Genomic DNA, 144,179 nt, shown 5'->3' on the forward strand with positions numbered 1-144,179 from the left:
CAAGTGTTCATTGCAAAGAGTCATCCATCTGGGTCAAGGACTTTGGTTTCTGCTGCACTATCAATACTAGCCCTCAATGGGACTCCTCTTGGATATCCTGCTGTTTCCCTATGTTGTGGAGATCCTGCAGCTTTGGATCTGCAGGACTGGCTCCTTCACATACTCCAGCAAATCATAGATGGGATGGATTTTGGGGTGAGCTAACTCATAGCCTTGGTTCTGGGCCAGCATGGTTGAAGAGTTGGTCAGCCCACCAGCTCTTGTCACCAGCAGTGTGAGCTTTCCAGCACCATCCTGGTAATCACTCTATGCAGTAAGCAGCAAGGGGCAGGGTGAGTTCTCCCAATTTCATGCCTTCAAGGCCATCTTACCTGTGCCACTCACCCCCCAACAGAGTCAGCTCCATTGTACTGCCCAGGTGAGGTACAGGGCCTGCTCTTTCAAGTGATGTGGCTGGTAGTGGGCCAGGACAGCTCTACTGCTCTTATGACCTAAGAGCCAGCTCTCTTACTCACAGGGGAGGGCATCTCTCCCCCACCCATGCCACAGTATGGTAGAAGAGGGGCAGGGCCAGATTTCCCATGCTTGTATTCTTGGGTTGTCTCATAGATGCCCCTGTTCTGGCTTCTTTTTATTAAATTTATTTTTAGGTATGTGCCTGTGTGTCTCTTTGAGTTTGTGCGTGTGAATGCAGTGCCTACAGAGACAACAGGAAGGCATCAGATTCCCCTGGAACTGGATGTTCAGGTTGTGAGCTGCCTGATGTGGATGCCAGGAACCAAACTCTAATCCACAGGAAGAGCAGCTTGCACTACTAACTCTGATCCAGCTCTTCAGCCTCTATTTCATGGGCTTAATGTTCCTCAAATTTATTTATGTTGTGACAAATGATAAAATCTCCCATGTTAAAGTCTGAGTAATATCTATAAGTCTATACATCACATAGACATACAGATGTTAGAATGGCTATGGCACAGAGATATAGGTGGTTATACAGGAACTGAAGTTGACACTGGTTAATTCCACATCTGTGAACATCACTGTAGTAGATGTGAAGTGTGCGTGTCTTCATAGGGCAGTAATCTCACTGTGCTTGTGGGTTTGGACCACCTACAAGCTCTTGACATTAGCACCCTTGCTCCCCATTGCCTGGAGGATCTTGACTTTGGCTGCTCACTAAACAACATGCAACCTGATTGGTGCATATGAGCCCAGAAGTAGATAGCTATCTGCTCAGTTGGGGATGGCTGCATCTAGAAAAGGGCAGCTTTTTAGAATCCTTGGAAATTCTCTCTAAATTTTTTTTGATATTTATACGTTGCTCTAAAAACCCACATTGACATTACTCTTTCCTCCATAGCATTTAAAGCCTTTAAAATGATAATCTGGAGGAGGGATGGGAGGATTCCCATCTGGTGTGCACATGACCATGGACGTCATCAAAGACTGTTGGTCCATTTAAACTTTTGATGAGCATATTGATCCTTATTCTTCAAAGGTGTCTGGTTAATGTCAATATCAGCCAGTGTCAGAAATTAACCAGAGGGCAAGTCTAGCTGGCTCATTTGCAGGCTGCAAGGCTGAGTTGAGCCATTATACGGTCTGAGGGTAAAGGCAGAGCATCTGTTCTCTATGTTGATTTGTTTTTGTTGAGGATATGAGACATCATGCTAAAGTAAGACTCTATAAGAAGAAAATGAGTATCTCTCAACCACAATAGCAAATAAGAGAGATCAGACATGATTAATAATAGCTTACCTCCACTGTGTACAGTGCTAGGTCCTGGAAGAAGGCCTCCCATCTGGCACAGGGCAGAAAGAAAGGAAGTTCTATTGGACATTGGCTTTGGAGATTCTAACAGCCCTGCTTAATAAAAGAACCAGAGTAGGGTATCTGGACCAAAGAGAAACAATTTCAGTGAGGCATAGCCCCAGACAGACCCTTGTTTAGGGGACAGACCTTAGCACCCAGACTGCTGGACACCTGATGTGAACTGGAAGCTGACGTTCGAATGCATAACTGCAGGCAGCTTCCAAAGTAGTAGCTACTAAGCAGTGGTCCTTTACAACCTAAGATGTCTCTAATCCAACCCTCACCAGCATGTATCTGTTCTGGATGGCTCAGAGATTTATGGACCCTCCAATAGAAATAAACAAATGATCCAAGGAAACCACATGGTGCTTTTGAAACTTTCAAATGCAGCAAACTCCTCCCCTAGTCACTTTATTGGCAAGATCCCCTAGTTGGAGCAGCTTTATTTGGGCTCAATATATCAACAATTCAGGAGAATTAATAATGTATTTATATCACATGCTAGTGGTAGCATAAAATTATCTATAAATGTTTAATAAATATTCTGTAACGCTTTTGGAACACATGTTGCAAGTGATAAATAAATAACAATGGATTTCTTATGAAATATTTATCTCTGGCATGGTTATTGTTATGTTATAACCATCAGGGAAACCATTACTAGCAAAGGGAATGGAGTTACTGAGGATATAGGTATGCTTAGCCAGCCATTCATAATGAAAAAATTCGATAGTTAAAATGACGTGAAGACACCAGAAAGAGGTGTTGACAAATCATAGCCATTGGGGTCATCAATCATGTTTAGTAGTTTGTGGATATAAAAGATTGACAAACATTTAATGAACTCTGCCTCATGAAATATCAAGATCATGTAAATGGGATACGTTTTCTATAAAGGAATATCTGGCTTGTAACACAGAAGTGTGGGGTCTTCCCCAAGTTTCTGTAAGTTCAGAAGGTGTTGAAGCAAAAAGGACATAGTCTAGACAGGAATATTGTTTGTAGGTTAGATATGGAAGAACATGTCAGGTGAGTTCCAGATTTTGATTGTTACCTTTTGAAATTCATCAAGATAATTGTCTCTGTGTAGCTGCATGTGGAGTTCAGGGAATGAACCTTGAGTGTTACTCCTTAGATGCTGTACACTTTTATTTTTTAAACACAGGATTTCTTATTGGCCTGGAACTCTACTGATTCAGACAGGTTGATGGGTCAGAAAGCCCTAGGGTTTCTTCAGTGCTGGGATCACAGATTAATGCCATTTTAGATAGATGGGGGCATCAGCTTAGGTCCTTGTGCTTTCAAGGTGAGCACCTTACCAACAGAGCTTCTTCCCAGCTCCCTCCCATTCTCATATACACAGTAAAATTCCTCTCTTGTGTATAGTTACATGAGTTCTGCAAATGCCTGCAGTGATGTAATCATTAGCAAATCATACCCCTTCATTTCCCCGCCCCCCCAAAAAATTCCATAGCCCACCTGCTCCCTCACTTCTTGCTCTAAGGACCAATGGCCTATTCTCTATTCCTATATTTGTCTTTTCCAGGATATCATTATGATAAAAATTATTTATTGGCACCCTAGATTCAATTCTATTGTGATAAAATACCTGACGAAACCCAACTTAATGGGGAAAGAGGTTTCTTTCAGCTCAGCTACAGGTTACAGCCCCTCACTTTGGAGAAGTCAGACAAGAAACCTCAAGAAGCTTGTCCCAGCACACCCACAGACAAGGTCAAAGAAAGACTGTGTTGTATGGCTATGTATGGCTACAGCTTCTGCTTCATCTGACTTTCTCCTATCCTGTAGAGAATGGCACTTAGTAGACTGAGACTATTTAGTTAATTTGTCCCCTCCAGACATGGAATGGGTCATTTAAATGTAAAGAATCCCTCACTGAGACTCACTTCTTCAGTGAGTCTAGGTTGTTTCTAGGTTGACCATTCCAACTGGCATCTTTTGGAGCACAAGAACTTTCTCCCAGTCTGCTGAATGTGAGTTTATTCACAGTGTAGTATGTGCCAGTCATCTACTATTTTGTATACCTTGTGGATTTAATATAGCTTGTTTTTTCGTTCGTGAGCTGAAGGACATTTACATTGTTTGCAGGATAGGGAAATTATAATAAACATTTGAATGTAGGAAGTTGTGTGAAGAGAAATTTTATTTCTCTAAGACAGAGACCTAACAATGAAGCTGCTGGGTCATGTGATAAATATGGTTCCAATTTTAGAAGAAAATTTCCAAAAGGGCTTCATCATTGTGGCTACCATTGACAGCATATGATTTACTATACATACACATCAAGACATCATATAGAGTATAGGAGGTTTTGGTCATATCAATCAAGGCAAAGATTTTTTTTTATTTATTATCAGAAGAGTGGGGCTGGGATTGTGCCTGATTTGCATTCATGAAGTGCTAGATTTTATCTCTAACTTATAATCCTGGTATGGTGGTCATGGATGTAGTCCTACCACTTTAGAGGTGGAGGCAGTGGATCAAAAGTTTAAGATCACCAGCCTCATAGCAAGATGATATATGCTACATGAAATACAGTGTCAAAAACAAAAACCCAACAAAACTAAACTAAAAATAATCAAGAAAAAGTAGAATGGAAAAAATACACATTTTAAAAAAGTCACTTTCTGGAATCTTTGTGAATTGATCACAGAAAGTGTCAATTTGGGCCAGATAATGCAGTATATCTCAGGGATGGGGTGAAATTGGGATTTTTCAGGATGGTATGAAAAATAATCTTATATTTCATATGGAAGCACAAAAGATCCAAGATAGCCAAATTAATCCTGAACAATATAAACACTGCTGGAGGTATCATCATCACAGATTTAAAATTACACTGTAGAGCTATTGCAATAAAAGCATCATGGCATTGACATAAAAAACAGACTCATTGACCAATGGAATAGAACTGAGGACACACATGTAAGTTACATTCCTATAGCCTCCTGAATTTTGACAAAGAAGCCAACCACATAGATAAGGAAAGGACAGTATCTTCAACAAATGCTGCTGGTCAAACTGGATAACTACATGTACAAGATTTTGTCTAACCCAAGCCAGAATGACTAAGATAGAAAAAAGATGACTACAAATGCTACTCTGAATATGGGGGAAAGGGAACACTTCCTTACTGTTGCTGGTAGTGTGAACTGGTGAAGCCACCGTGGAAATCAGTGTGGAGGCTCCTCAAAAGGGTAGAAATATGATCCAGCCACACTACTCTTTATCTTATACTCAAAGGACTCCATATCCTATTATAAAGATATGTGCTCATCGGTGTTCATTGCTGCTCTAGTCATGAGAGCCAGCAACTGGGAACAGTGTAGATATCTATGAGATGGCAAATCCACAATAAACACACAGTACTTTTTCACAGGAGAATACTATTTAGCTGTTAAGGGAAATGAAGAACTTCACAGGTAAATGGATAAAGATGAAAACGTTTGGATACAAAAAGACAACTTTACATGTTTTTTCTCTCCTATGTAGATGTGGCTTTGAAGTTTTGTATACCTGTGTTTCATTTACCCATAGAAAACAGGACACTAATAAGGGGCCATAGAAGGTGCATTCAAGGAGATACAACATAGTGGTATAAACAAAAGAGAATAATGGGATAGGAAGGGTTTAATGGACTAAGGGAAAGGCAGGGTGAGGATGGAACAGGAAAAGGATAACTAACAATAAAGATGCTTTGAAAAAGTCATTTGGGATTCTGGCCCCCACAGAGTGCAGAGAGTGCAGAGGTGAGCTGATTTGGCCCCTAACTTGGGCCTAACTTCCGCCTGCCCACCCAGGCAAATTCCCACCCTGGGATCTGCAGGCAGACTGAATCAGTCCCTGGGGACCCTGGGATCCTGACTCTGCTGAGATTGCTGGGCTATTCTGGCCCCCACAGAGTGCAGAGAGTGCAGAGGGGAGCTGCTTCAGCCCCTGCCTTGGGCCCACCTTCCATCTGCCCACCCTGGCAAACTCTGCCCAGGGATCTTTGACAGGACGACTCGACCCCTGAGGACCAAGCAACCCAGAGTCTGCTGACATCTCTGCGCCAGTGCTGCTCTCACCCACCTTGAGAGTGAGTGCTTCAGACCTGCCTGCACCCAACTTGAAACCCATCAGAGTATCAAAGCCAATTGCACACACCTGAAGAGAACACTGGTCCCATATGCACCAGGAAAGGAAATGACACCAACTGTACCCACTGGAACAAGAGATGGGAAGACGACAATATAAGAACACATCCAACAACAGGAAAACCAATATGACACCACCAGAGTCTAGGGACTCTACACCAGCAAGACATGAACATCCCAACACAGAAGAAGCAGAAGAGAGCAACCTTCAAAATAACTTCATGCAGATAATAGAGAACCTAAAAGAGGAAATCAGAAAATCCATCAGAGAAATAGAAGAAAAGACAAACCAAAAGATGCAAGAAATCGAGGAAAACCAAAAAAGCCAAGCAAATACAATTAAACAGCTGAAGGGAAACAGTTCAGGACCTGAAAACTGAATTAGAGACAATAAAGAAAACACAAACTGAGGGAATGCTGGAAGTGGAAAAGCTGAGTAAACAATCAGGAACCACAGATGCAAGCATAACCAATAGAATACAAGAGATGGAAAACAGAATCTCAGACGCTGAAGACAAAATATAGGAAATAAACTCATCAAGCAAAGAAAATCTGAAGTCTAACAAATCCATAACACAAAATATCCAGGAAATATGGGACAGCATGAAAAGATCAAACCTAAGGATAATAGGTATAGAAGAAGGTGAAGAAACCCAACTCAAAGGTGCAGAAAACATATTCAACAAAATGATAGAAGAAAACTTTCCCAACTTTAAGAAAGACATGCCAATGAAAGTACAAGAAGCCTACAGAACGCCAAATAGAGTGGACCACAAAAGAAAGTCCCCTCGTCACATAATAATTAAAACACCAAATGTACAGAATAAAGAAAAAATATTAAGAGCAGCAAGGGGAAAAGGCCAAGTAACATATAAAGGCAAACCTATCAGAATTACACCAGACTTCTTCATGGAAACTCCAAGAGCTAGAAGGTCCTGGATAGATATTCTACCAACTCTGAGAGAACACGGATACCAGCCCAGATTACTATACCCAGCAAAGCTTTCAATCACTATAAATGGAGAAAACAAGATATTCCACAACAAAACCAGATTTAAACAATATGTAACCACTAATCCAGCCCTACAGAAAGTACTGGAAGGAAAACTCCAACCTAAGGAAATTAACTACACTCGCATAAACATAGGCAATAGATAATCCCACTCTTTAAAAACACAAAATAAAAGGCAGGGTAAATCCACATATAATACCAGTTCCAACAACAAACCAAAAACAAACAAGAATAAACACTCAATGGACCTTAATTTCCCTCAGTATTAATGGTCTTAACTCGCCTATAAAAAGACACAAGCTAACAGATTGGATACAAAGACAGAATCCATCCTTCTGCTGCATACAAGAAACACACCTCAACTTCAAAGACAGACATTACCTCAGAGTAAAGGGTTGGGATAAGATACTCCAATCAAATGGACCCAAGAAACAAGCTGGGGTAACTATCCTAGTATCTAACAAGATAGACTTCATACTAAAATCAATCAAAAGAGATGAAGAAGGTCATTTCATATTCATCACAGGAAAAATACATCAGGAAGAAGTCTCAATTCTAAACATCTATGCCCCAAATACAAAGGCACCAACATTCGTAAAAGAAACATTATTAAAACTCAAATCACAAATAAGGCCTCACACAGCTATAGTGGGAGACTTCAACACCCCACTCTCACCACTGGACAGGACCACCAGACAGAAACTTAACAAAGAGACAAAGGAACTAACAGAAGTTATGACCCAATTGGGATTAAAAGACATTTATAGAACTTTCTATCCAAACACAAAAGAATATACCTTCTTTTCAGCATCACATGGAACCGTCTCAAAAATCGACCACATTCTCGGCAACATAGCAAAACTCAATAGGTACAAAAAAAAATTGGAATAATCCCCTGTGTCTTATCAGACCACCATGTTTTAAAGTTAGAAATCAAAAACAAATCAAAGTGCAAAAAACCTACCAACTCATGGAAATTGAGCAACACCCAATTGCAACATTCCTGGGTCAAGGAAGAAATAAAGAAGGAAATTAAAGACTTCCTAGAATTCAATGAAAATGTTGACACAACATACCCAAACTTATGGGACACTTTGAAAGCAGCACTAAAAGGAAAGTCCATAGCTCTAAGTGCTCACAAGAAGAATCTAGAGAATAGCCACACCAGAGATTTGACATCACAGCTGAAAGCTCTAGAAAAAATGGAAGCAAATTCACCCTGGAGGAGCAGATGCCAGGAAATAATCAAACTGAGGGCGGAAATCAAAGAAAACAATTCAAAGAATCAATATAACAAAGAGTTGGTTCTTCGAGAAAATCAACAAGATAGAAAAACTGCTATCCAAACTAACCAAAAAGCAGAGAGAGATCATGCAAATTAACAAAATTGGAAATGAAAAGGGGGACATAACAACGGACACTGAGGAAATCCAGAGAATCTTCAGGTCATACTTTGAAAACCTGTACTCGACAAAATTTGAAAATTTAAAGGAAATGGACAATTTTCTGGACAGTTATCACTAACCAAAATTGAATCAAGAACAGATAAGCAACTTAAACAGACCTATAACCTCTAAGGAAATAGAAGCAGTCATCAATAGTCTCCCAACCAAAAAAAGCCCGAGGCCAGATGGATTCACTGCAGAATTCTACCAGAAATTCAAAGAAGTGCTAATACCAATACTCCTCAAATTGTTCCACAAAATAGTAGTAGAAGGGACATTGCCAAATTCTTTTTATGAGGCTACAATAACCTTGATACCCAAGCCACACAAAAACACAACTAAGAAAGAGAACTACAGACCAATATCCCTCATGAGCATTGATGAAAAAATTCTCAATAAAATCCTGGCATATCGCATACAAGATCATATCAGAGAAATCATCCACCAGGATCAAGTAGGCTTCATCCCAGAAATGCAAGGATGGTTCAACATACGAAAATCCATCAATGTAATCCATCATATAAACAGACTGAGGAAAAAAAAAAACACATGATCATCTCACTAGATGCTGAAGAAGCCTTTGACAAAATCCAACAACCCTTATGATAAAGGTCTTGGAGAAATCAGGGATAACAGGAACATACCTCAACATAATGAAAGCAATATACAACAAGCCAACAGCCAACATCAAATTAAATGGAGAGAAACTCGATCCAATTCCTCTAAAATCAGGAACAAGACAAGGCTGTCTACTCTCTCCATACCTCTTCAATATTGTCCTCAAAGTCCTAGCTAGAGCAATAAGACAACAAAAGGAGATCAAGGAAATACAAATAGGAAAGGAAGAAGTCAAACTCTCACTATTTCAGATGATATGATAGTCTACACTAGTGACCCAAAAAACTCTACCAGGGAACTCCTACAGCTGATAAACACCTTCAGCAAAGTGGCAGGATACAAGATTAACTAAAAAAATAATCCGTAGCCCTACTATATACCGATGACACATTGGTGGAGAAAGAAATCAGAAAAACATCACCCTTTACAATTGCCACAAACAACATAAAATATCTTGGGGTAACACTAACCAAAAATTGTGAAAGACCTGTACCATAAGAATTTTGAGTCTCTAAAGAAAGGAATGAAAGAAGATACCAGAAAATGGAAAGATCTCCCAAGCTCTTGGATAGGTAAGATCAACATAGTAAAAATGGCAATCTTGCCAAAAGCAATCTACAGATTCAATGCAATCCCCATCAAAATCCCAACATAATTCTTCACAGACCTTGAAAGAACAATTCTCAACTTTATATGGAGAAACAAAAGACCCAGGATAGCCAAAACATCCCTATACAATAAAGGAACTTCTGGAGGCATCACCATCCCTGACTTCAAGCTCTATTACAGAGCTATAGTCCTGAAAATAGCTTGGTATTGGCACAAAAATAGACTGGTAGACCAATGGAATGGAATTGAAAACCCTGATATTAACCCACACACCTATAAACACCCGATTTTTGACAAACAATCCAAATTTATACGATGGAACAAAGAACATCTTCAACAAATGGTGCTGGCATAACTGGTTGCAGACATGTAGAAGACTGCAATTAGACCCAAGCCGATTGCCTTGCACAAAACTTAAGTCAAAATGGATCAAAGACCTCAACATATATACTGCCACACTGAACCTACTAGAAGACAAAGTGGGAAATACCCTTGAATTAATTGGTACAGGAGACTGCTTCCTGAACATTATACCAGTAGCACAGACACTGAGGTCAACAATTGATAAACAGGACCTCCTGAAACTGAGAAGCTTCTGTAAAGCAAATGAGACAGTCAGCAAAACAAAACGGCAGCTGACAGACTGGGAAAAGATATTCACCAGCCCCACATCTGACAGAGGGCTGATCTCCAAAATCAAGAAGCTAGTCCCCCAAACAGCAAACAATCCAATTAAAAAGTGGGGTACAGAACTAAATAGACAATTTTCAATAGAGTATCTAAAATGGCTGAAAGACACATAAGAAAGTGTTCAACATCCTTAGCCATCAGGGAAATGAAAATCAAAACAACTCTGAGATACCGTCTTACTCCTGTCAGAATGGCCAAAATCAAAAACACCAAAGAAAGTTCATGTTGGAGAGGATGTTGAGAAAGAGGAACACTTCTCCACTGCTGATGGGAGTGCCAACTTGTACAGCCACTTTGGAAATCAGAATGGCGATTCCTCAAAAAAAATGGGAATCAGTCTACCACAAGATGCAGCAATTCCACTCCTAGGCATATACCCAAAAGATGCACATTCATACAACAAGGACATCTGTTCAATGATGCTCATAGAAGCACTATTTGTAATAGCCAGAAACTGGAAGCAGCCTAGATGCCCCTCAACCGAAGAATGGATAGAGAAAATGTGGTACATTTACACAATGGAGTACTACTCAGCGGAAAAAAACAATGGAATCTTGAAATTTGTAGGAAAATGGACGGATCTAGAAGAAACCATTCTGAGTGAGGTAACCCAATCGCCAAAAGACAAACACAATATGTACTGACTCATATGTGGATTTTAGACATAGAGTAAGGATTACCAGCCTACCACACTGCTAAAGAAGCTAATAAACAAGGAGGTCCCTAAGAGAGACATACATGGTCCCCTGGAGAAGGGGAGAGGTTCAAGATCTGAGAAGCAAATTGGGAGCACAGAAAGAGGGGGGAGGGAGCTAGGAGAATGAGAAGGGGAGAAGAAGAGGGATGCCGAGGACATGAGGGAGCAGAAAGTATGAGCCAGGGGAAGAATACACGATAACAAGAATGGGATATCATAATAGATGGAGACATTTTTGGCTTACAGAGAAACCAAACACTAGGGAAATGTCTGGAGATCTACAAAGATGACACCAGCTAACTATCTCAGCAACAAAGGAGAGGCTACCTTAAATGCCCTCCCTTGATTATGAGATTGATGACTGACTTATATGCCTTCATACAGCAGCTGGTGGAAGTAGAAGCAGACACCCATAACTAATCACCGATCTGAGCTGAAACCCAGATGCAGAGAAGGACCAGTGAAGAGCACAGAGGTCCAGACCAGGCTGGTGAAACACACAGAAACAGCTGATCTGAACATCCGGGAACTCTTGCTCCCCAGTCTGATAGCTGGAATACCAGCATGGGACTGATCCAGACCCCAGGAACATGGGCCTCTCTGAGGAAACCTCAGAAATCTATGGGACTTCCTTTAGAAGCCCAGTATTTATCCCTAGCATAGGTGTGGTCTTTGGGGGCCCATTCCATATAGAGGAATACTCTCTGAGCCAAGACACATGGGGGTGGGCCTAGGCCCTATCCCAAAGGATATGAAAGACTCTGATGACACCCTTTGGAAGGCCTCACCATCCAGGGGGAGCAGAAAAGATATGTGACAGATAAGGTTTTAGTTGGGGGGGGTAGGGGAGGATGGGTTTGAGAAGGGAACTGGGATTGTCATGTAAAACAATCCTGTTTCTAATTCAAATAAAAAAAGTTGGGAAAAAAAGTCATTGGGAACCCCACCTGCTACTGTAGAAGTTTCCTAAAACATATGCAAATGTGTATATAAAATCAGTTAAAATGGAATTATCCTACAACAGGGCAACATTGCCCCTATTAGACAGGCTAACAAATGAATAACCAAGTTCTAGGGATGTCTTATTTCTTTTGAAGTTGTTACACAAAACTCCAGACATTATAAGCTATCATCATTGTTCTTGGTTACCTCCCAGAATCTGATGTTAGTAAGAACCAATTACAGGAGATCCCATATAGCTGAATCACAGAGCCTGGAGAAATCAGGCCATGACCAGGAAGCTTCTTCCTTCTTCACTAGTTTTCATAGTGTCAGAAGGTGTTCTTTGTACAACTGAAGAGAAACCTAATAATCACTCTTCCCCAACTGTGAACCCTGTTAGTTAAAATAACAACTGGAAAAAGCACACCTTCTGGCAAAATGGTTGCACAAATCTTATGGAGTAATCAACTACTTTCTGACTGCATCTAAGGCCTGCTGCATCAGATAAACCCATACCTGGTACCATGACTGAGGCCAAGAACCTATGACTAGATAGATCATAGGCCCAGGGAAGAGTCTATTATATTGCTAAATGAACATAATACTAAACATACTTTTTGGTATATCCATAAGTTAGCACATTTTTCAACCCTCATCAGAGAAGCTCCTTGCATTAGATGGTAACCAGCACAGAGACCCCAATTTGTCAAAGTGCCAAGAATAAGAGACTATGAGATTTTCATCCTTAAAGGGGACCTCTATATCATACTTCCTTCCCTCAATGGTCAGGCATCTTTGTAGAGGAGGGGACAGAAAGATTGCAAGGGCCAGAGATGGAGGACGAATACAAGGAAAGTTTTCCAGATACAACAGGATGGTAAATATATGGACTCACAGAGCTGTGACAGCATACACAAGACCCATGCAAGTCCAATCCAGACAAAAATCCCAGTATGAAGTGGCAAGGTAAACATCAAGTCTCATCTCTAACTGAGGAGCTACTATAAATTAATATCTGTTGGGAGACAAGAATCAGTTTTCTTTAGGGTTGTGACCCTGTAGTAGGTTGACCATGCATCAGTAGATAGCCAAGTATATATGGGCAACATAGATTGAATTTATACTTATTTTTGTTTGCTTTTTAGAGGATGTAGGGGCTCGTGTCTCCCATACAGCAGCTCACAATTGCCTGTAAATCAAGCACCAAGAGACCCAATAACTTCTTCTGGCCTCTGTGGGTATCGTGCATAAGTGCTCTATTTATATACATGCTGGCAAAATGGTCATACACATAAAATAAAAATAAGTAAATCTTTTTAAAACACAAAAAAGAAAGAATATACAATTGTGTAGGTAGAGAAGAGGGGAGTGGATCTGAGATGAGTCTGGGGAAGGGTGAATATGATCAAAATACACTGCATAAAATTTCCAAGGATTAATACAAATATTTTTGAAACATGCAGGGATGTGATAAAGTTGTGAGTGGTGTGTTACAAATAACAAAATAACTTAAAGGCTGTCTCCCAATATGTAAAAACAAATTTCTACTTCAATAATTCATACCAACAAAACAGATATTCTAAATGTTGGTGCTTTTCGAATTTCTCATCATTAGTAACAGTGAACTATTAGTAACTGTTAATTTCTCATTATGAAGCCAAGAAACTAAAATTTGAATTTTGAAGGAAGTAATCACTTAGTGAACACTTTACATATGTGCAAAGCATTTTAATGTATACAATTCTGACAGTAATCCTACATGGAAGTCTTTACCCATTTTATGAATGGTGAAACCAATCTCAGAATTAGAGTAACATATTCAAAGCACTACCACTTAATAGCCAGTGCAATAGGCAAACTCAGCCATCAGTTGCCAACAGCTCCTTACATAGGAGTGGAATTTCATGCTCATACCTCCCCTCCATGCTGGGATCTTGTATGGCATGAGCTTGAGCACATAATAAATGCTGTCACAATCTCTGTGCATTCTTGCCCTGTTACATACAGAGAAGGCTGTTCCCTCAAAGCCATCTACCACCTCTGACTTTTACAGTCTTCCTATTCCATCTCTTATGAATAGCTCCTGACCTTGCAATTAGAAGTGTGATAGCAATATCCAGTTTTAGGTTGAGCAATCTGAAGTCCTTTATTCTCTGCACATTGATGAATTGGGAGTCTGTATATTAACTTCATCTTCCCCAAGAAGCTTCTCTTGTGAGGACAGAGATGTGCTAATCATCAGGTATAGAAATAACTCATTAGGAGTCTATTTAGTATCATGCTTTTAAAATAAAATAGTAGTAGTAGGTTTCTCCTCTAGGGCCTATGCTCTATTTAGTCATAGGTTCTTGGTTCCAATAACGGTGCCGGGTATGGGCTTTATCTCATGGAGCAGGCAGGCCATAGATCAGGAAGTAGTTGGTTACTCCCATGAAATTTGTGCCAGTATTACACCAGTGGGAATGTCTTGCCAGGCCAATTGCTATTTTAGCCCATGAAGTTCAGAGCTGGGTATGACTGTCAGTTAATTTTCTCTTTCAGTAGCTTGCATAGTACCTTCCAGCATGATGAAAATTAGCCAATAAGGATCATACTTCCAGGTCAGTACCAACTTAATTTCTCCACGTTTTATGTCTAAAGTACATAGAATCTTCAGCAACAGGGTCTTATCACCAAGTTCTGCATGGCAAGCAGGATGGGGGCAACCAAGAGCACTGACAATAGCCTACAATATTTGGAAGTTTTGTTATACCCCACAGGTCAATTACCGAAAAAGAGGAAACCCATTTCTGGCACTGGGCATTTTATGTGTTAGCCTGTGGTATCTAGTAGAGGCATTATTCTCCTGTTATAGGATAATTCCATGCCAACTCTTTATACACACACACACACACACACACACACACACACACACACACACACACACACACACACACGTTTCTGTAGTGGTAGGAAGGTTTCCACAAGACTTTTCAAAATGTCTTTAGTGTTAGTTGTCCCTCCCCCTTCTCTACTTTGCCCTCCCATCCGTCACCCATTTTACCTTTTCTGTTGAATTATTCCCTTTTAATCAAGTGTATTCAGAACACTTCATTTTCTCAGCAAAGCATCTCTTACTAGCCTTGGCCTCTTCAAGTAGGCTAAGGTGCCTGGCCATTGAAATCCAGGGATGCTCCTTTCTCTGCCTTCCCAGTTCTGGGATTTTAAACATGTATGACCATTTCCTTAATTTTCTTTCTTTTTTTATATGGTTTCTGGAAATTGATCTTGATTTCTTGTACTTGATTGGCAAAGATTTATCAACTGAACATCTCCCTTGTTCTGGTCTAGTGAGTGCCAAGGCCATTCAAGAGAGATCAGTCTTCCTATAAGTAGCACTGAGGAAACTGGATTCCCACAAGCTAAACAGGGAATCTTGTTCTCATCTTACAACAATTCAAAAAAGAACCCAATGTATTTTTAAAGTATACATGTAAGAGTTGAATCCATCTTCAGAGAAAATATAGGGTAAAGGCTTAGTGATGTATTTGATAGTGATTTCTCAGTCATGGTGATAAAAGGCACAGAGAGCAGAAGAAAAAAAATAGATAAATTGCACCTAAAATTAAACTTTCATTTAAAAAATAATACTATCAAAGATGACAAAACAACTAGCAGAACATGGGAAAGTAAACAGATGCAAGACATCTACCTGGTAAGGGAACACAATCCAGAATATGCAAAGAACTAATACAACTCAACAACAACAAACTGAAAATAGACAAAGAAGGCATGCAATCAACCAAAAAGTACACAAGTAACTGATTAGTGCAATTAGTTATTAGGGAACTAGAAACCAAGCTATAGCTTATCATTCTTACTAATGTGGCTGTGAAAAATAAACAAGCAAGCAAACAAACAGAAACAAGGCAAGCTTTGGTGAAGACATGGAGAAATTAGAATCCCTGAGTACAGATGAGGTAAGTGAAAAATGATGCAAATCCTGTGCAAAACACTACAGAAGGTTTATGAAAAAAAAAACAACTAAATATGTAATAGCCAGGTAGCCAAAATACCACTTCTGAGCATAAACACGAAAGAATGGAAAACAAAGTTTAAGCAGCTATTGGCACATCAAACCCACAACATAATTATACACAATAATTAAAAGTATATATAACTAAGATTTCCAGAGTTCCATTGAGAGTTGAGTAGAAAAATTCACATGCGTGGGCATCAGGAAGAGTGAGAGAGAGAGAGAGAGAGAGAGAGAGAGAGAGAGAGAGAGAGAGAGAGAGAGAGACAGAGACAGAGACAGAGACAGAGACAGAGACAGAGAGAATTATTGAATTCTATATGCTACAACATCAATAGATTTTTCAGGCATTATAGTAAGAGTTGTAGACAGACACAAAATGATTCCATCCAGAACATGTCAAATCCACAGAAATAATAATGGTGGTTTCCAGGTCTTGGGGGTGAGAGGCAAAAGACTAGGGTTCAAGCTTCACTTTGAAATGAGGAGACAATTCTGGATAGAGGTACTAAGGGCTTCACAGTGTGAATACCCTTAACGCCACTGAGTTGCACCCTTGAAAATGGTGAGATGTCTATTTTATGTTATGTATATTATTTAAATAAAAATTCCCTAAAAAATGAGACAGCATATAATGTTCAGTAATATGGGTCCCCCAAGAAAGGAATCAAAATATGAATCTTAATTAGTTCAGTAAACATTTCTAAAGACAGAGATTAGCCTTCCAGTCCCATCCCAGGAGATTTATGATTAACTCCTGATATAGAGACATTGTCTGCAGTGGTGTAACCACTGGTTTATGCCTATGTTGCCATGAACAAACCCTCACCTGGCAAGCTAGCCTGATGAAACTCATCAGGTTGTTGTTTTAGTTTCTTTTTTGTAGCTGTGATAAAAATCCTCTACAAAAGCAACTTTAAGGGAGAGGGCTTTGTTTTGTGCTCACAACCTGTCATGGTGGGTAAGCCAAGGCAGCCTTGAGCTGGGGAATGGACAGGGGTGAATGTGAACTGCCACTCAGCTCCTTTTTATCTTTTTTTTTTTGTTGTTGTTTTTGAGACAGGGTTTCTCTGTGTAGCTTTGGAGCCTATCCTGGCACTTGCTCTGGAGACCAGGCTGGTCTCGAACTCGCAGAGATCCATATAGTCCAGGATCCAGCTAGGGAATGGTGTTTCCCACAGTGGCAATCAAGTTATCCCCCACCCCAAAGGAGGCCCAAGACCATCTCCTGGGTGACTCTGGAGTATATTAAATTGACAATTATCACCAACAATCAAAGCACTTAAAAAAAAAGACATGAAAGCAGAAGTAGGGCTGGTTGAGAATAGGAAGGGGTCAAGGGCAAGCAGATGAGTGGGGATAACTAAAAAACAGTAGGGGGAATAAACTTGATAGAAATGTATCACATACATGTGTGCAAATGTCACAATGAAACCCAAAATTTTGTATAATTAATATATGCTAATAAAACAGTTTTAAAAACAAGACAGTAATTAGAGTGCAGGGTACAGGTTCCAAGTATCCCATGGGACTCTGTCCTTCAAACAATTTCACATCCTCACAATGTTACAATGGAAAAATCATTCCCACTCTGAAAAATACCAGCAGTTAATTTCTGTCCTTGTATTATCCCAACCTCCAGCCACGCCTGGGCTTCAATCTTCAGCAGCTCTTTTGATTAAACAGGAACAGGTTGAAAAGATGGCCCATTAATTAATGATGAATTACCCTCGACCACTGCAGAGCTCCTGGTGTAAGAGTCGCATTAGCAGTAACCATCAGCTCTTCATTATCAAGGAGGAAAAGGAGGGCTAAATGCAAGACCCTCATTTTCTGCTAGATATTGTTGCTGAGCCAATTTAGCATCTGAGATCTCAAGCTCTCCTCAAATTCAGTGAAGCTTCACAGCTATTAAAACACTCAATATTCAACAGAAACACTGAAAATAAAATTGAACCTCATCCATGTAACAAAGGCAGACAGAAAGCAGGTGCTGCACCAGCCATTAGCAGAACTTAGTTTTGCAAGAAGCCTAGAGTCCCAGAGATACACATGGCAGAATAAGCTGCCTCTGTTAGAGGGTAAGCAGCAGCTGGGGGAAGCAGAATAAAGATAAAGATGTAAATACAGTTAGGGGATTTGGCTCAATTGAGTAATGTGTAGTATGCACTAAGTATTGGGTTCAAAACCTAGCACCTCAGAAACTGAGCATAGTGGTGTATGCCTGTGATAATCCTAGTACTCAGGAAGTGGTGGTGGTAGGGTCAGAAGTTCAAGGTCATCCTTGAGTTTGAGGCTAGCCCAGGCTACATGAAACACTGTCTCAGTGGAGTAAACATCTCAATAGTGATTCTAGCAATGAGTCCCCATGTGTGTAGAAGGCACAGAGACTGGAGGCCTTTGGTGGTCTTAGAGTCATCTCTGTCTATGTACGTTCTTTGTCCATCTCTGTCCATTTGAGTCTAAACAGATCTAGTCACCTACTCCTGGTTCATAATCCAACATTGAGACCAGCCCCTTTAACATGTTCAGGAGCCAGAGGGGTCAGGTGCTGCAGACAGGGAGGACATATCTGATAGGTTTTGAGCATTCTGCAAATTGTTGCTTTTTTACAGAAAGAATAATGATTTAAGCCCCACGATTTAGTACAAAGAAAACTCCATTTGGAATGTCTTGCTTTGTGTTTAATCTTTTCTTTTTTTGACAGGCTCTCACTTGTACCCCCATGCTGTTCTAGAACTCATTGTGTGGTCCAGGGTGGGTTTAAATTCATGACAATCTTCCTGTTTCTGTTTCCTGACTATTGGCCTATACCTGCTTAATGGTTAGTCTAAATCTAATTTTTTCTTCTGCTTTAAAAAGAGAAATGATCTGTCTGTGCAAGCACACTGGTATCAAGAATAAAGGAAACTAGTCAGAGAGAAGGAGAGATACAGACTATTAACAGGATTAGACAATGCACCTGGCTTCAAGCTTTGAGATAAACAGCAGAAAGTAGAGAGATGGTGCTCTGGGGACTTTTGTTCCCTTTCGAGTGCCTTTTACAAGGTCCTTAGAGGGCTGGATACAAGAAAGAACTAGGCATGTCCAGAAAAGTGCACTTGTAGGTAGAGTAGCATAACAGTGGTCCAGAGGAGGTGACAGTTTTGGTTGATAGTGATGAACTTGATAATGCACTCACATCCATTCACTTAGTACCTGCTGTGCACAAGAACCATTCTAGATATTTAGCACTGATAAATGACATTTAAAAAGCTGATTTCAGGGGGCTGGAGAGATACCTCAGTGGTTAAGAGTGCATATTGCCCTTGTAGAGGACTCAAGCCCAGTTCCCATCACTTATGTCTTAAGGCCTGTAACTCTCAACTCCAGGCGATCAGGATCCCTTTCTGGCTAGCCTCTGCAGATATGTCATCAGCACTAACCCACATTCAGACCCACACACCTACACATAATTAAAAGTAATAAAAGTAAGTATCATTTAAAGTACCTTGTTCCTACTTCCTTTTTAGCCGAAGAGAGAAATTTTGCAAGCCATCTGCTGAAGAAGCTCATGGTGTTAAAAGGGTGACAGTATGTGCCACAGAAGAACAAAAAACAAAGCCGAAGCAAGTGACTCAGGCATGATATAAACATGGCGACTGGTGCTCTACTGTTATCTTCAGACAGTTATGAGGAGCAAATAAAACCACACTGGTGAAAGTTGCACACTGTTATATAGAAGCAATTAAACCCAGTAACTGAGATGGTTGTTTGGAGAAGCCTCACCCCACAGATACACATGCCCATATTAATATTTAGCTTTGGGGATTTCCCAGAAGACTAATCTCTTCTGCTATTTTTCTGACTAAATACCAACTGCTATTAGGGGAATGCCCTTGGTTCTTAGCCAATAGCAATTAGGAGATGACATTTTGGAAACAGATATAGGACCCCCCTGTCTCTTGGCTGGTCTTCTCTCCTGTCCATGTTATTGATAACAGTGCTGGGACCACAGCAGCCAGAAAGCCAATTAGAGTCTCATTGTTGTCACTGATAGCTGACTTTCCCACCATCTTCACTTACTGATGGCTGAATAAGAAACAGGTGTACCACTCCTTTCCTCTTTCAAAACAGACACCCGGTAGTTGGACATCCAAACTGATAAATACAGGATGCATTGCAACTGAAACTGTTGAGCTTAAGATACACGATATGACTTCGAAGTCCTCATCAGAGTCCACCAAAGGTCTACTGAGGTTGCTTTTGAATTCATTGTATTCTTTAGAAAGCTGCTTGTTCCCAGTCTGACAAGTTCAGTGTTGACAGTGTGCAAGGTGGTGGTTCCTAGAGGGCTTTCTGGTAGACCTTGGGTGGAGTTCCTAAATAAAAATAGAATAAAGGATAGTCTTTCAGTTTTGTGTTGAGTACTAAAGGGAGGTGTGCTGTATACTTGTGTGTCACCTTGAGACAGGTTAAAGTCATATGAGAGGAGGGAACGCAAGTGAGAAAATGCCTTTATAAGATCAGGCTGCAGACAGCCTGTAGGGCATTTTCTTAATTAGTTATTGATGAGGGAGGGCCCAGCCCATTGTGGGTGGTTCTATCCTTGGGATGGTAATACTGTGTTCTATAAAAAACAAACAAAACAACAACAAACAAACAAACAAGCAGGCTGAGCAAGTCATGAGGAAAAAGTCAGTAAGCAACATGCCTCCATGGTCTCTGCATCAGCTCATGCCTACCAAGTTTCTGTCCTGACTTCTTTTATTGATGCAGAAGTGTAAGACAAATACACCCTCTCCCCACTAACTTTCTCTTTGGTCATAGTGTTTAATGGAAGCAATAGAAACCATGACTACATCAGGAGGGCACTGTGCCCAGTGCTCAGAAGCTGAAAGCATGTGCTTCTTGTGCAGAGGACTAAAGCTTGGTTCTGAGTACTCATGTCTTCAGCTTGTGGCTACCTGCAACTCTAGCTCCAGGGCATCTTACATTTTTTTTTCTGGCATATACATGCAAACACATAAATAAATATTAAAATAATTCATTAAAAATTAAAAAGGGGGAGCTAGAGAGATAGCTCAGCAGTTGAGGACATTTACTGCTCTTCCAGAGGACCAGGGTTCAATTCCCAGAACCCATATGACAGCTGTCTGTAACTCCAGTTCCAGGAGATCTGAAAACCCTCACATGGACATACATGCAGACAAAACACCGATCAATGCTCATAAAATAAAAATAAGGAAATTATTTAAAACTAAATAGTCAAGCAATGGTGGTGCTTGCCTTTAACCCCAGCACTTTGGAGGCAGAGGCAGGCAGATCTCTATGAGTTTGAGGTAAGCCTGGTCTACAGAGTGAGTTCTAGGACAGTCAAGGCTACACAAGAGAAACTCTGTCTTAAAAAATCAAAAACAAAGAAACAAAAACAAAAGCAAAAAAATGAAAAAGGGGGGTTGTTCTCAACAGGACTCAGGAGGACTTATAAGGACATTCTTTTGGGCATGCTACATTTTAGGTAGTAATTAGCTTCCCAAGAAGAGATGTTGAAAAAGAAGGTAGATATGAGTCTGGATTTTGGGAGAGAATTCTGGACTTCTGATCCAAATTTTAGTTTTAGCATGTATAATATATATGCTATGATATGCCATGCACATATGCACACATGTACGCACACACGTTATTGTCTGAGTCAAGGTGAGAACTTCAAGGTTGAGAAGTGGCAGGTGGGAGCTTCAGGCTTGAGTACTCTAACACCAAGAGGAGAAAGAGGGAACAACAGGAGGGGAGGGTGAGCAGGGAATGCTGACGCTATCATTCTAGTTGCCATGGTGAAATAAGAGGAAAGGGAAAAGGTCTAGTTTCCTAGAAGAACAATAGAATGCATGTCAGAGTGATGCAGTAGATACAGCTGGAGGGCCATGTAGGATAAGGAATCAGGATCGGCCCTTGTCTTCAACATCATTGTCTGCCCATTGTTGTCAGTCATGTGGTTACAGAACCAGTAGGAAGAGACTAGAGATGACATCTTCCATGAGCTGTGGTTGCAAAAGGTAGATAAGAACATAACAACACCTATGACAGTAAAATATGTCATCAAAGACAAGTTAGATAGCTCATAGGGTACAGGTGTATGCTCCTAAGCCTGATGGCCCAGTTCTATCCTTGAGGACCACCTGGTGGAAGAGAGAACAGACTCCTGAAAGCTATCTTCTGCCCTCCGCATATATGCCAAGTCATGCTCACCTCTTCAGATAATTAAATATAATGAAAACCATTAAAAATTCTGTAGTTCACTGTAGGATTATCCATTCTGATTCCTTTTAGAACCTTGTGAGAGGGAGCTATTGCCATGATCTCACTAGTGAGATAGAAAGTGCAGTGAGATGGGGGAGTTGCTCAGGGTCACACTGCTCAGCAGGGATTCAAACCAAGAATGCTTTGCCTCCTCTACCCACTTTTTTATACCATGGGTATTAATGTTTGCATTCTCATCACCGACATCCTGACAGAGCTCTTGGAAAAGGAAGGAGGTGACAGAAGATTTAGAAATTTTCTTATTTATTTTTGTGTTATCTTGCACAAAGTAATTCAATGGGGAAAGCGAAATGAGCTCAATACCATATTGTGCCTGAATTATTGACAACCATTCTTATTCTAACCAGGAGAAAACATGTTAGAAATCAAGCCCCCCTCCCTCTCTATCGTTTCCATTATTAAGTGAAAGCCTTGCAATTCTGGGCCTATTATTTTACACTGTAAAGTGATGAGGAATTAGAAAATTGTGAGAGAACAGGTGACAAATTGCAATCTGATGGGCCAACATGAACCTATAAAAATGTTATCAAGATGATATTAAACAGTCTATTCCTCACTTAGCATCCAGGCAGGAAATTGGACCTATTCTTGCCGGGATATCTCATACTTGGATATTTTTTCATTTAGATAATGCTATTTAAAATTTAACTGGATTACTGGTAATTTGTCTTTCAAAAAGATGTTACTGAGCACTCAGCTCAGAATATCCTTTGCTTAGTTTTCAGGGAAAGGCTTAAAACTTTCTGGAATTTCTGGGACTTTCTGCTTTGTTCTTTTGCCTGCTTTAAAGATGCTTTAAAAGGAGCTGAGAATAAATGATGGTTGAGGTTTTAGTTCTAAATAGGATTTCTATATTACACTGCATCCTTCTGCACTCCAAGGCTCATGAAATATTGCAGAAGAGGCGGGGAGAAAGTATGCAAGTATACCTAAATCAGAAGACTGGGAGAGGTGGCCTGCAATGCTGTCTTCTGGGCATGACATGGCAGCTGCACTCACGAACTCACAACAGCTCTGGGTAAGGGCACAAGACCAAGCCAGTCCACATTCTAGCATGGATGAGCCAAGAGGACCCACTCTTACTCCAGAAGTCATTGTCAGTTAATAGTTTCTTATGCAGAATGTAGTCATGTTTCTTTAGGGGTGCAGCCACTGGTAAGATGTGCATGATCCAGCAAGTAACCTACAGGTAGGCATGTGCAAAAACAAACAAACATGCAAACAAACAAAAAACCCCTGACTACACTTGATGAGTTATTTAGAAATTCAAAAGAAATTAAAAAAAAATCATGGTTGCACATTTTGTTCTGAGTCAGTTGGACGCGAGTACAGTCAGGTTGGTAAGTATCACCTAGGGCATGAAGTGTGGTTTTGGAATCATTGCCACATGTTTGCTACTCAGCCTAGTACTTGTCACACAGAAGGGGCTCAGCTCACATTTGCTGGCTGAGTGTTTTGTTTGTTTAATAAAACCTGCACTTGGCACTTATCCAGTTCAGAATAATTGCTGAATTGCTATCTGCCCCACTGAATATTCAGCATGAGGGGGAGTAGCAACTTCATGTTGCACAGAAGTAGTCCAGTACAATCTCACTCTGTACCTCTTCTCACAGGTACTGTGGAGGCAAATCTTGTCTTCAAATAGACACTTTTCTTCTGAAGTGAGGATCCCTATTTGTTGTGGAATATTATTTTAACTGGGCAAAGATGTGTTACATTTATTTCTTGCTTTTGTTAACAATGTGAAGATGCATTGCATTGGTTTCACCTTGTCTGTCTAAGGCACCTGATTGTTTTAATACAGTGCTGGACAGCAAGTAGCTAGGTAGAGAATAGACAGGTGGGGTTGGTGGGCAGCGAGAATAAGTAGGAGGAGAAATCTAGGCTCAGGAGAGAGAAGAGTGAAGAGTATGAGGAGAAAGAGAGGGAGACATATTTGGCCAGAAACCAGGCAGCTGCCAGCCAGCAAGACATAAAGGCAGCAGGAAAGTAAGATACACAGAAAGAAAGAAAGGTAAAAAGCCCTGTGACAAAATGTAGAGAAAGAGAAACAGATTAAAAGAAGAGCTAAGATAAGGCCAAGCATAGCTAATAAGAAGTCTCCATGTCATAATTTGGGAGCTGGTTAGTTGTGTAAAAAAATAAGGCCTGGTACACCTATTTCTGACTAAAAGTCAGGGTAGACATCATGATATTTAGGTTTATGAGAGACTAATAATTGTCAACATGTTCAAAAAGTGGGGCAGAAGTAGTTTTCAAGTGAAAAACTCTGTCTTGTGAAAAGAAAAACATGGATTCTGTCTGAATTTGAATCTTGGCCCATGCTTATAAAGCTCAAGGAGAAAAACATAAAGAATAAAGACAACTCTTTCAGCTGAGAGAACTGCCTTGTCAGTAAGATGCTTGACTTGAGAGCTTGAGTCCTTGAGTCCTTGAGTCCTTGAGTCCTTGAGTGTGAATCCTTAGAGTCATGTAAAATCTAGGTAGGTATGGTTGTGCAGCTTTAGGTGGTGTGAGAGACACATTCACCACTGGAACCCAATGGCCAGCCCAATCAATGAGCTCCAGCTTCAAGTGAGGGAACTTGCCTCAAAAAATAAGAGTAGTAGAGCAAAGGTACAGGTTAGCCTCTGGCTTCCTCATACATGTGCATACACATGCATGTGTACCTGCACTCACATTTACACACGAACATGCATATATTACACACACACTGAATTAAATTTTTATATCTAAATTTATTTGTTTATTTTTACATCCCTGGCACAGTTTACCCTCCATCTTTCCCTCCCACTTCCCCCTCCCTGCTGCTCTCACCCCCCAATCCAGTCTTCTTCTGTTTATGTTCAGGAAAGTGCAAGCCTCCAATGGATATAAACAAACATGGCATATCAAGTTGCAGTAATACTCAGCACCTCCCCTTGAGGCAGGGAAAGGCGACCCAGTATGAGGAATAGGGTCCCAAAAGCTAGCAACAGAGTTAGAAACAGTCCCTGCTCCCACTGTTAGGACTGCCACAAGAATACAAAGTTACACAGCTGGCACATATGCAGAGGGCCTAAGTCAGCCCCATGTATGGCTCCCTGGTTGTCAGTTCGGTCTCTGTGAACCCAGATTAATTGATTCTGTGGATTTTCTTGTGGTGTCCTTGACCCCTCTGGCTCCTACAATCCTTCCCCACTTCTTCTGCAGGATTCCCCAAGCTCCAGGACCATAAGCTAGATAATCCAGAGACCTAGGATAGAACCAATCACCACTGGAGGGGAAAAAAGTCAATGTAAGCCTAAGACATTCTGCTATACTCATAGGTTGGTGCCTAGCCCAGTTGTCATCAGAGAGATCTCATCCAGCAACTGATGGAAACAGATGCAGACCTACCACCAAACATAAGGTGAAATTAAATTTTTAAAGGGTGGTAAGGCCTCATGAGGCCATGCTTCTAGTTGAGAAGCTAGTGACAGTGGATGGCTGCTGGGGAAGAATCTGTTTTATTCAGGACTGTAGTCCCTGTATGTGGGAGATCTGATGGATCTGGGAGGGTTTAGGATGAGGACTTTGGTAAATACATGATAAAAACACACTGTATTCATGTACAAAATGCTCTCTGAATCAGCAAAAACATAATGTTAAAATTTGAAAAAAAAACCTTAATTATAGATAAATGCTGTTTTTGCTTTTTTTTTGAGAGTATAAATACATCATTTCTTCCTTCCCTTTCCTCCCTCCAAACCCTCCCATATACTTCTCCTTCTCCCTATCAAATTTATGGCTTGTGTTTAAAACTGATTGTTGTTACACGCACATATGCATGTTTGTACATGTATAATGCTGAGTATAAACTGTTCAGTCTGTATAATGTTAGTTGTATATATGTTTTCAGGGCTGACCACTTGGTATTGGATAACCAGTGGAGTGCTCTTCCTTGGGGAAGAGTATTTCTCCTGCTCTCAGCATTTCCTGGTTGTCAATAGTTCTTTGTGTATGGTTCAGGTCTGTGGGCTTTTCCCCATCAACTTCGGCATGTTTATTGTTGCGGTCCTTGTTCACCTTGTGTTTAGACTGTTGATGAGCTACTACAAGTGCAGCTTCTGACCCTCCTAGTGTTGTGCCCAGAATTCATAACCCCAAAGAACCCGCCAACAAGGAGAGGACTCACCGAATGCAAGGACAAAGGTTTCTTTATTGACTTGAGGATACGAGCTGCAGCAAGGACCCCATTCGTTCGGGAACAAATGGAGTCTTTTATTGCAGTTGTTTAATGAGCTAACCCCATGTTAGCTCGGGCCTTTCATCCACCCACCATGGCGGATGGCTGGGAAAGACCCCGAGAAACCACGGGCCAAGGATCTTATAGGGCAGCATACGGGGAGTGTCTAGGGGTACGCAGAGGCTCAGGATTGGTGTGCCTTCAGGCTTGGAGGGCTTGCCCTGTGTTGATTGGTCAACTGGTTGTTATGGCCCATAGGCCCTCCCAGGGTGGTTGCCATGCTCTGTGCGTCATTGCTGTGCACTTGTCCATAAAGCACACCCAGAGCCGTAAAGCATATCACCACCAGCTAACTTCTAATTGGTTCCTTGCCACGAGGCAGGCATCTGATCTCCTAGTGACCAAGGCAAGGTCAGGCAGGCATGTGCTAAGCTGTTATGGCTGCCGAAATGGGGAGCTGGTCCCTTCACTAGGAGTCACACTGTCTTACAGCAATCTCCCTCCTCTTAGGATCCTCCATCTCTTAGGATCTTTCCTCACCCTCTTCTACAGTGTCCCTGAGCCTTAGATGTGGGAGTGGTTTAATAGATGTATCCACTGGAAATGGGCTCCACAACTCTGCATACTGAATGGTTGCCATTTTCTATTATGGTCTCCATCCGTTGTAAAGAAAAGTTTCCTTGACGAGGGGTGAGAACTCTATTTATCTGTGTTTATAAGGACAAATATTTAGCATGTAGGTAGAGATTATGCTAGCAAACCCTCTCTCTTATCAAAATGTATTTACTATGTGCCATGTTCTTTACCTCCTTCTGGAGCTGCAGTGAGGACCAGAGAGAGTACCAGACCCCTTGAGACAAGAAGTGATCCTGCCATGCAAAGCAGACTGCAAAAGCCACAGGAACAAGGCAGGTTGCAAAGAACTTGAAGAGAATCAGGTTTAGCTATGAGTCATACATGAGAGTGCAGCCTAAAGGATACAGCTGAGAAAATTAGCATTTGCAAATAGCAGAGAAGAAACAAGCTACATACTTGATGAGTCATTGGCAAAGGTGCTACTAACCAAACATAAAACTATGGAAAAGTCAGGAGAGTCAGGGCAATTTCAAGGAACTCTAAAAACAAAGTGAGGACAGACAGGTAACATGACATAAAATGAGGGAATATCTAAAGTAAGGGAGCAGGCACTCAAGGGTTAAGAAAGAAGCCAAATGCTTAGGGTGTTTAAAGAGGAGATCAGTACAGAGCCCAACTCAAGGCAAAGGGAAGTGATATAAGAGATTAGATCAACTAGAGGGAGAAAGCTTCACCTGAAAAACAAAACAATCAGATTGGAAAGCAAGTATTAGGGTAAGCGACATCATAAAATACAAGGATCATTTAATACTGATAAACAATACAGTCTACAATAAAAAATAAGAGCCAAGATTAATTATGCGCCAAATAATACATCTTTGATACATAAACCACCCAACAGATAGTTTAAAGCACCAGGGCCTGTGAGATGCTTAATGGGTAAACACACTTGCCATCTGCCAGTGCATCCTGGTGATGAGCTTGAGCCCTAGAGTCCTTGTGAAGGTAGGACAGAATCAACCTGGAAGGTTGGTCTCAGACCTCCACATGTGTGCTGTGCTTTGCTCAACCATACATGTGCGCTGTGGTGTGTGCACCCATACACATAACGGGCCACCCATTTTTAAAAGGTCTAAGATTTGCTTAGTTCATGCTTTTATTTATTTTTATTTTTGTAACTGAAGTGATGTTATTAGCAACCTGAGATCCAGAGGGCTGTGAGTAGAGGGATTTTTTTGTTTGGGGATGAAGCTTTCAGTTTATAGTTGATATATCTTCAAATTCTAAAAAAAAATAAAATTGCTAATGAACTCATAGATCTTGAAAGGCAAAATTGATGTGGTACTACAATGAAAGTAAAAGGCTCTGGTGGAAAAAGAGGGAATGGCTAGTTAGTTTTCAACCCCTAGTATGCACCGAGGGTTCAGCTCTGCCTTTCACAAAATGACTTACTGCATGTAATACACACAGCAACAGTTAATATTTACCGTTGTTAATTGAACACCTAACAAGTTGAATCACAGTATTTATGAGATGAAGGAGACACAGTGAGTCCCTCGAAAGCCATTGGTGTAGGGACTATTAATGTCATTTATCAGAAAAGGTAGTAGAGACTAGGAGGGAGGAGTTTGTTTATTGTCTCACAACTGTAAATATTACTTCTGGATATCAACATCAGATACATGTGTATTCAAAACCACTAGCACCTTTTTCTTTCTTTCCCTCCTCCCTCCCTCCCTCCTCCCATCTGTGTGTGTGTGTGTGTGTGTGTGTGAGAGAGAGAGAGAGAGAGAGAGAGAGAGAGAGAGAGAGAGAGACAGTGTGTGTGTGTGTGTGTGTGTGTGTGTGTGTGTGTGTGTGTGTAGTGTTTGTGTACCAGAAGTTGACTCTAAGACCACCCATGTGCCAGGAAAATGCTCTGCCATTGAGTTACATCCCAAGTCCTTTAAATCCATTTTTATTTTGAGACAGGTATTCACTAAGTTACCCAGGCTGGCCCTGAACTTGTAGGCTGGCTTGGAATTTGCAGTCCTCAACCTCTTGAGTACCTGGAATAACAGACCTATGCCACAAAGCTTGACTTTCTTTGTGAATGTTTACATGAGTGTTTGGTTTCAGTGGGATGTGTGTATACATGCCTGTGAAGGCCAGAAGTTAATGTAGGATGATTTCCATACTCACCCTACACTTCATGTTTTTGAGATAGGGTCTCTCATTGAGCCTAAACATAGTTGGTTTCATTAGTGATGCCCAGGGATCCTCCTGTCTCTGCTACCTCAGTGCTGGAATTTCAGGAATGTACTACTCTGCTTGGCTTTTTTTGTTGTTTTTTTTTTAATGTCAAATTTTACCAACTGACTCATCTTCCAGCCCCAGGCTTAGTTTTCTTAATATTCCATCTTCCTCCTATCAACCCTGCCTTCTGAAAGTAGGCACTGAAAATGCTGCCCAAGGTACAGGAAAACACCAAAGGCAGCTGACCTGGATCTTTTTGAGCATGCCCACTTTTAGGTTTTGTTTTGACAGGATTTCTAGTTCAGGCTGGCTTTGAACTTTCTATGCAGTTGAGGATGACTTTGAACTATGAGTCTCATTCCTTTACTGAGATAACAGTGGTGTAAAATCCTATCTGCTTATTTGGTGTTTGAGCCTGAACCCAGGGCTTCCTGCATGCTAAGCATACACCTTACCAACTGAGCCACATCCTCAGGCCTGTGCTTGCATTTTAAAATGATTTTGCATAAACACCCATCATGTTATCAAAAATCAAGATGCCCTTCTAAAGAACACATACAGCTAGATATTGTATCTTGATAAATGTGTTTGCAACTGGAGCTGGAATTCTCAACCCTCTCTTTTTCAGCCTCCTTTGTCATGTGTGAATGGTGAGCTAATGAGAACAGAAAGGCTGGACCATATTGGCATCCTGGGGCCTGTTCAAGGACCCCACGTCCACAGGTAAGTGATGGACAGAAAGAAGTAGCATTTCTTTTTTTCTCCTTGTTCCCAGGAAGCTGAGGTCTATACAAAGCACATCTCTGCATTATTTCCTCCTGGAAAAGGAGGTAGGTAGTGTTTTTGGAGCATGAAGACCAGAGAAGTCAGGTCTTTAGGAAATGGGGCTTCTAGGTAACTTAATCTCTTCAAGCAAATGTTAATATTTACATTGTCATGTTGACACCATGCTTTTCTCTTTCTCTGAGACATGAGCCTGAAGGCACAAATATTTCAAACAGATGCTCCTTCAAGGAAAAAGAGGTCTGTACATTATTGTTTTTGAGACAGTGTCTCATGTAACCCAAGTTCAACTCACATTTACTATGTAGCCAAGAGTGATTTTGAATTTCTGATATTCCTACCTCCAGTTCCTGAGTGCTGGGATTGTAGTATGCAAGGCTATATCTAGTTTATGGGGTGCTATGGATGGAACCCAGAGTTTTATGCATGCAAGGCAAGCACTCTATCAGCTAGGCCAAACCCCTAGCTTTTAATTTTTATGGAGGAAAGTGTATCTACCCTCTGTTTTGATCTTCTGAGTCCAAGATGCATCACATTGCTTTATTGGGTAATTTGAGAATGTCAGTTATCCTGTCTAACACAGCTGTCCATTTAAAAGTGGGGAATGTCCTCTTACTTCCTGAGAGCATTATCTAGGAACCCCACCGAAGCCATCTTCTTCCTGACATATGTGGGAACTGTCTCAGTTGTTTCTGTCAAAGCATGTCTAAGATTTTTACAGACAGAAGCAGATCCACTCTTCAGAGAAGTCCCAGTGTTGCTGATATAACACACAATGTGTTTGCAAGCACTCTGCTTCCTACAGGGTCTTGTGTCCATTGTGACATGTATATCATGGTTGTGGTATATACCACAGACCAGATAGTGCTGGTATAAATCTTGACATTACTACAATCTAGTGTCAGGACCTTGAAAAAAAAATCTCTTTACCTTCTCAATAACACAATATCTTCTTTTTCTGAATACTCTGGTCTTGGTATCTACCCTACAGGAAGGCTTCTTGCATTCTTCTGTGAGTTGATTCACGAATAACACTTAGTGTCTGACAAGCCCAATATGCTTGCAGAATCTCAATGATTATTATTCATGGACTTTTGATTGCCCCTCCATAGGATGAACTGCAGAATGCATGTGGCATCATTCTCACTTTAAGGGAGAAGACACTAAGTCAGGGAACAATCAACAAGCATGGTCAAGAACACAGAGCTGGTTTGCAGCTAGGCCATGTCATCTCTGCAGCCTCCACAGTGCCAAAGCAATGATATGACCCAGGAAATGTCCCAGCTGCTCGAGCTGCAGTCAGGACTTATTTCAAAGGCAGCTTTTCCACATAGCGCCCCCCCCTCCAGGCCCCCACATACTGACTGCCGCGGCAGATCATGCTGTGGGCTCTGCATCTTCTTCGACACGCTCTGCTCCTGAAGAAACACTCCCAATTACCGAGCCTGTGTTCTCCGTGATTGCCATGTGTCATGACATTTCCAAGATGGAAGTTTCTTCGAAAAACGCATTAGCACCAGGCGAGTGAAGCGGCTCATTTTTCAAACTTGGAAACTGTCGTTGGCGCAGCTCAGTGCTGGTGAAGCCTGAACACACTGTTTAGTGAGCTCTGTCAGGCGACCAGAATTTGCCCCCACGGGCATGGTCAGCTGCTCTCACTTGGCTGAGGACATGTAAATGTGTCTGTACTCCAGCCCACCGGCTGGCTCTATCCTGCACACTGGATTTACACTCGGTACTTAGACACTGTCAGACTTCCCACATTTCCAGTTCTCACCAGCAGCTCTAATCTCCTCCTCTAGTCTAGAACCATGGCACAATCCACTTGCAGACTGTGCCTAACCCTGACCACCACCCTGAAAGTGTCAAAGCTCTTCACATTCACTACCTGTGGCAGACAGTCATCACTTATAAACAAAACAAAGAGCTGATTTCTTTCTATGACAGAGAACTACTGAAAGGTGTAAGGTCAGCATTGGGAAACAATGCAGCCAGACTGAGTGCAGCGATGACTTCATGCTTGATAAAAGTCTTAGAGAAGATTCTCCTCCTGTGTCCTTTTACTGGCTTAAGTCCTGGGCTGAGGGTCCCTGTTGGTTAACTCTTGATCACATGTCTCATTCAGCTGCAAGGGAGGCTGGGGGGCATCAGAACCTGTATATGTTTCCTACAGATGCTGTAGTGTCTCACGGGTTTGGAAGGTAAAAGATGGTGCTAGCGTGGCCACACTCCCTCTGAAGGTACCAGGGAAGGGGCTTCCCAGACATTTCTCTGAATGTGAAGGGCTTTGACACTTTCAGGGTGGTGGTCAGGGTTAGGCACAGTCTGCAAGTGAGTTGTGACATGGTTCGGGAAATCTCAGGCTTTCCTTGGTCATTGCATGGCTGGTCTTTCTCTGTGTTTCTTCATTTCACCTTCCCTCCATGAATGTTTCTCTTCCTAATTTTCTCCATTTTATAGAGGCACCACCATCATAGCCTGACTGTATCTGGGGATACCATTTTTAAGCAAGATCACATACAGAAGATATCTGGCAACTTTGACCCATCTTTTGGAGGTGACATAGTTTAAATCATGATCTTTCAGTTAATTTGGTAGGCAGTCTACAATGTCTACCAAAACCAACTTAGAAAGGAATCTTTCCTACATACAAAGGAGCATAGATACAGACAGCTAAAGCATTGTGGACCCACATTTGTGAACATAACCATGACATCCTCCCAAGCACCCAGCACTTCCTGACTAGCTGCTTTCTGACCTATTATCATGAACCAAACATATTTCTCAACTATTTTTGTAACAGTGAATCCATAATAGAAAATTTACAGCTTTAAACAAACACATGCTGTGCCAGAATCTGTGCACATTGACATTCTGGGTGTCACAACTCCTGATCCATTTCATCCTCACGTCTGAGGAAGCAGGCTCAGAGAGAATAATGCTTTGCTGATGGGAGTAGAGCTGAGTGAGAATTCACTGCTGGGGTCCTGTGGCTAAGATGTTGAGTCCCATGATTATTTACAGCATGTCATGTTTCATACCTTGTACATCATTAGACCATAAGAATTACATAGTCTAATTAGCTCATTCAACTATTCAAGTTGACTCTGGCTACTCTGCTGCCCTCTCTGATTCTGGCTTCAAGTCCTACCTCCTATGAACCCAGTGCTGAAAAGTAGCAGACAGAGGCAGCCACAACTTTCTGTATCCACCATGGGAAATCAACTTTTGTATTCATTCCTCACTAATATGTACATTTCCACGTGCTTTGCAGGCTCAGCCTTGGTCACTTAGGTTGGGCCAAAGATAACATTAAGCTTCTCTAAGATAAAATCTAGGATATCTATGTAGTTCTGCCAAAGAGACCTTCTTCATCAGCCATGCCACCATGGTCCAAGAACACAGAACCACATCCTTTTAGAAGCTTACAGAGTGGATGGGTCAAGGAAAAAGAACTGTATTCAGATGTGATGGAGGTGAAGGCTAAAAGCTAGGAGGCTATGTGCAAAGGGGCCAATTGTAAATGTAGATTAGTAAGAACCAGAGGAGGAAAAAAAAACAAAGAGGCCCTGAGTTCCTTGCCCAGCATTGCATAAACTAAACATAGTGGCACTTGCCTAGAATCCCAGTATTAGAAGTAGAGGCAGGAGGATCAGGAACCTGAGGTTATCCTTTGATACTAGTGAGTTTGGGGTCAACCTGGGCTAGAGACCCTGTGTCAAAATCTAGTCACTGACTGATGAATGAATGAATGAATAGGGATGTACCTGTCTGCCCATGTTTGAGGAAAGGGAAGAGACTTTTTTTAAAATCAAGAATCTAACAATATGCAAGTTCACACAGGTGCCTCTGTTTGAGGTATTCCTATAGATTTGATGTTTAACATTAGTAATTAGTAAATGATTTTAAATTGTATGTTCACCAAATTAATAAGGACTTCAGTATTTAGGGCATTTAGTTTGCTAAAATCACTGACATCTGTGTCTATTAAAAATGACAGGTGATTAGGATATCCAAAGTTTGTTGAAATCTGCTAGTTAACAAGGTAGAATTAAAATTTACATCTTGTTCCAACATGATGAAGATAATTAAAAAGTGATAAAACCTTTTGATTAACCCTCATCTTCTCTTGCATAGCATTTTATTATGCAAATGAAACCTTCAACACTGTAAACTTTACACCAGTTAAGAATGTGAATGCATTTTGTGAATGCCTTTTCATTTTCCAGGTACAAAGATATATGTGTATGCATAAAATATCCGATGGAAGTAGAACACAGGGGTGCATGTCACATGGAGCAAAGTTTTGGACCAGCTGCCAATGCTGGTCTTCCATGCCATCCATGATGTCGTCTTAGTAGTTTGTGCTTTGCTGTTTATGATCTGGCCTGCCATGTCATGCATTGGGAAGACGCAGAGTCAAGAATGTCTGCATTGTCCCACTGGACTCATTTTAGTCCTGACTTTGCTTTCCTGAACTGAAGAGCTCATCATGGGGACTTCAAGAGTCAGATCCTGGGGATGAGGATGCTGCTCAGCTGGTATGCTTGCCTAGCATGCATGAAGCCCTAAGTTGGATGCCCAGTCCTGCATAAACTGAACATAATGGCACATGCCTATACTTGTAATACTTGGTGGTAGAGACAGGGGACTCAGGAGTTTAAGGTTATCCTTGGATACATAGTAAGTCTGAGGCCATCCTGGGTTAGAGAACCTGTATCAAAAACTAAGTGAATGACTGGTGAGCTACTGACAGAATGGATGAGGACTTCCTTGTCTGTCATGTCTAAGATCTTAGGAAAAAGGAAAAGAGAGGAAAGAGACTTTTTTTTCACTAGGGACCTACTGTCCATATGCAATTTCTCTCCTCCCTGGGAAGGATTTCGTCCTCCCATCCCCATAGTCTAAAGGGAAAAGGAGACAATAGGATTCCCAGCAGTAGTGCTGAGCTCATTTCCAGATCCTCCCTTGGATGATGGGATTGATTAACAGGAAAACAACAAAAGCACCTTTAGAAGTAAGAGACAACCTTCTCTTCATCCATTGTCCTCCATCCTCACTTTGGCATACACAAGGAGTTGCAACCAAGGTTAGCAAGAGAAATCTGAATTTGCTCCCAGGACCTAGACTTTAGAGATAGCTCATATTCAGAGTCAACATGGGTTATAAGGATACCTGAAATGAACATTTAGGGACTCAGCCACTCAAGGGCAGAAGAAAGCACAGAGGCTACAAAGCAGTTCTGGAAGAGTCTTTTGAGGAGATGCCCTGTAAAGACATAGTGGAGAGGGTTAGGCAGTGTTTAGCAAAGGAATGCTGGCAGTTTCCGGCCCGCCCCCAAGGGAGAGTGAGCAAGTGAAGGCTCCTAGAGCCTCAGAGGGGAATATAGCCCTGCCACCACCTTAATTTTGGATGCTTCCTTGAGAGAGCTAAACATTGTTTAAGCCACCCAATTTGCAGTAACACCTTGTGCCAGATGCAGGGAATAAAAAGCTTTTGGTATTAAGAAATAGGAAGAATATTGTGAGGGAGAGGAGAAGACTTGCATCCTCTCCCAACCTCAGTTCCTGAGCAGCTGCAGGCAAACTCGGCTCTGATAATGGTCCTTGTTTCTACATTCTTATCTTAGAAATGGGAACTGTCCTGCTACTCACCCTGCAGAACAGTTGGGAGGATTAAATAGCCCCTATCTACAAAGAGCTAAGGATGGCATCTGGCATAGTAGGTACTGTACTAGTGCTAGCATTTATTTCTGTTGCTGATGTTGATATTTTTGTTATTATGATTTGCCAGAATGTGTGTGCCTTCCTGATTATTACAGGGCCTATTTGAATAATTTCATTTGCATAGTTTTTATAGGGAATAAAAGGACTAGAAGGCCATTCTCCAAAATATCATGAAGAGTAATTTCTGAGTGATGGGTTTACCACAGGGTTTTATTTGCTTCTGTTAGCTTCTAGTTTCTAAATTTTGGGCAATAAGTACATATTACAGTGGGAGTAAGAACATGAAAGTTTTGTTTTTCTCTTTGGTTCTTAAGTTGGTGTTGTTTTCACTCTTAATAAAAATCAAGAAGCCCAAAGCTACACATTTTAAATGCCAATGAGTTGATAGAGAACATTGTGTATAATATTTTTGATGAAGCTTTAAGATTTGTGAGAAGTTTTAATGTGTAGCTAAGGGGAGAGATGGGATTGGTAATGAGTATAGAAATAAATCTACCCATGTGTGTGCATTTCTGGGATGTGCAAGTGTGTGTGTGTGTGTGTGTGTGTGTGTGTGTGTGTGTGTGTGTGTGTGTATGCGTGCACGTGTGCACGCGTGCAAGCATAGGTGCTCTTGGTGTTTTTGTCATTATATGTTGCCAAAATGGACCTGCCTCCCTGGTTATTATAGGGTCTAATGGAATAGCTTTATGTGCATAAGTTCGATAGGCAACCAAAAGACTAGAAATCCCTTCTCCACGTATGGGATCCAGTGGCCAATGTCAGGTGTCCTCAATAGTTCCACGTTAGTTCTTGAGATAGGTTCTCTCACTGGACCTGGGATTCACAGATTTGGGCAGACTGACCGACAAATCAGCTGCAGAGATCCACCTGTCTCTGCCTCACCAGGTTGCACTTACAGATGTATGCTATTTTGTCTGAAGTTCTGTATGAATGTACAAACTCAGGTTGCCTTGTTTACATAACAAGTACTTTACCAATTAAGCCATCCCTCAGCTTTGTGTATGACAATCATGGGGTCTCATGTGGTGATATATTGTTTATGATCTAATAAAGCAACTAAAGATCAAAATGCAAATCTAGCCATGGCCATAGAGGCAGGCAGTGGTGATATACATCTTTAATCCCAGCAGCCACACTGGCTAACCATAGAAGTCAGGTGGTGATCATACACACTTTTAATCCCAGGACTTGGGAGACAGAGGCAGACAGATCTCTGTTAGTTCAAGGCCACACTGAGCTACATGAAATTGATCCAGTCTAAAAGAGAAACAGCTCACACAAAGGTAATCTCTGCACTTGGGATCACACACCTTTAATCCCAGAACTAGGGAGGTGGAGATAGGAGGATATGATTGGGAATAGAGAGGAATATAAGGTAGGAGAAGACAGGAACTGGGGAGTTTGCAGTCTGAGGCTTGGTGGAGAGCAGTGTAGTCTGCATTGCACTCTGAGGATTCGTGGAGCCAGGATCAACCATTTCTGTCTGAGGTAGAGGTAAGAGCTAGTGGTTGGCTGCTTTGCTTATCGGATCTTAAGCTTGAACCCCAATATCTGTCTCTGGGTTTTATTATTCATACCATAGTTTCAGTTAGCCAGAGTTAAATTTTGATATCCTCACATATTGCCTGGAAACCCACAATTGTAGACTGAGTCTTCTCCTCTCTAGGAAATTATTTCTGAGAAAAAAAGGTATGTTGTAGCTATAGAGCATTACACTTGACACGACTGGCATTGGGAGCAGCATCACTCTTTGTGGTCTTGGGGTGTCCTAAGTATTCTAGAATGTCTAGTAGCATGCTTATGTCTGCCCACTTGAGGTCAACGGCACCTCTCCTTCAATGATTACAATCAAACATCTCTACAGACATTGTCCAATGTCACTTGGGGTGAAGATGAACAAACTGATACATTTCCAGCTGAGGAGTGCTACATAGATCAAAACCCAATGTTGCTTGAAGAGTCTGTCATGAAAGTCCTGACTGAGACTCTCAACCATCTTCTTCAAAAGTGGCACTGTCTGAGTGGGCTCATGTGAGCTGTGGGTTCGGAATGCCTGGATGGCTCATTACACCAGGCCTTCTCTAGACACATGACATTGGGTTAACCAGGGGAAAGGCACTTAACTCCTCCAACTCAGTTACCTCACATAAAGCAGAATTAATAGAAGCAATTTTCCACTGAGTTTCATGTAAGTGAGAGACAGTATTTATGGCTGGGGATGAAGCTCAGTTAGAAGAGTGATTGCCTAGCATGCACTAGGCCTTGGGTTTGATCCTGGGACCACATAAACTAGGTGTAATGGTTCAGCACTGCAACCCCAACATGGGGGAGGGAGGTTGAAGACTGAAGAATCAGCAGTTCAAAGTAATTCTCAGCTGCATAGTAAGTTGGAGGCCAGGTTGGGATATGAAGGAAAGAAGGAGGGAGAAAGAAGGAATGAGAGAGGGAGGAAGGGAAGAGGGAGGCAGGAATAGAGGAAGGGAGGGTGGGATGGAGGGAGAGTGGAAAGGAGGAAGAGAGGAAGGGAGAGGGAGAGAAGGAAGGAAGGGAAATTGACTCCCTAAAGTGGGTTGGTATATGCCCTACAGTTAATGATGCTATCCATATAGCTGACCCCTCATCAAAGGCCTGTTCATCCAATTAGGTACCTGCTTCATTTTAATTAAGCCTACTTCATCCTCACTCCAAAATTCCAGTAAAAGATGAAACCAAACATAGAATGTTACTTGATGCAAATATGATAGTTTATTTATTCTTGTCACTTAGGAAAGTTTCAACAGACACCCTTATCACAGAGCCTCAGCTGTGCCACTGTCCTGCTGGAAAAGTCACACAGATTTGAATCAGAATTAAGCTACTGGGTGAGGAGGACTCACTTCCCTGAAGCTATGCAGCTTCCTCCTCCCAGCTGCAAATGCTTTTCGTGTGCTTCCATTGGTATTTTGAGATCTGGACACATTGGCGTACAGCCAAGTTAGGTAGACTGAGGCTGAGAGAGAGTATGTTTAAGTCTAACACATGTCATATAGGGAAATTTGTCAGTGATGATGGAAGGATTTTGGGATGTCTGAGGGAATTTCTCTGTTTGTCAAGTTTCTTTCAGGGTGGAGCAAATGGATAGCTTTTATGAAATACAAGAAAAAGTATGATGTTGGGTGGGATTGGATTTAAATTCTGGCTCAGTAGGCCATTGGTCAGGTTGGTAGGAAAATGACAACTTCTCTGTGTCCCCATTTTCTCAGCTGTACAATGGGGATACAGGCTGAGCATGCTGTACCCAAAATGATTTGGATCAAGCAATTTCAGATGTCAAAACCTTTCATTTTTTGAAAGCTTACTAGTTGAATGTCTTTATTCCAAAAATCTGATACACTTCCAAATTCACAACTTTTTTGAAGACCATGTTGGAGTTTTGGATTTTGAAGCATTTTGCATTCTCACATTGGAGACTGTGGACCTGACTACCAAAAACAATATTTGCTGTATTCTTGCTGTATGAAGAGTATGTTCCTAGGGTTAAAACCAACACAAAACAGCACAAAAATGTCTCTAATATCATGGAACTTATGTTTAGTGATTGGGCTCCATAAAAATGGGCCCTGTGTAGGATAGTTGCTGATTTCTGGGGTGTAGATTTTTCTATTGGGCTAATACTGCAACATACTGAAATTTAACATCAGAGAGGAAACATGCAGATGAACTGATGCTTATACATCACTGCTGATGTTTTTAGATATCTAAAAACTTCATGGGGCTCCAGCAGGGCTCAAGAAGATGGTATTAACTGTCTAGTGTTTCATATGCACCAAGGGCACTGCAAAGGGCATGAGTGTGACCGCAGCTGCTAGAACCTCTAATCATCTTTCCCATGGCAGGGACTTCAGGGTCTCCTGAACTCTGTGCCTCCTAGCAGCAACCTTTATTACGTCCTTTCTCTTGCTCCTCCATCACACCATTCTGGGATCTCCTTTTGCTGTGGTTATCGTCGGTTTTCTCCTTGTGTGTCACAGAATTGGTCAGTCTGACTACATAGACAATGACAGGGCCCATGTAGAGATTGCTGGCATCAGATTTGGAGTAGAGATCATGGTGTCCTTTGGTTTGTATAGATAGCACTGCCAGTTCTGCTCCAAGGGAAAAGAACACACCTACCCCAACCCTCCTTTCTGCTTTGAATCCCTGACTTCCTGGTTCATGTTCAAATTTTAACAGGCTTATTTAGATAGGTGAATTTAGATTTTTTTCTTGCTCTTTCCTTTATCTGCTGGTAAAAGAAGCCAAACCAGCTGTATTTCTTTATAAATAATAAACCCAAGGCAAGGAGTCGTGTTGTCAACTTGCAAGCAAATAGTCCCCACAGCACTTGAAACTTGATGTCTTCCCTGCTGTGGGTACCACCTCTCTCTCTCTCTGTCTCTCTCTGTCTCTCTCTCTGTCTCTGTCTCTCTGTCTCTGTCTCTGTCTCTGTCTCTGTCTCTCTCTCTCTCTCTCTCTCTCTCTCTCTCTCTCTCTCTCTCTCTCTTGTGTGTGTGTCTGTGTCTGTGTCTCACAGCTCATATTTGGGGAACAAAAGACATCTGTCAGGAGTTAGTTATTTTTTTTTTAGCTTGTCAAGGAAGGGCTTGGTCTTTCTTGTTATTTCAGCTCATCCTATTCCAGGGTAGCAGGCTTCTGAGCTCTCTGTCTCTACCTCCCACATTGCCTTAGGTGTTCTGGGATTACAGATGTGTACTGCCACATACAACTTTTTAGGTGAGTCCCAGGGATGGAACTCCAGCCATTAGATTTTCAATGTGACTGATTCTGATTTCTACCCACAGAGCCATCTCCCTGTCCCAAACATAGGTATTGTCTAGTAGTCTAGTTTTGTTTCCTATTCTTGTATGGTGGTTTCTATGTTTTAATTGAAACTTTGTATTTGTTGTGATTGTTTAAGGCAATATCTTGCTGTTTGCTTTTCTATCTATTGTAGCTGACATTTGCTTTGATGTTATCTTTCCATCTCATTTTACATTGTCAAGAATCATTCCACCTGCTTGTTCTTCTCTATTCAGCTCCAGGATGTTCCTGCAACTGCAACATGATTCATTAGCATGGCCTTCCACTGTAGAGCTAACCTGGTATTATGACAGAGTGAGATGTTCCAGTCTTACTATGCTGCTTGTCCCCTGCTGTCTGCTATTGTTTCCATAAAGATTATTTCTAACTGGATTGTTATCCACAATGAATTATATTGTGCTTCTTCAGTTGCCAGACATTTTAAAACAAAATAGTTTAAGTATAGTATTAAAAGTAGAAGTATAAACATGAAGATATATCTGCATATATATTTTTGCTAAATACATTTATTGTGGGCTCATAAATATATACAAATTAACATCCATCTGTTTTTGATTGCCCTTCGGTCTTTACCATACTTTCAGCACATATCTGCTACTGCCAAAATTTATTAGCTTTTATCATTTTAAAATATTCTTAATTTGCCTTCATTTTTTTCTAACATTTCACAGTGTGGAAAACTTGAGATTGGCACATGTGCTAATTAATTATTCAGATGTCACAATATCAAAGGTAGTGTCCCAGTGCCTTTTGTCTTTCTTGTTTCTGATTAGAGTCTGTCACTTCTGGTTACTGTTTGGTGAGTGTCATGAATATTGTTTTTCTGCATACTTTTAAGGCTTTTCACCAGGTAGGTTTTGTTTGCTCACTTGCGGGCTTTTGAAGCTAGTCCACTGTGTGTCTGCAGGTGATTTTCTTCCAAGTTGTCTCCCTATTTTGTTAAGTTTCCCAGTTCTGTGAATTCATGCCTGATTTTAAGGTACACAGCCCTCATTATCTCTTCAAGCATCCCTCCATGCTGTTTTTTCTTTCATTTCATACCGGGACTGCAACTGCATGCATATTCTACTGTTTGACTTCATACTAAGGTTTCCTGTGCTACTTTAAAAACACCCATGAATTCATAAGGATAATTTTATTTATTTAAAAAGAGTCAGTGACTTTAGAGATAAAGTCTCTATATGTTGCCCAGGTTGGCCTCGAATTTGAAATCATTCTGCCCCAGCCTCCTGGGTGCTGGGCTTATGAGTGTATCTGTGTTACACTGTTGATATTTTTTCATTGATGTCAACCGACAGTTAAGCTCATTTGGAGCATTCATCCTTCCTTAATGTATTACACACTCTATTCTAATATTTCTGTTTTTTTCTCTTCACTGTGTTGACAAATTCCTCTTCTCTTCATGTGTATCTGTCCATTTTCCTACTAGACACCTGAACATACTGATAAATGGTTGTTTTAAAGGTGTCTTCTACTACTTCTTATATTCTCATCTGTGGGTTCACTGATCAGTGTTTTTCTCTAACTTATGAGTCACATTGTCCTTTTTAAAAGAACACCTAATAAAATTGTGTATGAGAGACTAGAACACAAATTCTCATATCTGTGCAGAAAGGGGTTGTGTGTTTCATCCTTCCAATCACTGGAGTTTGAGAGTCCTGCCTCTAATCTCATCCTAATTTCCCTGGGGTTGGGTTGGCTGCAGCTGTTCTTTGCTGCAGTTCATCACTGGCTTTCAATGTTTTGAAGGTGAGATCAAGACAGTCCCTTCTGCAGGGCTGGGGATCTGAGTCCCAGCAAGACTTCTTGGATCTCTCTCTACTTCCCTATTGAATCCCCAGCTCTCTGACCCTTGGAGAGCTCAGATTGCTCTCTAACCACACACACGTTCTCAAGTGTTTGAAGATGTCTCTTAGTCCTTCTGCCCCCTAGCCATCCACCAGCTGCCCTCTATACCCATGGAAGCTCAGGTGAGAAAAATGGGCAGGTACATGTGCCTCTGGGGTCTCAGTCTGCCCTCCTATCCTACCCTAACCTCCCATGCTGCTCGGTGGCTCACAAATCAGTGGGAGAGATGGAGAGTAAAGTCTCCAAGTAAATCAGAGAGAATTTGCTCACATAGGGAGGAAAAGATGCTGAAAGGAACTCACTCTGTCTGCAGTCCATCCTTGCAATACTCCACATGTGTTAACACTCACTGTCTGCAGTCTATCCTTACAGTACTCCACATGTGTTAACAGTGACTCTGGAGTACTTTGTACATGTGAATGGGAGGCTTGTGCTCCTCTAGCCCAGTTATACTTTTTCTTCATCCTCTTTTGAATAGTTCCCAGTTTCCATACCACAGTCTAATTGCACTTCAGCACTTCTAATTCCCTCCAGCCTTTTCTTTCATGCTCTACAGAAAGTATCTTTATCACCTCTTTCTTACTATTCCATCCAAATCTCTATTTTTCAATATTCCATCTCAAATTCACCTCTTCAGGCAAACATTCCTTAGGTTTGACTTAAACACACACACACACACACACACACACACACACACACACACACACACACACACACACACACACACGGGAAAATCCCATGTTTACCTTTCTCTTATACCTTGTCACACTGTAATTTGGTTGTGTGTAAATTTATTTCACTAGATTTTTAGCTTCTTACAGGTGAAGCTGTATCCAACACATGTCTGTCTACTTCTCCCACTGGTAAGACCTTTCATTGAGTCCTTTCTGCTTTTAAGAGCTCCCCAGTCCTTATTGTTTGCAGTAACTCACAAAGCTATGATTTCAGTGCCATTATACAACTCTTCCTGTATGGGGAAGAGACTGAGGTAATACGATATGTTATAATTGAAGCGTGAACTGTCCCCAAAGGCTCATGTGTCGGGCCGCTTTATCTGTAGCTAATGGTGCTAATGTTTTAAAAAATTATTTTCATTATTTTTGATTATGGGTATGTGAAGGTAGGGTATATGCACATGTATTCAGGTGCCTATGGAGGCCATAGGCATAGGATCCCCTTGGAGCTAGAGTTACAGACAGTTGTGAGTTATCTGACATGGGTGCTGATAACGAAATGTGCGTCCTTTGCAAAAGTACAATGTACTCTTAACTGAGCCGTCTCTCCGGCCAGCCCTGATGGTGCTGTTTCGCGAGGTTGTGAAATCCCTAGGAGGTGGGGCCTAGTTAGAGGAAGTGAGTTTCTAGGGGGCGGATCTTGAGCTTTAAAGCAGGCCCCACTTCCTGTCTTCTCCCTGCTTCCTGGTGCAGTGGGATGTGGGCAGACAACTTCCTTTTCCTGTTGCTGTGCCGAAAGCGTCTCTGGCACCCTCTTCTTCCTTGCTGTGATAGACCACAGTCTCAATCATCCTCCCTGGCCATTTATGCATCACATTGCTTCCTGTTAGGTATTTAGATGCAACTAGAAAAACTAACAGGAGATCTTCCAATGACTTCAGGAGAATTGGAATTGCACCCTAACAGAGAGCCTGTGTTCCTGTGAATACATCGAAGCCCTTTTGTGTCGTCTCCCTCCTCCCGCTTTCATGTCTCTCTTTCCCCTTCCTGCGCCCGACACAAGATTCAATGATCGGTTGATCACAGAGCCCATCCATCTGGCAGTTGACACTTGAGCCCCAGAGCTCTGTTTTTTTCCCTATTCAGCGTTGGTATCATTCACCAACTTGTGTTTTCCTCTGAGGTCACCCTTAAAGGTTTGCGTGTCGTGTTTCTCGTTTTTGCCTTGTCTCGCAGATCCTGCTAGTACATCTATCAAAGTAATCATCGTGGGTCTGATGGAGGAGTATGGCTCCCCTCACATTTTTCATTACTAGATAATTTATTAATATCCTTCCCGGGCAGCACTAGATTTATCTTGATAAAACTTCTATCAGCGGCGACACCAGAGATGCCACTGGGACACCTGGGAAGGGCCGAATGCTCACCTCCTTCACCCCTTAATACCTCTGGAAGCCCAGCCTGCAGTCAGCCCAGGGGGCTGCTAAGACCCAAAACATTTTATCATTTTGATAAAGCTGACCTGGAGCAACCTCAGAGGGATTGCTACCTATCTTGCCTTTCTTCTCTGCTTGTGGCAAACACAGGCTCATCTGCAGACCCAGAAAGGCAGGTAGCAGGGGATGGACACATTACCTTCAAAGAGTTCACCATTTATCTCGGTCTCCTGTGAGTGTCTTCAGGGAATGGCTTCCCCTTTCAGCTCGAATAGGTTTTCTGTGAGGCCCTGTGTTGGTGATGGGTGACAGACCTTTGTGCCGTTTCCTCAGGGCACAGGCTCTTCAGTGTGTGAGCTGAAGGGGTCTCTGTGGTACCCACCTTCTGTCCCCTTCATGCCCTCCTTTCTCTAGGAGGAGATCAGAGAACAGAGGCACTCACTCCCTCCCTGTTCTGATTATTTGCAAAAATGAGCATCCTGAAGGTCCCCTGTGAGAGGCAGCTGCTACTCAAGCTGCCTGCAGACACTAAGGCAGGCACCCCGGGAAAGGAGCAGTTCCTGAAGCCCTCCATTAGCCACAGTTCAGAGCAGCTACTTCACAAATAGGTTTCTTTCCTTTGACATCAGCCTCCTGTACCCCTTCTCCCTGAAAAAAAATGAATAAAAACTAAAACATAAGTAAGATAGAAAGAATATGCATACATGTTGTGGGCTAAGGCTGTGAAAAGCAGAACAGACAGACAAGTGGACTGTGCACATCACTGTTTGAGAGGCTGATCCTTTAGCAAACTGAAAATGAATAGAGCCACCTCCTGACTTGCCATAGGAGTATAGTAATGATTAGGTGTGTGCCACCTGGAAAGTCAAAAGGTTGAACAAATCTGCAAGTGAAGTAAGGATGTTTAGGGGCCAACTCCTATATTAATACATTTCAAAGTGTCCTTTCAGGGTTAGGGACATGATTAAGTGGGCAAGAATTTTGCTCTGCAAGCATAAGTATATGCATTTGGATTCTAACACTCTCGTAGAAAGCTAGTCATGGCCACACATGCATCTGTCTCCCAGTGCTGTATAAGATTAACAAGGAAGATCACTGGGGCTTCCTAGATCTGGTTCAATGAGAGACGATGTCTTGAGGGAATAAGGGGGAGAGGATAGAGCATGTCTGTTTCTGGTCTCCAGGAGCATGAACACACACACACACACACACACACACACACACACACACACACACACACACACACGTGCAAAACAAAAAAATAAAACAAAAATGGTGTATTTTCCTTTCGTTTTGTTTTGTTTTGTTTTACTCTAAACTTAACTATGTAAGCTGCTCATGCCTGGAGTTGTTGGTTTGTATGGATTTTCTGATTCAGGCTGAGCATTGCCCAGAGCTGTTCCCATTGCCATCTTTATGACATTGACTGAGAGTATGCAGAGATGTTCCAACCCACCACTTCCATGCTACAAGCTAATAACAAAACAAGGAGCTCCTGTGACCTTTGATCTTTTGAACATGAACTCTGTGATTTCTAGCTAAGCACACCCCAGGTTTGTCTGCCAGTTTCCTTTCTTGAACCAGAAATTGAGCATGCTCATGAGTGTGCCTGTGCCCAAAGTGATTTGTCTGTGGCTGCATAGCATCCCTGAACAAAGTCCCCATGCTTTGTTTTAGGCGAGCATTGCTTTGGAAATTAGATCTGCTGTAGGTCATAAATCTTTCTCCACTCCTTTAGTTTTTGGCAGTGCTTGTTTTGGCTTTGTGTGAACCAATTCCATTTGGCTACAGTAAGATAAATGGTGCTGCATCCATACGGTGGAGGTCTGCCTAACTGGTCAGAGGCGGACACAGGTGCATGCATTAGGATGTGGAGCAAGAGTCAGAAAGTGACAACAAGAAAAACAGAAACTGCTTCAGGAGAGTACTCCTCTTGACCTTGCATGGATGGTGTCCTGATGGGCACACAGGGCCAGCCTCGGTGTTTTCCAGTGACAAGGATGTGCCAGGTAGAGGTGATGGTGGGTGGGTGTCATCCCATGTTCTTTATACTATTTAAGTTTTCCATGACTGAAGGCGACATTTTTGATGAAAGACTGAAATCTTTGATTCTTTCTCCCATTCTCCATCAACATCCCAAGGCTTGTCCTCCTCCATCCCTCCATCCTTTCTTCTTTCCTTCCTTCTCCTTGCCTTCTTACCCTCCCTCAATACCTCCCTTTCCTCCCTGCTCCTTCCCTTCACTGCTTCCATCCTTCACTTCTTATCTCCCTCCCTTCCTACCCTTTTCTCTCCCCAATGAGCTTAATCCACACCATCTGGTTCTGCCCTTTCAATCTCCTCCATAAATAATAAAAATCAATGTGGTGCACGTGAGCTGTAGCTGAACACACTAGAAGAAACATTCTTAAATGCAGTGTGTCGCTACGTGGTTTTTGAGGCAGTTAATGAGGAAAGAATAATCTATTGCTATTTTTCCAGTTGAAGAAAGAAATTCTTAGAGAAAAGTGACTGCCTGAAGGTCACTCATCATACAGGGAGGAAGCAAATAGTCCACCCCCAGTTTGACTGAATCCATAAAGCATTCCCTTTGCTTTTGTCCAGACTCACTTAAGCAAGTCAGTCCTTTCTCTCGGCCCCTTCTTAGGTGGTGGCTGCAAGCAACCATTTGTCTTGCACGCCCCCTCCTTCACCCACTACAGAACTGGGAGCCTTCCCTGCTTGTTGCACTGCAGCTGAGGCTGTGTCTGTGAGCTGTGGCTCCAGGTGTGCGCTTAGGAAGAACTGGGTTTCTGAATTTTATCTCAGTGCTGAGGTGGCTCCAGCCTCCTGGACAGATGGCCAATTGCACTCTAACTCTCAGAGTGCACATACGTCAATAGTGACAGAGAGGTTCAGCTGTGACCAGAGCTGGGACAGCCTTCCAAATGCAGGGTCATTCGTCACTGTGGTTGATTCCATAAAATCAGAGATGAGGGGTTTGACTGGGGATGCAATTTCAGCTCCCTGAAGTTTGGCAGTACTGGAGTTCTAGTATACACCTGGCTTAATGAGCATGGAAACCATTGCTCTTGCAGACACTCAGCATCTGAAGGGATTTAGGTTCCTTGACAGTCACACACATCCAATGATTACTTTAATAAATGCACTACAGTTCCTGAACACACACACACACACACACACACACACACACACACACACACACACACACACACACACACAGAGAGAGAGAGAGAGAGAGAGAGAGAGAGAGAGAGAGAGAGAGAATTCTTTTAACTTGCAGTCTTAACTCAGGAGATCTTGTGGAGAAGGAAGCTCTTCATGCTATTCTATCCAATTCTCTACTTCCACTGGTTTTCTGTTTTTAATGTCTTCTATTATGAGATATTAATTATATGTAGCAGCAGTTTTCACAGGTATATATAGTGTATTTTGATCATTCCCACATTACTCTTGCATATCCCTTCCACCCCACCAATCTTCTTCCTTATTCCAACTTGCATCCTTCTAGTTTCATCTGTGTGTGTGTGTGTGTGTGTGTGTGTGTGTGTGTGTGTGTGTACATGCGTGTATCAATGAGCTTCATGGGATTTCTTACAGGAGCATGAGTGAAGGTACCTTACCACTGCTAATGCCTGGAGAAACTCTTTCTTTGACTAGCAGTCTCCAGCATTCTCCCCAGGTAGTTGAATGCATCATTTTTTTTCTTACAGTTACTAATAGTATAACACAAATCCCAAAAAAGTCTTTAAATCTATACTTTATCAATTCATTTTGAAGGCATACTGCTCTTATACCATGGAGATTCAGAGAACAATTGAGAAAAGCTTAATAGATGATGTGAGATTTAGAAGGTAGGGCTTAGAACTACCAGCCTATTTCTAAAGATTTATTTTATTGAATTATGTGTATGTACATGTGGCAGGTACATCTGTGGGTGCAGGAGGCCAAGGAGGCTGGAAAAGGGCATCAGGTCCCTTAGAGCTGAAGTGGTTATGAACTGTCTGACATGCTGCAAACTGAACTTGAATCATCTGCCCTAGCAGTTACTGCTCTTGACTGCTGAGCCATCTCCAGCTTCCTATCTATCTGTTTCTAAACTTTGGAGAGGCTCAATGTGACTGTCATCTATCAGCTTGTTCATTTAAAACGGGAGAGAGACAAGCAACATCATAAGTAGGTTTATGGCAAATGCTTTGAACTTGGACATTCTTAAAGGACAATTAAGTAACACAGCAATTCAGAAACTGCAGATCAATTTACTCAGTCTTAAATGAACAATTTCCATCAGTGATGGAGTTAGATCCCAGGATATGGTGAATGCCACAAGAAATGCACTCCAACCCAGGGCTTGGCCAGCAGGCAGAGGGATGAGTCAGGAAGCTGGTGACTGAGCTTTGTTATCAACGTTATTTAGCAGATTGAAACGTTTCCATGAAACACCAATAGTCTCTTTGGACCCTGTTGACTGGGCTGCTTCTTGAAATAAATCTTAAGCTCTGTGTAGCTCATGAAGGACACCAATGATCATGATGGAAGACATTTCACACTGTTAGCCAAAGATTGCACCCCATAAATGAGTTGGTAGTGTCCTGGGACTTTACTTTCCATTGCAGGGGAGAAGTAAGTGGCAGAGAAGCAAAGGACTTATAGAACTGCCTGGATGGTAGGTTTCTAACATCTCAGATTCATCTTCTGTAATGAGGAAATCAATCTCACTGGGGGTTGGGGCTAGGCATTATACAACTTCATGGCTATGAGAGGTGAGATGGGCTATACTTGTTCTGGCTTTGTCTCAACGGTAGAGGCTGGCTCATTGTAGACATGTGCTCATGTGATCAAGTATAGCCAAATGACAGTTCTCAAGTTTTAGCTCCATGAGGTAAAATGACTTTACAAATATAATGGAGTGTCTTATACATCAAGCACATTCATATGGAACTCAAATTTTGATTCTTTAAGGGCAAGCATCCTTTCCTGAAAAAATTTGTTTAGTAATAAACTTTTTACAAGGTCATGTTGTGACTGAGAAACCAATGAGCTGGTCCTGGTGGTGCACAACTAAGCTGAGGCAAGTAGATCATAAATTCAAAGCCTGTATGGCCATAGAATGAGTTCAAAGCCAGCCAGGGTAAGTTGCTGAGGCTCTGTTTCAAAATGGCAAAGCAATAAAGAAGATTTAGGACGTATCTCAGTGTTTGCATGGTGAAGTCTTGGCTTCAGATCTTAGTATCACCACACACACACACACACACACACACACACACACACACACAGAGAGAGAGAGAGAGAGAGAGAGAGAGAGAGAGAGAGAGTCAAACAGCCAAAAGTTGTCCAGACACATGCTAAACATGCCATTTATGATCCATTACATTGTAGCTCCAGAAAACTATATTGCTGGGCAGATATCAACATGTTAATTTATCTTTTTTGAGGTAGGATCTCTCTGTGTCTTATGGGCAGGCACAGTACTCCCTGTGTAGGCAAGGCTACCCCAAAGTTCATGAAAATTCATCTTGCTTCTGCCTCCAAAGTGTTTGGTTAGCAGATATGCACCATCACTCTCACTCCAGGGTTCAGATTTAGGTTTTTCATTGTCATCTGGTAGCCTCCAGAGACAGTTCTAGGCTACTCACATCTCATATCTTCAACCAAGACTCCTTTCTCTCCTTCTGCTTTCCTGCCTCTTCTGTTACTAGTAAAAGTGTGTCTGTCTCCTGGCACAGCTTCTCGTCTCAATTGAGCTTTGCCCCACTGGAAACACACACTTCTGTGTTCCTGTGATTATGTTTTTCCAGATATGCACTTTTTAGCAGCTGTCTCTTTGGACATTTTTCCCCCCAAATGTCACTCTTCTCAAACAGGTTAGTGTTTTTGCTGTTGTCATTGTTTTGCTTTTGAGACAGGTTCTCACTCTGTAACTTAGACTGATTTTGAACTCAACAACCACCCCCCTGCCTAAGGTTCCCAAGGGATAGAATTACAGGTGGGTCCATCATGCCCAGCTTTCAGTAGCTCTTGTGGTCTGTTTTAAACTAGTGTGAAGCAAACACAATAGTTTAGGGCTAGAAAGAATATCTCTAATTTTGTTTTTCTAGTTCCATGGATTAATCTCAGGCCCTCATACATATGAGGTAAGTACTCTTTCACATCCCTTGCCCCCAAATAATCTAGGACAGTGTTTATTAAAGTATAGCAATAACATCTGTCTTCCTGTCATTCTGTCCCATCCAGAATTTTGAGTGGAAAGTCTCAATTACTGTCTCATGATGGAGAAGAATAAAAATTGTATCCCATTTATTGCATCTTTCTAGAGTGAAGAAACCAAAACAGAGAGTTCACATCTCTATAGATGATATCAAGACAGAACTATGAACTGAGTGGTCAGGCTTTGCTGTGAAGCAAGTTCCCTTCTGAATGCTGAGAGAAGAGTTTACCTGAACCAGAAGGAGAAAGAAGGACACAATATCCAGACATACAGAGGTAGGTTTGAAAAAGCTCTCTAATGGTGGACACACGAATATGAGACTAGAGATGAGGTGGGGAGTAGATACATGCTCATTGTGGAAGTGGAAGGAAGAAGATGAAGAAAAGAGGTCAGAAGACCAGTGGGGAAGTTGCTGTAATGGCTTACTGGATAAGCTATAGGAAATCAGGAGACATCAAGGAGATTTACCAAAGTATGTCCAGAGCAGAGACAGGGGCTTTCCCAAATGCAAACCTGTTACTGTTGGCCATGTTCTGCAGAGCAGGCCTCCCCCAGGTCACTTCAGATCTGGAGGGATGGCTGGCCATATTTCACAGAGCAGGGCTGCCCCAGGTCACTTGGGATCTGGGTTGAGGGGACTGCTGGCCATATTCTACAGAGCAGGGCTCCCCCAAGTCACTCGGGATCTGGGTTGGGGAAACTGCTGGTCATGTTCTACAGGTCAGGGTTCCCCAGGTCACTTGGGATCCATTGGGGGTGGGGAGGGCTGCTCAGAACAAGTGCTTTGCTGACGGTGAATACTCAAACCCTTTCAGTCCTATTTCAAAGGCCAAATCTCCCACTAGTTCAAAGCATGCTTGCATTTAGGATGACAGCTCAACACTGCGTTCAGAGAGACATTTACAGGAGGACTTACGAGGAACACAGTGAAGGAGTTAAAATTTGAAGGAAAAAAGGATTGGGGATTATACGGCCTTGAACTATGAAAAAGGTTGAAATGCTTTCAAGAAAGCAATAAAGACTAGTGAACCAGAAACTCCCTGCTCACTTATGATAAAATATCTAGTTAATACCAAATAAAAGATTTAAATAGACTTGTTATGGCTCCTTAGAAAGTCTCCCTAAAATAATGCCCATATCCCCCTTTTCTTGAAAGAGCATTTTCACAAATAAAGTGTTGCCTTTAGGAAGGAAGATTGGCTATGGGGAATGAGGAGCTTAGTTGGGCAGAAAGAGCAACATAAGGAATAGTAGTTCTGGGTTTGGAACTCTCCTCAAACACTGCACGGAGAATCAATCTTGCCTTGCAAACAAATTCGACTGTTTATTTTATATTAGTATAGACAGGCCACCTTGAATATAAAAAATACATATGCCAGCACTGCAGAGACTGAGACAGGAGGATTGCTGCAAGCTCATAGCCAGACTGGGCTACAGAGTGAGACTCTACCTTGGTGGACAGAAGCTGGTTTAATGGGAGATGTGGAAAAACCAAACTGACACTTACTCAGGGGTGAGTGGAAGTATAGCTATGACATAGCAGCTACTGGGGGCATGAAGAGGACGGAAAGTGTTGACAAAAACTGGAAGACACCAGAAAAGAGAAGACTAGGTCCCAAGGGATGACAGGAGTTCTCCAGATTCTCAGAGAACTGTCCTGTCACCTCAGAGCAGCAGTCAAGTGGGTCCTAAGTACAAAGGGACAGTCACATGGCTCTCAAATACCAGGGGGCTACAGAGTGGGGAGCAGAGAGCATGCTCCTTGCTTTGTCTATAAGGAAAATTGCTGACAGGAAAAGAAACATATCTCAGGGTGGGAATGCTTGCAACTGAGCCTAATGAGCTGAGTTTCCTCATGGTGCAGGGAGAGAACTGATTCCCACAATTTCCTCTTGGACTTCCACATACGTGCATGTGCATCACCCACCCTGCACAAAATAAAACAATTTCAATTGCTTGCCAGAAATGCGATAGGCACCCTCACCCAGCCTTTCCCTTTCTAGAGTTCCAGTTAGTTACACAGCATCAACTGTGCTCTGAAAACTTGCCTTGGAAAATTCCAGAAATAAACAACTCATACATTTTAAAATCCAACCTTGTTCTGAATCCTGTGATGAAACCTCAGGATCTTTTTTTTTTTTTCTCTGACACAAAGATATCTTCCTTCTTTTGGACAGCGGGTCACAAGGTCATGACAACTCAAAACTATGTCACATGCCTACACCAATCACCAATTTGTTTGGGCTCCTCACCCAGACATACTCTCAGCTCACACTGTAGAAAGAGGAGGGCAGTGCAATGAGATGCAAAAAGAGAGACAGACATTCAAAGGTCTTTGAATGACAGCTTATTTTTATTGTCCTAGTTACTTTTCCTGCTGCTGTGATAAATACCATGGTCAAAAGTGTGGAGAAGAACCAGTTTATTTGGCTTACATTTGATAATGGAGGAAAGTCAAGGCAGGAACCTGGAGACAGAAACTAAAGCAGACACTACAGAGGAGTGCTGCTTACAGGCTTGCTCTCCATAGTTTGCTCAGGCTACTTCCTTCCTTCCTTCCTTCCTTCCTTCCTTCCTTCCTTCCTTCCTTCCTTCCTTCCTTTCTTTGTAGCTAAGAATTCTAATTTATTTATTTTTATTAATTTATTTATTTTACAACCCAACCATAGCCTCCCCTCCTCCTCTCCTCCCACTCCCTTCTCCTCCCTCCACAATCCACCCCTCCTCAGGAATCATTCAGAAAGGAGCAGGCCTCCCATGGGCATCAGCAAAGCATCACATATCAAACTGTCAGAAGACCAAGCACCTCCCCTGTATTCAGACTGGGTAAAGCAATCCAACATGAGGAATAGGTTCCCAAGAACCAGCCAAAGCACCAAGGACTGCCACTGCTCCTTGATGGGGAATGTACTGTGTATGTTCATCTTATTGATTACTGAATAAAGTACTTGTTTGGCCAATGAGAAAGCAAGTTAGACAGGACTAGGAGTCAAAGAGGATTCTGGGAAATGTAGTAGAGAAGTGGTGATCCAGGCAGGAAGTGACATAGCAAGGGGACTCAGATTTAAGCAAGGAGAAACAGGAAGTGTCTCCCTTTCCCCTTCGCCTCCTCCAGAGGTGGGATGTGAGCCACCGGCAAGAGAGGGTGCCAGCAGAAGGCATCCTCTATAAGATAAGCCTTATAAAATATATAGATTTATGATAATTAAGACTGAGCTAACAGATGACGAATCCTAGTCATTGGCCAAGCAACATTGTACCTAATACAAGTCTCTCTGTGCATTAATTGGGGCCCTAACTCAGGAGGGCGGATGGCGTAGAGTGCACACATGGTGGTGGGGCTCAGCGGCTTTGGCAGAAAGATTTATCATAACAGCTCCTATTGCCAGGAGTCCCACAAATAGACAAAACTATACAACTGTCGCATATTTGCAGAGGGCCTAGGTGGGTCCCATGCAGACTCCCTGGTTGTTGGTTCAGATTCTGTGAGTTACCATGAACCTGGCCAGTGTTTTTTTTTTTTTTTTTTGAGTTTTTTTTGAGTTTTTTTTTTTAGTTTTTCTGTGATGTTCATGACTCCCTGTTTTCTACAATCCCTTCTCCCTCTCCTCAGCAGGACTCTCAGAGCACAGGCCAATGTTTGGCCCTGGGTCTCTGAATCTGCCTCCATCAGTCACTGGATGAAGGCTCTCTTATGACTACTGGGGTAGTCACAAATCTGATCACAGGGATGGTCTGTTGAAGCTTTGCATTCAATGCTGCCATCAACCTGCTTTCTTATATAAGATGGGGTCACATGGATTGGGCTGGTTACTGCCCACAGTGGGCTGGGACCTCCCACATTAATCAAGAAAATGCCCCCACAATCTTGCCTGTAGGCCAATGTGATGGAGTCCATTCCTCAAATCAGGTTTCCTCTTCCTGGGTAAATGTAGTTTGTGTCAAGTTGACAAAAACTATCCAGCACAGTGGTAACTATATTATGTTATTATTAGTCATGGTTGTTAATTTCTTACCATGCATAATTTATTATGCTAAACTTAAATCACAGATGTGTACCTCTGGTAAAAACTTGGTATGCTCATGGTTCAGCATCTTCTGATGTCTCAGACATCCCCTTGGAGTTCAGAATGGCTTCCTCAGCTCCCTTTGTAGGTTATTACTAATTTTAAACTTGGATGGGTCCGGAATCAACTAAGAGACATGCCTCTGTTCCAACATTTCCAGAAAGAGTTAAGTGACAGAAGAGAGAAGGCTATGCCCCAGAGTGGGGAGCACAGCCCTGTGGTTGCCCAGATAGAAAGAGGACTGAGGGAAAAGCTGTGTTGCCTGCCTACCTTCACTTCTGGTGGATTACAGAGTGGAGCTTGAGGTGAGGATCAAGTACTAGAGAGTGTGGAGTATGGAGAGCTTTCTTGAGAGTCCCACATCCAAAACAGCAAGGGTAAGAGGAAACGGCAGAGTGGCATGGAAGCAGGAGACAATGCCATGCATTGCTCTTAAGATCCAGCCACATTTCCTAACAGACTGCACAGAGTCTCTTATGATCCACTCTGCAAGCATGGTAGCTCTGCTGGAGGCATTTTCTCAGAAAGTGTTGGAAATAAAATAGCAGTGGAGCTACAGACACCAAGGAAGTGTCTACACAGGAGAAAGAAGAATGTACTTTCCCAGTCCCTTTTGAGATCTGCTTCCTTTGGTTCAGTCTCATGCCTTGTGGAGCTGATTCTCTGCATTTCAAGGTTACACCAAATGCCTTTGGTTGTCCCCCAAGAAGTTAGATGCTGCATCCCATGGTATAATGTTCTGTCTAAGTATGGATAGGGCTCAGCATATCATGAACAAGGCTCAGGCAGGTTCGGGGCTCAAACCCTCAACCCACAGGTGTTTCAAAGATACTAAGGAAGATGGCAGCCAAGTGGTATATTGCTGGTACTTTCCAAAATAAGGGGACTCTGAAGGGAAGTTCAAAGTTTATATTTTGTGCCTTACACTAACCTAAAGGTACAGAGTTGATGGAAACCGTGTGTGTGTGTGTGTGTGTGTGTGTGTGTGTGTGTGTGTGTGTGTGTGTGTGTGTGTACATATGCACATGCAGTGCAGTGCATGTATAAGTATGGATATGGGTGAATATGAAGGCTGGAGGTCAACTTTAGGTGTCATCCCTCAATAGCTGTCCACCTTGTTTTATGCAGATGTGTGTCTCTCACTAGCCTGGAATTTACAAGTCAGTTACTCTGTCAGACAGCAAGTACCAGAGACCTGTCTGTCTCTTCCAGCACTGCTGTTATGAGGATGTGCTTGGCACTTTTATGTTGATTGTTGGTATTGAACTCAGATCCTAAGGCTTGCAAGGTAAGTACCTTTGTAGCTGTACCTTCCTGCCTGTCTGATGCAGACACTAAATCAAACTTGCTGCAGTGAGAATTTTTACTTTCCAAAGTTGTGTGGGAAAAAAGGCGATTAGAGACTCCAGGAATTATCACTTCCACTGATGCTAATGTGAAAATACATGCATGTTCTTGATTATATGACTTAGGGGAGTTTGTAATAATTTATTGGTAAAACAAAGGGAAGCAATGAGATGATATGCATATCTTTCACCTGAATTATTTACTCATTTTACTTAACAAGCAGAAGGAAGAGGGAAATTGTATCTACCCATCCTGAGCTTTTTTTATTATTATTTTTTAATGTGGAATCTTGCTAGCCTCATAATGAAGCTCTGGAAGAAATAAAAACTTATGATCAGAACACGCATTATAGACATTTATGTAAAACTGGAAGTGAATAGTATTCTCCCATCTGTTACTAATTCATGATGGGATTCTCTTCGGTATTGTGACTGAAGTACGTTTGCATCATTTGTTTCTTGGCTTCAACTGTTGGGGAGTTCTCATCTTTGTTAATTTCACAACATCAGATGTTTGTGAGGAAGTAACCATTATGATTCAGAACCAACATTTTATCAATTCCAAGAGGAAAGTTGCAGCCAAATAAAGTGGCAAATCTGAGGTGTTAAAATAGAGCTATATTTCAAAACACTCTCTATTTGAGGAAACCATTGGAGGAGATAGGAAGTGGCTATGGGACTAGATTTGGGATCCCATGGGCATGATTGTAGTACACCCAGCCATGCTGTGGTCCAACAGTCTCCTCCATGCTTGTGCCTCTGATGATGCCAAAAGCCATTGACTACTCATTAGAAAAGGTAAAAAAAAATGACAGGAGTGAATGGCCCTGCTAAGAACCAGAGAGAGAGAGAGAGAGAGAGAGAGAGAGAGAGAGAGAGAGAGAGAGAGAGAGAGAGAGAGAGAGAGAGAGAATACTGTTAGTTATAAGCTGAGAGAACCCCACAGTTTGATATTTAGCTTAGAATAACTTCATGAATAGAGGAAAGGGAATTTACTGCTTCTGTCAACAAGCACAAACAAACGTTTTTCATGAGCTGAAAATCTGAAAGACAGAGTATCATTTTAAGCAATCAATTGCTTGGCTGACATTTATTTGTGAGACATATAAAAGAAGACAGAAATAAGGTTCAACCTGAGTGAGATTCAGTATATGTTAGCCCAGTCCTGGACTTTCTAGGAAAGTAAACACACACACACACACACACACACACACACACACACACACACACACACACACACACGTATATGTCAGGTGACTTGATCACTGTACTATTGTTGTGAAGAGACACCATGACCATGGTAACATTTATATAAGGAAATAGTTTCAGAGTCCGTTTCTGATAGGGAAAGAGAGGGCGGGGGCTGGCATGAATTTTTGAAACCTCAAAGCCCACCTCTAGTGGCACACTTCTCCAACACATGAGTCCTAATTTTTCTCAACTAGTGTTACTCCCTGATGACTAAGAATTTAAAATATGAGCCTGTGGGGGCCATTCTTATTCAAATCCCCATACCAAGGCTAATTACTAAATCTTTGGTTTATGTTGTTAGACACAAGCAGCAATGTTTTCACTTTGGAAATATTAATTATTTGGTTGTTTGGTATATGGGCATGATCTGAAAAGACAAACTATAAAAGGATATACAGGCATGTTTGCCAGAATAAGAATCTTGACTTATTGGAACAGTTGTATTTTCCTGATTAATCAATAAATTAATTCCTTAATTTTAATTTTCTATTGTACTTCCTGTACTATTGTATTATTGAGAAGGCTCAGTGCTCTACAGGATTGGTAATAATAACACACCAAGCCCAATTAGTGCTTTCCATATGTGCATGAATGTGGGGCCATTTACCAGAGCCTCTGAAACTTACCAGTGGCTACACCCCAAAACAAGAATTTCCCCTGCCACAGCAGTAGTCAGCTGCCAATAGCACCTCAGTTAGAGTAGGAGCCTGAGGGGTCCTTTTCCCTACCTTGCTAGAATTTTGGATGGTTTGATAAGAAAGAGGAGATAGGGGAAGTCATAAGCTCTGTGTCTGGAGAGAGTTGGGTATGGGTGGGAAATGGAGGTTAAAAATAATCCCATTTTATTGTATAATGCATGAAATTCCCCAAGAATACATTATGAAAATAAATTATTGGTAAATCATTTCAGTGAAAAACATAACTCAAAATAACTTTGAATATCGAGCTAAAACAAACTCAAATTTTCTGATGAAGTTATTCCAAATTTAGGCTTTTGTCTTAAGAAAAGCACCTTAGGTTGAAGAACACGCTTTCCAAGTCACTTACTTGGAGTAACTGGCCACAAAATTACTTATGATAGGGAAAACTTCAAAGCCATCCCAACAAATCCCAATGCTAATGAAAACTGGAATACCCATTCATTTACAAATTTAATGTAACAGCATGGAGAGGTGCCTGAGAAAGAATGCTATGGGTCATTAGGTGTGGACACCCTAAATGGTCTATGGCTAACATGTGCTCTCTGGTTGTTTCAAAGGGAAAATGAGAAGAAAACCAGAAGACACATGAAACCAAAACCAGTATTTTACAGACCTGTCTTGAAGCTTTAAGAGCCAAACATCTACAATCATTTGAACAAAATGAGATTAAAGTAGGAGAAGCAACAGGAAAAATCTCCTGAATGTTTTCTCTGTGATAAAACTATGGCACAGGTGTGCTTCCTATCTTGTACCTGTGTGAGAAGGATGACTGTCAATCTGAGTTTGCACAACTGTTAACTATTAGATGATTGGATGGAGTGTGGGAATTCTGATTGGTTTATATCAAGTCTGGTTATTGTATAAACAGTGCATATGTATAAGGACTGAAGTTAGAGAACAAAACATTGCAATATGGTCACAGACATGAACAATGGGCACAAAGCATAAAAATAAAATAAAAACAGAAATTAGAGAGTATGAATTTGAGATAATAGAGTAATCTTTGGAGAAAGAGAAAATGTATGAAAAATTTAATCAGACTTTCTATATTCAACATTTTTTATTATCCTTTCCAGCATTATCTTCAATACAACAAAACATAGAAATAATGAAAATTACCATCCATAGGGGAATGAGGAGCTAAATGATGCTACATGAAGGTGATAGGATATTATACAGATATTAAAGTTATAATCATAAAAATTCATGGAAATGGTTTTGAGCAACTATAAAATGAAAAGAAACCACACAGTGCATAAAGTGACCTGTGTGACATTAATGCCCATCTTTATAAGAATGGGTTTATACTCAGGGTCTGGGATAGGATATATGCAAGTGGAAATAACTGTATTGTGGCAATTTTTGTTTGAAATAAGTGGGCTATTACATCTTCTTTAGACATAAACACAAACATGTATTTTGGATATCATTAGTTTCTCATCATTACTTATTTTAAAATAGAAAGCTCAACCAGCTGAAAGAATAAATTCCATGTAGCCATGCACGTAGAATCAAATAATGAACCCACTGCATTCATTATACAGCTTCAAAAATTAACTTTTTCATAATGCATTTTATTATCACAAAATGAATGTGAGATTTAGGTAAATTAATCCCAGAGATAATCACTAAATGTGAGGAAAATCTTGTGTCAGAAGTTGAAGATCTATCCACTGATTTCACTCAGAAAATATCACTCACTCTGGGCTTACACGTGAGTCAAGAACTGCAACCATCCAAGATTAGGAAGCAAGAGTTAACAGCTGACTCCAAAGAAGATACAAGGATAAGAACAGAAAAATGGAAACCCATGCCTTGTAGTCATAGGGAGAGAATTAAGAATAAAATGAGTCAAGAATAGTGGTTTCTACCACCAGGACCTCAGTGATCTCCAAGAGGCTGAACCAAGATGGCAAGTCGGATCCATGAATAGAGTCATACTTCCCCAGATGACATAACCTAACCTTAGGGCCCAGTGAGTGACAATGACTGAGTAACACTGGCAGGTCAGAAATGGAGATGGGGATGGTTTAGAACAAAGGAGAATATTCTGGGAATAATAAATATTTCCAGGAAAGAGAACTCATTCATCAATTGATTTGTCTGTCCAACTACCTATTTGCCTATCCACCTACCCATCCATCCATCCATCCATCCATCCATCCACCTGTCCATCCACTTATCCACCAAGACAGACAGACAGACAGACAGACAGACACTAAGTCTGTCATGCAGGCATCAGAAAAATTCAGAAGATTTGGAACAAAGTTTAGCACTGATGTGTTCAGGAGAACATGTGTTAAGAGATTTTGCCTGAAACTTCAGACTATGCTGGGCATGATAGGAAGCCACAGACAAATTTTGAGCAGCTAAGTAACAAGAGAAGATTTGTATTTCAGAAGCAAATGGCTAATAGTTAGTGTACGGTCTTGGAAGCACTGCAGACTTTGATTTTCTGGAGAGGCAAATAGAAAGGGGAGTGTCTGAGTTGTCCAAAGAACTCTGGTAAGAGACATTCCAGTAGGTTTTCTGCCACCAGGGCTTCAGAGATTCCAATTATTCTAGGAAGCCATGCCTTTGTTCTCCAATCATAAATAATTACTGTCTATCAGTCGGGCATTTAATATAGCAGGCTTTGTTGCAACAAGACTCCATTTCCACAGTTAATCTTAGCTATCATTTTTAAATTCACATCAAACTTGCCAGCAAAGTCCAAATATGACAACAAAGGAAGACTGGGAAAGAGAGTACAAACTCGACTAGGCCCCAACTTTATTCACTCTGAGGACACCTTTGCTTTTCTCTGGTGTATATCTATTTATACTTATAACTAAAGGCTAATTGAGCATGTCCCAAGGGGAACCCAAACCCTCTAACCTCAACTGTGCACACTTCTGGATTTTAGAAAAAAAGCACAAAATATTTACCATAGGGTCTTTCTTCTCACTTTACCACACTCTCTAGAAGTAACCCAAAAGATATGGCAGCCAAATATCATCAATGTTAAATTACTTTTTCAATAGTAGATGATTTATAGTTGATTAGGTAATTAAATCAAATACAAGTGGCTGAAAGTAAGTCTATTTTTATCATCCCTGTAAATTAAAAGTTCCGCGTCATAAAAAATCATGACCATCTTGAAAATGACTCGTCAAGTGCCTTTTAGAGGCAAGTAAGATTTATTGTCAATTAACGTATTGAACTGAATAGTCAGCATAACCCTTTGCTCAAGACTTTTAAAATTATTGGCTTCCGTTTCAGAGATGCCCCCTACCATGGTAATGAAATGTATCTTGCTCTTCCCATATTGAACAATTCCATAGGTTGAGTTTATATCTCACTATAACAACACTTCATTTTATGATCAGCTTCAATCCTGTGTTATGAATACAAATACATTCCTTTTTATTTCCATCATGAGTTTATCAATTTTCATTGATTTGCCTATAATGAATACAGTCAGAAAAAGAAAGCCAGACAGATCATATCCATTAAGTGTCTTTAGCTTCAAAAGTTTGTCCATGGCATTGTTTAATTAAAAAAGAAAAAGAAAATCTCTGGGAAACTAATTAAAAAGAGACATTACTTTTCAGACTTGCATATAAACAACAAATCAATAATTATTACATGCAGCAACTCTGGGCTCTTGCTCTTGTAGTATTGCTGTGTTTGTATCCAGTTCACTTAAAAAATGATTAAGTCTTACCACACAGAGTGCATATGAATAAGCCTTTGTTATCTGGTTATGATGATCTACATTTTTCTAAGTTAATAATGGCTAACCTCAACAGTAAAGGATAACATTCATTCACAAGTTCAATTTTTACAGCTAACTGTGTTAGCTGGACCACATGCATAAAATCTGAGAGCCAAAGTGCCATTCATTCACAATATCCATCATGAGAACACTGATTTTTTTCCTAGCAGCATATACCAATTATCATTGTTCTTTGTGTTCTTCTTCAAAGAATGCTTTCTGTTCTAGATACCCTGGGCTGGGAACTGAGCAAAGCAATTGGATTTGTAAAGTTTCAAGGCTTATATGCGGTAGCCTGGATGCTGAACATAACTGTTGTTTCTCCATAAACAAGGAATGTGTCTTTCTAAAATAAAGTGTGTATTAGCATTTTCTGAGAATGAAAACTTAAAGCCTGTGCAATCTCCCCATCAATTTTCCTTCTTTAATTTCTTTTTTTACATTTGTTTTCAATTATCTGTACTTGTGTGTGTCTATATGTGGTTATGTGTACATAAATGCAGGTGCCTGTGGAGGCCAGAAGAAGGTGCTGAATCTCCTGGTTCTGGAGTTATGTGAGATTGGGAGCTGCCTGTTTTTTTTTTTTTTTGTTGTTGTTGTTGTTGTTGTTGTTGTTGTTTTGTTTTGTTTTGTTTTCTTCAAGACAGGGTTTCTCTGTAGCTTTGGAGACTGTTCTGACACTTACTCTGTAGACCAGGCTAGCCTTGAACTCTAGAGATCTACCTGCCTCTGCCTCCTGAGTGCTGGGATTAAAGGTATACCCCACCAGTGACCGGCTATGGGAGCTGTTATAGGCTCAAGTGCCTGACCTTGGACCACTGTGAGAGCAGCCAGTGCTCTTAACCACTGAGCCATTCTTCCTGTTCATTTTTTCTACTTTCTTTGCAGGTTAATAAAGCAGAACCCTTTTGAGTTATACATACAGTGTACTCAGAAAGATCCAATCAGGACCAAGTGCATTACAGATGTGCTTGCAGTCTTTTCAAAACTGGCTAACCTAAGTCATTATATTTCAAATCTAAATGGCAATGTTTTCAGTGGCATCTCATAGCTGTGCATATTGTATCTTTTGGGACTTAGCATTTGTGTCTCCATGTAGGTGTTATCATTTGGCATAATATTGTTCTAATACTGTCACATGAAGGAGACAAAGTCGAAAAATAACAAAGTATTCCACATTCTTCTCTGTTCTCTTACTCTTTAATATTTATGGGAGTATATGCTGATTGGTTTTAAGTGTCAACTTGACGGAACTTAGAATCATCTGGGAAGAGAATCTTAATGTGAATTATCGAGATCAGGATGGCTTGTGGGCATATCTGTGGAGGGATTGTCTTTATTTTTAATTGATGTGGATTAGGAAGACCTAGCCTATTGTGGGCAGCAACAGTCTCTAGGAGAGGACTCCTAGGAAGTATAAAAGAGGAGAAAGGTAGCTGAGAACAGGCAAGCAAGGGACCATGCTTTTGTTCTCACTCTGCTCTGCCTGGTATTTCCAGAAATAATGGGCTGTAACCTGGAATTATAAGTCAAATAAACCCTTTCTTTCCTAGTCTGGTTTAGTTAGGGAATTCTATGACAGTATTCTACCATCCCACCAAGGGGTGTGGGTAGGGAGATGACTCAGTGGTCAAGAGCACTTGATACTTTTCCAGAGAATCCCAGTTTGTTCCCAGCAGCCATGTTGGGCAGTTTTCAACCACCTGTAACTCCAGCTCCAATGTTCTTTTCTGGCTTCCATGGGCACTTGCACATGTGTGTCAGACATACAAGACAAAACACACATACATACATGCACGTACTTTAAAAAAAAATCCCTAAGAAGCAAACAGAAATGAAAATACAGTACCTTGATGAGGTTGTACCAGGTCTTTTAATTTTGCCTAGAAAAAGATGCTGAAGTGGAATCTCACTCTGATCTTCAAACTTCCTCCATAGGCTAGACCATTCGTCTGAGAAAAAGATGATGATATAGTAAGTGTTCTTGCATTGAGCATAAGATACAGAAACTGTGCCTTACCAAGGATAACTAAGGGGTCTATAATCCAAATAGGACCTTAAAGATGTCCATGTGTAAGCTGGGACCATCACAGAAGAGGGATGTATGTAAATTCAATCTATTCTTCCTTGTGTCTTCTGCTCTTGTCCCATTGCCAGCATCTAGTAGACTTGGTTGTAGGAATGAGGTTTTATTTTCATTCACCTGATAGCTAAAATATGGGGCACCGATACCAGCATCACTCAGAAGATTCTTGATGAGGTTCATTAATTTTTCAGCTTAACATGTATATATGGAATCAATTTACACACTGAAGTTTAAGAAGCAGTAAAACACAACATTGGAATCAGGAAAAATTCACTATTTCTTTCAATTGGCCATTCAATAGAATTACTTTACGGTTTTAATTCCTCTGTAGCTCAATTAGGCATCCCACAAAGGGTTATGTCCATTTGTGTTCACATAGAATTGTAAAGTAAAAACTCAGAAATATTGCATGTATCCATCAAGAAAACCTTCTGGACAAAATGTGACAAATTCAAACAATAGTTTACTGTATGGCACTAGAAATGAAGGAGCCAATCTGCTTTCACCACCGTGCTAGGCCTTCAGCATCCTAACATTGAAGATGAAGAGACAAGTGAAACAGAAATATTCTCTGCCATCACAGAAATCATGCTTAGGGTGGTGTGGCTGTCTGCAACCTTGGAAAGTTACACAGAGGCTTGTTGTGACTGGGTTACAATTACTTTTATTCAAATTGTGATAAAAAGTTACAGAAGCAAAGCAAAGCACTGGAAGCCCCAGGAAAGAGTATAAAATGATTGCTTGTCCAGTCCAGACAAGCCTTCTGTGGTCATGTAATTTCCATGCCTAACAGCCCCCACCCATGTCTGAATATTTGGCAGCTTTTGGCTGGTTTGGCCCCTTCTTTAGTAAGATAATCATGTGCCAGACTGCATGTGTGTATGGATCCCCTTGTCCTGCCACTGTTGGGATTGTTGATCCTGCCTCATACCCTGAAGAAGACCCAGGGAGGTGTCTGGACACTGCTCTTTGATCCCAACATCCTCATACCTGCCCTGCCTGGTGCTATGGATAGATAGCTTTACCCACATAAGATTTTTAGGGTACTCATAGGTAGTCACTGACCGATCTCATTTTTTTCTGCCATGCAACCACAATCTAGGGTGGTACAGTTCATCAGAAGGCTTCCCTGGCCCCACAACCTAGCCTTCAACTTCTCTTACACTTCAGATAGGGACAGCACTGTGGGGCCCTTCAACAGTGATTTGGTGCTTCATTGTTCATAAATAAGTGATCAGACCAGGCTCAGATAGGATGGCCTGCATTCCTGATCATCTGCACAGTGAACCCAAATACTTGTAGTAGCATTACAGAACTTTTGGTCAGGTACCATATCCATCCTTTACCCAATCACATCCCTTCTTAGTTTTCTCATCTTTACCACTGGCACTTACCAAGTTTACACTGTGAAAACACATATCATCTTACCCAGAAATCCTCCAAGGTTAGAGATGTTCTTGCCTTTTTTCTACAGGAAGAAAGAAACTGAGGAAGGGATGGAGGGAGAGAAGGAGGGATGGAAAGAGGGAGAAAAACAGCGAGTGAGGGAGGGAGGCCAGGAAGGAGGGATGCTAGGAAAGAGGAATGAAGAAAGAAGGGTGGAATCAAGACCAACTTTTCCAAGTCTTAGAGTTAATAAGGTGCAATCTCTGGATTTCAACCCAGGCTTTCCGACTGTGATTTTAATCACCTCACTATTTCGCATGAGCAAAACCAAATTACTTGCAATTCCCCCAATGTGCAATTTTCTCATGCCTTTGGGCAGGAATGGATCTGAGTTTTGTAGGGCTGAAAGTTTATACAGTTTTGGAAACCCTATTTAAGGAAAAAGGCAAACAAAAGCAAAATAATAATGACATTTTAGATATTATATAGATACTTATTAAAATATAAAATTGCATATTACAAACTTAAAAGCTAAATATCACAGACTCCAGAAAATAACAATACTTCTATAATAATTTTATATATTATGTAGCAAATAGGGTTTTTTCTTATTATTTTTGAGATTGCACTTACCAATTGCTTCCTTCATATGTCCAAAGTACTAGAACCTCTTTTTCTAAGGATAGAATGGAAGATAATTCAACTTTACCAGAAGTTGGCAAAACATAGCCTGAGGCTTGGTGGTGGTTTTATGAATAAAGTTTTATTAGAAAAGTCATGTTCACACAGGGATGAGTACTTGAAGCAGGTGTTGTATGAGCACAAATTTCAAACAGATACTTCGTGGACCTTTGGTATATGACTTATCCTGGGGAAACGCAGAGAAACATGTACTCAACCCAGACAAACCAAAGAAACAACTGCATTTGTAATGGTTTTCCAGGTAGTTATTTTGATCCTATCTAGAATCTCCAAGGGATTAACTGTGTGGCAGAAGACCCTTCTCTAAAGTGGGCAGACTCTTCAAATGGAGCCTGGAGGGAAAAATCCTGCTGGCATACCATCACTTCTTGTTGAGCATATCCATCCAGGTGTTACTACTGCTACTGCCATTCTTCACTGACGTCAGAACTGGGCATCTTCTTCCCTCCAATTCAGACTAAAAATCAGTGCATCTCCTATAATGCCCCAGACCTTCAACATTGCATTGAAACTGCTGAGGCATCCAGCCTCATGGACTGAGAAGCCACTGGAGTTCTCATCTTCTCTTGCATGCAGACAACCATTGCTAGAGTACTCAGTTCAATCCATTATGTCCTCTTTTATCAGTTCTGTTCCTCTCGAGAATTCTAATATTCCATACAAATGCAGCTTGTTGAGCCAATGAGGTCATTTCGTTGCTTACAAGAAAAGGAGTGACTCAAAGGCAGCTACATCAGTGAGAAGTCCTTCACACAGCATGAACCACAGTCAGCTTCCCACCTCTTCTATATTTTAGCACTTCCCCCAAATAATATGTAGCTTAGGTAGAATCCGGAGTAGAAACTACAATGTCATATAAGAGTCCCCCTCCTATCCCTCCTACCAGAAGCTATAATATCATCAGCTTCATTACCATAGATCTAGCTATAAGCTGTGTTGTTATTGACACTGCAGACTAAGGTCACATGGGGATAGTCTTATTATGCTCAGCTTAAATAGCTATGCTACAACCCTTCATGTAAAATAATTGTCTAGTGTAGTGTGAAGGTTTCCAGAGAATATTTAAATACATGGCTTTGAATCTTAGTTTTATTCACTTCCCTACATAGGTGGCTCTCTCTGGTCCAGGAGTGCCTGATAATGGTTTCGACCAGAGAGGACTTGTGAAAATGGACCACTGGTGGTCATGTTCCAGTCTGTATGGGCATGAGATACAATACTACATTTCACAACCCTTCAGAACTACAGAGAATACAAAGCCCAGTAAATAAAGATGTGTCACCCAAAAATGTGAGAGTGGACAAACCCACAGACTTCATTCTTAAAATTTTATATTTCTTTTTTTGTAACTTGAGTATGTTACCAATTCTAGTCAATATTTTCCTCTTTCCCATGGGACAGTTGACTGTTTGAGAATAGAATTCAGGTTTGGATGGGAAGTTTGTTGCTTCTGACCCATTGAAGATACTGTATGAATGAATACTATGTGGTATTCCAATCTTCACTAATGGAAACTTAGCTTTGCTATTTTATAACAATAGAGTCAATGGACATTTGTAGACTAGCTTGTTTCTCATTTTGTCCTTAATGCTCCATGCTGATGGATAAAATGAGGCATGGAGTCATCCAAAAACTTTTCTAAGGCTACACTAGTGAGTAGAGTCAAACCCCATCCCTTTCTGAATGAAAATTCTGTATTGTTTTCATCAATATAAAGCTTCCAATGGTAGTCAAAGTGGTAACTTTAATTTAGTGTGGGTGCCCACACCTATAATCTCAGCACTGAGAAAGTTGAATGTGGTGGTTTGAATAGAAATGACCCCCATACACTCATAGATTTGAATGCTTGGTCACTGGAGTGTGACATTATTAGGAGGTATAGCCTTGTTGGAATAGGTGTTGCCTTGTTGGAGGAAGTACATCACTAGGGGTGGGCTTTGTAGTTTCAAAGAATTGATCCAGGTCCAGCAACTCTCTTTCTCTTCCTGTTCCCTATAGATCCAGAACTCTAAGCTACTCTCCAGCACCATGTCTGCCTGCATGCTGCCAGACTTTCCACCATGATGACAGTGTTCTAAACCTCAGAACTATAAGCCAGTACTAGTTAAATATTTCCCTTCATAAGGTTTTCTGTGATCATGGTGTCTCTGTCTGTATCTGAAGTGTGAGAGAAGTTGAAGGCTCAGTTGTCAAAAATCCCTCCAGGGAAACCTTCTGATGAACTGTACCACCTTGGATGGAGGAGGCATGGCAGAAGAAAATGAGAGGGGTCAGTGAATACCTGTTAGTGCCCTAAAAAACTTCTGTGGTTAAAGCTACCTATCCATAGCACCAGTCAGGGAAGGTATGGGGAGGTTGGGATCAAAGAGCAGTGTCCAGGCACCTCCATGGGTCTTCTCCAGAGCCTGAGGCAGGGTCAACAATCCCAACAGTGGTAGGACAAGTGGATTCATACACACATACAGTCTAGCACATGATTATCTTATTGAAGACTCAGTTTGTGAAGGGGCCAGGCCAGCCAAGAGCTGACAAATGCTCAGACATGTGTGGGGACTGTTAGGCATGGAAATTACATGACCACAGAAACCTTGTCTAGACTCGACAAGCAATCATTTTATACTGTCTCCTGGGGCTTGCAGTGCTTTGCTTTGTTTCTGTAACTTTTTATCATAATTGGAATAAAAGTAATTGTAACCCAATCACAACAAGCCTCTGTGTAACTTTCCAAGGTTACAAGCAGCCACACCACCTTAAGCATGATTTCTGTGATGGCAGAGAATATTTCTTTTTCACTTGTCTCTTTGTCTCCAGTGCTCAGACACTGAGCCTCCAGAGGTGCTGAAGGTTCTTGTGTTCCAGAACAAATAACTGAGCAGAGAGCCACAGTTACAGCATGAGCAGAGTCAGATTATAAAGAAAAGACACACTTCCAAGAGAGGAAGCTGACTAGAACAGAGAGTTCAGCATCTCAGTGTGTGTGTGCAGGTGCACAGAGGATCAGGGCTTTCATGCCACTGAGTGTGGGGTTTTGGACTCATTTGTATAACAAGACCCTTCATGAGCGTGTTCTATTTCATATAGCTTGAAATACCACTTACATCTCATTAGCATCTTAAGTCTCTCCCTGACTGTGTGTGTTTTATACACTGTTTAATATAATGAGGCATAGCCATTGATTTTAGCTTTATAATGAGCCATAGATCACCTTGAACCTGCCATGTCTCTATGCTTGGGCCAGTGGCCTGGGGGGCTTGGGGGTTTCTAGTCTTCCTCCTTGCAAACTATTTTTTATTTATATTATTTTTCTTTTTGAGGTTTTGTGCAAGGCTTACCTGAGAACTCATATCTGACTCATTGTTGCTTGTTGACAAATAAGTCAATAATTTAGGAGTGATAGCCTAGGAAGGCACAAAGAGTTGAGGCAGATACTCATTCTTTAGAGTCTACAGACACCACAAATATTCATTCTTTTTACATTCAGTTTTTGAAACAGTTTTGTGGAAGTATACTCTATGTACCAAAATTTCACCCACCCACATGTGATCTGCAGTGGTGTTTATATGTGTCTATATTATATTTACAGAATTGTGGATCTATCACACCATTTCCACTTCATGAGAAGTCAACCAGCTCTTCATTACTATGGCATTCTTTATACTGTACCTTCCATAGGAAAAGATTTGTAAGAATGTGGTCCTTTATGATTGGCTGACTGTGTTTCTTCTGAGCATCATGGTTTTTAGGGTCTACCTGTGGCACCTTATTTTGTTGTTGTTGCTGAGTAATATTTTATTAACAAGATATATGAAACTCTACCTGTACAGTCATCATTTGGTATTATTCAAGCCATTTCAACAATTTCCATGTTTCACTTATTGTGAAACTGTTCTCAGGGCATGTTCTACGTTCCTTAAAATGCTAGCTCCTGCTTAGGTAAAGCACAGAAAATCTCGGGGGAGGAAGTAAGACAAAAGTGTGTCCTCTAGTAAACTTTTAGAGATAGTTCCTTATTTACTGTAGTCTTGTACCTATATATAGTTAAGCATTTGTATGACTAAAATCAGACAAACAGTCATCCCTGAAAACATATACACAAGTAACATTGTACAGTCTCAATAGGTCATATTTAGGAAGACACACTAATATACAAATACATATATGCATACAATAATAGTTAATTTAAAAAGAGGTCATGAATTTGAAGGGGAGAAGGGAGGGGCACATGGTAAGATTTAAAGAAAGAAAATAAAAGAAATGTTGTAACTAACTTACAGTAAGAAAGGGAACAGAATAAAAAATAAAATGTAATGACAATAAAAACTGGACTCATAGAAAAGGACAATGAGCAGTAAGGAAAATGAAAATATGACCTAATCTATCAATCAGAACAGAGAGTCATCTAAACTACTCACTTTAGTAACCAAGCTCCTTTCTTTAGAGTCCTCAAAAAGAGCCTAGTCTACAGCCAGGGGCCCTGCACTTTCAGTCAGTGGCCATGGGACTGTCTCCCTCTGGTACCTGCACCATCATGTTGCTCTTAATAAAGTTATTGGGTTTCTTTTGCACAACACTGTGAGCCCTTCTTTTCAGTTCTTTGGACAAGAAGTCAAGAGCCTGGAAATACCTGGCCCAGACTCCAACCACCAATAACTTCTATGTTGGGGGTGGGGTGGGATCTGTCCTTGAGTTTAAACCTATCGTGCTAATGTAAGCCCCTACACACTGAAGACAGACTTCAGAATTGCTAGTCAAACTCACCTTAAATGACTTTCACTGAAACTTGAAGAAACAAATAAAAAATTAAAAGAAAACCTTGCTTTACCAAATGGGAAATTGTGCTTGCTTTTGGAAGGAGGCCCTGGACAAGGCTTCCGTCTGGGGGAACATATGGAGCAAGCTGCTCTTTCTGAAGAAGAGTGTGGCGCAGAGCTGCCAGGGACCAGACAGCAGTTTTGTAAGTCACAGGCTTCCTCTGAATATCCATTAATGCAACCAAAAGGGAGCTAAGCCAAGAGGCCCCCAAATGGAGCCATAGACCTAAAAGGAGTTTCTGGGCTCAGCTTGAAAACTCAACAGCTGTGTCTGCACTAGAAATCCAAGAGTCTAACAATTTTTACAGCTCAAAATGTAAACCCAAACTTCCAGTTGCAACAGACATGTTTCTATTAGATCAAGACTTCCACCAATAGCACCCTCAAAATACCCTATTATTCTAAAATCCATTTGATATTCTCACAGGCAGCTAAAACTTGGCAGGCACTGAGGTCCCAGTGAGAAGGGAAATTATCTGAGCAGTGACATCAGTGATTGAGGTTCTGAGCAGGAGGCCTCTGTTAGGAGTCAAAGAAATCCCTGAAGCTTTCACCAGTCTCACAAGATTGTAAAGGCCACAGAGAAAAGCAAATGTGGAGTAAAGAAGTTCATAGTCAGAACCATGTGGCCAAGATCTCAGGAAAAGAAGTCTGAAAATGGAGTTTAGCAATCTAAGCTGTTTTCCCATTGAGTTGCTTATTGGTTGATTGATAGGGGAGGAGATGAGAGGCAAAAGCACAAGGCAGACAGGTGGTGCTTTGAGGGCAGGGCTGAGGATCCAGGCACAGATGAAGAGGTCTCAGTTCAGTGTTTGGCACAATTGGAGCCCTTGTGAGCAAGGCTGTCATATCTTAGGAAAGATGAAGGACCATGCCAGGAGGGGAGCCAGAGTGCAAAAGGAAGTATTCTCATAAGACCTAAGCATGCTGTGATTGTTGGTGTCAGTTGTCAACTTGACAGAATCTAGACTTGCCCAGTAGATGAGCCTTTGGCATGACTCTGTGTGGTTATGCTAGTTAGGTTAGTAGAGGTTGGAAAAGCCATCTTGACTCATCATGAACTGCATAAAATGGAGAAAATGAAATGAGTACTACTATGAATTCTTCTCTTTGTGATTCTTGACTGTAGATGGAATATGAACAACTGTTTTAAGTTCCTGCCATCTTGATTACACTCCCATAATTGACAATAACCTTGAGCCATGATCCAGAATAAATACTCTTCCTTCAGTGGCCTGTGTCCCGACATTTTATAACAGTAACATGAAAAGAAACTAAGACACATGCTTCAGATCAACTTGATTATTTTGTGTCTATATGACCTGTTCTTTCCTGGACTTCTTTTATTAGAAACTGAAGAAATATCACCAAGCAGAAGATAGCAGTATGCAAAGTCACTATAATTTATTTAAATCCATGTTGTATGATAATCATCCAGCAATGGCCAGACACACCAGGATGTGAGGCCAGCAGAGATCACAGTCTAAAAAGAGGGAATCAGAGTTAGCAGTTAGGTAATTCATGAAATACAGATGGAAGAATAATGCTGATTTGTTAAGATGCTTAAGAAAAGCTAAGACAAAACAGGAGATTTTACATGGCAACTATAATATAAAGAAAATAAGAGAAACTATAGATAAAATATGAAATTAACATAATACCAATTAAATGACACAATAGTTATCAATGGAGTCAAGAATTTTTTTTAGTAGTAAGTAAATATTTGACAGAAACTCAAAGAGAAGAAAGATGACTTCTAAAAATAAAAAAGGCAGAAAAGTGCACATGGGTTATATTGTTTTGATCTACAAACATGTATCTGGGGGTTCAGAATTGGATAAGAGACAGGATGGTATCATAGTTAGGATTTAAATTGTACAGAGACACCATGACTACAACAACTCTTACAAAGGAAAAACATTTAATTGGGGTGGTTTAGAGTTTCAGAGGTTTAGTCCATTATTATCATGGTGCAACATGGTGGTGTGTAGCCATACATGGTATTGGAGAAGGAGCTGAGTCCTACATCTTGACTTGTAGCCAACAGGAAGTGGTCTGTATCACTGGATGTGGTTTAAGAATGTCTGGAACCTCAAAGCTACCTCCAAAGTGATACATTTCATTCAAAAATGCCATACATACTCCAAAAAAGCCACACCTCCTAATAGTGTCACTCCCTATGAGCTTATGGGGTTCAACTCCATTCAAACTACCACAGAGGAACAAGAAGGAATATTTGAAGAAAATTTCTGAGAATTCCAATAAGGGATGAAAGACACATTAAAGCATCCTACAAACTCAAGAAACAGAAACATTCAGGAAACTGTATTGTCACATTCTGGTTGAAAACTAAAGACAAGGGACTGCCTGGGGAGGTGTCTCACCAGTTAAGAGAGCTTGTTGCTCTTACAGAGGACCCAAGTTCTGTCCTCAATACCTGCATTGGGGATCTCACAGTCACCTGTCACACCATCTTCTGGTATCCTTGGACATCCACAAATATGTGGAACACACACACACACACACACACACACACACACACACACACACACACACACACACACAAAAATAATCTCAGAAAAGAGAAATTAAAGACAATAATCAGAAAGGTGAACAAAGAACGATATAGCACATTATCTTCAGAGAAATACAATAATAAATAAATTCTATGGAAATGATGAAACCCAGAATCTGCATACTGAAAATAAACAAATAAACAAACAAACAAGCAAGCAAAAAACAGCCTCCACCTAGAAGTCTATATAGACCACAGACACAGCAATAATTTAATTCAAAAGTGAAAGCAAAATAAACACACTTCCAGAAAAAGTATGTTAAGACATCAGACTTAATACTAAATGAGATACTTTAAGCTTGTTATAATTATTCTAGCTGCAAGCATGAACATCCAAGCAGAAATGAAGAGAAATGGAGAAGTTTGAATATATTTGAATATATGTGTAAAACTGTGTGTATCTTTATATATGATTTAAAATAGAAACAAAGTTAAAACATAACAACACTGTGAAAGAAGACAAATTAGCATGTAGATGGGGTTAAATTACATGAGGGTTCTAACAACCAGAACACAGTAAAAGTTGCAACCTCTTTTAAGCGTTTTTTTTAAATGTATATCTCTTTTATGTTTGTGTGTAGGTATGTACACATGAGAGCAGATGATCACAGAGACAAGAAGAGGGCATGTCCCAGGAAGCTGCAGTTATTCGCTGTGGAATAGAATATTTATTTAGCTATGTGAAGATGTGAAGCTATGTGTGTTGCACTTGTTTGTGTTGCAATATAATTGTTTAGCTATGTATACAACGATGTGTTGCATTAGTTCAACTATGTAACTATGCTGCTTTACCTTGCCTGCCTAAGGCACCTGATTGGTTTGATAAAGAATTGAATGGCCAATAACTAGTTAGAGGAGAGATAGGCGGGGCTGGTGGGCAGAGAAAAAAGGAGAGCCAGACAGCCAGACAGCCAGTGATTAGCCAGCCAGACAAGGAGGAAGCAGGAAAGCAGAATGGACAAAGAGGTAAATGAGCCTCAGGGCAGCACATAGATTAATAGAAATCAGTTATGTAAGTCAAAAAACAGCTAGCTAGAAACAAGCCTAAGTTAAGGTCAAGAATTTATAATTAATAATTTCTTTATGTCATGATTTTGGGGCTGGCAGTTCAAGAAAGTCTGTTATATTTTTTGGTGTTTATGAGCCACCTGAAATGGGTGCTGGAAACTAGGAACTGTCCTCTGCAAGGACAGCAAGAGTTTCTAACCTTCTGGGCCAAGTGAGTGTTTTAAGCATAGTTGAAGATGAATTGTAACACAACAGCTGGTGAGAGCATAGAACAGGTTTGTACAACTGTGCAAAAAAAGAGTACATCATAAGAAAAATAACCCAATGGGAAAAAAAGAGAAAGAAGGGGGGGTCATTGAATGACTGGGTCGTATATACAAAAAAGACCAAAGAGATGGAGTTTAGACCTATAAATTATGTTAAATGGAAGTGGAAGTATTATTACAATTGAAAGACAAAGGTCATTAGAATTTAAAAGTTAGACAGGTAATAGGTAAGTAAGCAGATTTTCAGACAGTGAGAGAGATATTCTGTTTGAAAAATATTCCTAAGGTATGAGGATAAATTGGTATTTAAAATGAAAAAGCATGGAAAAGTGATAACAGGAAAACTCTGTGTGAAGAACAGGGATATAGTTATGCTAATCTGAATGTTGGCCCACGAGAGATTGTTGCTGGACACAATAGATGGCATAGGCCCAAGGAGGAGCTGGGATTTATTCATTTATTCACCACATAGTTGCTGTGTTTCCATTGTGGGCCAAGGAGGGACAGCTGTCAGGAACAAATATTCCAGTCATCGGGGAAATGGTCTGGGAGAGTCAGAGTGGGAAGAAGGGATCTGTGGATCCCTGGGCTAGCCAGGTGTTGGGCAGGCTCCACTTGGTTTTTTCAATGGGAACACTATTTATTAAAAAGTTAATTGATAAAAATCTCCTAATTTTAAAATTTATTTAAAAAGCATTTTACATGATATATATTTTGATCATATTCTTCCCCTCCCCAATTCCTCATAGATTACCTTCACCTCCCTACCTATCCAACCTTCAAGTTCTTTTGCTCTCAAAAAACATTTTAAACTAGTATTTACATCAGTGAAGTGAGAAAAAAAATGAGCTAAAGAAAGTTTTTCTATGTCTATGTTTGTACTTGTGTGTGTGTGTGTGTGTGTGTGTGTGTGTGTGAGAGAGAGAGAGAGAGAGTTCACAAGTGGACACAGGTGTGTATATGTTTTGTTTTATACGTATGTGTGTATATATGCTTGTGGGAGTGTGCCATTGAGCACATAGGGAGGTCAGAGGGTAAAGTTTATGTTGGTCCTCCACCTCCACTTTGAGACAAGGTATATTATGGTAGACTGTTGCATGTATCAGGCTCTCTGGCCCAAAAGCTTCTTGGAATTCTGTCTCTGCCTCCTGTGTCAATACAAGAGCACTGGGATTATAGACATAGACTGCTAGGTCTGTGGATTTTTCAGGCAGCTTCTGGGGATTCAAACTCAGGTCCTCAGGCTTGTGGCAAGTACTTTTCCCACTAGCCATCTCTCCAGCCTGCACTTATATCTGTAGTAAGATAATATTGAAAGGCATAAGGGATATTTGTGCTGTTTCAGTATGCCAGCTCTATGTTATGTGTCAAGCTTCTGTAGATGCTTGACTCTATACTACTGCCCCAAACTGCTGCTGTTTCTCTCTGCACACTGCTCTTTTCCACTTTGAGTGAGTTTACATGAGATAAGAGTGTGGGACTATTTGACAGACTTTGAAGATCTCCCGAGGAAAGCCTCACCTTCCCTGGGAAGCAGAAAGGGAATAGGATAGGGTGGGGATGGGGAGCAGGGGAGAAGGGGAGGGGAAGGGAACTGGGATTGACATGTAAAACAATCTTGTTTCTAATTTAAATAAAAATAGAAAAATAAGAGTGTGGGACTAGAAGTCCTCAGAGGTTATCAGACATCCGTTGTTCTAACATATCACAAGGACGAGCTACTGATGGAGAACTGACTGCTTGCAAAATTTCTCAGTAGGTTTCTAATTTAAAGAATAACAATTTAAAGCATATTTATGGTTACTGTGTGTAGAGGTAGGGCACATGTGCCATGGCATGCATCTAGCAGTCAGAAGCCTGAGGAATAGGTTCTCTCCTCCCATTTTAACATGGGTTCCTTGAGTTGAGCTCAGGGTTTCAGGCTTGCATGGCAAGCACTTTGCCCACTGAGTCATCCTGCCCATCCCAAGAATGACAATTTTTATAAGAATGAAAGTTTATGATTATTGTTACTGTTCATATCTGCAGATATGTAATGAGTCTGTGCAACACATCTTCTATACAACATACATCTGTACATACCCCATTATATCACTGAGGAAACAGATTCTTGCATGGGGGGGTTCTCACCATCTGACTGGGTATACAAATGTCAAATAGATAGGTATAACTCTCAGAGGAAGAAAATGCTTTATGTTTATTTCAGGTGGATATGTAAGTTCCCCTTGAACTTCATACACTGAAGCCTGTAATAGTGCTGTAAACTTGATAGCAGCAGGAATCACCTAGAAGGCAAAGGTCTGGGTATATCTGTGAAGAAGTTGCTATTCTATAGGCTAGGGTCCTAACTGAATAAAAGGGAGAAAGTGAATTGAGCAGCAAAATTTATTTCTCTCTTCTTCCTGACTGTGGATACAAGATAAATAGCTGCCTCCCACTCCTGTGACCTACCAACCCTGCCATGATAGACTGCATCCTCACACTGTGAACCAAAATTAACCCTTTTTCCCTTATGTTTCTTTTTCCAGTGTTTTGTCTTAGCAATGAGACAAATAGCTAATTTAAAGCCCTAAACAGGCCCCTTGTAGTGGATCATTACTTATCCCAAAGCCCATCCCACATGGAGGGATACTCCCTGAGCCTAGACACAAGGGAGTGGGCCTAGGCCCTATCCCAAAGGATATGACAGACTCTGAAGACCCCCCACAGAAGGCCTCACCCTTCCTGGGGAGCAGAAAGGGTATGGGATAGGTAGGGCGTTAGTTGGGGGTGGGCAGGAAGGAGGGAATGGAGAGGGACCTGGGATTGACATGTAAAATAGTCTTTCTAATTAAAATTTTTAAAAAGTAAAAAATAAAATAAAGTCCTAAATACCAAAATGGTATTTGCAGATGGCAACTTCTGGTTGGAAGGTAAGGTATAGGTGTAGATGTAAGATTGGGTGTAGTAGATAAAGCCATGAAAGTTGAATTCGCATGGTGGGGATGCTGTCCTTAGAAAGGGACAAAGAGACTTGGGTCATTGAGCATGGTTCAGGCTACTTGATAGTCTAAAGGAAGAAGAGCATGAATTCAAGGTCAGCAGTGAGTTCAAGGCTAGCCTGAGCAATATAATGAGACCTTGTGCCAAATAAATAAAAAAGTAAAAGAGGTGGGCATTGGTGGCTCATGCCTTTAATCCCAGTACTTGGGAGGCAGAGGCAGGCGGATCTCTGTGAGTTCGAGACCAGCCTGGTCTACTAAGCAAGTTCCAGGACAGCCTCCAAAGCCACAGAGAAACCCTGTCTCAAAAACCAAAAACCAAAAAAAAAAAAAAAGTAAGAGAGCTGAGGAGGTATCTCAGGGATACAGCATTTGCCTAGCACGTGGGAGGGTGGAGCTAGGGTTCACTATTAGTAATATACACATACACAGAATATATATATATATATATATATATATATATATATATAGAGAGAGAGAGAGAGAGAGAGAGAGAGACAGACAGACAGACAGACAGACAGACAGACAGACAGACAGAGACAGAGAGAGACAGAGACAGAGAGAGACAGAGAGAGACAGAGAGAGACAGAGAGAGACAGGGAGAGACAGGGAGAGACAGGGAGAGACAGAGAGACAGAGAACTTAGCTTTCCTTTCTACCACATAAGGACACAGGTACAAGGCAGCTGCTGGTTGGCCAGGATGAGAGCCTTCATTGGTAACTGGATTGGCTGACACCTTGATCTTGAACCACTCAGTCTCTAGAATAGAAATAAATTAATGTTTGCTGTTGAAGTCACGCTTAGATGTTTGGTTATAGAATTTTGAATTGATTAAGATCATGGTTTTCTGCTCCTATCATGAAAGTGCATTTCCATGTTATCACTAGTAATTTCACAATACTCCCACCTCCACACCGTGACCATAAAAGTAAGTCTGCATTTTGGGGGTTGAGCTTCTGCCTCCATGTGAGATTACAGTTTATTCTCCAATTAATTATGCACCAGAGTCTCTGGCTAATAAAATCTAAACAAAGAGCTTTTAATCCAATTCATAGTTTTTTTTTTTCCTTCCACTGTGAGCAGGCTGTCAAACACTATCAGATTCCGCATATAAAGCAGAGAGGAGGCAGGCATCATCTCCACCTGCTTAGCAGGATTGTAAGCAGAAAGCTTCAAGTCAGAGAACAGTTGGCTGTGCAGATGGCTGGGACAGAAGACTCTTGGAGAAGCTACTTGCTTACTGCAGCCTAGAGTGGGGAAGAGACCATTTGAGGGTTGCAGGCAGAGAGACACTTTTTTGGTTTTCTTGACTTGGTCCAATGAGTGGGTGAGAACTCAGGAGAAAGCTTAAATATTGGCAAAGAGGTGTCACAGTGCTAGATGCTTTACACACATCACTAATAAGTCTCACAGTAGAAACTGGCTCTCCTGTTTTCCATGTAAGAAAAATGATGAAAACCCAGCAGGTAAAGTGATTTACCTAAGAATGTACAGCACTTACTTGACAAGGTAATTAACGTTGGGAGGATTTGAACCCGGGCCTTCCAGATCCTCTGCCTTACACCAGACTTTTGGGAGAAGGCCCTAATATGACCACTGAGTGTTCACCCTATGTACACCTCTGAGATACTGCATAGAGATACCAGAATGTAGAATTGCTGTCTGTCATACTTTTATAAATGGAGAGAGCAAAGTGGATACATAAGGGCAAAATTAAAACTATTGTGCTGAACTTTGTGACCATGATACAAAGTCTGCCAGTCAGGACTCTGTATTGGAACAGAACTGATAAAATTAGTATTTATATTAAAAAGGTTTACCAGATTGCCTGATAGGATGTGGTCTGGGTAGTTCAATAATGGTTGTCTTGTACTATAGGGGCTAATAATCCAGTAGTGGTAGCTCAGTCCATGAAGCTATGTGTCTCAGCAGTCCTATGCTGGGGCAGAAGTCCTGGAGGATTTCTGGAGAGCTGCTGGTCTTCAGTCCACATTGGAAGTTTGAAGGGCTGCAATGCAAATGGTGAGGCTGAAGAAGCTGGTTCTAACATCAGGGATAGAATCAGTAGAGGCATCAACAGAGTGCATGAGAGTAGAGGCCTAGTGAACAAAAAGGCATAATACGTCTTCCATCCTTTTATCCAAGCTGCTACCAAAAGGGTGCACCCAAATTCAGAGTGAATCTTTGTAGGTGGGCTTTTCCTTCCCAGTTCCCAAATAACTGACACGCAGACTCCATATTAAATATATGCTCAGTTGATAGCTCAGGCTTGTTGCTAGCTAACTCTTACTTTTTAAATTAACCCATATATTTTATCTACCCTCTGTCACATGGCTCATGACTTATTAACTCATTTTCTGCACATCCCTCTGTGTCTGTTGGCATCTCTCTAACTCCACCTTTTTTCTTCCCAGCATTCTCAAAAATCCTGCCTAGCTATTGGCCAATCAGTTTTTTATTAAAAATGAAAGCAATACATTTTCAGAATGTACAAAAAGATTATTCCACAGCATTTTCCCCTTTTCATCTTAATAAAAAGGAAAGTTTTAACTTTAACATAGTAATATTATATACAACAAAACAGTTACCAAGTCAGAACTACAGTTTAAATATCCAGTCCATTTGTATTTGGCAAATTTAAAGAAAATACTATTCATCTTATCTTTGTGAGTCTAAAGTTTTATACCCAACTTACCTTTTTATCATAACTAAGGAAAACTTTAAGTCTAATTATTTAGTCTTTAACTCCACCAAAAACCCCAGAAGGGTGTAATGTTACCAATGCCAGAGACATCTGTTACCTGGACAGTCATCTAAAGTTCTTCTGTAATGTTGGGACATCAGTTTGTGGCCTACAGTCCTAGAGTATCTGACAGACATTTCTGAGAAGCAGAGAATCTTGAAGGGCTGCCCTACCTTGTCTTGGCAAAGTTTGGCAGTTGCTTTCTTTTGTATCCTGCTGGTCCAGTTTGGAAAATATACTGTCAGCAATTGAGGCAAAGGCAGTTTCTTTGCCCAAATGGCTAGCTTCTTCTTAGAGAAAGTAAGTGCTCATCATCTTCTTTGAAGTAAATTGGTGCTGCCAGGAGCAGACCTGTCTCACTGTCATGTAAAGCTTTAGGTTATTAAATATACTAAATGTCATATTCTGTAGGTCTTTGAAGTGTTTGAAGACCATGTATCTATCTAAATATATCTGTTTAACATTGAAAATATACCTAATATGATTGGTATAGATGATTAACTACTAACCTATATTTTAATTATAGATTACAGTTTAAAATGAATTGCATAAGCACAATACCCAAAACATGAGTTTAAACATACATATAGTATAGCAAAAATAACTTTAAATTTGTATCAATAAGACAAAATCTATACCAATGTAAAACTTTTTGAGATTAATAGTTCCTTTTGGGAATAAGGTGACTTAATATTCTACCCCCTTTCCTATCACTTCTATATCACTTCCCCCTTTAGAAAGAGACCTTTGCATTTAGCTTTCTTTTATGACTATGACCAATAACAACTTGTAACCAACTCCATTCAAATGATGAGAAACATTCATAACCAATCTTATTGGAATGCAGGAATTGTTTTCTTTAGACTGATTCCTGTTGTCTAGGGGCACTGACATCTATGAGGGACCCTGGGAAAATTTAGGATAATGGTTGTCTTGGCCAGAGTAGTTTGTGAGGCTGCATCCTCTCAGCCAGCAGCATTGAAGTTATTCTGGATGCAGAGTTGTGAGAAAACTGCAACAGAAGCATTTTGAGATGCTGGATCATCTGGGCCATTTGTTTTCATTAGTGTATGGTCGTCTTGCTCTGAAAATACATAAACCTTTGAAGGTAACATACATATTAGCATTAATACAACTATTGACTGTGCATTGTACATACATCAGCCAAAGATGTTTTTTGTTTGTTTTATGTTTGAGCAGTTAAAATATATGTTGCATGTTTTGTGGTTTTTCTAGTTTTATTTCTTTATGTTTGTAGCCAGGATTTTCAGGGGGTCTTCCTCAATCAATCCTGATTTTTTTTTAACCTGGAACGAATTCACAGCCTCTCCTCTCCTGTGGAAATAAAAGCATAACCTTTTCCCCAAAGTAACATATCTTTTAAAAAGCATATAGATTGGATTAATCCAGCAGTTCCCATTATCTGGCATGTCTTATTAGCTGCTGTTCTTTCATCAACAATCAGAAAATTCAAAGACAACCCCCAGATATTTTATGTTATTTGTGGCTATTGTAAAGGGTGATGTTTCTCTGATTTCCTTCTCCTACATATCTGTATATTGGAGGACTACTGATTTTTTTGAGTTAACCTTATATCCTGCTATATTACTGAAGGTGTTTATTAATTGTGGGAGTTCTCTGGTAGAATTTTTGGGGTCATTTACATAAACTATCATATCATCTGCAAATATTGAGAGTTTGACTTCTTCTTTTCCAATTTGTATCCCCTTGATCTCTTTTTGTTGCCTTATTGACATAGCTAGAATTCTGAGTACTATGTTGAATAGATATAGAGAGAGTAGACAGCCTTGTCTTGTTCCTGATTTCAGTGGGATTTCTTTGAGTTTCTCTCCATTTAGTTTGATGTTGGCTATTGGGTTAGTGAATGTTGCCTTTATTAGGTTTAGGTATGCTCCTTGTATCCCTATTCTCTCCAAGACCTCTATCATAAAGGGGTGTTGGATTTTGTTGAAGGCTTTTTTGAACATCTAGTGAGATGATCATGTGGTTTTTTTTTCTTTCAGTTTTTTATATGGTGGATTACCTTGATGTAATTTCATATTTGAACCATCCCTGCATCTCTGGAATGAATCCTACTTAATCATGCTGGATGATTTTTCTGATGTGTTTCTGAATTTGGTTTGTCAGTATTTTTTTTTTTTTGGCACAAATGCTGCTTGGCCAATGACTAGTATTTCTCATTTGTTAGCTCAGTCTCTTTTTTGCATATTTTTTAATTTGAATTAGAAACAAGATTGTTGTACATGACAATCCCAGTTCCCTTCTCCCTCCTGTCCTCCCCTGCAACCCCCCCCAACTAAAACCCTACCTATCACATATACTTTCTGCTCCCCCTGGATGGTGCGGCCTTCCATAGGGTATCATCAGAGTCTATCGTATCCTTTGGGATGGGGCCTAGGCCCACCCTCATGTGTCTTGGCTCAGGGAGTATTCCTCTATGTGGAAAGGGCTGCCAAAGTCCACACCTATGCTAGGGATAAGTACTGAACTACTACAGGAGGTTTCCTCACTGAAACCCATGTTCCTGGGGTCTGGATCAGTCCCATGCTGGTTTCCCAGCCATCAGTCAGGGGAGCAAGAGTTCCCCATTGTTCAGGTCAGCTGTTTCTGTGGGTTTCACCAGCCTGGTCTGGAACCCTTTGTTCTTCACTCATCCTTCTCTGCATCTGGATTCCAGTTCAGTTCAGTGTTTAGTTGTGGGTGTCTGCTTGTACTTCTACCAACTGCTGGATGAGGGCTATTGGGTGGCATATAAGTCAGTCATCAATTACATTATCAGGGTAGGGCATTTAAGGTAGCCTCTCCTCTGTTGCTTAGATTGTTACCTGGTGTCATCTTTGTAGCTCTCCAGACATTTCCCTAGTGCCTGATTTCTCTGTAAACCTAAAATGTCTCTTTCTATTATGGTATCTCCATTCTTGTTATCTTCTATTCTTCACCTGACTCAACCTTTCTGATCCCTCATGTCCTCTGCATCCCTCCTCTTCTCCCCTTCTCATTCTTCTAGCTCCCTCCCCCCTCTTGGTTTGTCAGTATTTTATTGAGTATTTTTGCATCTATGTTCATGAGGGAAATTGGTCTGCAATACTTTCTCTTAGTTATGTCCTTGTGTGGTTTGGGTATCCGGGTAACTGTAGCCTCATAAAAAGAGTTTGGCAATGTTCCTTCTATTTCTATGTGTGAAATAATTTGAGGATTATTGGTATTAGATCTCCTTTGAACATGTGGTAGAATTCTGCATTGAATCTATCTTGACATGGATTTTTTTTTTTGGTTGGGAGACTATTGATAACTGTTTCTATTTCCTTAGGGGTTATAAGTGTATTTCAGTTGTTTATCTGTTCTGATTTAATTTTGGTATGTGGTACTTATCTAGAAAATTGTTTATCTCCTTAAAGTTTTCCACTTTTGTGGAGTACAGGTTTTTGAAATATGACCTGATGATTCTCTGGGTTTTCTCAGTGTCTGTTGTTATTGTCCCCCTTTTCAGTTCTGATTTTGTTAACTTGGATATTCTTTCTCTGTCTTTTGGTTAGTTTAGACACAGGTTTGTCTATTTTGTTGAATTTCTCAAATAACCAACTCTTTGTGTCATTGGCTCTTTGCATTGTTTTCTTTGTTTCTATTTTATTGATTTCAGCCCTCAATCTTGCTGTCTACTCCTTCTGGGTGAGTTTGCATCTTTTGTTCTAGTGCTTTTGTTCTGTTAGTTCACTAGTGTGTGATTTTTCCAGCTTCTTTATTTAGGCTTTTAGTGCTATGAACTTTCCTCTCAGCACTGCTTTCATTGTGTCCCATTAATTTGGGTGTGTTGTATTGTCATTTTCATTAAATTTTAGGAAGTCTTTTATTTCTTTTTTTATTTTTTCCTTGACCCAGTGGTGGTTCAGTTAATCATTGTTCAATTTTCATGTGTTTATGGGCTTTCTGAAATTAATGTTGCTGTTGAATTCTAACTTTAAGCTGTGGTGGTCTGATAGGGTGCAGGGGTTTATTACATTTTTTTTGTATCTACTGTGGTTTGCTTTGTTACCGAGTATGTGGTCGATTTTTGAGAAGGTTCCACGAGTTGCTGAAAAGAAAGTATAGTCTTTTGTGTTTGGGGGAATGTTCTATAGATGTCTGTTGAGTCCATTTGAGTCATAACATCTGTGAGTTCCCTTATTTCTCTGTTAAGGTTCTGTCTGGCAGATCTGTCCAGTGGTGAGAGTGGGGTGTTGTAGTCTCCCACTATTAATGTGTGGGGCTTCATGTGCAATTTAAGCTTTAGTAATGCTTCATTTTACAAATGCAGGAGCCCTTGTGTTTGGGGCATAGATATTCAGAAATGAGATTTCCTCTTGATCAAATTTTCCTGTGATGAATATGAAATACCCTTCTTTATCTTTTTTGATTGATTTTAGTTTGAAGTCTACTTTGTTAGATATTAGGATAGCTATACCAGCTTGTTTGTTAGGTTCATTTGATTGGAAATTATTTTCCCAACCCTTTACTCTGAGGTAGTGTCTCTGTGAGGTTGAGATGTTTTTCTTGTATGCAGCAGAAGGTTGGATTCTGTTTTTGTATCCAATCTGTTAGCCTATGTCTTTTTATAGGTGGATTGAGACCATTTATATTAATGGATATTAATGACAAGTGATTGCTAGTTCCTGCTAGTTTTGTTTTTGTTGGTGGTGATGGCATTGTGTGTTCACTTCCCTTCTTTGTGGTTTGCTGCTGTAAGCTCATCTATTTCCTGTGTTCTTGTGGACATAGGTGATTTCTTTGGGTTGGTGTTTTCCTTCTAGTACTTTCTGTAGAGTGGGATTTGTGGATAGGTATTGTTTAAATTTTGTTTTCATCTATGGTTATTGAAAGCTTTGCTATAGAAAGTAGTCTGGGCTGGCATCTGTGGTCCCTTAGTGTCTGCATAAATCTGACCAGTTCCTTGTGGTTTTCATTGTTTCCATTGAGAAGTCAGGTATAATTCTGATAGGTCTACCTTTATATGTTACTTAGTCTTTCTCCTTTGCAACTCTTAATATTCTTTCTTTATTCTGTATTTTTATTGTTTTATTATTACGTGGAAAGGGGACTTTTTTTGGGTCCAGTCTATTTGGTGTTCTGTAAGTCTCATATTTTCATTGGCATGTCCTTCTTCGGGTTGGGAAAGTTTTCTTCTATGATTTTGTTAAATATAATTTCTGTGCCTTTGAGTTGGACTTCTGCTTCTTCTGTCCCTATTATTCATAGGTTCAGTCTTTTCATGGTATCCCATTTCCTACATGTTTTGTGTTAAGGATTTGTTGGATTTAAATTTTTCTTTGACCAATGACTCTATTTCTTCTTTCATATCTTTAATGCCTGAAATTCTCTCTTCCATCTCTTGTATTCTGTTGTTAATACTTGCATTTGTGGTTCCTGACCATTTATCCAGATTTTCCACTTCTGGAATTCCTTATGTTTGTGCTTTCTTTATTGCCTCTATTTCATATTTCATGTCTTGAATCATTACCCTCACTTGCTTGATTGCTTTTTCTTGGTTTTCTTTAAGGAATCTGTCAATATCTCCCAATTTTTTGTTTCTGTTTTCCTCTATTTATTTAAGGAAATTTTTCTTTTCCTCTTTAAGGGTCTCAGTCATCCTCATAAAGTTAATTTTTAGGTCATTTTCTTCTATTTCCTCTCTGTTGGGATGTTAAGGTTGTATCATCTCTACTCTCTGTTGGTGCTGTATTGTTCTTTACATTGCTGAGTGTGTTCTTACATTGTTGTCTATGCATCTCTTTCTCTGTAATCAGTATAGGTGGAGCTTGTGCTTCAAGAGTTCTCTGTTTCTCCAATAAGCATAGTTGGGTGCTGTGGCTCCATTAACTGGCCTTTCAGGCACAAGTAGAGTAGAGCTTCTGTTGAATGCTCCTCCTGGTGGAAGTGTGCTCAATGCTCAGTTGGTCACTCCTTGAGGTGCAGGTGGGGCTACAGCTCTGGTGGATGCTCCTCCCATTTGAAGTGTAGGTGGGGCTGAGGGTTCAGTGTTCCATGTAGCAGTGGTATATCTCCAACCCAGAAATGGCAGTGGATGCTAGATGGGACACAGGTGTTCTTTCCTAGAGGAACTTTTTGCTATTGGAAGCTACTGCTAGAAACTGCTACCATTGTTTCACCTGGAGATCACTCTTCACTCCTGGGCCTGAAGCTGTGACCTCCATTTGACACTGCTCCCAGGTCTAGGGCTCATGGCTTCCTTGATACTGCTATGGGCTTCGATATACAGAATTTTAAAATTTTTATCATAACATTAAGGAAAATATTGGCTTATAGCATTCAAGGAAACAAAAATTTTGCATGATATATGACTTAATTAGATACAAGATATGAATTGAGTTCTAGCAGAAAACAATTACCAAGACTGTGCCATCTCTTCCATGCTAGTCAGCTTGTTATTAGTATGGCCCTGAGTAAGCAACTGAGCTTCTTGGTGCTAATGGTTTCTGTTGTTTGTGTTTTCATTTTTTAAAGTTTTTCTTTTCTGCATAAGGTTATTGAGAAGACTGAATGAGAACATGTACCATAGATGTTTGACTGAGAAAGAGAAAAAAAAAACAACCTTAGTCTAGCATTTGGAAAAAAGGGCTAATAATATTAGTATTTACTATGCTGTATTGTTGTTCTTTAGTTACTCAGTAATTTGATCTCACAATTTCATGCTTCACAAACCTGTTGGTGCACACATACACATGAGCACCCATGCGTGCACACATTAGTAGTCTAAAAAGTTTACTTGGCATCAGGGGGCTAGGATTGTCTGTGAAAGGGCAATGGTGCCCAGGAAGCAGAGGCTTCAAATACTTTCTCAATGAAAGGTAATTATTTTGGAGTTTAGGAGATGGCTCAGTGGTTAAAGCAACTGTCATTGGAAAAAGAACACGAGTCAGATCTCTCTCCAGGACCCTGATAAATGTCAGGTGGCTATGTTGGCTCACTTTTAGTTCTAGCCTTGGAAACTAGAAACAGGGACTCTTCAGAATAAGTTGGCTAGCAAGACAGACTTATCAGTGAACTCTAGGTTTGATTGAGAGAGTCTGTTTCAGACAGTAGTAGGGTGGAGGAGTGAAGATTTCCAACATCAAATTTGGGCCTCCAAACACATAGGCATATCCATGCATTCACAGCTGAGCACACATGAATATCCACACACGCAAACATGTATAAACTCACATGTATGTGTGGATGGAGGTTTCTGTTCCACCTGGTCCCATAGCCCCTTAGTCCCAAATCAACACACAGAGGTTTATATTAATTATAAACTGTTTGGCTGATGGCTCAGGCTTCTTATTTAGAAGCTTAAGAAGCTTATAACTTTTTAATAAGCTATCTCTTAATTATTAACCCATTTCCATTAATCTATGTATCTTCACTTTGTCTTGGCTTACTAGTGATAACTAGCCCTCTTTCTCACTTGACAGTTACATGGCATCTCTGGCAGTTCCTCTCTGACTTCCTCTTTTCAGCATTCACCTATTCTGGTAGCCCTGCCTATACTTCTGCCTGGCTACTGGCCAGTCAGCATTTATTCATCAACCAATAAGAGAAACATATATTCACAGTATACACAAGGTCATCCCCCATCATGTATGCATACCACACACAAGTATACATATAAACCAAAGAAAATAAGCACTTGTGTTACTATGAATTACAATAAGAGTCTCACATTTTGCAGTTGTTGTAGTGTTGTTTATGTTGCTGTGGTAAAATAGTCTGATCAGACTATTTAGAGTTTAGACTTCTAAACTATAGGGAAGTCAAGACAGGAGCACAAGTATCTAGTAACATTGCATCTATAGTCAAGAAGACTGTAGGAGAGAGAGGGGTTAAGGAGAGCATGGCCCACTGAATCATCTAGGCAAGGCTTTCATGGGCTCTTAGAGACTGAAATGGAAAGAAGTAGGCTTGCAATGGTCTGCACCAGGTCTTCTGTGTATGTTATAGCTGTTAGTTTGGTGTTTCTATGGGACTCCTAACAGTGGGAGTGAGTGTATTTTTTGAGTCTTTTGCCTGCTCCTGGGACTCTTTTCCTGTTGGATTGCCTTGTCCAGCCTCTACATGAGGGCTTTCATCTTATCTTATTGTGTCTTGTTTTGTCATGTTTGGCTGTTGTCTCCTGGAGGCTACTCTTTTCTGAAGGGGAAAAGGAAGGCAGTGGATCTGGAGGAGAGAGTCAGTGGGGGAGAACTAGTAAGAGTCGAGGGAGAGGAAAATGTGGCTGGGGTGTATTGTGTGAGAGAAAAATCTATTTTCAATAAAAAGAAAAGAATTATAAGAGAATAAATGCATGGACGCTTGCTTGCTTGCTCTCAACTAGCTTTCTCCTTCCTTAAACTGTTCAGGATTTCTTGCCTAGGATTTGAATGGTGGTGCCCACAGTGGGCTGGGTCTCTCTACATCAATTAAAATTCAAGATGAATCCCCCCAGAAGTGTGCACAAGCCAACATGATCAATATAATCCTTCATTAAGACTCTCCTCTCTCCCTTGGCAGTCTTCCCCTCCCCACACCCTCCGTTTGAGTTGAGTGTGGGGCCTGCTCAGGCCCAACTCTCCCCATCCTCTTCTTGGAACTTCCTGGGTCAGCTCTGAGTGTAGTGGACCTGCCCTGGCATCCAAGACAATCTGGAGCCTGCCCTCATCACAGTCTTGGCCCCCTTACACCTTCAGCTTAAGAACTCCAAGAGAGCTCAGACCATCCAGAATTGCTGACATTGAAGTGTTAACCCACCTACACCCACTGGGAGATGAGAGGAGAGAGATACCCCACCTGCACCCACTCGAAGAAGGGATGGGGAGATGACAGTATAATAACACATTCAGCAATAGAAAGACCAATATGACACCACCAAAATCTAGGGACTCTACACCAGCAAGACCTGAACATGCCAACACAGATGAAGCAGAAGAGATGGGCCTTAAAAACAACTTTATGAAGATGACAGAGACCCTCAAGGAGGAAATGAGAAAATCCCTTAAATAAATGTAAGAAAAAAAACAAACAAAAATACAGGAAGTGGAGAAAAAGACAAACCCCAAAATTCAAGAAATAAACAAATCTCTTAAAGAAAGCAAGGAAAACCAAGAAAAAAAACAACCAAACAAGTGAAGGAAACAATTCAAACAGTAGAAGGCTTGAAAGCTGAAATAGAAACAATAAAGAAAACACAGAATGAGGGAATGCTGGAAATAGAAAAGCTGGGTAAATGATCAGGAACTACATATGTAAGCATTACCAATACAATACAAGTGATGGAAGAGAGAATATCAGGTGTTAAAGACTCACTAGCAGAAACAGATTCATCGACCAAAGAAAATCTTAAGTCCAACAAATCCCTAACACAAAATATCCAGGAAATATGGGACACTATGAAAAGGCAAAACCTAAGAATAATAGGTACAGAAGAAGGTGAAGAAATACAGCTCAAGGGTACAGAAAAACGTATTCAACAAAATCATAGAAGAAAACTCTCTGAACCTAAAGAAGGACATGCCTATGAAAGTACAAGAAGCTTACAGAACACCAAATAGACTGTACCAAAAAACAAAAAGTACCCATCACCACACAATAATCAAAACACCAAACTTACAAAACAAAGAAAAAATATTATGACCAGCAAAGGAAAAAGGCCAAGTAACATATAAATGCAAACCTGTCAGAATTTCACCCAACTTCTCAATGGAAACTCTGAAAGCCAGAAAGTCCTGGATAGATGTTCTACATGCACTAAGAGACTATGGATGCCATCAGACTACTATACCCAGCAAAGCTTTCAATCAAAATAGATGGAGAAAATAAGATATTCAATGACAAAAACAGATTTAAATAATATATATCCACAAATACAGCCCTACAGAAAGTCCTGGAAGGAAAACTCCAACCCAATGAGTCTAACCAAACTCCCCAAAACATAGGAAATAGATAATCCCAGTATTCCAAAAGCCAAAAGAAAAACGGTGGTGGGGAATCCACACACAATACCACCACCACCACCAACCCCCCCAAACAAACAAGAATTAACAACCAATGATTATTAATATCCCTCAACATCAATGGCCTTAACTTTTCTATAAAAAGACACAGGCTAACATAATGGATACAAAGATAGAATCCATCCTTGTGCTGCATACAAGAAACACACCTCAACTTCAAAGACAGACATTACCTCAGAGTAAAGGATTGGGAAAAGATTTTCCAATCAAATGGATCCAAGAAGCAAGCTGGTATAGCAATTCTAATATCTAACAAGTTAGACATTAAACTAAAATCTGTCAAAAGAGATGAAGTAGGTAATTTCATATTCATCACAGGAAAAGTCCATCAAGATGAAGTTTCAATTCTGAACACCTATGCCCCAAATACAAAGGCATCCACATTAGTAAAAGAAACATTACTAAAGCTCAAATCACACACAAAACCTTACACATGTATAGTGGGAGGCTTCAACACCCCTCTTTCACCACTAGACAGTACCACCAGACAGAAACTTAACAAAGAAACATAGGAACTAACAGAAATTTTGACCCAATTGTGCTTAACAGACATCTATAGAAATTCTATCCAAACACACACACACACACACACACACACACACACACACACACACCTTCTTATCAGCACCACATGGAACCTTGTCTAAAATCGACCACATACTCAGCAGCATAGCAAACCTCAACAGATACAAAATAATTGGAATAACCCCTTGTATCTTATCAGATCACCATGGCATAAAGTTAGAATTAAACAACAACACAAACTGCTGAAGCCCTACAAATTCATGGAAATTGAACAATGCACAATTGCACCATTCCTGGGTCTAGGAAGAAAAAAAATGAAATTAAAGACCTCCTAGAATTCATTGAGAATGAAGACACAACATACCCAAACTTATGGAACACTTTGAAAGCAGTGCTAAGAGGAAAGTTTATAGCACTAAGGTCACACGTGAAGAGCCTGGAGAAGAGTCACACTAGAGAATTAACAGCACAACTGACAGCACTAGAACAACAAAAAAAGCAAACTCACCCATCAAATTGAGGGCTGAAATCAATAAAGTAGAAACAAAGAAAAAATACTATGTATGAAATCAATGAAACAAAGAGTTGGTTCTTCCAGAAAATCATCAAGATAGACAAACCTTTATTCAAACTAACCAAAAAACAGAGAGAAAGCATGCAGATTAACAAAATCAGAAATGAAAATGGGGACATAACAATGGATATTGAAGAAATCCAGAGAATCACCAGGTCATACTTTGAAAACCTATATTCCACAAAATTAGAAAATTTAAAGGAAACAGACAATTTTATGGATAGATATCACTTACCAAAATTAAATCAAGAACAGATAAGCAATTTAAATAGACATATAACCCCTGAGGATATAGAAGCAGTCATCAAAAATCTCCCAACCAAAAAAAGTCCAGGGCCAGATGGTTTCAGTTCAGAATTCTATCAGAAATTCAAAGAAGAGCTAATGCCAATACTCCTCAAAGTGTTCCACAAAATAGAAGCACGAGGTTCATTGCCAAACTTTTTAAGATGCTACAATTAACTTGGTACCTAAGTCACACAACGATACAACTACGAAAGAGAAGTACAGACCAATCTCCCCATGAACATTGATGCAAAAATACTCAATAAAATACTGGCAAATTGAATCCAAGATAACATCAGAAAAATCATCCACCATGATCAAGTAGGCTTCACCCTAGGGATGCGGGATGGTTCAATATATGAAAATCCATCAATGCAATCCACCATATAAACAAACTGAAAAAGAAAAACTACATAATCATCTCACTAGATTCTGAAAAAGCCTTTGACAAAATCCAGCACCCCTTCATGATAAAGGTCTTAGAGAGATTAGAGATAACAGGAACATACCTAAACATAATAAAAGCAATGTACTGCAAACCAACAGCCAACATCAAACTAAATGGAAAGAAACTCAATGGGATTTCTCTAAAATCAGGAACAACACAAGGCTGTCCACTCTCTCCTATGTCCTCAATATTGTACTTGAAGTTTTAGCTAGAGCAATAAGACAACAAAAGGAGACCAAGTGGATACAACTTGGAAAGGAAGAAGTCAAACTTTCATTATTTGCAGATGATATAATAGTTTACATAAGTTACCCAGAAAATTCTACCAGGGAACTCCTACAGCTGATAAACACCTTCAACAAAGTGTCAGGATACAAGATTAAGTAAAAAAAAAATCAGTAGCCTTACTATATACAGAGGATAAATGGGCGGATAAAGAAATCAGGGAAACATCAACCTTTACAATAGCCACAAACAACATAAAATATCTTGGCATAACACTAACCAAACAAGTGAAAGACCTGTATAGCAAGACTTTGAGTATTTAAAGAAAGAAATTAAAGAAGATATCAGAAAATGGAAAGATCTCCCATGCTCTTGGATAGGTAGGATCAACAGAATAAAAATGGCAATCTTGCCAAAAGCAATCTACAGATTCAGTGTAATCCCCATAAAATACAGCACAATTCTTCACAGACCTAGAAAGAACAATACTCAACTTTATACGGAAAAACAAAAAAACTGAAGATAGTAAAAAAGAACAACAACAAAAAACCCACTGTACAGTAAAGGAAGTTCTTGTTTTTCCTTTATTTTATTAGAATGAAAATTATTTTACATGTCAATCCCAGGTCCCTCTCCCTCCCCTTCTCCCTGCCCCCCACCAACTAACGCCATACCTATCCCATGCCCTTTCTGCTCCCCAGGGAGGGTGAGGCCTTCAGTAGGGGGTTTTCAATGTCTGTCATAGTCTTTGGGATAGGGCCTAGGCCAATGTCCTTGTCTCTAGGTTCAGAGTATCCCTCCATGTGGGATGGGCTCCTAAAGTCCATTCCTATAGTAGTGATAAGTACTGATCCACTACAAGAGGCCCCATAGATTTCCAAGGTCTCCTCACTGACACCCACACTCAGGGGGTCTGGATCAGTCTCATGCTGTTTTCCCAGCTATCAATCTGGGGACCAAGAGTTTTCCATTGTTCAGGTCAACTGTTTCTGTGGGTTTCACCAGCCTGGTATGAACCCCTTTGCTCATCAGTCCTCCTTCTCTGAATCTGGATTTCAGTTCAGTTCAAGGTTTAGCTGTGGGTGTCTGCTTCTACTTCCACAAGCTGCTGGAAGAAGGTTATATGATGGCATATGAATTAGTCATTATTCTCATTATCAGGAGAGGGCATTTAAGGTAGCCTCTCCTCTGTTGCTTAGATTGATAGTTGGTGTCATCTTTGTAGCTCTCCAGACATTTCCCTAGTGCCTGATTTCTCTTTGAACTTATAATGTCTCCCTCTATTATATTATCTCTTATCTTGCTCTCTTCTGTTCTTCCCCCAACTCAACCTCCCTGTTCCATCATGTCTTTCTCACCCCTCCTCTTCTCCCTTTCTCATTCTCCTAGTTTCGTCTCCCCTCCCCCAATGCTCCCAATTTGCTCAGGAGATCTTGTCCCTTTCCCCTTCTCCTGGGCTGCAGGCTGCCAATCCTTTACTCTATGTCTAAAATCCATATATGAGTGAGTACATACAATGCCTGTCTTTTTGTGACTGGGTTACCTCACTCAGAATGGTTCCTTCTAGTCCCATCCATTTGCCTATGAAGGCTTCACTATCCTGACTTCAATCTCTATTACACATCTATAGTCCTGAGAACATCTTGGTATTAGAAAAAAATAGACAGGTAGACCAATTGAATCAAATTGAATATCCAAATATTAACCCACACACCTATGAACACCTGATTTTTGACAAAGAAGCTAAAATTATACAAAGGAAAAAGAAAATATATTCAACAAATGCTGCTGGCATAACTGGATACTAACATGTAAGAAGACTGCAGATAGATCCTTATCTATCACCATCCACAAAACTTAAGTCCAAATCGATCAAAGACATCAACATAAATCCAGCCACACTGAACCTCTTAGAAGAGATAGTGGGAGGTACCCTTGAACAAATTGGTACAGGAGATAACTTCATGAACATAATTCCAGTAGCACAGATACTGAGATTGACAATTAATAAATGGGATCTCCTGAAACTGAGAAGATTCTGTAAGGCAAAGGACACAGTGAACAAGACAAAATGGCAGCCTACAGAATGGGAAAAGCTATTCACCAACCCCACATCTGACAGAGGGCTGATTTCCAAAATATACAAAGAACTCAAGAAGCTAGCCACCAAAACACCAAACAGTCCAATTAAAATACAGGGTATAGAACTAAACAGAATTCTCAATAGAGGAATCTAAAATGGCTGAAATACACTTAAGAAAATGCTCATCATCCTTAGCCATCAGGGAAATGCAAATCAAAACCACTCTGAGATACTATCTTACTCCTGTCAGAATGGCTAAAATCAAAAACAACAATGACAGTCTACGCTGGAGAGGATGTGGAGAAAAGGGAACACTCCTCCATTGCTGCGGGAGTTCAAATTGTGCAGCCACTTTGGAAATCAGTATGGTAGTTTCTCAGGAAAATGGGAATCAGTTTACCTCAAGACCCAGCAATTCTACTCTTGGGCATACACCCAACGATGCACATTCATACAACAAAGATATATGTTCAACTATGTTCATAGCAGCATTGTTTGTGTTAACCAGAACCTGGAAGCAACCTAGATGCCCCTCAACCAAAGAATGGATGGAGAATATGTGGTACATTTACACAATGGAGTATTACTCAATGGGAATTTTGAAATTCTCAGGCAAATGGATAGAACTGGAGGAAAACATCATAAGTGAGGTAACCCAGTCACAGAAAGACAAGCATGATATGTTCTCACTCATATATAGATATTAAACATAGAGCAAAGGATTACCAGCATGTAAGTCACACCTCCAGAGAAACTAGGAAACTAAAGGATTCTAAAAGAGAAATACATGGTCCTCCTGAAGAAGGGGATAGGGACAAGAACTCCTAAACAAATTGGGAGCATGGGGGGAGAGGGTAGGGAGGTAGGAAAAAGACAAGTGGGAAAAAGGAGGAGGGAGGAGAACAAGAGGGATCAGGTTGACTGAGACAGGAGAGGAATAGAGGAGAGCAAGAAAAGAGATACCTCAATTGAGGAAGCCAGTATAGGTTTAAAGAGAAATCTGGCACTAGGGAAATGTTCAGAGATCCACAAAAATTACCCCACCTAAGAATCTAGTCAGTAGTGGAGAGGCTGCCTTTGATGTCTTTCCCCTATAATGAGATTGATGATTACCTTAATTGCCATCCTAGAGCCTTCATCCAGTAGCTGATGGAAGCAGAAGCAGGCACCCACAGCTAAGCACTGAGCCGTATCCTGGAATCCAATTGTTGATAGGGAGGGGGGATGAGCAAAGCAGTCAAGATCATGCTGGAGAAACCTACAGAAACAGACGACCTGACCTAGTAAGAGAACAGAGACTCTAGTCACAAAGCTGGGGAACCGGCATTGGACCCAACCAAGCCCTTTGAATGTGGGTGCCATTTAGGAGGCTTGGGCAATCTGTGAGACCTCTAACAGTTGAACCAGTATTTATCTCTAGTGCACAAATGGACTTTGGATGCCCATTCCCTGTGGAGGGATACTCTCTCAGCCTAGATACAAGGAGGAGGGTCTAGGCCCTCCCCCAAATGATGTGACAGACTTTGATGATCCCCCATGGGGGGATCATCCTCACTATTCTTGGGTAGTGGGTAGTGGGTGGGTTGGGGGGGTCAGTGGGGGGCATCGGAGGATAGGATGGTGGGGGAAGGGGGGAGGGGATTGATATGTAAAACAAGATTGTTTCTAAATAAGAAAAGAAAAAGAAAGTCTCTCCACTCAGGTGATTCTAAGCTTGTCAAGCTTGCAGTTGAAGGGAATCAACAGGGGAACATTAGTGTGACCATGAGATGTTCTTTACTCTGATCACTGTTCATAGGACAGAATATTAGTCTTTTCATAGAAAGTATCTGAACTGAATCCCACTGTTTATTACAAATTCTCCAAGCAGTGAGAAACACACAAAACCTCATTGAATATTGCAAGTGACTCATGAGAAGACAGCTGCCTGTAAGCCTGGTCCTCTCGAATGTTTTCATGTGTACCTTAGAGCAGCTGGTCCTTTTGGTTACCAGATACCACCATACATTCTACTTAAACAATAAGCATTGTATTTGCAATTCAAGGACTGGGCTGTGGCACTCAAAGAACTCTTTAGCTATCACTAACATGTCCATTTCTCTCCCATGGAGATTTGTCTGTGGGCAGTTAGCAAATCTTGGCAAGATGCCATTCAAAACAGAATGAGAAAAAAGCAGATATTTGAGGAACCAGGCAGAAATGGCATGGAGAAGTGCATGTTAGATGATTAAGTGGGGCAAATTTTAGAATGAAATCTGCCCCACAGAACTTCAGTGCACATGAAGTAAAATTAAATCAGAAAAGTGCAACTCTATGCTTCCTAATAAAGAAGAAATTCTGAAACCACTGGAAAAGAAAGGAAGATGAGGACATCTACAGCAGAAAGTATAGCCGCTGCTCCAACTGGAAGTGTGATGAGAAGTGGATGAGAGGCTGTAGCACTAACAAGGAAATTGTCCTCTGGACACAGTAGGGACACTGCATACATTAACTCTCAGCAATTATGAAAGTATTCATAAGCCTCATGCAAGTCCAAGCCAGATCAAACACAGCATAGAGAGGAGAGGTGGGCACAGCATTCTACCACAGTGCAAGAGCTATTAGCAATCTACAGTTGTTGAGAGAGGCTTTCTTTAATTAGAGTGTTGCCCTGGTAGGTCCATTGTCATGATTCTGTGGAAGCCCTCCTCCCCATCCATGAATGTGTGGGCAGCACAAATTGGACTTGAGAGGTGGAAAAAAAGGAGTGCATATAAAGTTGGGTAAGTAGGGAAGAGGGGTGGATCTGGGAGGAGTTGAGAGGAGGTAGTGAATATAATCAAAACACAATGTACAGGATTCTCAAAGAACTATTAAAAATAACGCCATAAATAACTCCCTGACTTTTTTTTACCTTTAAAAATCATTTTAAGTTATCACAAAAGTAATGGTTTCGCTGTGGCATTTTCTTATGTGGTACTTTTGTTTCTTCTTATACTCCTACCTCATTGCCCTCCCCCAAACTCCTACTCTAAGTTCCCTGTTTTCCAGCAGAGCATCCTCAGTGTGCTCGGTTAGAATAGGGAAAGGGTAGCAGTCTCCTTTCCCTTTAGCAATGCTAGGAAAGAACATATGTCTCATCATTTTTATTTGTTCCTAAATACTTTACTTATGACACAAATACTGATCATCATCTGTCTTCTGTCTCTGTTCAAGACATCATCTTTCTAGTCATGGACAAGGGAGGCAGAGTGTTATCTTATTTAAAAGCAGATATAGATCAAGAGAAAACACATTACTATCTAAGTAACCCAAATGGAGTTAGTACTGACAGAGTGCTGTGCAAGTCTCAGAGGCAGGATGAAGTAGAGACACCTAGACTGGTCAGAAGGGCTGGGTCATCAGAAGAAGGTACATGCCAGTGGAATGAGGAATGAGGAAACACCTGTGCAAGTATTTAAAGATCACCTTGCTAATAGGGACTACTTAAGTATTAGGGGCTAGAGGAAAGACTTAGGATGGCACAGGATGTGCAAAAAGGCCAGAGTAGCTGATATACTGCAAAGGAATAATAAATAATGGGCCTTGTACCCAACCATTCCTTCACTGGAGTATCTGTCAGGAATTTGACTTATTTTCCTCCAATTTTATCATTATCATTTTTTTCCTCAGGTTCAAAATTTGTGATCTCTCTATTTATAGGTAAATTGGCAGGAACATACTGAGGCATAATGTGTCCTTTACTGAAGTACAGATTGTAGTAATAAACTCATGGCTCTGGGAGTGAGGCTTAGCTTCCCTCCACAGAAGTTCACCATTGTCCACCAGCTGTCTTCGCTTTCCCAGGGCTCTTGGGAAGTAACCACATGTGTTAATTTGTGTCAGAAATAATCTACCCAGAGGCCCCTCACTCCCAGTGCCTAGAATGGATATGAGCAGATACAGCAGTGACTTAAAAAAGGATGATTCCTGGAGAGAAAAGAGCTTCATGTGGGCATTAAATTTTGTGCTTCAGATGCATCCTTTCTCTGCTGGAGTAATTTCCCTCCTTCTGCTATTCGTTATCGCATTCATGAGGAATGCTCACTGCTTCTCTGATGTTATTTGGGGGATTTGAGGATTTGTGAAGATCTAGATCTTGGTACCTCACACATAAAGGCAACACTGCTTGGGTCAGTGTGATGTTTTTTACATACATTGGATCTAGGTGATCAATTGTGTGATGATGAGTTCTGATCCTTACCTTTTACTATTGCCTTTGTACTGTGTGGACATGTGCAAGTCATTTCTCTGCTCTAATCATCATTTTGCACAGCTGTGAAGTGGGGATAAAATCATGTGTCTATACAGTTTTTTGAAGTAGACAAAATAAAACAAGATAGATAACACAAGATAGGTAGCAACAGTCAGGGCATCATCACTATCACCATCATCACCAGCAGCAGCAGCAGCATCCTTGGACTTCATCATTATCACCAATACCTCCATTATCTTCCTTAGTAACCACCACTATCAGCAGCTTAGCATCTTCTTCATCATTACCTTTTTGATTTCTGAATTTGCTACTTTACTTGTTGCTGTGACAACTTAATCAAAGAAGGGTTCAGTTCAAGGGCACAGTCCATCCTGGTAAGGACATCATGATGGTAAAGAGGTCCTGTTATGTCTACGGTCAGGAGGCAGAGAAAGGTGGACGACAGCGCTCAGCTCACTTTCTCCTTTGTATTCACTCTGGGACTCCAGTCCATGGGATTGTGTCAACCTCATTCAGGGTGTGTCTTCCTCAGTCTATTAACCCAATCTAGAAATGCTCTTGCATATATGCCTGGAGGTTGTCTGGGACATTATTTAAGCTCTCATTGACAATCAATACTCATCATCACACTCTTATTTTCCTTCATCACCAGCATCAGCAACCCATCTCCTTTCATCATGATAGTGATCACTAGCTCTTTTACCTTCACTATTACTCTCAGCACAAGGCTCTGGACCAGGATTACAGAATGCAGGCTGGGGAACCTGCTCACTTGGGTCTGATTCCTGCCTCCTCTACTATGCTCCATGTCTCAGTTTTCCTAACTCTATCTGAGGGTGAGAACAGCACCCACCTCATAGAATTGGACCAAGGATTAACTACCCAAATTCAGAGAAAGTGCACAGAGCCAAGGGTAGTCAGTGAGAGTACTTTCTTATGGACAGGAAGATTCATTTATGATATTTGAAAGTAGAACTCACGTTCAATTATCAAACCCTGGTTCTGAAACTGGAAGCCAGATGCAGATGGATACTAATCTGTCAATGTCTTGCTTCTTGATGTCAAAGACAAATGTGATGCCCTGAATTCTCAGCCTTCCCCTGCCTGATGCCATTCTGCCCTTCCTGTGTGTGCCCAGGAGATGGCTCCCAAAGGAGACATTGAGTCTGCAGCCCAGTTTGTATCTACAGGGGGAAAAGCAGTGGGATTCCAGACAAAGCCTCCAGCCTTACCCTCCCCACACACTCTTTTTGGTGAACCCTCTAAGGTCTCAATAATTCACCCCAGTCTCCAGGCTCAGACAGGTTGCTTGGAAAGCAAGTTCTGAGCCAAGGGTTTTGGCAGGTCTTAAAATATTTCCTTCTGTGTGACTGAGATCACATCTCCATTATGGGCACCTGGAGTGCAGCAAGGCATAAAAACACAAGGATGAGGAACAAATGCAGCCCTCAGATTATAATTCACCCTGTCACAGGGAGACCTAGGAACAACTGATATGACTTGCAATGTGAGATCTGGGAGAAACGAACAGATAACTTTTCTGTTGTATTTGTTTTAATTGTATAAAACACAATTAAGTATGTTAATGAAGTATTTGTCTATTCCCAGGGGTAGCTCTGATTTCTCTGCATTTCTAATGGCCAAAGCTTGAAAAGTGCATGTATCCATTTGCACCCTCCACCAGCTCCTACAGGGTTGCCTACTACTTCTGCTCCTGCTTCCCAGAAAATGCTGGAGTCAACAGTGGTGGGATATAGAGGTCACAGATAAACACAGAACAAGAATTAAGTATGAATTCTCTGTGACAAAGTGATGCATGTGGCAGTGCCACGGACAATCACTGTAGAAACCACATTAAATACTAATGTTCAGGAGACACAGATAAGGTTGTGGTGTTGCTGTTAAATACCTCATTCACAGCAAAGTACTCAATGCATTGCATATTTGTTTATTTGTTTACTTTATTTGTTAATGGTGTTAGAGATTAAACCCAGGGCTTAGTGCATTAGAGCACTGCACCACTGAGCTCCGTCTCAATGATAGATGTGTTTAAATTGTTGGAAATCTGGAGAAATAGAAGAGAAGAAAAGGAAGGTAAAGAATAGAAAGTGATTAGCTCAACCAAAACATCACTCAGCTATAGTGCCAGAGATAGGAATTGATCAGTGCATTCTGAATTTATTAGTCATGGCTTCTGAACACAGTCTCTCCCCCCAACACAGACACAAAGACACACACACACACACACACACACACACACACACACACACACACACACACAAACACACACACAGTTGGCTTTACACGTGTATTGTTTGCTAAGCCTCAATTATTTATTGATCCTCTAAGTCCCAGGAAAGTCATGATATTAGCTCTGTGTCTTCACACTCTCTGTGTACCAGGCACCACACTAAATATTTTACATGAGTTATTGCCCTCATTTCTAATTTATAGAGGAAGAATATGAAAGATGGAATATTTTTTCAGCCTAGAGGCATTCAAATCTTATCCTGGAGAGACAGATTTAAGGACATACTGCCTGACTTCTGTCTCCACTATGGCCATCCTTACTTCTTGGTGACGTGGCCATCTTACTAGTTAAGAAGTCACAGGGTCAGAGTAAAGGATTCCCAAATATACACAGGCATTGTATAGTCACGAGAATATGCTACAAGGCCCTGAATGCATACCTCAAATTGAGGATGATACTACCACACCCTACATACACTGTTTTTCTTATGTACATATATGATATGTTTCTCTCTAAATATCTACAATAAGGTTTAATTTATAAGTTAGAGTAATAATTGACATGAGAGTGGTTGATAAAATACAACAAGCATGGCAAAGAACTTTAATAGAAGTTTCAAGAATATTCTCCCCAATTTTTTCTTTCTTCCACCCTCTCATTACTTGAACATAAGCATTGTGATTCTGAGCCAGCTGACCTGACAGCCTAGATAGATATCTATGTAAATGAATGATGGTTGAGTAGCACATAGTGCTTGGACATCCTGAAGAATATGGCCATTCACATCTCTGGTTGATTAGAGTTGGGTGGTGTGAGGTTTCATTATAATATTTAGAACAGCAGAAAGCTTAAATTTCATTATTTAGTTATTTCTAGAACTTTTCATGTGGTATTTTCAGATTGTGGTTATCTGAGGATACCTGGAACTGTAGAACTTGAAAGTACAGACAATAGGAGGGATGTGTCTTTATTGGAGGACAAAGAAGCAACAAGGCAAGGCAGCATTACACAGGTCTACTGTTGACCCACACTCATGCCACTCTACATCCATACAACACTCTCTGTGATGGCTCAGTCCTGGCTATTCTGCTTCTGAAGACTGTGGGCCTGACTCACAGTGTGTGTCATGGAGGTCTGTGGAAGAAATTCTGTTCTGTCCATCAAATGTTTCTCCCAGAGTTTGTCATCAGAAGATGATGTTGTGTCTTTTGTGCTTTGAAACCCGTGTTTCCCTTCATCTGAACTAGAGGCGAACAAGGGTGGAAATGTGTTCTCAGCTTGACAAAGTGTGGGTGTGGTGGGGTACCACTAACAGCTAATCATAGCATCCTGAAACTTGGTTCTTACTGGTGTTTTCTTTAAGTAGTGTGGGTGTCCTCATAAGCCCACAAAGGAGAGAAAGTAGCAAACATGACAGAGAGAAGCCACAAAGAAGACATAGAAGCAGGTGGGAAACTGTCTTTTAATAATCAGGGATCCATGGAGAATATGGAGCCAGCTTTGATCACAGATGATCAGCTGCATGTGGAAGCTTCAGCAGGCTCAGGTGTGACCAGTGATCTACTTCCATTATTTCTTGTGCTCTGGAATTCTGTGGTGGATTATCTCTCTGTCACTACTTGAAAGAACCTGCACTTCCTGTTACTCTTGTGTCTCTTTCTCTGCACTTACTCCATATTTTTCATCAGAGCATGTGACAATAAAGGCCTTTAATGAACATCCATGTCATCCTAGAATCTGCTTGTGAGTGGCGTTTCTTTACATGTGTATGCATGCATGTGTGTGCATGTGCAATCTTGTATACTGTTCTTCAGGAGCCACCTTCCTCCTCCTCCTCCTCCTCCTCCTCTTCCCCTCCTTCTTCAGATTTATTTATGTGTGTATGTGCACATGCCTATGGGTGCCCATGGAGGTCAGAAGAGGGCTTCAGATCCCCTGAGCTGGTATTATAGGTGGTGGTAATCTGTGTGATATGGGTGATAGGAAGTGAACTGTGGTCATCTGGAAGGTCAAGATGTTCTCTTAACCTCCAAGCCATCTCTGCATCAAAAACTTCTCCTTGGTTTCTGAGACAAGGCCTCATATAAACCTGGGGTGAGCTGTTCATAGAATCTTGGGGATCTGCCTATTTCTGTCTCCCTAGCACTTGGATTACAAATGTGTGCCATCACGCTGGTATTGGACATTTTAGTTTTGGTCATGTCTGTCGATATCAGAGAAATGAATAAGACTGGAACATGATGAATCATCAGGAAAGTTGGGGGCTTTTGAAGAACTTAACCTGGGAAAGCATGATTTCTTGACTGTGAGTTTAATTGGATTCCCAACTGATTTCTTAGCTGAGCCAGGGTGCTATGTTCTTGTTTACTTAGTTACCGCTACCTTAAAAATGGTGATAAAAGAAGGCATTCATCCTCTGCCATTTGGAAACAGTGAATCTTTGGGATGAATGTGAGTTGGAGACATGGCCATGCCCACATGAACAAGCTACTTAGCTGAACTATTATGATATCATTGAAAAGAATACTAGGTTTACATGAGAACTGGTGAATCCAAATAACATAACAGCAGTGGTAATAGTAATACCACAGGCTCGGTTAAGGTACAGTACTAACAGTTCAGACTCATTGTCTCCTTTGATTCTTAGAACCCTTTGTGAGGCCAGCACACTGCCAAGCTCCCTTTAGAGCAGACAGAGTGAATGTGCACTCTCCAGCACTCCCTGATGCTCAGACTCTTGGCACTCACAGTGTCTGAGCCTGGACTTCCCCCTGCTACAAAGGTTTTGCTTACCAATGGTTTTCTGAACTAACCCAGCTTCTGACACTGTCTTTATTTTAATCTTGGGACGATCCCTCATCTGTCAAATGGAATGGATGTGAATTTATGGGAGTCAAAGAACTTTTAATGTAATCATCTGGTTATTATATTTTTAAAAAACAAAATATTTTATTAACTTTCAGTTCTTTGTTAAATTAAAGGTAGCCAGGAAATACAGTAGAACATTTATTTCAGAAATAATTTATTTAGTAATAAAAGGCAACATTTTTTGTGTGCCCATGTGTGTGGTGCATATAGAGGCCTGAGGATGATCTTCAGTGTGATTCCTCTTGATACAACCATTTTGTGTTCACCCTGGAGCCTGGGACTCCAAGGACTAAGCCAGGAAGCTCCAAGAATCCTCCTGTGTCCACCTCTGCAGTGATGGAATTACAAATGTGTGCCACTGGCTTGGCTCTTCACTCAGGTGCTGGGATACAAATCAGGTCTTCTTTGTGCTTCTGCATCAAGCACTTTACTGACTGAGCCATCTGTCTAATCTCAAGAGGCAACTTTTACAGTGGCTAAAAGCCTCCAAAATGGCAGCACTCATGCACAAATCTCCTGCCTCCCATTTGTGAAGTGTGTGATTTGAGGAGCCTGCATAACCTCCTTTTTACTCAGCTCTCTCTACTACAAACTCCTCCTCCTAAGGAGGTGGCAATGCAAAGAGGAGTTTCTATTTAGACAGTATTTAGATGCATCACTAGAGAGTAGCATGTGTTCTGTAAGGGGAAACTGTGATTATTAATACATTTGTTGGCACAGTGATGGTAGGTGTATCTTATGCTCCCACAGGTGCACTCATTCCTTAGATAACAGTAGATATATATTGAGAACCTCTGAGAAGCTCTCCCTAAAACAGGTGCCAAGTCCCCAAAATATTCTGACCTTTATTCCAAATTGAGCATTATTCAAAAAAAGGATGAAAACAAATCAAATCCCCAAACCCTCTGTCCCTACTCTACTATCATGCATTTACTTTCCAAGATTCCTGGACAGAAAATAACTCAATGCAGGGGGAAATTGTGTTTTGTTTTGTTTTGTTTTTAACTCTTTAAGACAGAAATTGGGATAATCCATGCCTGTCAATACTAAGCCAGTGCCTTGTTGCTGGCTGCAACACAACAAAGCATGCCCTCCTGTGAGTAGCAGATGCTCACCCTGTGTGTGCCAAAGGAAGGGAGGCAAGGAGGAGAAAGCAAGGAAGGAAGCTGACATGGGCTTGATGCCCACCTTAAAAGATGGGTGAGCAGATGGAAAGTGTCCAGTAAATGGTTGGATTGCAGACCAAGAAGTGGGAGCAATAAGCCAGGCTCAGCCACCTGTGGTAGAATGGGTGGGCCAGAGATTGTTAAAGAGAATCTCTGGAAATACTTTTTGACTACAAAGACTGATTGACTGAGTAGAATTTCAGTGACCTGGAAAGGTTGGGATGTTGCAAGTGCAAAGCCAAAATATCTTGGACTATCTTTATCATCCCGCAAAGCCTCTTACTTCCTTTCTCTATATGTGACCTAGCATCTCTGTGACCATCAGGAAATCCCTTTGGAATATAGAGACAGACTCTCAGCTTCTATCGGTTAAAAGGTTGAGAATGCTGTCAGCATCTTGGGCTTATAGTTAAGACTTTCACCTGTTAATCCTTCATTGTATTGGAAGTGTCTTTACTTACCTTTGCCTGTGTTACGTTTCTATAAAACTCTCTGGGACTGTTACCAGGAAGGAACCACAGTATTTGAGGAAATCTGAATCTGCATCCATGGTTGCGGTTGCTCATACTAGCTCCAGAATAAATCATCTCCTTTCTTCTTTTGAGGTGAGAGCTGTTGCTGTTTCTTTCCTTGACAAGCCTCATCTACAGCTCAGCCCAGACACACCTGCCCTGGCAGGGTGAGAGCCTTACCCAGCCACTTTCACCCTTCCTGTGGCTCTGAGGAGTGTGTGTGTCTGCTCTCACAGACAAGGGTGGCTTAGCAAAGCCTCTGAGATTCCACGTCAGGGTTGCATTCTTTGCTCAACTGCATTTCACATCTCTATGCTTTGTGCCGCTACTCCAGTGAGTGGGGGTGACAGCCATGGAAGGAAGGCCATAGATAAAAAGCCTAAAAGTGGCCCATGCCCTCATTAGGGTATTTTCATAAGTTTTGTCTGGCAATCTCAAACTACTAGTCTTTTGAAAGATTTATGTTGATTATTATTAATTTTAGTAATTCTTAGAGAATTTTGTGTGAGGTAGTTTGATCATAGTCTTCCCATTACCATTCCATTCTCTAACCATGCAACTTTGTGTCCTTTTAAACAATATTAACCCTGTGCTGGGGGTGGTGATTGGGGGTTCTGCACATGTGAAGGTAGGTACATCCTCATAGAGCCCACTATTTCTTGTGAGTTCTGGGAATTGAACTCAAGTACTCTGGAAGAGCTACCGGCACACTTAATCACTAAGCCATCTCTCCAGCCCTCTAAACAAAGTTTTGAAATGTTGCAAACTGACCCCTGCCAGAGCTGTAGCCTGTGACTTGGTCCTTTGAGCTGGACTGAACTTTGGTCAGCTGGGACTGCTGTGATTTACTTGAACCTGACTTGCATGGCTCTAATTTGTGTGATAGAGACAGAAGAACTGGAAATTATGTGCACAGCTGCTCCTTCTGACCTTCCAGAATATATACTACACAATATAAGCTATTCACCTATGGCATAATGAAATACAGTCAGGGAACTGCACACAGAAGGCTCAGTCTCTCCAGGGCTGGAGAGGTTGCTCAGTAGTTAAGAGCACTTTTTTTCTCTTGCCAAGGTCCATTCCCAGCACCCACAAACAGAGATTCAGAGGTTCACAGTCTGTAATTCCAGCTCCACAATATCCAACATCACCATCCGACCTCTGTGGTTACCTGTTTCTCTCTCTCTCTCTCTCTCTCTCTCTCTCTCTCTCTCTCTCTCTCTCTCTCAACTAAAAATGAAATAAAACTATGCAAAAATGAGTCTTAACATCCATACTCTCATCATCCAGCTCAGCCATCACCAGTTTCCAGTGAACACAGGGATGGGTACATCAGTAGACAATAATATCTGACTCTCAAATTATTGCAAAGTGTTTTGTTTGCCTTGCCACTGCACTGGGGACTAAATGCTTCTTTGAGGCAGGGTTTGATCTGAGCTTGGTGGCTCAGGCCTGTGTAGTACCAATTACTTGAAGGGTTAGGCAGAAGGATCTTAAGCTCAAGGTCAAGCTAAGCTACAAAGTGAGTTCAAGGCCAGCTTGAACAACTCACTGAGATCCTATCTCAAAATAAAAATGTTTAAAAATATGTGTGGGATGTGACTCAGTTACTTGCCTCACATATACAAAATTCTAAATAATATTTTATTCTAAAGTGACCCTGATGTCTTTCTTTGTAAAACATGGTTCAGTTTGTTTTAGTTGACAAGCACAGCTTCTAAATGAACACAAGTGTGGGTGCATACCCCGACTCTGCCACCCCAGTGGGAACTGTTGCACTGGCCTTGTGGCTCATCTGTTTCTCACTGTCTTCTTGGATCTTCCATCTGGGCTATTGCTCAATCTCAGTAGATCACTGAGGACATCCCTATTCTCCCACACCACCTCTTGTCTTCTTCTGTGACTCTTTCCTATATGCATGCACACTGAAAGAGTCAACCCTAACATGTAAACTCAATTGTTGCTTGCTTCTCCCTTTCTCCCATTAGACTGTAAACATATCACCATCCATCGTCCCTATGTCCACAGCTCCAGAATAACCTGAGACAACACTCCGAGGTGCTCAGGCCATCTGACTTACTGCTCTCCTTTCCTTGACGTTTATGTTCTCCATCTTTAGAAAAGAGCAATCCACAAGACACCAGGGGTTCCAATAAATACATGGTGGTACAGTCATGGAAGGTAAAATTGAAGAATCCATCTGTTTGTATTAATATGGATAGATCTGCAAAACAAGGAAACAAACAAAATGTGACAGTATTGTAGATGAACAAGGCCACTTTCAGAATGGTAACAGTGAAATATTCACCTAAATCACCATTCTAATCTATACACTTTCAAGATTAATGAAAGTGTACAAAAGATGGGCAGTACACACTGAAACTATATTTTGGAGGGTGGGATAGAAAATGACAATGAAGGAGACAGCATATGTAACTTGATTTTATTTAGAGGAAGTAGGGAGGAGGGGAAAGGAGGGAGATCTGAAATCTTGAGTTGATGCAAATCTGAATAAGTCAAACCCAGAACAGAGAGACATTTTATTGGATAGAAGAGACCCATGGCCACCTTTATCCACATCAGAGAAGAATCAGGGGAAGTGTTTTTAAGGAAGTCCTCACTTCCCACTCGTCTCCCTACCCTGCCCTCCCATTCACATCCTTCTGTCTCTATTATTGTCCTCCACCTCATTATACTACTTGCAGTCTGGTTCTCCCCCTTTAAAGACAACCCACTAGTTCCCTGCCTTTTATGGGTGTGACAAGTTCAACACACTTATATGAAGACTCTAAAGGCATATACATACACAAATGTCATATAGATATAGATATACATATAGATATACATATACATATACATATACAGGAAGTTTAAATGGAGCCATCCCTTAACAGGAAAGCACTGCTTCTGCCAGGCACCATACACTATCAAATAAATACCCAGTGCAGGGTATAGGACACCTCTCTTTGAATTATTGGCCATTAGAGTCACTTAAACTCCCTCAAACATTACAAGCTTTTGCCTTTACTGTTGTTGACTCTCCAGAATTCAATGGTAAGTCCCTATTGATATTACATACCTGAGTCATTGAACATGGAGAAATCAAGGTGCTACTGACATGGAAGCTTCATTTATACTGGCTGGGATTTATAGTTCTGGAATGGTCTATGCATGCTACCAGGGTATAAAAATGAATCAACAGCCTTACCCAGTGGCTACTCTGGAGGGCTATAACAATGGCTAGCCTAGTAAGATATCCCCACAGACATGATAGAGGTACAAATCTGATATGAATAACCAACCAGTTTCTGACCTGATTTAAAGCCTGCCTCACAAGATGGAACTCATGTTTGATACTGTTAACTGGTCCAAAAACCTGTGGATGCCTAAGTTATAAGGGATAACCTAAAGTATTAATCTACTAACTGGCATACTAAGAAGCCACCCCATAGGTTCTTACCCTTATACCCGAACACAGATTAGTGCACTCCTCATCAGAGAATATTTTTACAGCAGAGAGTGATTAATTTTAGAGACTCATGACTTCTCAGCTGTATCTAGATTAAGAGACTATGAAGCACTTATCTCTAAATGAGACATCTATGTCACACCACCCACACACACACACACACACACACACACACACACACACACACACACACCTCTTACAGTTCAGGGAACATTGGGGAAGATGGGGCAGAAAGACTAATTTGATAGGTACAACATGAACACTCAGGGTAGCTATGACTACACGCACAAGGTCTGTACAAATTAGCCAGCATGGATGATGAAGGGCTCATGAAGCTCAGCTGCTGCTGAAGAGTGAAAGCTGCTAGGAAAGGAAGAGTAGGGTCCTTTAGGAATGTGATCCTGGACGGGCCACTAGTGACCAGCAGTCAGTCACGCCCATGTGGTGATATAGGCAGTACTCAGTGGATATAGTAGGTTTAAATGTGTGATGCTGGCAGCCAGGAGTGGTGGTGGGAGAAGGGAGGAATTGGAGAGGAGGATTTGGGGATTGAATTTGATAAAAACACATTATGTGCAGGGATGAATTTCTCAAACAATAAAAAAATGTAGTTATATAAAAGAATCAGGGAAACATTAAAAAAATTTCAAAAAGAACAGGCCAATCTTCCTTATTCTTTTTTGTTTGTTTGTTTTAAAAACAGCTTTATTGAGATAAATTCACGAGTCATTCATTTCACACACTAATAGTTCACAGACCAATGCCTTTGATCTATATTTGGTGGATCTATACATCCATCAGCACCATCAAATCCCAGAACATTTTCATACCACCGCCAAATAAACCCCATGCCCATCAGCACCCTCTCCTTTTCCCACCTCACTCTTGCCTCTGACAACCACTAATGTGGTTTCTGTCTGCAGCTTCATGTCTTCTATCAAATGGAATCACATATGTTTCTTTTGTTAGCATGTGCCCAAGGTGCCTCCACATCATAGGATGTATTGCTCTTCATGTGATCATTTCATTGTCAGGGCTGAGACATGAAGGGTCCCCACTCAGTTCAAGCCCATACCCAGTCGAGAAAGCTTTGCCCTGGATTGGAGCTCTACTGAATGCAGAACACAGTTGGTTGAAGACTGGGAGTGGAGGAGAAAAAGGAGGAGGAGGAGGAGGAGGGGGAGGGGCTTCATGGAGTACTAATGTGCATGGCAACGAATGACATGCTAAAGAGCACCTAAGGAAACACTGAGACAGATCTTAGACTGCTTCCCCCACAATCTCAAATAAGTCAAGGCCCTAAGCGGAGGACAAAATTCCAGGAAGACATCTATGACAGTTGTGTGGGGATTGCAGAGGCAAAACAGCTGCTGCTGCACCCAGATGGACAGCCAGCAGGTGCAGAAGGGGACAGCAGATCCCAGTTTCAAAAACAACTTGCCTAAGGAAAATGGCTAACTTCCCCACTCTGTCCCCAAGGAAATGCTTTCCCTTCCATATCCTTAACCATAAAATCCATGATTGAAGCATATAATCTGGTCACTGTGTTTCTGGGTCTTGTAGGCCACCTCTCTAGCACTATGTGAAGCCTGCTCCAGGTGTTGGGGTCATGTAAACTCTCCTCTTTAATTTCTTTGTACAAAATTAATTCTTACATATTCTTGTGACAGATCATATATATGTTCGCAGAAGCTGTCCAAAGTCTGGGCAGAGATAGAGAACTGGGTCATATCTCCAGGAGCAGCTACTCCTCATCAGATGCAGGGCAACAGCCTCATGGAGCTGTAGGTGGAGTAGGTGGAGCACAGGGCTGCTTGATAGGAGGAAGCCAGCCTAGGGTCAAAGAGGAAGGGCAACTTGCTTTAGTGAAGCTATTTCCTTCTGGTGAAACATGACCATTGGCTTGCAGGAAGCAGAGAGCTGTTGCTGGGACCTGCAGTAGTCCTCAGCCCAGAGCCACACAGTGAAATAAACTGAGCACTACAGAGACCAGGAGGTCCATGGCAGAGAGAGAAAGGCTAGTTACAGATCTGTCTAGAACACAGTTGTGGAACCAGAGCTTCACCAAAGGTGAGGTTCCAGATGTTGTTGGCTCCTGCCTCATAGCTGCATTGGGTCTTATCCTGGGACTAGAGTGTATAGGAGGTGGGACAGTTGACTGAGGGTGAGGACTCCAGTGATGCAGCTTTCCTGACTCATCACTCATGCTGAGGTGGTGTGATGTTGCTTCCTTTGAGTCATTTCTGTTCCTGTAAGTAGCCTCTCACCCAGACTTCTGTTAGTAACCACAATGAACCCATTGGTTCAGCAAATTGGACTTTGGTGCCATCATTACTTTGGTCTGTCATGGGTTCCCTATCTGAGCAGATATGCATGTCATGTCTCTCCAGACAGTAATGCGCAACTCCTTTATCTTCATGAGAGAGGCACCAGGTTCTCACACATCCTTGCTTTGTGCAGAAGGGGGAAGGCACCTCCCCCTCAGTGGCCTGGCACAGAGAATTCCTCCTTGCTGCTGGAGCAGGCACACACTGGCAGAGGTTCCTACTCAATCAGTAGAAAATCATTAGCACGTCATGAGGAAAATGAAACAATGCAAGTTTTACAAGCTCCAAGGTGATGCTGAGAAATGAGGGGCTGTCAACAGAGCTTCGCAGCTGGGTTTGTTTGCCTGCCAGCCAAGCCACAAACAGCCCCTCTTGCATTAGTTGTGGTGCACAATGAATAGGCAGCATGGAAAATTGGCCCCATGGAGCAGCCTAGAAGTCCCAGGGACAGGACTGGGGAGGGGAGGGCCAAGGCCAACCTGAGGCCATAGAACCTTTATGGGCCCAGGGCAGATAGATGAGCACTGGGTCCCTTTGGGCAGGTGACTGCCAGCAGCAGTCCTTCTGACCAGTCTCTTTTGTGAGTGTCTTGGAATTGATGATCCCTGATTATTAAATGATTTGCTACTAGACAGTCAAGTCTGTGCTTGATGAGGTGTGGTACACACTAGTATATACATGCACATGGGATTAGAAGCACCACACACAAACAAATAGGGTGGGAAGCACAAAGCCAATACTGATTTTTCACAGAGTCAAAGTTACCTCTTCCACAGCTAGTTTCCTCCCTTCAGATGTGAGGGAGGATGTCTGAGCACTTCCTGCACTTAGCACACCTCCAATGCTTCCCCCTTCCCTCCCTCCCTCCCTCTCCCTCCCCTCCCTCCCTCCCTCCCTCCCTCCCTCCCTCCCTCCCTCCCTTTGCTTTGTGAGAGAACCACCACCAAACTGTATTCCCAAGCATCCTTCTAATCCCCTGTTCGGTTTCCCTCCATAGAGTTGCTAAGCATTGAACTCAGGGCCTTGGACAAGCTGGAAAAACACTGTTACCTGGCCACACCTCCAGCCTTCCCTTTAAAGTTTCCTGTTTTTTTTTTTTTTTTCAAAGAGGAAGAAGGCCTCAGGCACCTTATAGCATATGGTGTGTGTTGCACAATGCTTTATTTTTATCTTACTCTTTACTCTTTATTTCTAGTTACAATGGGTGATACTTGTTTTATATTTATGGTAATAATATATCTTCTTACAATGTAACACATTTATCTGTATTAAATTCAAAATTTCATGACAAGCTAGGTGTACAGGACTGTAACCCAAGTTACTCAAGAGATTGAGGCAGAAGGATCATAAATTAACAGACTGCCTAGGATCTAGAATTTGTTCAAGTCCAGTCTGCTCAGTTTAGTGAGGCTTCATATGAAATTGAAATGTAAGAGTGGACTGAGGGTGTGGTTCTGTGTAGAGTGCATGCAGAGCGTGCATGAGGCCCTGGGTTCAAGGATTTAGTTCAGTACAGAACATGTGAAAAGTATACATGAAGCCCTGGGTTCAAGGATGCAGTTCAATGGTAGAGCATGAGCAGAGTGTGCATGAGGCCCTGGGTTGAAGGCTGCATTTCAGTGTTAGAGTGCATGCAGAGTGTGATGATGTCCTGGGTTCAGTGCTCATGTAAAAAGCCTGATGCAATGGCTTGTCTCTGTAATTCCAGCTCTGAGAGGTAGAGACAGGAACATACATACATTTATGCAGGCACACACAATGTGCACACAGATAAGCCCAGAATCCAGTTCATTTTATCCTTCTCACTTTTCCCACAAAACACAGCTCACTAACTCATTCAGGCTGTTTGTTGAGATTTTTTATGTATATATTCATGTGTTCTGTTGATAGCACCACACAACTCTATCCACAAAATGTCCACGGATCTCTCAAAGTTACTGTGAGCTTCTACATGTACCCAGGTGCTTATTGGCCATTCTGTTTGACACGGCTTAGCACATGAAACCTCACTGCATAATCAGATTGCCAAAATAAAGGGGTATTGAATGTTGATGCTTGCATCAGTCATGAAACTCTTATCCGGTGGGGTTTATTTTCTGCCTACATATTTCCAATTACACCACCTGCTACTTAAACACAGTGACACTAAGGTATTCCCACTTCAATCGACACAGGATTTATATTGAAGAGCCTAGTTTTAAAAAATCTCTTCAATTGTTAAATAGGATGGAGCCATCAAGTCAGCCCATATATACACAGCACAAGTTACTCCTTGTGGTTTTAGAAGCCATCAGGAGAGAGGGACTACCAGGGTGTTGGGCAGGAGAACATGGTTTATTATTGGAAGATACATAGAATTTTAGACTGTGCAATAGCAACTCTCTGGGTCTCACAGATATCTAGGGGATAGCAAGATTTTTTAAAAATGAAGGTAAGGCTGAACATAAGGCTCAGTAAAGTGCTTGGCTGGCAAGCATGAGGACTCAAGTTGGATTACCAGAACCCAGTAATATAGCAAGACATAATGGCATGTGCTTGTAATCCAGAACTGGGAGGTGGAGACAGGTACAATCCTAGGGTTCACTTGTCAGCCCTTTTAGCTTAATTGTCAACCCACAGACCAGAGAGACTGTGACCTTGACTCAAAATAGAAAAATACAATCAATAGTATCTGAGAAGGACACCTGAGATGATCTTCTCTGGGCTTCATGTGCACACTCACACAATGCTTATACATACATATATAAAACCATTACAATTACTCATCATTATCAACCCATATCACAGTGTTTCATCATACTAGTCACTGAAGTCCATCCATGCTATCCAGGGGGTATCATCACAGTGGCAAAGGAAGACCTTTATAGAGTGAGCCGACAGAAGCAAAGTGAAGACACCTTTGGAATACACAAGGACCTGGCTATAGACAGGAGCAGTGGACATCCATCCACCCGGTCCTGGAGAAGGCATTGTTATAAAAGGTTTCCCAACCTTACTCTGTTCTTGTGTCATGAGTTTCTGCTTCTGCATCTTACTACATTTTGCATTCTCAGAAGCAGTCTAGGTGTCCATCAGCAGAGGAGTGGATGAAGAAATGTGCAATGGATTGTTTTCAGCTATAAGAAAGGATAAAGTTATGTCACCTGTAGGAAAAGGACACAACTAGATATCTTTTTCCATTTTTTAAATTTAAATTAGAAACAAGATTGTTTGACATGTCAATCCTAGTTCCGTCTCCCTGCCCTCCTCCCCTGCCCCGCCCCACTAACACCCTACCCATCCCATACCTTGAAAAGACAATTAAAACATGTTTTTTTTCACTTATGAGTCTTTATAGGTACATAAAATCACGTGTGTGCATATGGCATGATAGTAGAAGTAAAGCCGTTTGGGGGCAAAGGGGAGAGCATGGAGGTGAGTGTGTATTATATACATGAAAATAGTCTTATATAACCCTGTAGAAAAAGATTAATTGTGTTCTGGACAGATGGCTCAATAGTTAAGTGCATGAACTGCTCTTGGGGAGGACTTGAGTTTGGCTTACAGTGTCTGGATTTGTTGGGTAGCTCATAATTGCCTGCGACTCCAGCTCCCAGGGGATCTGATGCCTTCTTCTGGTCTCTAAGAGTACCTGCACTCATGTGCATAACCCTTCCATACATATACCCACAATTTGAAAATACATTAACTAATTCATAAACAAATAAAGGCCATCAAGATGGCTGAGAAGGTAAAGTTGCTTGTTGCTATGTCCAAGGACTTCATTTCAGTCTCAGAGTCAATACAGTAGAAGGGGGAAATTAATTTCCACCACGTTGTCCTCTGACCTCCACACACATGCTATTGTGGAAACACATGTGCCCATGTGTGTGTGTGGGGGTGGTGGTGGTGTGTGCACGTACACAACACACACACACACACACACACACACACACACACACACACACACACAATCACACAACTTTTTAAATTTGTAACTTCCTAGCTTTCTTATTGCCCCCTATTTGAAATATCAAGGACTAGAATCTTACAGGCTTCTGCTGGTTTCTATTGCTAATGCAATAGGCTCTGTCAGAGCAAAGATGAGTTGTGAAGTAAGTTTATACACATGTGACAGCAGAAGCCCAGCCCTGAGGGACTGACAGAAGAAGCTCGTGATATCAGCTGGCCAGAAACCCAGTATCATCTGCCTCAGGGAATGACAGAAGTGAGGTCCATGCTTGTCTGCCATCATCCTCTCCATGTGTTTCCTATGATAGAAGGCTGGGAAGAGTCAAGGGGAGAACCATGGCTAATCTCAGGTATCTTTTTCCACAGTGATGGAATTCTCTTTGTTTCCAGCGACAGATTTTATTTTCTTACTCTGCCCAGTGGTGGAATTTCCTCTGCATGGACGCCCTCTCTTCACCCAGTCCTGAAATATATTATTTTACCAATCCAAATATGTCAGAGATTGTATTACATTTGCATTTCAAACCTGATAAAATCATTTTCCGGTGACATTTTTTCCTTGAAGGCAACTTCAAATTGAATATTTTTTGCCTTGTTATCTCTCTCTCTCCTTCTCTTTCCAGGCCAACTTCACTTTCAGATTGCAAATCACTCAGTATCGAGAGAGGGAGACCACGATCCACAGCTGCCATCTTCTCCCCCAGTGTGCAGAAAGGCCTGGCTTTGCATTTCCCACCCAGGTCTATCTTCTTTGAGCATTTTGAAATATCTTTATTGCCACATCTCACAAGTTGATCATTGCTTCCTGCTAGATACTAGTGAATGGAACAGTTCTTGTTATGCCCCAGAGGAAGGCAAGGCTGAAAGATACATTCTTGTTTGCAATTCAGGGATGCATCTTTCATCTTGGACCCTTGCTCTTGGTATCTGTTGCAACAAAGGATACAGAGTTGGAGGCAACACCTTCTGCCTGAGAAATCTCTGTGGGAGACAGTGGCTGTAGCTTACATTTAACGTTTACAAAAGGAATGACACGACACTAAATTCTTGAGAGTCTGAAAAATTAAGCTATATGGCTTATAAGGCAACCAATAAGAATGTTAGATAATGTGGGCCCTTCCTTATCTGTTTTATTCTCCAGATTCACCTCTCTCTCCCTCCCTCTCTCTCTCTCTCTCTCTCTCTCTCTCTCTCTCTGTGTGTGTGTGTGTGTGTGTGTGTGTGTGTGCATCCACATGTGTTTATAGACATGTGCCATGACCCATGTGTGGAGGTTCGAGGGTAACTTGGCAGGAATTGGTTCTGTCTATTCACCATGAGGGTGCGGAGGTTCAACTTCAGGTTGTCAAGGTTGATGGCAAGTAACACTACCCACTAAGCCATCCTGCCAGCCTCTTGTCCGTTTTACATAGCTTCTTACTAAGTTCTTGGGAAGATTTCACATATTAGCTGTTCATAGGGGAAACTCCAAGCACAAGTGAGAGAAAGACAATCTTGTGGTCACTGTCCCTGTCTCTAGTGTGGCATCACTTGCTGTCCAATGATGGACTTAAAGCACATAATTTAACTTCACAGAACTTGGTTTAGACCTCTTTCAAATTGAGTGAATAATCTATGCCATGTAGATTAGCTGTAAAATTGCAGCCAGACATGATGCCCCAAACAGCATTGTATCACCCTTTCAAAATGGTGTTCTTGTCATCAGTCATCAGAGGATTTAACAAATTCTTGGCAATGTATGCTATGCCAACAGTGCTGTGTGACTTGTTATACCAAAACCACATACACTGCAACCCTGAATATTTTTTCAGAGCTACACAAGAGAAACCAGACCAAAGACACTCTCATGTACCTTGGTGGTAGAGCCATGTTTGATTCCTAGATATTTGTCACTGGCTCTGCAGCTAACACCACAGTTCTTACTTTCCCAGAGGTTCAGGTTTTTTAAAACTTAAAATTACGAAGCAAAACAAAAATGAAATTATTATGAAACAAGGGAAAGGAATTTAATGCTTGGCAATTTTCTTGGCACTTCCTCGAAATACTAATTGAAAACTTGTTTAAACATCCATGACTGTCATCCAGATGGCAAAACATACAATTAAAATAATTATCTTAAATCTAGCAATCTAGAACAATCATTTATTATTATTAATACAACACCTACTCAGACCAAATTAACTTCCCTGCTTTATATTCCTCCTGCAATATTTAGCACAGACCAATGGGCATAAGGTTTATTTGTCTTTTGGAAAAAGTCTTTCTTTAATAATTTCATTCGTACCAATGTTTGTCTGGTGAGAGAACTCCTCTAGACATTGGATGATTCCCTGGATGGCAATTTTCTGACATTAGCTACATATGTCCATTTCACAGATGGGCACATGAATGTTACCCAGATAAGTGATGACAGAACTACATTCTTATCTCTTAAAACAAAATCAATGCTCATCAGACAAAATGATTTGATACAATGTACATCATAGAAGTAAATATACAATTACAACTTGAATATCAATGCAGATGTTTAAGTCTATAAATGCATATTTTGTAGCACTAGTAATTTTGTTGTTGTGTTTAAGACAGTGTCTTGTGTATCCCAGGTTGGTCTTGAATTTGCTATGCAGTCAAAGATAATCTTGAACTTCTGCTCCACTCCCTTCCCCCCGTTATGGGAAGGTGGGTGTGCACCACCATGCCTGGTTTCTGAGGTGCCAGAGATTGAACCCAGGGCTTTATCCATGGTATACAAACATTCTACCAACTGAGTTACACCCCTTGATCTCTCACTGGTAGTTTCAATTTAGCAGATGGATGGATAAGAAAGTCAATAAACAGGAAAAATAACATGTAAAATGTATTAGCCTTATTGCTACAAACCACTGGAGAAGGCTAAGCTTTACTACTTAAACAAAAAGTGTGAGGGGGAGGAGGGTTGGTGCATTGCTCACCAACTTAATGGCAAATTAGAAAATTATTTAAAATGTTTACAAACGGTGTGACGTATCATGTAATTCTGTTTATTATTGCTGGTGCATTGAAATTATCTAATGTCAAATAAAAATTATTAGAATTCAAAAGTATGTATGATGAATGATTGCAATTCTCAAAAAACTAACATTAGCAAATTCATTGAACTGTCAACAGAACTTGTCCTGATGAAAAAAGAGGGTTATTTTTTGTCAAATCTCACCTATTTTCGTTTTATTTGGTATCACAGTTGAAGTGATCACCCAGGGTTAGGAGAAGGCTTAGTAGATGAAGCTCTGGGCATGTAAGCATCAAACCTAACTTCCAGCCACAGAATGCATGTAAAAGAGCCATGCCTTGCTAACTTAGAACCAGTAACCAAGGGGAGGTGGAAGAAATATGAGTCCCTGAGGACCAGTCTATCCAGATGGGTGAGTTTTAGGTATTCCTGAAAGACCCTTTCTCAAAACACAAGATAAGATTTCAAAACACAAGATGGATGCTGAGGAAGAGACCTGGAGCTGACCTCTGGCTTCTGCAGTCTCTTACATGCACAGATATATCTGTGTGGTGTGTGTGTGTGTGTGTGTGTGTGTGTGTGTGTGATCACACAATCACCAATCCATTTAAAAGCTCCCATCTGAAAATATTGTGAGGGACAACTAAATGCTTATCTGACCCCAAGATAGCTGACAGAATATAATTGAAAGCTCAAATCCCAAATATTAAAACCATTGTGACTTACTCAGATGTCTCAAGTTGCACCACACAGCAGAATCCTGAAGATTTTGTTGGCTGGCTTACTGACATAATAATTTGTTCCTTTCTGCCTAAAATGCCAATTGCTCATCTTTACTTATAAGTTCTGATGGGAGAGAAGGCATATTCATGCCATTTCTACTAAAAACAGTTCCATATTCTAGAGCAGGCAGATGGTTTGAGGATCCCAGTTGGGTGACTAGAAGGAGAGGGAGGTAAGGGTGTATGAGCAAGTCATAATGGGACAGTTCTGTCATGCCAGCACTCAGGAAGCTGTGGCAAGATCATAAGGTAAAGACCAGTTTGTGGTACAGGGTAGGATGCAGGGTAGCTTGAGCTTGAGACCCTGTTTCAAAGAAAAAAAAAAGGACCAAAATTTGAACACATGTACACTCCTCCAACATACACACCACACACCACACATCACACACAAAGGGCATATGAAGTTGTATGGATTCTGTCCATGATTGCCATGGGAATAAATATAAAAATTACCATGAGGTCTGGGGGTGTTTGTTTGTTTGTTTGTTTGTTTTGCTAGGCAACTACCAAACAGCTCTTGTACCAAGTCCAAATCCCTCAGCTCAGGGGATTGCATAGTCTGGGTAGATAAAAGCAAGTAGGCTTGGAAATAGGGTGGAAATATTCAAATCTTGGGTTAGTCAACTGCTAGCTGTTGGAACAAAGATTATATCCTTAATATTTCTGAGTATTCTGCTTGGGAATTAGGAATACTCTTGTGTAGAACTGAAAATTGGAGGATTAGAGTTCATTTTAGAAGCAGGTTTGCACCTTCTTTCCCACACCATCCAGCTGCCTTTCCTCATACATGTCCCCATCAGAATCTGTTTATAGTTTCTTGAAGTTCCATGCTCATTTTTTTTTTTTGCCTATGATGTTAGGGTTTTAAATGCAGGAAATGATGCCACTTTCACTTTCACCATGTTTGTTCACTCTTTGTCCCCTCACATAGGTAAGATTACCTAACATTTTCTGAGACCCAGCTAAAGTGAAATCTGCCTCCCCATTCATATACCCCCAACCCCAAATATTCTAGTATAAAATGAAGCTATCCAAGTTTAAAGTATTTAGTCATGTGGCTATTAGATTAGCATCTTATTTTCTTTGGGAATACAAGTTAGGATTGCACTGAGTTAATTTCCCTATATCTAGCACAATGGCTGATTGAATAGGCTCCGAAAATGTCTTTGTAAAATGAAGGAGAGAGTGTAGTATGCAGAAGCTCCAGCATTACATGCCCTCATGACTAAGCTCATGTCCAGGGCAAGGTCTGTGGAAAACTATGTACAGCCTCTAGTCATGAGCTCAAAGTAGAGGCAAACATCTCATTTCTTGAAGCATGCCTGCAACATTTTCAAAGCCATCACTGAGACAGCTGAGATAGATGATATAACTCACAGACTGGTGATGGAGGAAAAATAATGCTGGGATAACAGAAGTTGAGAAGTATAAAAAAGTATAAAGTGTATACTTTTTTATAAGAGTATAAAAAATTAAGAAGTGGTATAAAATATATGGGCAAAGTTACAAAGAATATGTAAATAAATGTAGTAAGACCCTTTTAAGTGAAGCTAAACTTTGTGGAAACACTTTTTTTTTTAAAGACTTAAACAGGAAATAGGAAAGGGAATCATGGGGTATGGGGGGAGCAGAAGGAGGGATGCATATGATCAAAGCAAAAGGCACATTTGATGTTTTGGTTGTGAGCCTAGCCTTTAATGGCTGAGCCATCTCTCCAGCCCACAAGATATACTAACATAAATGAAAATATCTTTTGAAAATACTTCACTATGTTCAAAGAATATATTTTTTAACATGAACATGTGAATAAATAAATATATTTTAAGAGACAAAGACACAGGGTGTTCTAGTTTAATTTATATTGCTGTGATAAAATATCTTGGTAAAAACAATTGAGGGCCTGGAAATACTGGCCCCTTAGTTAGGAGCACTGGCTGCTCTTCCAGAGGACCCAGGTTCTTTTCTCAGAACCCACATGGTGGCTCACAGCCATCTATAACTCCAGTCTCAGTTCGATGCCCTCTTTTGATCTCTGTAGGTGGAACCAACACAAATAACCAACACAGAGGCTTCATATTACTTATAAATGTTCAGCCAGGAGCTCTGGCTTATTCCTAACTACATTTTAAGTTAAACCATATTCTTTACCTACACTCTGCCATGTGGTGCTACCTTTATTAACATGGACTGTTCATTTCCTGCCCTGGCTGGTGACTCCAGACTCTGGCCTCCTTCCTCCCAGAATTCAACTAGTCTGGCTTTCCTGCCCAGTGTTTTTCTGCCTTGCTATTGGCCAGTCATCAATCACAGTGACACATATTCACACAGTGTACAGGAATATTCCATAGAATTTTCCCCTTTTTGTCTAATTAAAAAGGGAGGTTTTAACTTTAACATAGTAAAATTATATACAACTAAAATAATTATCAAGTAAGAATTATAGTTATAATATTCAGTTATTTATCTTATCTTGGTGAGTCTAATGTTTCATATCTAATATACAAAAGAATTATGCCACAGCAGGCCTCCTGGACCAGGCACACATGTGGTATCCAGACACGTGGGCAGGCACAAACACCCATACACATAAAATGTTGAAAGCAAATTAGGGAAGAAGTGTTCATCTTAAACCAAAACTAGTCGTTACACCCATTAGTGTGAGGAGATCACAGAGGCAGGGTTTTTTTTTTAATTATTTTTTATTATTTCAAGTTAGGGAACAAGCTTGTTTCACATGTAAGTCCCTTCTCCCTCTCCCTTCCCTCACCCCCATCCCTCCTGCCCCACCCCCAACTTACCCCCCACCCATCCACCCTCCCCTCCCCAGGCAGGTAGGGACCACAATGGGGGCTCTGCAAAGTCCACCAAATCTTCCTGTGCTGGGCCTGGGCTCTTCCCCATGTGTCCAGGGCCAGAGTGTATCCCTTCATGTGGGATGGGCTCTCAAAGTCCCTTCTTTTTTTATTATTATTATTTTTTATTATTAATTCAAGTTAGGGAACAAGCTTGTTTCACATGTAATTCCCCTCTCCCTCTCCTGCCCCTTACCCCCATTCCTTCTCCCCACCTCCAACCTACCCCCCACCCCATCCACCCACCACTCCCCAGGCAGGGTAGGGCCCCCAACCGGGGCTCCACCAAGTCCACCAAATCTTCCTGTGCTGGGCCTGGGTCCCTCCCCATGTGTTCAGAGACAGAGTGCATCCCTTCAAGTGGGATGGGCTCTCGAAGTCCCCCACATACACCAGGGCAAAAAGCCAGTCCACCTCCGGAGGCTGCAGGAGTGCAGGGGACTCCTCGATGGCATCCATGATCAGGGGGCTGGATTAGTCCCGTACTGGCCTCCCAAAGAGCGTCTGGGGTCGATATGCTTTCCCTTTTTCAGGCCAACTGTTTATGTGGGTTTCTCCAACCTGGTACAGACCCCTTCGTTCTTCATTCCTCCCTCTCTTCAGCTAGGTTCCAGATTTCAGCTCAGTGTATTTCTGTGGATGTCTGTCTCTTCTTCCATCAGTCACTGGATGAGGACTCTAGGATAGCATAGAGAGTAGTCATCAATCTCATTCTAGGGGAAGGGCTTCTAGGCCATCCTCTCCTCCACTGCCTGGACTGTCAGATCGTGTCATCCTTGTATGTCTCTGGAGATCTTTCTAGTTCCAGATCTCTTCTCGGACCTATAGTGGCTCCCTCTGATATGGTATCTCTCATCCTGCTCTCTCTCCTCTATTCTTCCCCCAACTAAATATATCTGCTCCTCCATTTCTTCTCCTCTCCTCTTCTTCTTGTGATCTTATTGTGGCAGCACCCACTCCCCTACCCTCATGCTCTCAATTAGCTTGGGAGTTTATGCCACTTCCCATTCCTGGGGTCCATTTATCCTTTAGAGTCATTCATGATTTCTAGTTTCTCAAAGTCCCTTCTTACAGCAGGGAAAAATACTAATCCACTATCAGAGGCTCCCTGGAGTGCAGAGGCCTCCTTATTGACATCCATGTTCAGGGGTCTGGATCAATCTTGTACTGGCCTCCCTGACAGCATCTGGGGTCGATGTGCTCTCCCTTGTTCAGGCCAACTGTTTCTGTGGGTTTCTCCAACCTAGTACAGACCCCTTCGATCTTCATTCCTCCCTCTCTTCAACTAAATTCCAGATTTCAGCTCAGGGTATATCTGTGGATGTCTGTCTTTGCTTCCATCAGCCACTGGATGAGGGCTCTAGGATGGCATAAAGAGTAGTCATCAATCTCATTTTAGGGGAAGGGCTTTTAGGTTATCCTCTCCACCATTGCCTGGATTGTCAGATCGTGTCATCCTTGTAGGTCTCTGGAGATCTCCCTAGTTCCAGATCTCTTCTCGGACCTATAGTGGCTCCCTCTAATATGGTATCTTTCATCCTGCTCTCTCTGCTCTATTCTTTACCCTACTCAATATCTCTGCTCCTCCATTTCCTCTCCTCTACTCCTCTTCTCATGCTCTTATTGTGGCAGTACCCTCTCCCCTACCCTCATGCTCCCAATTAGCTCAGGAGTTCATGCCACTTCCCATTCCTGGGGTCCATTTATCCCTTAGGGTCCTTCATGTTTCCTAGTTTCTTTGGTGAAGAGGATTATAGGTTGGTAATTCTTTGCTCTATGTCTAAAATTCATATATGAGTGAGTACATACCATGTTTGTCTTTTGTGACTGGGTTACCTCACTCAGGATGGTTTCTTCTAGTTCCATCCATTTGCCTGCGAATTTCAAGATTTCATTGCTTTTTTCTGCTGAGTAGTACTCCATCGTATAAATGTACCACATTTTCTCTATCCATTCTTCAGTTGAGGGGCATCTAGGTTGTTTCCAAGTTCTGGCTATTACAAACAATGCTGCTATGAACATGGTTGAACATTATGTCCTTATTGTATGAACATGCACTATTTGGGTATATACTCAAGAGAGGAATGGCTGGATCTTGAGGTAGACTGATTCCCATTTTTCTGAGCAAACACCATATTGATTTTCAGAGTGGTCTTAGGGTTTGCACTCCCACCAGCAATGGAGGAGTATTCCTTTTTCTCTACATCCTCTCTAGCATAGATTGTCACTGGTATTTTTGATTTTAGCCATTCTGACAGGTGTGAGGTGGTATCTCAGAGTTGTTTTGAGTTGCATTCTCTGATGGCCAAGGATTTTGAGCACTTTCTTAAGTGTCTTTCAGCCATTTCATATTCCTCTGTTGAGAATTCTCTATTTAGTTCTGCACCCCACTTTTTAATTTCATTGTTTGGTGTTTTGGTGGCTAGCTTCTTGAGCTCCTTATATATTTTGGAAATCAGTCCTCTGTCAGATGTGGGATTGGTGAAGATCTTTTCCCATTTTGTGGGCAGTCGTTTTGTCTTACTGTGTTCTTTGCCTTGCAGAAGCTTCTCAGTTTCAGGAGGTCCCATTTATTAATTGCAGACCTCAATGTCTGTGTTACTGGCATAATGTTCAGGAAGCAGTCTCCTGTGCCAATTTGTTCAAGGGTAATTCCCACTTTCTCTTCTTGAAGATTCAGTGTGGATGGATTTATGGTGAAATCCTTGATCCATTTGCACTTAAGTTTTGTGCATGGTGACAGGTATGGATCTATCTGCAATCTTCTGCATGTCCAAATGCAATTGTGCCAGCACCATTTGTTGAAGATGCTATCTTTTATCCATTGTATAGATTTAGCACCTTTGTGAAAAATAAGGTGTTCATAGGTGTGTGGGTTAATATCAGGGTTTTCAATTCGATTCCATTGCTCTATCTGTCTATTCTTGTGGCAATACCAAGCTGTTTTCAGAATTATGGCTCTATAGTAAAGCTTGAAGTCGGGGATGGTGATGCCTCCAGAAGATCCTTTATTGTAAAGAGTTGTTTTGGCTATCCTGGGTTTTTTGTTTTTCCATATAAAGTTGAGTATTGTTCTTTCAATGTCTTTGAAAAACTTGTTGGGATTTTGATGGGGATTGCGTTGAATCTGTAGATTGCTTTTGGCAGGATTTCCATTTTCACTATGTTGATTCTACTTATCCAAGAGCATGGGAGATCTTTCCATTTTCTGGTATCTTCTTTAATTTCTTTCTTTAAAGTCTCAAACTTCTTATTGTACAGGTCTTTCACCTTTTTTGTTAGTGTTATCCCAAGATATTTTATGTTGCTTGTGGATATTGTGAAAGGTGATGCTTCGCCGATTTCTTTCTCATTGGATTTATCATCTGTATATAGTAGGGCTACTGATTTTTTTGAGTTAATTTTCTATCCTGCTACCTTGCTGAAGGTGTTTATCAGCTGTAGGAATTCCCTGGTAGAGTTTTTCGGGTCACTAATGTATACTATCATGTCATCTGCAAATAGTGAAAGTTTGACTTCTTCCATTCCAATTTGTATCCCTTTGATCCCCTTTTCTTGTCTTATTGCTCTAGCTAGAACTTCAAGTACAATATTGAAGAGATATGGAGAGAGTGGACAGCCTTGTCTTGTTCCTGATTTTAGAGGAAACGCTTTGAGTTTCTCTCCATTTACTTTGATATTACGTTTATCATGTTTAGATATGTCCCTGTATTCCTGTTCTCTCCAAGATGTTTATCATGAAGGGATGTTGGATTTTGTCAAAGGCTTTTTCAGCATCTAGTGAGATGATCATGTGGTTTTTCTTTTTCAGTTTGTTTATATGGTGGATTACATTGATGGATTTTCGTATGTTGAACCATTCTTGCATCCCTGGGATGAAGCCTACTTGATCATGGTGGATGATTTTTCTGATATGTTCTTGGATTCGGTTCACCAATATTTTATTGAGTATTTTAGCATTGATGTTCATGAGGGATATTGGTCTGAAGTTCTCTTTCTTAGTCATATCTTTGTGTGGCTTGGGTATCAAAGTGATTGTAGCCTCGTAGAAAGAGTTTGGCAATATCCCATCTGCTTCTATTGTGTGGAACAGTTTGAGGAGTACTGGAATTAGCTCTTGTTTGAATTTCTGGTAGAATTCTGCAGTGAAGCCATCTGGCCCTGGGCCTTTTTTGGATGGGAGGCTTTTGATGACTGCTTCTATTTCATTAGGGGTTATAGGTCGATTTAAACTGCTTATCTGATCTTGGTTTAATTTTGGTAAGTGATATTTATCCAGAAAACCATCCATTTCCTTTACATTTTCCAATTTTGTGGAAAGTATGACCTGAAGATTCTCTGGATTTCCTCAGTGTCTGTTGTTACATCCCCCCTTTCGTTCCTGATTTTGTTAATTAGCATGCTCTCTCTCTCTGCCTTTTGGTTAGTTTGGCTAGAAGTTTGTCTATCTTGTTGATCTTCTCAAAGAACCAACTCTTTGTTTCATTTATTCTTTGTACTCTTTTCCTAGTTTCTACTTTATTGATTTCAGTCCTCAGGTTGATTTTTTTTCCTGGCATCTTCTCCTCCTTGGTGAGTTTGCTTCTTTTTGCTCTAAAGCTTTCAGTTGTTCTGTCAATTCTCTAATGTGACTTTTCTCCAGTTTCTTCATATGGGCACTTAGTGCTATGAACTTTCCTCTTAGCACTGCTTTCAGAGTGTCCCATAAGTTTGGGTATGTTATGTCTATATTCTCATTAAATCCTAGGAAGTCTTTAATTTCTTTTTTTTATTTCTTCCTCAACCCAGGAATGGTGTAATTGGGTGTTATTCAATTTCCACGAATATGTAGGCTTTCTGCAATTCGTATTGCTGTTGAATTCTAGCTTTAGAGGCAGGGGTTTTTATGACAGCTGGTCACATTTGAAATCATAACTCTGGGTTATATCCATCCCTTCAAGGAGTTCACAGTGGCAGGAGTTTTCGAAAGATGGGCACATCACATCCACAGTCAAGAGAAGAGAGGAATGCATGCATTTCACATGTTTGTGCTCAACTTAGTTTCTCTACTTCTATACAGTTCAGGACCCATGTCTACAAAGTGGTGCTGCTTACTGTAGACCAAGGCTTAACATATCTATCAATTTAATGATGACAATTTTGTCAAGCCCACAGGACAGCCCAATCTAGACAGTCCTTCTTTGAGGCCTTCTTTCAAGTTGATTCTAGATGTGCCAAGTTGACAAAGCTAGCCAACATAAGACAGCTTTTCTATGTTCAAGGAAGATGTAATAACATCGTAGAAGGTCAAATTCACTCTATATTGATCTAATGATCCAATTCAATTCCCACCAAAGTCCCTATACCATATTTTGTATAATTTAACATAAAACGTGTTGGGGTGTTGGAGAAGAAACAGGGTGACAGGAAGTGAGAAAATCATATAAGGAGCTAGAAAGGAACAAAAAAATAACTGAAAATTTTTCTAAGGAAAATGAAAAGGTAAAATGCTTGACATACTTGGGTACATTTAATATAGAATTATGTAATCAATATAGTTTGTATGTATTTATATGGGTTAAAAACAAATAAACTATCAGAAGTCTTAATAAAAAGTGCTTATGAAGTAATATCTACATTAACATGAAAAGTTCATTTGTGATAGAATGCATAATTGTAGATTCTTAACTCAGGAAATTTAATATATTAAATCTTGACAGTATTTGAAAAACCAAAACCAAAAGCCAAACCAAAACAAAGCAAAAAAGAAAGAAATATATTAGAACAAGAGCCTAACTGAGAAAAGGGAAGATGAGAGAGAAGTAGAGGAGACAGAAATAGAGATGGAGGAAAGAGAGGGGGATAAGGGAGGAAGAGAGATGGAAAGGGATAGGATAAGCAGAGGATGAGGCTGGGAAGGAGGGAAAGAGAAGGGGAAGGAGGGAAATGGAGAGGAGAGGGGAGGAGAAGAGGGAAGGAAAAGGAGGAAGGGAGGTGTAGAGAGAAGAAAAGGTAGCTGAGATGAAGAAAAAGGAGAGAACAAGAAAGGAGGCGGGAACAGTGAAGGAAAAGAAAGAGAAATGAGGGAAAGAAGGATAGGAAATGAGAAAGAAGAGAATATATTTTTGCCATTAAATGTTTAAATATAAAAGGATAACCATTAAAACTTTACAAGTGAAAAATATAGACAAAAGTCATTGCAACATATGAGTAATCAGAATTTCTTAATCTACTTATAAAAACCAGAGTCATAGATACATAAATAAATATAACTATTTCCCAAGTTAGAAAAAAATCTTCCTCAGGATTCAGATCTGACATCCAAAACTCTGAGCCAATGATACACTGTAGAAGTGGCTCACAGCACACTGAACTAACACCACCCAACATGTAACAGTCAGCATTCATGCATCAGCATCTGGGAAAGAGAAGAACAAATGGCCAATAAAAGAAGAGATGTTGATTGTCTTTGTTGGCTGACAACAGAACACAAATTAAAGAGACAGTAAAATAGTTACATAGACAAGTTTCACTAAACGTATTTGAAGTAAAGTCTTCAAATACGAATATAAAGGTCAGAAACCTGCACCCAACTGCTGTCAGGATCACAAGTATTTGTGGTGGCTTAGAACATGGTGGTCATTTGAAAGAAATCTAGAGGCTACGTAAAAGCCATCCCATTTCTGGGAGCACAGCATAGAAAAATGAAACATTATCAGCACTACTGTTGTTAGAAGAACATTAAGAGATCAGAGAAACGTCTGATACAGTCAATACTGGGTGAATTGTTAAAGCTTGACACAGACATGCAGTTGAATACAACTCTGAAGTGAACAGCAATAATGTGTTTGCATATCATTGATAAATCTCACAAAAGACTGTCAATATAGGAATCAAAAGAACAAATAGTAACCCATTCAGGTGAGGTTCTTTGATTCAAAAAGTAAATGATATATTAAATAAACACCTTATAATAGAAATCCACAAAAATCAAAGATGTGGTTATCACAAACGAGTCAGTGGTGGTTTTAGGATTCATTAAATGTTGAGATAAACGGCAAAAGTTTTGATGATAATTGTTTTCTCCTGATGATTTGGATATGATTATAAATTATAACTTATAATTTATAATTGATAATGTGTTCTTGCTTATTTCTTAAAGGTTAATTTTGTTATTTGTAATTATGTGTATATGTCTGTGGGTAAGTGCAGGGGAGTGCAGATGCTCTACAAGGCCAGACAAGGGCATCAGTGGCATTATAGTTGGTTGTGGGGCCCACTAGTTTGAGTGCTAGGAACTAAGTAAGGGTCTTTTACAAGAGCTGTAGGCACTTTTAACTGCTGAGCCATCTCTTCAGCCCTAACATCTCCCTTATTCATAAAATGTTACATAATTTTGAAATGGTGGAATGGCTAGCTAGATAATTATTTTGCTTTCTTGTAGTGTTGCTTTTCTCATTGACTACATTATTAAAAACCTTAGAACTTGGAAACTCAGTCTTTCTCTTTTCTATTTTCTGTTCCGGCTTTCTGAGATGCTGGGATGACCCATGGAGGGGCAAGGAAATCTCTTTTCTAGTATAGATTTTCTTATTGCATGTAGACTTAAAAGTGTTGCAGTTAAGACATGTTTTCTGTGAACTGAAATCCTATGATCACCATGCTGATATAAAAAGTGGACAGTGAGTTGTCTCGTTGACTGGAATATCACTCATCATGATATACCAATCTGTCACTTTTCCTCAACTGTCCTTTGATAATGAAATGGATGTATCCCACTTAGCTGATTACAGCTGGGTGGTTGCCTGTCTGCTGCCCCACAGAAACAGACAGGACCTCACTACCAGAATAGATGGTATGAAGATTATTCGTTCCTTTGAAGAATCACATTAGTCATTTTATGGAAGTGATGGTTAGTTTTCTTCAGGTCTCTGCTCATTTTGTTAATGTAAAGGAATTCTCTCAGCTTGATAGGGGATGGTGTGTTGTATTTTATCAGTAGTGGAAACTTTCCATCTTAGCCAGTTGGATGAATGATTAGATGCTGCTTAATGCCATGAAGCATCTGAGATGAAGCTTAGCTGCAGGACACAATTCACTCAGCAAGTGTTCATCTTTGGGGACTGTTATTCCTATTCTTATAGAGATCATGAGGCAGATAGAGGATCACCATTAGTACTTTTCACAGTGACTATGAGCTCTGCTTGCTGGTGGGATACAGTGATGTATCAACAAGGCTCAGCGCTGTGGTTTCCATGACTACTTATCAGCATCACTTAGAAAGATTAATATTGATGTCTGGTGTTTTCTCAGTTGTAGTCTTTTGGGTGTGTGAGTATGGGGTTTAGGTATTGGGATATTTAAATTTTCTGTAGATTATTTAAATACCAAGATGCAATCAAACATGATTTTCAGTCAAACCATCACTGGAGGGTCAGCTTTGTCACTTAGCTACTTGGTATGACTAGGTGGTTAATAACTCTACCAAACTCATAAATTTGTTTGAATGACTAAGGTTGACCATAGAATATATTTAGGGTTAGTCTTGGTATGTTGAAAAGTTTCAATAGAAGGGTTCAGAAGAGAGCTCAGTGTTTAAAGTGCTTACTGTGTAAGCATGAGGCTTTGTATTTGAGTCCCTAGAACACACAGAACAAGATTCGATAGGGAACTTGATCCCAAAGGAGCACAGACAGGTACATACTAGGGCCTTGCTGGATAGATGGTATAGTAGGAACAGTGAACTTTAGGATTGGTGAGAGACTTTCTCTCTCAGAAAATAAGGTGGGGAGGGATAGAGGAAGACAGACAGGTAAAATGGTGCGCACACACGTGCACACACACACAAACACACACACACACACACACACACACACACACACACACACACACACACGAGAAAACAAAAGAGGGTCAATAAGTGTTGGACACTAATGCCATGTTTAATGGTTTTGCTTTTCCTCACCAAGGTAGTAGTGTGGAGAAGACTCTAGAATCATGCAGACCAAATGCCCCCTGGGGACTTCAGTCCCCACTTCTGATGATGACAACCAACCTTCTCTTTCTGTTACATTATTTTTCATCTACTCAAAGCATTTGGCAATGGAATGAATGATACTCTTTAATTCCAAACACAAGTTCTAATGGAAGCAAAGACTTCTATGCTCTTTTTGTATCAACAGGCTTTGCCCAAGGAATGCTGAAACTGGAGGGCTTGGACTCACCCAAAAGAGTGGATGGAAAAGTTCAATAGTCCCTGGCATCCTGCCAATGCAGAGAGCACTCCTGGAAATATTTTATCTCTGCAAATAAAAATCAATTTAGTGGACTGGAAGATAATGTAGTATTCACAGACATACCATTTTTCTTCCAACACAATTCCCCAATGCTGCTAAAGGGTTCAGTTGTCAGGGGCAAGGTAGAAGAAGCCACCCCCTCTCCACACACACCCCCAGAGATAAATTATGAATTGGTTTCCACTCCATCAGCTCATTGCTAATATATCACCAGTCACCAGGGTCAGCCTTGGCTTCAGCTCACTTACTCCCAAGGTGATAGAACAGTTAAGGTTAACAGCACAGGGTCTTGATCACAGGGCTCATCTCTTGGGCCATGCTCGATCTTAATAATATGGTACAAGGTAACACTTTACCTTTTGTTGCTTTGATTTCTCTCATCTGTGAAATGGGGCAATAATATGTGGTCTTTGTTCAATTCAAGAAACTCATGCTTTTAATGTTGTTTTCAATTTACTAACAGTTCATACTAGTTCTTAGCAATTTTTGATGGACTAAGATCTTCCTAAAGCTGTATGTGTTCTTTGTATTAGGGAAGCAAATGTGTGTTTCAGCAACCTTGATCCCTTAAGAAAGACACTAGGAATGGCAGATGATATGAAAATCTTGTTTTAGAGAAATATTCCTTTGACAATGGAATGAAAAAATACCCTATATTTTATGCTTTAAGTTGGAATGGAAGAAGTGCTGGCCAATTACATGATTACTGTTCTGGCTTATTACAATAATAAATGATATAACCTTAGTCAAATAATTTCCATTTTTCTAAGCTTGTTTCCTTGGTGATGGCATATACTAGGTTGGGACAGGTGTTGAGGTCAAATTTTGCTTGATTATGTGTTGAATATATCCAGACTTACACAGTTCATGTTGGCTTACACAAGAGGCCTAGAGTCCTCTTCTATGCTGCAATTTGAGTGGTTGCTGATAAAAACCAAACCCCATTACTGAATTGATATTTAACAACCAACTCACAAAACCCAAGGGTAGAGACCTTGTTCTCTCTTGGTTTCTCTTCTCATCATACAGACCAACCTCTGTCCATCTCTACTTATCTTTGCACACTAGTTCATGAAGGGACAATAAGATTCAAAACAGCCAGGAGCATGCATTTTTTCTCTCTGCTATTGGATGCAGAACTACATAAAATAACAAGATATGCATTTTTGTTGCTGTCCATTCAGCTCATTTTAAGTGTTTTTAATAGATATTTTAAAGGATTTTTTAATTTTTTACAAAATTGTAATTTCACATGTCAACCCCTTCTCCCTCTCCCCCCTCCTTCCAACCTCCCACCAACCCCCCTCTCCCTCCTTTGCTCCCCATGGAGGACAGGGCCCTCCACGGGGGCTCTCCAAATTCCACAACATCATACTAGGCCAGGCCCAGAGAGCATCCCCTCACGTGGGATGGGCTCCCAAAATCCCCTCTTACACCAGGGAAAGGCTTTAAGAGAGACTGGAAGTATACTTGGGAGACAGCTTGCCAAACATGCACAGGGCTGAGGTTTTATTCAGCAACACAACACATGCACACATGTAGGCGGCACGCACGTGCACACAAACACACACACACACACACACACACACACACACACACACACACACACACTTTTGCAGACACAGAGAGAAAAAATACAAAACCAATGGTTTTGCATTCACTTTAATATTTATCATTTCAATGCTTTCTAAAATCTGATTAAAACAGAACTTGTCCCTAAACCAAGAGACTCTAGTTCTTCTGGTAGTACACATTTGATATTAAAAACTTCTCTTAGTTTCTACTTATTAAAAAGACTTTTATTTTATGTTCTTCTGTGGTGCTGTGGAGGGAAGCCATGAGGGCTTCATTCATTCCAGGCAGCCCCTATTGATGCACTACACCACCTTGATTTTTAAAGCACTCCTTTTTATTTTTATCAAGGTAGCATTTTTTAACCTTTCATAATATTTCATTTATTTTTTGATAATTTCTTATGAATGATGGATTTTAACAATGATTTTGGATTGGTAGTTTTGTTTTCCTTTCAACTTGTTATTTTTTCATATGTGTGTATACATTTGTGCTTTCAGATATGTAGGGGTGTGTGTATGTGTATGAGTGAGTGTATTGGGCATGCGTGTGTGTGTGTGTGTGTGTGTGTGTGTGTGTGTGTGTGTGTGTGTGTGTGTGTGTGTGTGTACTCATATTCCATGTGTGTGGAAGCCTGAGTACAACCTCAGGTGTCATTGTTAGAAGCACCTACCTCCTTTGATACAGGGTTTGTTTAGGCTAGTGGTCAGTGAGCTTCAGGGATCCTCCTGCCTCTGCCTCTTCAGCTTGAGATTACAAATGCATGTTATCATGCTTGACATTCTTATGTGAGTGCTAGGGAGTGAATCCAGGTTCTTACATTTGTAAGGCAAGAATTTAGCTGAGTAAACCATTTCCCTGGACCTCCATTTAACTGTAAACTTCTTTTAGTACTTTTAATGTGTCTGTGTGTCTCTGTGTGGGTATGTACAAGGAGGGCAAGTGTCTATGGAAACCATAACTATCAGATTCCTTGGGGATGCAGTCACAGGCAGATGTTAGCCACCTGATATGTGTCCTGGGAATTGAGCATGATTCCTCTGCAAGAGCAGAGTGTGTTCTTAACCACTGATCCACTGCTTGAGTCTCATCCTTTCAACTTTCAAGGGCATGCGATAGCCTCTTCTTTCCTTTGTTTCTGAGGAGAAATTAAGTCACTTCCTGGAAACTGGTCCCTAAGTATTGTTTTAAATTTTTCTTTGTTTTTCGTGACAGGGTTTGGAAATTTTGAATACATGATTTTTTTATTGAAAAATATATTTTCTCATACAATATACAATGAGTATAGTTTCACCTCTCTACACTCCTCCCAGTTCCTTCCCACCTTCCCTCCCTTCGAGATCCACTCTCTTCCTGTGTCATTAGAAAAGAACAGGATTCTAGGGGAAGGAAAGGGAACTGGGATTGACACGTAAAACAAGTTTGTTTCTAATTTAAATAAAAAAGGGAAAAATTAAAAAAGAAGAGGATTCTAGGAGATAAAAACCAAACAGGACAAAATAAAATATAACAAGTTAAAGCAAACTCTTTTATATCAGAGTTGGACATGACACTCCAACAGGAGGAAAAGAATCCCAAGAGCAGGCAAAAGAGTCGGAGACCTACTCTTTCTGATAATCAGGAGTCCCATAAAACATTAAGCTAATAGTTATAATATATACCGAGAACCTGGTCCTTATGATGTCATTTTAAAAAATAGCTGAGTAATGCTCCATTAAGTAAATGAACCACATTTCTTTATCCATTCTTTGGTTGAGGGACATCTAGGCTGTTTCCAGTTTCTGGTTATTATGAATAAATCCACAGTGAACATAGATGAGAAGGTGTCCTTTTGGTAGCATGGAATAACCTTCGGATATATGCCCAGGAGTGATATAGCTGGGTCTTGAGGTAGATCAATGACAAATTTTCTGAGGAAACACCATATTGATTTTCATAGTGGCTGTACAAGTTTGCACTCTTATCAGCAACGGAGGAGTGTTCCCCTTGCTTCACATCCTTACCAGCAGGAGTTGTCACTTTCGTGATTGATCTTAGTCATTCTGACAGGTGTAAGATGGAATCCCAAAGTAGTTTTGATTTTTACTTCCCTGATGGGTAAGGATGTTAAACATATCTTTGAGTGTTTCTCAGGCATTTTAGAGTCCTTTATTCAGAATTATCTGTTTAGATTTGTACCCTGTATTTAATTGGATTCTTTAGGTTTTTTGACATCTAGTTTCTTGAGTTCTTTATATATTTTGGATATTAGTTCTCTTTTGGATGTGGAGTTGGTGAAAATATTTTCCTATTCTGTACCTGCTGCTTTGTCTGATTAACAGTGTCCTTTGCCTTAAAGAATCTTTTCAGTTTCATGTGGTCCCATTTACTAATTGTTGCTCTCAGTGCCTATGGTATCCGAGTTCTGTTCAGAGTCATCCCCTGTGCCAATAAACTCAAAGCTATTCACCATGTTTTCTTCTTTTAGATTCAGTGTATCTGGTTTATGTTGAGGTTTTTGATACACTGAGACTTCAGTTTTGTGCAGGATGATAAACATGGATATATTTGCATTTTTCTGCATGCAGACAGACATCCAGATAAACAAGCACCATTTGTTGAAGATGTTGTCTTTTTTCCTGGCATCTTTATTAAAAAAAATTCAGGTGTCCATATGTGTTTGGGTTTATGTCTGGGTCATCAATTCGATTTGATTCATCAGTCCATCTATTTTTATGCCAATACCAGTTTTTATTACCATAGCTCTGTAGTATAGTTTGAAATTGGGGATAGAAATAACCCCAGCAGTTCTTTTATTGTTAATCCTTCTGATTCATGAGCATGGGAGATCCTCCCGTCTTCAACTTCTTTCTTTAGCGACTTGATGTTCTTGTCCTACAAGTCTTTTACTTGCTTAGTTAGAGTTACCCCAAAGTAATTTATAATATTAGTGGCTGTTTTGAAGGGATTGCTGTCCTGATTTTTAGATTTAATATTTTCTTTGACAGATGTATCCATTTCTTCTATTGAGTCTTTAATAGCCCGAGGTCTCTCTTCTATCTCTTGCATTCTGTTGGTGAAAGTTGCCTCTGTAGTTCCTGTTCATATTCCTAAAATTTTCATTTCCAGCATCCCCTCAGTTTGTGTTTTCTTTATTGTTTCTATTTCAGGTCTTGTACAGTTTTATTTATTTCCTCTAATTATTTGTGTTTTCCTGGATTTCTATAAGGGATTTATGCATTTCTTCTTTTAGGACCCCTAACTTCTTCATATAGTTGGTTGTAAGGTATTTTTCTTGTGCTTCAGCTATGTTAAGATATTCCAAGTATTCTCTAAATAAAAATAAAAAGAAAATGCCTCTATATGATCCAGCTGTAGGGAGGGCTCAGTCCATGGTGGGTGGTGCCGTTTCTGGGCTAGAAGTCCTGGCTTCTATAAGAAAGCAGACTGAGCAAGCCATGGTGAACAAGCCAGTAAGCAGCACCCCTCCATGGCCTCTCCATCAGTTCTGGCCTCCAGGTTCCAGCCCTGCTTGAGTTCCTGCCCTGACTTCCTTCAGTGAACAGTGATGTGGAAGTGTAAGCCGAATAAACCCTTCCCTCTCACCCCCCACCCCCGCCAAAAAAAAAAAAAGATATTCCAGGTCTACTGTGGTAGGAGAGCTGGGCTCTAATGGTCACATATTGCTCTGGCTGTTATTGTGTTCTTGTGGTAGTGTCTAGGCATTTGGGTTTGAAGTGATTATGGGTCTAGGTGCTGATTTCTCAGTTTGTCTTTGTTGGGTGCACGTTTTGTTCCTTCTTTTGTTTCCTCTCTGGATTTTTGGAGAGTGTGATGACTGTGTGTTGCCTGTTCTACTTGCCTTCTCAGCTAGTGTGGTCACAGAGAATTCCTGCTGGTATTGGAGGCTGGGATGCAACATTAAGTGGGAAAGGGAGGCTGTAGCTGGTGAGCTATTGCAGCACTGGGGTGAGACTGAAGTTTTGGATCTAAGGGAAGAGAGAAAGGGGGGGCAGGAGTACAGAATACACTCATTAAAATATCAAAGCCCTTTTCTCTTTGTCTTTCTGATTGGATACTTTCTGGTGATATGTATGCAAGGTTACTTACTCTTATACTTATTAAACCCATCCAGGGTAATTTAATTTCAGGTGTTACAGTTTGTAATTCCAAAATACCAGTTGTTTTCATTTTAATAGTTTACACAGTTCTGATGACTTGTCTTATCTCTCCATTTATTATTAGCATATTTTATTTACAACACTAAACAGACTGAGAACAGCTTGCTTTTAAATAATTTTCTGGTATTTCTATCTTTAAAAACATTTTACTATGTTTCATGCATTGGCTTCTGTATACATATGTGTGGATGCACACATGTCACTGTGAGCAGGTGGTGGTTGAAGTGCCACTTACTGGAGTGAGTTCAGTCCTTCTACTGCATGGGTTCTGGGTGTTGAATACAAGTCATTTGGCCTGCCGCCTTTAGACACCAAACCATCTTGTTAACCCTACTTTTTCTAATACATTGATGATCTATTTGTTGGACTAATTGTGGTTTTCTTTTGTAAGAAGAGGTTTCCTTTGTGTCGAGGGCCGTGAAAGTATACAGTAGGTAATAACTAGTGTTCAGATGTCAGTCCACCAAAGCAATGATTCTGTAATGGAGGAGAATTCCATCCAGGCAGGGCCTACGGGATCATCAACTCTGGAAACTGTTGTTCCTGACTTCAATTTTACATTTCTAAAGCAGCTATGGTGTCTCCTTAATACCTGCACTGTGGTGTGTCCTTTCATATGATATATACATGCAATCTCATGGTTGCATCTCAATCTTATGGCTACATATACCTATCGGTTGTCAGAAAGATGACTTCTTATAAAATTGTATAATTTTGATATGTAGAAATATTCTAGGATTTGCTTGGACACTTAAAAGCCTGCTTTGTTCCTTTTACTCAGACTGTATCAAAAAACAACAATTTCTCCTTAGTCTAAGACAAACTACACACTATTAGCTCATTTTTTAAAAATCTCAAAACAAGTTCAAACTAGACTAAATGTTTCTGTAAATGGATCATAAGTCAAAAGCTTTACAGTGTGATGTGACTCTTGTAACATTTTAACTGCCTTAAAGCTCCTGTAAAAATGTTTTTAAGTTAGGTGAATGGTGATGCAGAGAGAATTGAAACAAAGGATAGCTAGATAGAATTAGAACTTAGAAGAAAATTGGAAAACAGAAAAATAGCCAGAAGAATAAAGAACATAATTCAAACAGCATGTTTGTGAACTTATTCCATAATCCCTCAGATAGATAACTTTTAATCTCAGTTTAGATTTTCTGTGAACTTCTTCCTCGAACTCTAGACATGTCCTTGAAGAGCTGGACTCTCAGGCTACTGTTATTGTTGTTTCTTCATAATGCAGTAAAAACTTTGTGGCTACTGTTACCTTTGTTTCTTCATAGTACGGTAAATACTTGGTGACTGTATCAAACTTTGTAGTAGTTTTAATGAAAATGGTCCCCAAAGGTTCATGGGGTGTGGTACTATTGGGAAGTGTGGACTTGTTGGAGTAGACATGAGCTTGTTGGAGGAAGTGTATCACTGGGGGTGCTTTGGGGTTTCAGAAGCCCAAGACAGGCCCTGTGGTACTCTCTCTCCTGTCTCCTTTGAATTTGAATATAGAACTCTCAGCTACATTTCTAGCACCATATCTGCCTTCAAGACAGCATGCTTCCCACCATGATAATGGACTAAGCCTCTGACTTATAAGCCTGTCCCTAATTAAATGTTTTCCTTTAGATGCATTGCCATGGTCATAGTGTCTATGGGAGCCAGGGAGTTAATTGTGATAGTTTAAATAAAAATGGCCCACATAGGCTCATAGGGACTGGCACTATTGGGAAGTGTAGTCTTGTTGGAATAGGTGTGGCCTTTTGGAGGAAGTGTGTCATTGGGGGAGGGCTTTTGGGTTTCAGAAGCCCAAGCCAAGCCTAAGGCAAGCCCAGTGTCACTCTTTTGTCCTGCTCTCTGCCTATCCAGATGTGAAGAATGTGAAGATGTGAAACCATATTCTTAGTCAAAAACTCTCAGTTACCTATCCAACACCATGTCTGCCTGTATGCCACCATGTTTCTTGCTATGATGATAATGGATTAAATCTCTGAACTGTAAGCCATCTCCAAGCAAATATTTTCCTTTATAAGAGTTGCCATGAGCATGGTGTCTCTTCACAACAATAGAAACCCTAAGACAAGCTTACTGTGAGTGTTTTGTTTTCCAGACTCTAAATTCTGCTATATCCCTCCAAACCATGTTGATTTACAATTTCTGTTCTGCAGAAGATTCACTCAGCCACTGAATTCAAACTGAAAACTTTATCCCTCAGGAACAACTTCAATCTCAGTTCACTCAGTTTACTGTTATTTTGGTGGTGTGTTGACTGCCCTGTGATTGCTGGAACAGCCATCAACCAGGAAAGCAGGAAGTTTATGTGCAAAAGTGGGGTGTGTCTCACTGTGTAGCTGTGGTGGTTCTCTCTGTTCTGGTTTGTTAGGTAAGGTCTACTTTGTGTCTTCTATTAATATTTGCTACCCAGAATAGCATCTTTTGATGTCTGCTAGCAGCAATAAGTGAAGGAGGGGGAAACTCATTGGATTCAAGTCTGTTTAAAATAATGTTTCCCTCCAAATATTTCCCACTAGTTTTGTTGCCAAGTACCCCGAGGTAGTTTCAGTATATATACATATATATGTGTGTTTTATGCATGTATTATATGTGTTTATATATACATACATATATATACACATATATAATATATACACAAACATGGACTCTATATTTAGAGATGTTTCCAGGTTTGTGGGATCAACAAAATGAAAAGAAATGTTACTCCCTTATTTGATAATAACATATGTGCTCTCATGGAGAATACACAAAATGTGAAGGTAGCTTTTAGTTTAACTACACAAGTTGAACATAAAATATAACTCATACTCCAAGTCGAATGAGAAATAATCTATTCTTGGGAAAATATAAGAGAATATGGTTCAGAACAAGTTTCAGAGGGTTCTAAGTTACCCGTTGTATCATGTAAATGGTTATACTAGCTTTTACAGTCATGAAACAAAGGAAAGTCACAAAGTAATGCATTTACTCAGCACATTGGTGGTCTTGGCAGGTAAGCAGGTTCAGCAAGGCAGAGAAATATCTGCTGTAGGTCCTAGTTGCTACTTGATAACCCTTAGTCAGATACAAAAAAGCAGGTAATCATTGGCTAGTGAGAGGACAAAAATTGTCCAAAATAGTTTTATCTCTAGATCTATCACATTCTACTTCTCCACAATTGTTACATTTTTATTAGTCAATCAGCTGGTGTAATATTCAACAGAGATGTGGCTTTCTTTAACTTCAGATCACACATGAATAGTTTCACAACCTTAAGGTTGTACCTTTTAATCTCATATAAATAAGAGCTCTCCAAATATGACTCCTATCACTGAATCTTCTTATTTCCCAAGAAATACAACTCAGTGTGTCTTCCAGCATAATTCACAACTGTCCTGTCATACTGATATAGCCACAGAAACAACTACAAACTCAAAACAAAGTCAAAACCTAACTGCCTGGAGATACTTGGCATATTGAGATTGGACAGATACTTGAAGGAGTCATTGCTTTGGAAGAAGGAATCTTCACTTAAAGTACTTTCCTCACCCTCCCCAAAATAGCTTAAGTTTTATGTTCTATTTTAAAAACTCAAAAATAGCAGCAATACCAAGCATATCACTGAGTCCTCTGAGCTAACTCTGCTGGGAGAGTGCCAAGTGTCCATTCAACAGATAGTACTGAAATTCTTGTCTTACACAGGGGAAGTGAGAGTGAGGATGAAATTCATAGAGTTTGGAAGTAGAACTCAAATCTAGGTTCCCATATGAATAACAAGATTCAGTTTTATTTAAGTTCTACAACAACATGGATTATCATTTTTTTTTAAAAAAAATGCTACTTCTGAGTTTGTAGTGGGGGTCACATAAACTCTGGGCAAAGAAACACTAATTGCCTTTTGATCTTAGAAGAGTAATTGAATGCACTACTGATCTTCAGATATTTTGACATGGTACAAACCCCAAACCTCTGTGTCCCGGTAGCTGCAAACAGAAGGTGATTGGCAGAAGTAAATTCACCTCCCAGGAGGGAGGAGGGCGCTGATGTTGAAAGTCTATAAGACCTTTCCTCGGACCTCATAAGAAATTCCATTATTCCAGAATTCTAACATGATTGAAAACTCAGGCATCAGTCACTTTCAGAAGCTAATCATATTCTTAACAGCCAGAATAGTGTGACTTTGGCTTAAGATAGGGCAAACTTGTTTCTTTCCCTTTTGGTGGGGGTCAGGGTGAAGCAGCAGGGGTGGAGGGGGCTTTAACTGGATTGAAAACAGCTATGACTCTGAAAAGCACTTGGAAAAAACTTTAACAGTCCAACCTTTGTCTTCATTCAGAAGGTCATCTCCAAAGGTTCTGGGGATTTTATTTTACCCGTAAAATAAAAAGTGACACTAGGACGTTTTCCCTTCCAATATCATGTTAAAATCATCACGGCATGCTTAGAGAGTGTTTATTGAATCTAATTGAACATGTTCTGTAGCACAGTCAACCCTTCAGGAAGTAACTGTCCAACCCACAGTTCTGAAACCAGGAGAAAAAGTTAAGAAGCATGAACAAACTAGTGAGCCATGTGTCCGTGGCCTCACACAGATTCTGGATTGCACAAAGAGTAACCATGCTTATTTGTATATTTCTGAGAAAATAATGACTGTGAAATATTCAAATTGTCAGCTGGGTCACTTCACTTCTAGTGACCCTTGATACCATGTGCCATTTTAGGCAGAAGGCATGCGTTATGTCTCCTCCAAAATGGCATGCAACAGACACCTATGACTTGTTTAATAACTTCAATTATTAACAACTTTAATAAAGGGATGATGAATACAGAGGACAGAGAATACACACACACACACACACACACACACACACACACGCACATTTGTTTCAAAAAGCCTTAAAATAGAAGAAATAGCCAAATTACCCACAGGAAGCAGAGAACCTGGTAGTCACTTGGTTCCTGAAGCTGGATGGCTCAACAGTCAAAGTAATCCCACAATACCTGTCTCCCACTGAGGGGCCACAGCTGGGAGTTATTCAGTGCACAAGGCTCAGTGACTCAGTAGCACCATCCTGGCACTAAAGTCCAGAATGTTCCTGGAGAGCTGTTGGTTCCTAGTACATGATGGAGGCTTGGAGATCCTGATTCTTCTCTCAGCAAAGGAAACTGCAGCATTAATAAAGGATCAAATCAACTCAGCAGCAAGAGGGTAGCCAAATGAGTCAACCTGAGAATAACGTCCCCTCTTCCACATCCTTTTGTATCTGGGCAGCTACCAGAAGATGCTGGCCACACTCTTTGTGTGTCTCCCCCATCAACTAGGGCAATCAGGACACTTCTTCAGCTGAGGATCCCTACTCAGGTGTTTCTAATCTGTGGCTGTCACACCTATGATGCTGTTTAATGCACTGTGCCAAGTACTTGGGATGCAGTAGTAGCCTTCTTCCATGAAGTGTGTTCTCTAGGGGTGGGGACCAAGTATTAGACCTATATCCATGTAGGTAAATGTGGAATTCTGGACTTACCTTAGGAATTCCTTATGAATGTTTTGTTGAAGTTAGAGTTTACATGACTGGATCCATGCACTGCATAGATTTACAGCATTATGAACCACATTTAACTCAGTTCAGCCTTTCCTCCATCATAGCTTTTATACCCAAAGTAAGTACTGTAAAGAATGATAGTCGGAATGTACCATCTTACAGAGTTGCACTTACAAGAAAAATTTCTTGGAAGATAATGTCATATGCAACAAATTTGAATTATGGTCCATGTGTACAAGGATCATAGATGTTTTGCACATGAAAATTGAGAGGGGTGAAGATGTACCATTTAACAACAACAATCTTCTCCTTTAGGTGCTGTTTCATGTCCATTGAAGGGCTTTTCCCTTTGCCCTTCATTTTCCTACTGTATCTTTGTTTCTAAGCTCAGTCTGCATCAACAATAGTTATAAATCCTCTCAAACATTGGAGGATTGATACAGGGAGGATCCTTCCATGTGATATCCTTCTCCCTTCACTACTTTGCCTGCTCTCACCCAGGACCCAGTAATCTTTCTCTTCTGATTAGCAGAATCTTCATAAGCAATACCACATCCCATCTGCCCTCATGCAAATTATATGTTTAATCTATAGCATGTCCCTTACTTCCTTATCAGGTATGTTTTATCCATGTATGTTGTTCTTAATTGTGGTGGCTTGAATAGGTACAGCCTTCATAGACAAATGTGTTTAAATGCTTGGCCCATAGGTAGTGGTATTATTAGGAGAAGTGGCCTTGTTGGAGTAGGTGTGACCATGTTGGAGGAAATATATGACTGTGGGGGAGGGCTTTGAGGTCTTATGTGCTCAAGTTATGCTCAGTGTAGTGCACAGTTTTCTTCCACTGCCTGTGGAACAAGATGTAAAACTCTCAGCTCCTTTTCCTGCACTATATCTAAATGCATGCTGCCATGTTTCTTGCCATGATGATAATGGGATAAACCTCTGAAACTGCAAGCTACCCCGATTTATAATACAAGTTATTTGGATAAATGCATTTAATAAAGCTCTAATATAATTCTCTAGCTAAAATAGCTAGGGCTATTTCATTTCACAGTTTTTGTTTGTCTGTTTCTAGTTCTTCAGTATCACTCATATCTACTTTTGCTTATTTTTTTGAGATTGCATTTTAATTACAACATTCTCCTTTCCCTTTTCTCCCTCCACACGCACCCATATCACCATTCCTAGTCTCCTTCAAATTCTTGGCCTCTGTTTTCATCAATTGCTATTGCATGCTTGTAATATTTGAATATATATATATATATATATATATACATATATATATATCCTAAATATAGTCCTAAATATAGCATTATGTGGTTCATATAATGTTATTTGCATACATTTTTTTAAGGCTGAATACTTGGCATTGGACAACCAAATAGTGTGCTCTTTTCCCATTTCCCATTTTAAGTCAACAACAGGGTTTCAGTAACTAATTGAAGGTACTGAGGCCTTCAGTCTTCCTCTGTCTGTAAGTGGCCTGAGGTGATTTGTAAAAATGTCTCACTACTTTCTGGACCCAGGAAGCCCTACAAAATCCT

Source organism: Cricetulus griseus, chromosome 7, assembly GCF_003668045.3.
Source record: "Cricetulus griseus strain 17A/GY chromosome 7, alternate assembly CriGri-PICRH-1.0, whole genome shotgun sequence".
NCBI classification, from domain to species: Eukaryota; Metazoa; Chordata; class Mammalia; order Rodentia; family Cricetidae; genus Cricetulus; species Cricetulus griseus.